This window comes from Poromitra crassiceps (genome assembly GCF_964638095.1).
Source record: "Poromitra crassiceps genome assembly, chromosome: 13".
NCBI lineage: Eukaryota > Metazoa > Chordata > Actinopteri > Beryciformes > Melamphaidae > Poromitra > Poromitra crassiceps.
This window is the reverse complement of record NC_139644.1, coordinates 25,669,219-25,788,962: the sequence shown is the minus strand read 5'-3', so window position 1 is coordinate 25,788,962 and position 119,744 is coordinate 25,669,219. Positions and strand designations below refer to the sequence as shown.

Here is a 119,744-nt window from a genome sequence, read left to right as displayed (position 1 = left end):
GTGACATAAGGCTTGATGCTATGCTACACTTGTGCGCTCTGTCTTGCCTGGACATGCCATGGAAATAACTAGACAGCTGCTACACCCTACGCCCTGCTGCCGTGCCACACGCCTATTACCTATCCTATTACTGCCACTATAACCATTGTCTTTTCATTATCAATTAAATATATTTTTTTAAATAAATGTCAAAATTAATGATAAATGCCCATCATAACTTACCAGAGCCTAAAGTGATTCTTTCATTGCTTACTTCAAACCAGCAACAACCAAAAAGTAGGCTATGCATTTTTATAATATGAAATGGATAAATGCAAATCTTAGCGTTTGGGAAGCTGTAACCAATAGCCAATGTTGGGTCTTTTTACTTGATAAATGATTGAAATGATGAATCGATTATAAAAATGACAATGGATTCATTTTCAGTCGATCAATTGGATTAATCAACTAATCATTTCAGCCCAAGATCCTATAGGCTATATTAAATTCTATAAAGATAGTAATATGCAGATATCATGTCAATGCCTGCCTATAGGAATATTCAAGTGACATTGATTAAAAAAAACAATACAACAAGGGTACTATAGAATTATTAATTAACAGGTTATATACATTCAAGATCAAGTAATTCAGTGCACATCACCAAGAGTGTTCAAAACTACTTTTTTTGTTTATGAAATATGGGTTTAAATTCACTATGATGTACCCTATTTTTAGGCTACAGAATGTTATAGGCATATAGTTTGTATATAACTTAAGAATAGCCTCAATTCTTCTTCTGGAAAATTCCTGGAGTAGAGGGGATGGAAAGACTTCTGAATTGTTTTACTGAAGTAGAAGCATGTTTACTTCAGTTCAAATTGACTGGTGTCAGGGTGAGGGTAACTACTTAAATCTTACTATTAAGAAAACAGTGTCTCACTAAAAACAGATGTGCCTTGTTGCTCCCAAATAGATATCTTAATGATATATAGTCTACACAACCTCCCATTACATCATACTGAAAAGAATGTAGCGTAGCCTACAGTAAAACTATTGGGCTACAGTAATAAATACTATTAAAAGTAGGCAGGTACGTATACATACATAGGCCTAACGGAAGCGTGTCCTGCAACGGACAATATTTTTACAAAACTCCTGTTAAAATTGTGCTTCAAACACTGCTACAATGATCATGTCATGTTTCCGTGTAGTTTAACGGCGAAAACGTTAAGTCGAACTTCTTTCTAGCAACATACCGTTGAAATAATTTCTTTTAGTTGTGTCTTTGATTTACCAGAGTCGGGGAACGGAAGCTACCGCTGGCGTCTTAACTGAAAGCTGCTCTTGTCCTGTTACGGACAGCTCACTCTGCGGCTCTGCTGGCCTCTCTCTCTGACGGAAAGGAAGAGAGGCTGGCTAGCGAGACTAGCAAGCCAGTGGTTAGCAAGCCAGTAATAGTCAACAAAGAGTGGCTTGTAGTGGTCGCTGAGTCCCATTTTGCTGCATTATTGCCACATGCTGGCCTTGTTGTGTTTTAGACAAAACTAGCGTTAGCTAGCGTAACCGTGTCCTGCAACGGACACCTGGACGCCTGTTTCGTCACGTCCGGGTCAGAGGTCTCTCGACGTGGTTTCCGGTACTTTAGCAGGCATTTCAGATGCTGGATCGCCGCTTTGTGAAAGTGGAACTAATTTATACATCTATATGTGTCAATATGTGGAATTTCATATGAATATGTGCATGGTAACATGTCAAATTACTTTAGGAAAGTGACTTTGATGACAGAAAGCCATAAGACGTGCTTGGGCGACGAGAGTTACTGATCGTTAAAGTTGCTAGCTTGCTAGCTAGCTAACGCTAGTTTTGTCTAAAACACAACAAGGCCAGCATGTGGCAATAATGCAGCAAAATGGGACTCAGCGACCACTACAAGCCACTCTTTGTTGACTATTACTGGCTTGCTAGTCTCGCTAGCCAGCCTCTCTTCCTTTCCGTCAGAGAGAGAGGCTTGCTAACCAGCAGAGCCGCAGAGTGACCTGTCCGTAACAGGACAAGAGCAGCTTTCAGTTAAGACGCCAGCGGTAGCGTCCGTTCCCCGACTCTGGTAAATCAAAGACACAACTAAAAGAAATTATTTCAACGGTATGTTGCTAGAAAGAAGTTCGACTTAACGTTTTCGCCGTTAAACTACACGGAAACATGACATGATCATTGTAGCAGTGTTTGAAGCACAATTTTAACAGGAGTTTTGTAAAAATATTGTCCGTTGCAGGACACGCTTCCGTTAGCTAGCAAGCTAGCAACTTTAACGATCAGTAACTCTCGTCGCCCAAGCACGTCTTATGGCTTTCTGTCATCAAAGTCACTTTCCTAAAGTAATTTGACATGTTACCATGCACATATTCATATGAAATTCCACATATTGACACATATAGATGTATAAATTAGTTCCACTTTCACAAAGCGGCGATCCAGCATCTGAAATGCCTGCTAAAGTACCGGAAACCACGTCGAGAGACCTCTGACCCGGACGTGACGAAACAGGCGTCCAGGTGTCCGTTGCAGGACACGGTTACGCTACATACATAGGCCTACATACATAGGCCTACATACATAGGCCTACATACATAGGCCTACATACATACATACATACATACATATAGTGACATACATACATACATACATACTATACTATACAGAATATAAAGGAGGTGATTTAAACACACACACACACACACAAGAACTGTTGTTGCTCAACAAAGACCTTGATTTTTTTTATGAACAATCTTGACTCTGAGAAGCACATTTTTTTTGAGAAGGCATATCTTAGGCCACCACAGGGTATGGGTCCTTAGAGAGACCCATATAAAATGAGCCATGTTGGCCGCACAGTTGTCCTGTTCTCGCCTGTTGTTCGTGTGGAGATGGTAAGAGTTCTTCCCCCCTGTTCTTGTTTGCGATTACTTGACATGTTGAAGGTTATCTCTGTATGGAGAGTAAACTGAACTAAGGTTACTTTACTGACATAAAAGGTGGATCACTTGTATGCCGAATTTACCAAATAACCTTTTACGAGCTGTGCATAGTTGCTGTTCAATGAGACTACATTAACTACCAGATTGTTGAATGAGGTGTGGCGTAACGTTATTCAGCCTCAATGCGGATGAGTCTCGCGTTGAGGCGATCATTAAAGTAACGCAAACGCAACGTTCTGCGGGCTAACGTTATGCATAACAATCTCTGTAGTGTAGCCGTCATTGAGGAACACTTAATGAATCCAAAATATGCCTTTTACAGTGGCCCCATACTGTCAAGTATTTATTAGCAACTGCTAGCATGGCAGCTGTAACCAACATTAACACAGCGGGGCCTAGCTACATGTGGTGAGCCTGCATAGTAGCACGCAAGCTAACTGGCTAAGCTAACTCATGCAGTTTAGTGCTAACGTTTATTCTTGTGCGAAAATTAGATGCTAACACGTGCTAGTTGCCTCTCCACCTCCTGGAATTGTTATGCAATTTATCTCATAGCCTACTGCTTGCTGTGAATTTAGATCATGCAGCGTCGGTAAAATGTTTAGGTGGGTTACTAAATGTTCCTGTGTCCGTGGCTTACCAGCTGCAGGTACCAGTGATGTTTTAAGCCCATGTACTACCTACAGTGTTGCCGTACAGCTGGGAAATGTTGAATTATGTACCTGAGGGTCAACCTTGCATCTTCCACCACTTAAACTCAGCCAGGAAGCATTTATGACATCACTTCTCGAGTGACCACATCACAATTCCTGATTTATGACATCACTTATGATAAACGGATACAGCCCGCAAAATTGTGACTAACCACTGCCTGCCCACTTAAGAAATTTTAATTATGATGATGCTCATAATTGAAATCTCATTTTTAAAATAACACAACATTCAACTTTCCATTTTAAATGAGGTGCTTTTTAAGTACATTTGACACCACAAAGTACTTCAGGAAATTCCAGCACTATCTACCACAGAACTAAAATTGCTTTGTCCTAGGGGACATGAATGCATGATTGGCTGCAAAGACGTGACAAGACATGTATAAACAGACAGACATACATAGGATCCATATTTTAGTATATTGATTATGACTTAAGTGTCACAAAATTATCATCCATTATGGGAATTTAGGCATTATTGATCATACAGAGGGCGAAATGATCGTACACCTGGCAACGCAGGCTACCTCTCCCCTGATGACGTGCACTGGGCTCTGAATCATTATGGTGACCAAAGTGCATCTCTGGCCCTGACAAGCCAGAGTTCCTGAGGAGAAAACGGCATGCAAACTCTCATCGATGCTCACATGGCAATGCAGTAACACTTGCTCTTGTTCCTCAGGTCATAAAGCGAGTGAAGCCTCTCCTAGACTGAACCTGGATCAGGTTGGTACTAAATATCCACATCACCTCTAATTGTAGCTTTAATAGCAGATGGATTCATGGTATATCTCTTGTGATGTTTAGCACTGGGCTCAGAGACTCAATGTTGATGAAGTGCAGCTCTGCCCCTGACAAGGCAGAGTCTGAGGAGACGGACCGGCTACAAATTTGATTAAATCTTGTGTGGATGATTATGAAGTTAAGTTACTTAGTTTCCTTTTCTGTTTTCTTTGCAGATGCTCAACCTGCGACAGATGTCATCTTGTTAACCACATGGTAAAAATGGCTCCAGTGGTTGTACTCTTGTACATTTTAGTTGCATCATGAATAATTTGTAGTATGCCCTGTTATATCAAATAAAATTGGTCTCCACTGAATTTGTTGACTGGCTTACTTCCAACATTACTCTTAAGGTAAATTATGTTTACAGAATGTCATATCTTGATAGATGTCAATGACTCACACTTGAAAACTGCTCAGTCATTTAAGTCTTATAGAGCTGAACAGTCACGTGACATTTCTTGCCCCGGTAGATTCATTTCTCCATATAAATTTTGAAAATCCTTATATAAGTTTTAAGGCTGGAATCAAGCTAACCCGTGACCTACTGAATCGTGAGTGACCATAAAACATTTCAGTTGAAGCAAAAATAAAGACGGGGAAACAATCGAATTCGATTTTTTTCCCTCCAAAATATCTATGGGGAACTCTCTTCCGGGGCAAGAAATGTCACATGACTGTTGAGCTCTATTGTCCCAAGAGGGAAATTTGGTATGCAGTAAGGTTTAAAATTTTGAACGCAAAACAAAATGTACTACTTATTTTTACAGTGGCAGTTGTATGCCTGGCTTTATCCTGCAAGTACAAGAGGGAGTGTACCATTCCATCTACTGGCATTGACTTGATTTAGGCCTCTCGTATACATGCTCTATAATCATTATATCCTATAGGTGCAAGATAAAGAATACTGTAGAACTAATGTGTGATATCCTATAGGTGCAAGAGAAAGAATACTGTAGAACTAATGTGTAGGCTTGTTTGATTTTGATTGCACATTTCTTAACCTGATGCTGTCAAATGGGTTTATTTTGATCTTGTGCAAATCAAGCTGCCTTGCAAGGTTATCTCACTGGCTACTTGGCTGAATGTATTCCTGAACCTCTTGGTTGTCATGGTATATCTCAAACTCTTCCTGCAGAGGGCGACAGAGCAGCAAAGGATATTTTGCTTTCCAATGACTACCAACTGCTTTTTCACAAGATCAGTAAAACTTCCATCTCACACTAAGGCTGACAGCATACAAAGAAGGGTAAAATAAAACTTAGGAAAGACTCATGGCAGTGCTCACACTGAACTGTTTTGTATGAACAGGGTTCCTATGGTATGTTATTTTGATTTTAGTGTTTTCCAGGTATGGAAAGGGAATAGTATGGGGGGGGGGGGGGGGTGCTCCAGACTATTCAGACTATCTTGTCCTGAATGTAATAACCGGTTTAAGTAGGTGTAAGTCACACTAGGGAGAAAGGGTGGGAGTGGCGGACCTGTTCCAGATCTGGTTCAAATCCCAACCCTAACCCCAAACAAGTTGCTTTAGTAGCCTAAACCTAACCATTGTTTCACTTATGCAAACCTATAGGGCTGGGCAATTCAATATCGTTTATCGTCTTTCATTGGAATATTGTGATATGAAGATATTTTAATGTGACATATTTCTGTTGGAAGCAAAACGTCGATCGGGTTGAAACAAGTAGAGCCGAGTGGTGACGGGCTGTGCAGGGCTGTAAAATGTGGTGGAAATGAGCCATAATGATCAGGTAATGATTAAGTACTCATAAACTACTCGGTATAATACACCACCTTACAATAGGGTACACAAAAGAGTAACTTTGTACAGGTAATGATTCAGTCATACACTACTGAGTATGATCCACCACTTTACAATAGGGTACACAAAAAGTAATTTAATGGACAGGTAATGAGTAACTGACTGACCATTAACTAATGAGTAATTACTCTACTAAGGAACTAATCATAAACTAATGATTAACTACTATACTCACAATGTGACCGTAACTAATGATTGTCTTTACCTTTAGAGTTTGTGTCAATCTTCTACTTGCTGCTGTAACGAGTGAATTTCCCCACTTGTGGGATTAATAAAGCCTATCCTATCCTAAAAGCTAATCGGAGAGATGTTATTAATGCACCACTAAATTAAATGTTGATTCAAGCCGACTTCATGCTCATCAATCTGAAATTCCGGTTGAATAAAACCAACCAAATGTAATAGATCTGAACTACATGGATCAGTGATGAAACTGTTTAGAAGTCAGATCTGGCACATTGAAACTGAAGCCCACAGCTATTTGGCTGCAGACTTTCATGTCTTCAGGGTCTAGTGTTGTAGGAAATTAAATCAGACACTGTTTCATTCAACAAACCAGGCAACATGTGATAACTTAGAACTTTGTATCTTTATTATAATTCTAACAATTTATTATTCATCTCTTAAAACATTTGAAATTCATATATGTTTATATGAATGTGCGTATATGTATATCACATATACATATATATTCTGTAAGTTACCTTTCGTCAGTTCATATTTTAATTTTTTAAAAGATCTCTTAAAGGAAATTAGATGCTTTCTATAGAGTTGGACCAATTCCCCCGGATCTTGCAATTTTCAGCCATAATGAGCCATCGTTCTCTTTATCATAGTTAGTTAATGCATGGACAGTAACAACAAAGATTTAAGTCAAATAACTTTGTCAACTCATCTACTCAAGTGAAACGCGGCATTGTAGTAGCAAGAACAAATGCATCGGTGATTCCTTGCTTAAGGGTAGCCTAAATGTGATGAATGGGCCCTATTTACACTAGCAAAAATGCACTTTTCCCCACATTTGGCATTTTTGAGAGACCTGATGTGAACAAACAGAATCTGGCTTTGCATCGAGTTTGGATAAGAAGTCAGATTCTGCCTGTTCACCCTTCAAAACATCCCGTTTTGGCTGGAGTTGACTTCAAAACCTGTGAGCAGGAAATATGAAAATGTGCTTCTTCTTCTTTGCTAATGGGAATAGGGTCATTGCATAATATGCTGGTAAGAAAGCATGAGCTGTGAGCTGTGAGCTGTGAGCTGTGAGCTGTGAGCTGTGAGCTGTGAGCTGTGAGCGTACTGGCACATGTCAGTGAGTGCAGAAGGTGCTTTATACAAACGGGAAGAAGCAAACGATGTGCCAAAAACAGAGTGGAGCTCGACGCTGTCAGGTTGGTGCGGTGGAAGGGGATGGATGTGGAGAATGGGTCCAACTGTATAGAAAGCAGAACAGTTAAATAACAAATACATTGTACCTTTTCGTGTTAAACATTATTTGGAAGACAGAGATTCTTTAGAACTTTTGAGACTTTTTTTTAACATCTTAAACCATAATTAGGATGACCCATTATTTTCATCGTCCTTATTGCTATTTCCCTTGCATTCAAAATACGACCTCTCCTTGACCACCGGCACAGTGCGACTACAGACACGAATCCCCTCTATGACCTTTGCTCATATGAATTTATAGCTCGTGTATATGTGCATTGTAAGCAAAAATGATCTATGAAAACTATTATCTATTTGCAAAAATAGACCGAAGATAGGAGGGCGGGCAGGAGGGTCAAACCCCCGCCGCTGCCCTGATGCCAAACACACGTTAGACATGTGTTTCAGGACTCACAAGTAGCGGGAGAGGTGACGTGTTGTTCAAGGTAGGTAGAGAGGTCATGAAAGAGCCCTTATATCAGCAACAGTGAGAAGAGCAGGACTGAGGTTGTTTTAATGGCATGTGGATGTAACAAAAGCTGATGGGAAAATAATGAGAATAATATTATTGGAGCAAGATTTGCAAATAAGTACACAGAAAACCAATGGAGTTTCTGTATGGGAAAAGATCAAGAAAAGGGGGGCATGGCCATTGGACGAAATCATTTGAAAGAAGAGGTTAATGAAGAGATGCATGATTTTCACATCAGCGTGCGTCATGTGGGCATCCCAAGAGTAACAGTTGCTACATCATCATCTGCATAATGTCAATACTCTACTCCAAACTAGAGTGGGAAGTAAAAAGTAACATGAAGTGACTCGAAAATGTGCTTCACATTAACTTGCGGCGTTTCTTATCATTACATAGAAGCAATATAAACGTACATTGCTGGAAATAATATGCATCTTCCAACTCAACACCCATATACATATAAATATATATACATATATATAACTCACTGCTCTATCGGTACACGATTATCTTCACTACACGTCAGAAAATACACTGAAGAGCGCCGTCTCACCGACGAAGGCAGAGACTGGGAAACTCTTATCGGTAGGAATAATAACAGTAAGGACGATGATAGTAATGATAAATAGTAACAATAAATCTCTTCATATCAATATCAGTATTCCAGTATTCCCATTTAAAGTTTAAAAATTGTTGTAAGAACAATCATAGTATTAAAACTCGATATAAGCGTTTCTCTCTGATCCCGTTGGCCGGGTGGCTGATTCGTCCCGGGCTCGCCGAGTGAGGGCCACGCTTGAGAAGGAGCAGGGGGGATTGGGTGGGGAAAGAGCAAGCAATGGCAGTTTTTTCCTCTTCCCCCTCCCCTCTCCTCTCGCAGTCTCTCTCTCTCTCTCTCCCTCGGACGGGACGTTTGAGCGGTTGTACAGCGATCTGCTTCTGCGCTGAGGGAAGTCTCTCGGTTTAAATGAAATCCTCGAGGAGATTTTGTTTTTCTTCACATTGTCACGTATCCCGTCGAAACAACTGAAAGCACAGTCCGTCTCCTCTGCACGAGTACATCTTGGGTCCAAACATATAAGTGTGTGTGTATATATAAGGTGTCCCATAAATTCTAACGCAAACACCGGTAAGTGTTTGTGTGCGTGTACGTCTATGTGTTTGTGTATGCATGCAAGCGCGTGTGTGTGGTAGTATCTTGTGTGCCTGTGTGTGCATATCAGTGTGTTTCATGTTTTTTTTTTATGTTGTTGGTCTGGGCACTTATTTTTGCTACAAATTTGTGATACAGTGACCAGTCTGTATATACGTCATTATAAGACTTAAGATGATAAAGAGCTATAGAGAAATATAACGATCCTGATCACAGGACCTTCAGTGAGGCCAGAGCCCTACCAGTGGTGAGGTAAAAACAAGACAACCAATCACAGCCAAGCATACACTGAGCTTTCCTTTACCCCAAACCAATCGCAAGGTGAGATCTTCATCTCTTCTCGGGACGCGTGTCGTATTCACCTTTCAGACAGACAGAGCCTCATTCATTCCTTATTCGTCTCCATAATTCTTAAACAACACTCAGGCAGATCTAGAGACGGCATTGTAACACTAACAAGCAACTCACGCGCAGGGAGGGGTTGTCATTGATTGCACTCTGAATAGGGTTTGGGTGGTTCCACTCGTTTAAACCTGAACAGATTTGACCAGCCTGCTGAGGGGCAAGAGGACTATTCAACAAGATGGCTGCACAATTGAGGGGACACCTTTTTCTTCTCCAGCTCGCCGACGACACAAACTCCTCGAATTAGAACCCAAAGAAGAAGCAAAAAAGAAAGAAAGAAAGCAAATTGGCTTTTGATTGTTCCTCTCTCAAGTATTTGGTTAAGTTTCGTCACTATTCTTTACTAGTATTTCCTAATATCTGCTGCCTCTGTTGCATCTGTGTGTACTTTTGAGATGAGAGGGTGTTTGTGTTGCTTAATTGTGGATCGGTGTGTGTGTGTGTGTGTGTGTGTGGCTGTGGCTGTGGCTGTGTGTGTGTGTGTGTGTGTGTGTGGCTGTGGCTGTGTGTGTGTGTGTGTGTGTGTGTGTGTGGCTGTGGCTGTGTGTGTGTGTGTGTGTGTGTGTGTGTGTGTGTGTGTGTGTGTGTGTGTGTGTGTGTGTGTGTGTGGCTGTGGCTGTGTGTGTGTGTGTGTGTGTGGCTGTGTGTGTGTGTGTGTGTGTGTGTCTGTGTGTGTGTGTGTGTGTGTGTGTGTGGCTGTGCATGCATGTGAAGAGTGTATTTGTGTAAATTTGCCTGCGACAAACTGGGGAGCGCCAGCCGGTGTCTTAATGGATCGTCAGCCCTTTTTACATCCCTGTGTTTCCACGTCCCTTTGGGACTCCTTCCTCTCGCTGTGTCTTCTGTGTGAAATCTGCTCCCCTCTCATTTGTTGTGTGAATCCACCGTGGATAGCAGCAGTTGTTTCTTCCTCCCTCATTGACTCCGACCCCTCCTTCTTTCTCTCTCCCCACATCCCCGTTTGCAACCTCAGCTCCGACTCCCGTCGTCCCTCCTCCTCTCAGTCCGTCCGTCCCGAGGTGAGAGCACAGAGATGGGAAACGGGCTGCTGGACAGCCTGCGGACAGAACCACAGACAAGAGGTCGCATTTGACATTTGGTGATTTGTGCGAGACGATAACGGACGCTATGGCAGAGATCTGAGTTGCTCCTGCACTTAAAACGTCAAACTGATTACGAAAGACAGAAGAAGTAATTTGTTCGAAAACTACTGTATGTGGAAAAACTCTTAAGTGGTAAATGCACTGCATTTATATAGCGCTTTTATCCAAAGTGCTTTACAATGCCTACATTCACACACACTGATGGCGGCAAGCTACCACACAGGGTGCTGCTGCGACCATCGGGAGCAATTTGGGGTTCAGTATCTCGCCCAAGGAGACTTGGACATGCAGACTGGAGGAGACGGGGATCAAACCACCGACCTCTTTTATCCAAAGCAATCGATTACTGGATGGAGTTGACTTGCTGAGCCACAGCCGCCATCTGAACAACAGACATTCCACATCACGCACTTAATGACTGACATTTGCAGGTTTTTTCACTTATCTATCCACATTTAAAAGGGCGATGTGTTGCTTTGTAACACAAATTGATCATCATTGAGGCATTAATATGAGTGCAGATTTGGTCAGATTTCACAGAATCTATCTGCTGGATTGCTTTATGGCACAAAACAGGAAGAGGGCGCTGTTCTTCCAGCACAAAAGCTTTCAGATGGAAGGACTGAAAAACATTTCCAACATGATTATCCTCCCCAGTAAAGAGAAAGTAAAAACTCAGAGTGACATCAGGGAGGGGGAGGGGGACAGGAAGCAACAGGGTTTATGGGAGATGTGGTCCTGATTTTGAGAAACACAGCACTAGCAAAACCACCAGTGAGATAGCGGCTACCAATCGTCTCGACCATGGTCTCATTTACAGTAAATTATACCAAGATTTCACAATTAATTTAACAATGACATATTGATGATGAATGATGATGAAAATGCTACACATCACACATTTCAAAACAAAACACATTTCAAATAATTGGGGAAGGTCCGGTCAGTATAGACCTTATTCGATTGACGTAACTCACGTACGGCACGCCCACCGCCGCCATGTTCTTGACATAGCGCTGTAGCTCTCGAGTGACAGCCTATGTAAGAGCAGCGTTTATAGGAAGCTATCCGCTGTTAGCGTTACCTGTATCGTTCCTGTTGTGTTCGGATGGTGACCTGCGTTATACATGGCTGTAGTAATGACAGCAATAAAGTCCCCGTGGTTTGTTTCTATCTCTACCGTCCACAGACGTGAAGGGAGCGAGACTGAGTCAGTGAGTCAGCACAGGAGATGTGTGGATAGTTAGGAGAGACAGGTGAAACCTTCTGACAGCTCCTCACAGCAAAGTCTGTTCACCTCATTTTTTCTTTTGTTTATTATTACAGGCATTAACGGCAGCATACAAACAAGAACTCTGGGGTTTCTATTGCTGTCATCACCATCGCTATTTTGTAATGGAACAGAAACGACAATAAGGCTGTTACTAGTTGTCAACTGCAGCGGTGTGCGCACAGGACGGTATGTCAAGGTGCCGTCCAGGGTTAGCGAATAAGGTAAGTCTATGGTAACTCAAGAGATTCCTGGATCGCAGACCATCGGTACTGACTGCCCCGTGTGATTGGCCCAAACTAGTACAGACTCTGTCCCATTTTGAAAGTCAGTTGTGACCATCGACTTATAAAGATGGACGCCACTTCACCTCCCGTTTAGTGAAGCCGCTGCATGTTAGATCGCCGCCCTGACGGCTGAATCCAGTATTAGGTCACAAGGCCCGCCTCCCCATGTTAGTGGATGGGAAAATTACAACCGAAATAATCACAGTATACGTCAGATAATGTTTTTCCAAAGGTGGTTTGTATCATTTTAGATAGTCATTATCATGCTAATGCCTGTGCAAGTGGTCATTTTTCGGATCAGTTTGTTTTTAAGTAGTTATTTGACATATAAAAAGGGATAAAAATGGATGATTGACAGCTGTGGCAGCCAGTCTCAAGCCGTCATTGGCTGGACAGGCTCTTCACAGTATAGAACTAGCGTTGGTTTGACATAGACAGGACACAGTGCTGCTTTGTGCTTTCATCATGTAACGCTGCCTGGAGGTCTGGGTGGCTCTGTGTGGGCCCGGGACAGAGGCTCTTAGCACGGGTAGTGGCTCCCTGGAGGTCGGGGTGGCTGTGCTGGCTACCAGACATATCAATGGACCGCAATAAAAAGAACATTGTTTTGAGAAAGGCACGCGAGGAATTAACGTTGGTTGGGGACTGAAGTAAGTTCAGAAAATATGTGTTTTAGTAGTTACTCCAGCTACGTTAGCAATAGCGTTAGCCACTTTCGCTAGTCGGCTGTTTTTCATTATTTATCGGCTTAATATTACTATAACTTAACAACCGATAACGATAGCTGGAATAACACAATAATATACACATATTTTCTGCCAGGAACTGCCAGGAAATTTGTTTTATAAGATGGGGCCTAGTACGCAAGCACCAGCCATGAGCTAATCGCTAACGGGTTAGCCGTTAGCGTCACATAAACAGAGGTTTTATTTTTGGTATTAAAGCAACAAACATTTTTATATGGATATCTCAGAGAAATGCTTTGACTGTGGGGCTGTTCGTTCTTCACAAGCTCCTTTCTTAGCTGTTGTAAGGATATACGGTAGTTAACAGAGACGAGACTAGGCAGCTAGGCTAACGTTACCACTGAGCTATATTAAATGGAACGTTACAGCAGGCTGCCCTACCCACACTATACCAGTAAACAACGTAGCGTAAAGCGTCAAGGTTAGATTTGTAAAACCAACATTTGCTCCAAAAGGAATTAAATCATAAAGTTAATCAAAATGCCACGGAAACATTAGGCTAGCTTAATCAACACAGCAGTGGATCGGATAATTTCCCCAGTGAGGCCGAGAGGAGCCTCCACTTCCGGTCCGGGCTGAGAGCACAGCAGCCCGGAGGAGAGATCTCCGACAACCAAAATCAGATTTTCGTACAGGCGTCATTTTGATAAACTGATCTCATAGTGGGACTCTTCCTGGTTACTTTTGGCGAGACAAAAAATATTACAACTTAAAGTGTTATATTTACAGAGCTAGACTGTGTATAAATACACAACGCACTGTGCGCATTCTAGAAACAGCAGCTCTACATAAGAAAGTTCAGAGGGGCGGGGAGCTCTCAGAGGTTCTCCATCAAAGGCGCTACTGCGCAGACTCTGGTTCAGTGATCTGGCCGGATTTTGGCTTCAAAAGAACATACAGGGAGGAGATAGGGACGCTCTCTCCATTCATATTATAACTCAATGGTTGTGACGGCCAAATCATGGCTATAATCAGCCTAAAAAGTGGTGCAGTGTGTCCCCAGGCCTACCTGTCCATCACTCTCCTCAGGGCACGTTCGATATTCATGCGGTGCCCCACACGTGTCACCCCCAGGTCCAGGTAGTCTTCCTTGGTGAGGGAGGGTAGGTGGGTGCCATCAATCTCGTTGTCCAGGAAACGCTCCCTGTGCTCGCCCAGGTTCAGGTATCCCAGCCAGTCGGCCACGTCATACTTTGTCCAATAGGGCAGCGGCTTGGAGGCAAAGGGCTTGGTAGGTGAGGGGGGTGGGAGGTGGGGGTAACTCAGGCAGGGGGGCGGAGGGAGTGGGTGCAGGGGCGGGGAAGACGTCCCGGACAGGAAGTGAGTTGGTGAGAGGGAGCGAGAAACCATCAAGTTGGAGTTCGAAGGAGGCGCACCCGAGGGGGCGAACAGGGGAGGGGAGGGTGAAAAGTAGGGGTCTCCCAGGGGGTGTCCGGGCGACGGAGGGGTGATGGAGCCTCGGAGGTCATACATGGCACTGTACAGGGGCGAGGTGGGGAGGAGTGGGAGGGAGGAGGGGCGTGGTGGGCCCACTTTGACCCTCTCTGATGGAGAGATGAGGGGGCTGGGCGCTCGCCTCCGCTGGAGGATGTGGGACTCTGCCTTGCGGGACTCCCGACTGGGAATGAACTGGAACTCCAGGGCTTTGGTCCGGTAGACAGGTCTGTGTTTCGGGGAGATGGGATAAGGGGAATATGTTGGGGACAGAGGGGAATGCGAACGTGGTGGCTGATTGGCAGACGGTGGCTGAGGGGACGGGGTGCGAGCCCAGTTGGGGTACTGGGAGGCAGGGGTGGGGGACGGGGACAGCGCTGGCTGGGACAACGTGACCGGGGAGGGAGACTGGGAGCGAACTGAGGGGGGGCTTAGAGCCCCGGCTGAGTCTTCCGAAAACCTGTGGATGGAGAAAAGGAGAAAAAGGAGTTCTACAGCAGAAAGAAGGATGAAATACATGCACACACCTCGAGGGAGATGGCAATAAAACACTCCATACTCATTTACCAGCTATTTCTGAACACCACTAGATTAAAGTGATTTTATACTGTTAAATTGATCATAGCAGCAGACAGAGAGTCTGCATAAATCAACACTCTTAGAGATGTGCCGAGTTAAACATGGTTTCCTCTGCTTCTCTACTGTCACACAACAAGCTGTAAATTCAACCCGGTGTCAAAGTTTTATGTTCATCCTGACAGGAAGTGAGACGAAGAAGGGAGTGTGTGGAAGTAGCTCTATTACCTGTTTCTGCTTCTGAGAGAGACACATGGAAAAAAGCCAGGGACATAAAAAAGGAAAGGTTTTACACAGCATAGACAGAACACTTACACAAGACAACCAGACAGTACTGTTCATCACAGAAGGCTTCAACATCAGTCACGACAAGTAGATAAATTAGAGGTGGCACATCGATGTGTTTACAGGTCAATCTAGCATGAACATAGAGTAGAATGACAACTATCTACATGGACATGCACAGGATCAACAATAGACCCCGCCCATGCTGTGCCACTGAAAAACACAAAGTCAAAAGCTGTACGGAGACATACCTGTGTCTGCCCAGCGATCTCTGGCTGCTCCAGGTGTCCTTGCCTCTTTGCTGCAGTTTGCTGTTCAGTTCATTGATGATGCTGGGTTTCATACTGGAGGCAGGGGGGTAAATCTTCCTCCCCTCCAGAAATGTCCCGGACTGTCCTTCACCACCCTCGCCCCACAGAGGCTTCATCTCAGGGGTGCGTGGGCGATCAAAGTACGGTGACGTGGGACGCCCCAAATTCTGTGCGTCCCTCATCCCATAGCCATCCTGGCTCTCGTCCTCCGCGTCTCTCTCATCGATGTCCTCCTCTTCCGGCTCTTCCCGCCGTCGGTGGGAGTGGAAGGAGGCGGGGGCAGTGCTGATCTGTCTGCGTAGATCTCCGGCGCGACCTCCCTCTCTGAACCTGTTGGATTTTGGGTAGGTGGAGGTTGCCGCAGTGGCATTCTGCATCTCAAAAGTTTGTCCGTCCAGGTAGCTAATGTAAGACTCTAGTAAATCTCCTCCCCTCTCCGTCTCCCCCGTCCCACCTCCCCCTCCGCTCCCGCTGACTCCCCTCTCCCCTCGGTCCAGCCGCTCTCTGACCCCGGCTCCGCTCAGAGCCAGGATGCTGTCCAGGTGGTGGTCGCTGCTGCTGCGACTGTCCAGCTCTTCGATCCCAGAGTCCACCACCGATTCCTGGGACAGTCCTGTCTTGGCAGCGGGGGGAGGACGGTGGTGCTCCCCCATCCTGCGGCTGCTTGTGACGGCGGCGGATGAGGCAGCGTGCGTGGTGTGTGTGGCGTGCGTTCGCTCCTGTTGGAGCTGAGCGGAGGTGCTTGTGGTGGTGGCAGCAGTGGTGGTTGCGGTGGCACAGCTAGCGGTCGTGGTGAGGGAGGCGGTGCCCCTGTGTGGAGCAGAGGTGGCAGCGGCGGATGAGGGCATGGGGGGCCCGCGGTAGGCTGGAGGAGGTGCAACGGTGTGAGGGGGAGGTGTCGGGGAGGAGCGTCCGGGGGTGTGCGTGCTGTTGTACAGGTGGTGGGGGTGGGACATGGAGAAAGGTCTGTGAAAAGAGCCGGGCGGAGGCGGTGGCGAGACCGATGGGGGAGGCGGGGGTCCGGTGGGCTGGAGGGTGGAGGGCGAGGGAGGGGCCATAGGGTTGGGCGACGTTTGGGAGGGGGAGTGAGCAGACTGGGTCAAGTTAGCCACCTCACTGTCATAAGACGTCAGGCTGGAAGCGGTGGAGTCCCCTGCCTGGGGCGAGGGCAGGGGCTGGTGAGCAGGAAACCCGCCTATAAAAGGTTCTTTTTGGGGGGGTGGAGGCGGTGGAGGGGGAGGAGGTGGAGGCGGTGGGTGCTGCTGTTGGCGGTTCAGGCTGTGGTTGGCGATCATCCCGCGTTGATACCCTGACATTCCCCCGTTTCCCCTGTCAAAGCTGTTAGCAAACTCTAAGGGAGGGGGGAGAGGCTCCGCAAAGACAAACTCGTCGTCCGCGTCGATTGAGGGGGCGGGGGGAGGGAGCACCATCAAGCCACTCCCAGTGCTCCCAGTACCACTTCCCCCCTGTTGGGTACTGGTGGCTGGAGTAGAGGGAGGGGTGAGGGACAGGAGGTAGGAACCGGCTTCACTTTCCATCTTGAGGAAAGAGGGCCTCCGAGGCTGCGGAGGTGTTTGGGCCGCTTGCTGAGCAGCGCTGTCAGCAGCCGCTGCAAGAGCTGCAGCCTGTTCCGCTCTCCCTACTCTGTACCCCTCTCTGTACCCCTCTCTCTCTTTGTCCCTCTCCCTGTCTCTCGACCTCTCCCTCTCCCTGTCTCTCGACTTCTCCCTCTCTCGGTCTCTCGACCTCTCCCGTTCCCTCTCCTTGTAGGTTGGCTGATAGGCCGGGGCCTGGTAATGGTGCGTGTGGACCGTTTGGTCCTCAGAGAAGCGAACTCTCAGCCCCTCTCGGGCCCCTCCTCCTTCCCGCTCCCTCTCTCCTCCACTGCCGTCCTCACCCCACACACCCCCAGCCCCTCTGAGGATTCTGGGTGAGGGCGGGCGGCCAACACTGGGCGTGGTGGCAGCCAGAGAGGAGGAGGTGACCAGGTAGGAGGAGCTGGAGGACTGGGCAGCAGACGACACCGGCGCCACACTGGACATTTGGCGGGTGAACTGGTGCTCAGTTCCCCTCCTCAACCGCCCGTCATCCTTCAGAGCACGTTCCCTGGCAGCCAAGGCCAGGCCCAGCGGCGACGTGGGGTCCAGCACTTTCCCTGTTAGAGGGTGGATGAAGGTGGTGGTGGCAGAGGGCGATGCCTGCCTGCCTGCTGCTGCATAGAACTCAGCAGGCACCGACTTGGGCTGATAGTCCGCGGCGTGCGAGGAGTACTCAGGCAGGCCGAAGGCTGGAGGCATACTGCGGGTGTGGTGGATGAAGGTGTCCCCAGAGAACATGCCCTCATCGATGGACTTGGACGGCCTCAGCCGTCCGGAAGAGCTTTCAGGCTGGCTACTGAGCTGTTGCTGTGAGATCTGAGTCCTTGTTGCTCCTCCACCACTCACTCCTCCAGCTCCCACGAGAGCCCCATCTTCATCCGTAGACATGAAAAAGGAGGCACTCCTTCTCCGGGCTTCATGGAAGCGTTCTCTGTCTCGGCGGGCTGCACCAACGATGGCGGCCCCGAACTGGCTGGTATAGTCCAGGTTCTCCTGGGCTCGGATAGAAGGCAAGCACGGTGGCGGAGGGGCAGGGGTGGAGGGTGGGGCAGGGGGCTGTGGAGCCGCAGTAGAGGGAGGAGGTGCGTGAGGCGTTTTGACTCCATCTGTCTCCCCCGAGGGAGGAGGGTCGGCCTCCACACTGCTGCCCTGGCTGCTGCGACCGCTGCCGCTGCTGGTAGACGGCGCCTTCACAATGATCGTGGGAATGGGGATGGAGCTCTTCTCCACCGCCCCCTTGCCCCCCAGTGTCCCCTGGCCCGCACGCAGGTCCTCCACCTTGGACTGCTTCAACAATGGGGTCTTACCTCTCCGGGCCCCTAGTTTAGGAAGCCCTACTCCGGCCCCAGCTGCGCTGCGGTCTCCCCGCTGTGGCAGGCTCTGGGCAGTCTGTTGTTGCTGGGGCATTACTGTGGCGATGCTGGAGGGGGAGACGGCGGTGCTGTAGCCTCTCCTCAGACCCGCAGGCTTGCCCCCTCCACCAGCCGCTGCACCAGCTCCAACAGGCTCCCCCGGGTAGCTGACCTTCCGAGAGGCCGTCCTGCTGAGAGGGGTGTGGGCGGCTGCGTGTGCATACGGGTCCACTCCCCCGCCCCCGGGGCCGGTGCTGGGACCCCCCGCCCTCTCCCTGCCCCCGTGGGTGAAGTGCACAGACTGCGAGTAGAGCTGGTAGTGCGCAGAGGTGGAGGTGGACTGGGACACAGAGACAGAGGGCTGCTGGGACGACTTGCCTCTCCAGCCCAGCGGAGGGGCGGAGGAGAACGGAGGGTCTGGCGGAGCGGTGGTGGGTGGAGGGGGGATTTCCTCCGGGCCGGGGACCGACAGACTGCGGGCAAACTTCACAGCCGGAGGATGCAGGAACGCCTTCTCCTCCTCAGTCGTCCCTATAGTACAGCGTTCACACACGGGAAGAAAACAGACAGGGATGAAAAAGGCAAAGAAGGGTCTGAAGGAAAGGCAGACAGGGATACAGAGGGAGTAGAGAAAGGTGGATGAGGGAACGGGGGAAAGTTGTTTTGGAGAAGAGGGTGCAGCAAGGAAAAAAAGTTGAGGGTGATATCTGAGAGTGTCTGTCTAAATCTGCCTGCCCATCTACCTACCAGCCAGTCTGTCCTCAATCCTGTCTGTTAGTATGTCAGTCTGTTAGTACTTTATCGAACAGGTCCACAAACACTCGGCAGTTGAACAGCGTCACACAACAGCTTTTGTTTAGTTGATGTGAGAACAGTGAGTAAGCAAAGCCTTAGTAAGCAGCAAACCAGAAGTTAAGCCAGCAGAGTCAGGCAAGGAGATAATGATGTATTTGGATATAACAAATAGTAGTAGGGTGAGTATAAGACAGACAAATTCTTATCTAGACAGTACAACACAGGTAACTCTAAACAGGTATACGGTGAGCTACAAATACAATACAAAGTACGGTGCTCTGCGGACTCGGACAGACATTGTTGGCAACAGACAGACAGTTCGGCACAGTGGAGCGCTACTGGTCTAGAGGACAGACAGACAGGCGCACGGAGGGGCAGACGGAAAACAGACAGCCTCACCGATGGACCTCTGCCGCTGCATACCGTGGTGAGGGGCGTGGCCCGAGGCGTACTGGCTACGGTCATAGCCGAGGCCCGGCCCCGACGACATCATCCCCATCCCCGACTGATCCGTGTAGTTCGGCTGGCGAAAAGGAGCGGCAGTTGGAAATGAAACAGAGGAAACGAAAAGACAAACTAATAATACAGTTTGAAATGCAAATACCGGTAAGCCATATTGATGCTATTTGTGCAGAAAAAGGGATTCGGTCATATGAGCGTGGGGAGAATTTATTTGAGAAGTTGGAGTTTTGGAAATGAATCCTACTTGTGGGTGGGTTTGAGTGTAGGCTACCTCAATGTGGAGGCGTGGCCATTTATCATATTTCTGTTTTTTATTTAAAAAAATAAAATTGTTTGGTATGTATAGCATATATATGTATATATATATACATATACTGTACATATACATATATATATATATATATATATATAGAGAGAGAGAGAGAGAGAGAGAGAGGGAGAGAGAGAGAGAGAGAGAGAGAGAGAGAGAGAGGAAACTGCACTTTGGCAGCTCCAAATGGCAGCAAAAGGTAACAATTTGAAATTGTATTACCCAGAAATCATATAGGTAACGTCAGTAAACTGTGCACACAGCATGCTTTATACCAAACAATACCAAAGGGAGAAGAGAGGTTAATGTTGGTGACTCCAGCGTCCTATTCCAACCCAATTTTGCTGTATCCAATAGACCCTTTTCACAGTGGCCATTTTGTGTCGAAAAGGCAGGACCAACACAGGTGCAAGCAGAACACTAATGAGAGTTTCCAACTTCCATAATTGGAAGTTGGAAACGCTCACTAGTGTTCTGCTTGCACCTGTGTTTACCCTGCCTTTTCGACACAAAATGGCCACCGTGAAAAGGGTCTATTTAGAACCCAATCATACTAGTCAACCATTCCTCAGTCACCAGTCAGCTGACAGTCACCAGTGAACACACACACATATATTTCAGGGATGATAGTGGATGACACACACCTCGTTGCCGTAGAAACTTCGTCCCCTGTCTCTTTTTGCCACTTGACCCCGCCCCCCTGGCCCCTCGTTGGTGCTGATTGTCTGCTGAGCTGCTGCAAGAATTTCATCAAGTTTATCTTAGGGAGAGAGAGAGAGAGAGAGAGAGAGGGAGAGAGAGAGAGAGACAAGGCAATGCAAAAGGAGAATGGACAGCAAGAACAAAATGCAGGAAAAGATGAGTGAAAGCGACAGAGTTGACGAAGGTGGGTGAGAAAAGAGGGGAAGAGGTTCAGGATCATCACCCACTGACAGGGGCAGAACATACCCAAAAACAACAGAACACACAACAACATGAGCTGGCTTACTCAAAGCCATCTGATAGACTGTCCTCTTCTTCTCTGTAACTTGGGAAGACTCGAATTCTAAAGGAAAGAAACGCAGAATAAAGCCAGTGAGTGGCCGAAGTAGGAGTGCATTTTGGACGGACACAAACACAGTGCGTGAAGCGAGAGTGCAGCAGAGCATACCTGATTTCTTTTTCCAAGGGGTAGCAGCTGGAAAGAGGACAAAAGGAGACTTAAGTTTTGGCAGGAGTGAAAGTGCGATAGCGTTGTTACAGTGAATACTAATCATATATTCCCCGGGGCCTAACAAACTGAGTCACCTCGCCAAGCTTCTCTGTCTAAGATGTAGGAGAAGGTACAGCACACCCACACGTCAACTCAAGACAGCCGGGGCATGCACAATTATGTTATGTTACGGTAAATACGCCGCGCACGCACACACAGGCCGCTTGCTTTCGCTCACTCTTAACATATATGCACACACAGTCACAGACACACACGTGGAATATTAGCCTGAAGATGACGCCCACCTCTCTCCACTGTTACGGTGTTAAGATCCAGCCAGCGTTAAGGTGAAGATAGAGGAGAGGACAGAGGAAAGACAGAGTTAGGGAGTTAAAACACTGGACCCCAAGTACACAGGAGGGATTAAAGGTGACCATTCAGTGTATGCACCCATTGGTGTGTGTAGACTCGGGATAGGGTTTTCTGCCATTTTTATTTATTATTGAGCATTTAATTGAATCATGTCCGGTGGTTAAATTGAGTATGAAAGGGTTGTGATTCTACATGAGGTAGATCTAAAAATAAGGCTTTATTATGGATGAGATTGTGTCGAACATATTTAATCAACACCTGCTTGAAATAGCGCTGTGAAAAACAAGGATTCGGGTCCGTTGCAGGAAGATTTCCATTTGAATGCCCTTGTTATCTCGCAGTGTGACTTCCAGCTGAACTGGGACACTGCACCATTCACAGAGGTGAGATGGTTTAATAGGCGTCACAGCTAAATGAATTCTAATGCATTAGAATAAGCATATGGCAGGGGCTGACATGGCTTCATCACACCATCTCCTCTCACCTTGACTCGCAAGGAGGCGCAGGCAGAGAGGACCAAACTTATGTCTCACTGCAACTTGGGCACCTAGTTAAGATATTTAATATGCACTCTACATAGTCAAACTGAAGTCATTAAAAAGGATCAAATCTAGGATAAAGATTTAGTTCTGTTTATCTTGCTTATTAAAGGGCTGCAATGCAGTATTCTTACACATCAATATATCATGCCAAATTAATTGTGATACCTTGGTATTAATACTGTAAACAAAATAAGACCATGGTTAAGATGATCGGTAGCCTCTATACGCCAGTGGTATTGTTAGTGGCAGTGCTTCTTAAAATTATAGTAAGACCACATTTCCATAAGCCCCGTGCTTCCTCTTGCAAAGAGCCCTACTCAGTTTGCTGCTACTTGCTCTGTTTGCACTTGAAGAACAGCATCCTCTTCCTGTTCTGTGCCATGAAGAAATCCAGCAGATTTCCCGCCAAATCCAACAGTGTCACACAATGTCAAACGCATTGTAGAAGCAACTCTTCCCTGCTACTAGTCTCATTTGTTTACAGTAATAACACAAATGTCTTAGAATTCATGTGGTAATGATGTATTGTTGTCAAAATGCTTCATGTAGCACCTTCATTTGCTCAGTCAATACATATTACTGGTGCTATTGTATGAGATAATACAGATCTATTCTGGTAGCTGTGTGGGGTCATCTGGTTTGCAGGTGGTGGTAGGGGTGGGTGGGGGTTTCAGGGAACTGATAATACCTGTGTTTTGGACTGGGTGCTCATGCTGTGCTGAGGGCAGGTGAGGGGAGGAGATGAGGGGGGCCGGAGCAAAGGGCTGATCTCTACACTCAGATTAGCCCGCGTCATATTTTAGCTAACAGGGCGGGGCATTGAATTGGGGGTGTGGGGGTGTCAGTCAGTGTTTGTAAGGACAAGTAGCAGGGAGGTCCGGAGTGCTGATCTGGGACCAGCTCAGGGAGACCCACAGCTTCCCCTCCCAGCACCACATGTGTCATCTGCTCATAAATCACCAGCTGTTCACTGGACATGATCTAGACAGCAGCGGCAGCCATAGTGACCGCCAAAGACCGCCAGTGTTTCCAAAATAACAAGGTGGAATGTAAAGAGCTGGTCTACATTCAGGTCTGCAGATGTGGGCGTTGACCCTCGCCATGCACTCTGCTCCTCCCATTTTGGCTCACACAGAGGCAGTGTGAGCAGAGCCATGCTCACGCTGTTACCACAGCAACAGACCTCGAACAAGTCTTTTTTCTCAAAAATTACTCATCACAAAAACGTAAATCTTTGCCGTGGGTGTTAACAATAGCTTTGGCTTGGGTGTAATTTCGTCTAAATCAGTGCTATTTCAACAGGATCTTCGCGGGTAGAATACAGTCTGCAACTTACAGGGTAAGTACAGAGTAAGAGAATCTGTACTTACAGGGTAAGTACAGGGTACAACACACTAGAATGTCATTTTAGAGTTTAATGTACAAGGAGCAGACACAACGAACGCGTTTCAGCTAACAGTCTTCATCAGCGTTGATCAGCGTACATTAAACTTTAAAAGGACATTCTAGAGTGCTGGCCTTTTTCCTTTTTCCATATTTTGCCTTGGCCCTGCACCTAAGTTGAACTTTATTCTTGAGTGTGCTCGCTATTGTCGATTTACAGGGGTAACAAAATCTGTACTTACATGGTAAGTACAGCCAGGGTAACAAAATCTGTAAAACAGAATCAACAAAATCTGTACTTACATGGTAAGTACAGCCAGGGTAACAAAATCTGTACTTAGGGTAACAAAATCGTACAACAAATCTGTGCTAGGGTACCAAATCTGTACGTACAGAGTAAGTACAGGGTACAAGATGTGAATTCACCGCGCCCATGTAGTTACACTGTAGTTACTATGTTTTGTTACCCTGTACAGATTTTGTGACTTTGTTACCCTGTACTTACAGTAAGTACAGACTTTGTTACCCTGTACTTACCCTGTAAGTTGCGGGCTGTATTCTAAAGCGTTACCTCTTTGCAGTTTTGGACAACCTGCATTGTGGTACCTATTTGCGTGGACCCCGGCATTATGCCACGACCATGGCACGTTTTAGTGCTGTTGTTGCATCATTGGCTGACATCTTTTCCTACTTTCAAAATAGATCATGTATCATAAAGTATTCATATTGAATATTGATGCATAACTAATCCAGCCAGAATTTGTCTGGTACTGTAAATGGCTGAAGCCACTGCAGTTCCCTTGATGTGTTTATGTAGGCTATGATTAGGATGTCTCATAGTAGCCTACCGGCATATGTGGGCATTTTTATATTGTGCGCAATGCAGTTATATCTTTACGTTTGTAAAAACTCATTGTTATGCCAATGTCGAATGTCTAATTAGCTAATGCTAATGTCATGCTAGCCTATGCAATCATCAAAAAATGTTATAGGTCCCCAGCAGTTGGTGCTCTAAGACCATGTAGTCAGTCATTTCGTAATGTTTAGGCTGTTCATTCTACAGTAAGCTATATGGCTGTAATGAGCCCCAGCGTGCCTCCAATGCGCTTGTTGTCTTGATGTGTTCTGGAACCTGTTTACTCCAGACCGACTGGCAGGAACACCGACCCTGGTGTTCCGGGACCTCATCATTTACAAATTACGCACCAACCTAAATAATCTGTAGATGTTTTTTAGGGGAAGATGCCGGCAACAGAAGGCCAAATCCTGCAATTTGATGCTAATATTTTGAAAGCAGACAATTTGCAACGAAAATGAGGCTGAATGAAAACTCTTCTTCCTCTCTTCTTCCTCTCAGGTGCCCCTCACAGCCCCCCCGCCCTCCAGTTACCTTGGCAACAGACACTTGCTGGGTGTGTGTGTGTGTGTGTGTGTGTGTGTGTGTGTGTGTGTGTGTGTGTGTGTGTGTCTTGAACTGAGGGCTGGTACACTGGTCTGTGGGCATCAGGGTTCAAGCTGTAGGCTGGCTGGGGAGCAGTGGGGGTGCAGGGGGGGGTAAGGGGACAGAGCGAGCAGAGGGTGAGTGCCGGGTGGGGACACTTTTTCTGGGTGGGGTTACCTGTAGTGGGAGTGCTGGAAGTGACAGTGTGGAACCTCTGAAAGAACAGTGAAATGCATTGAGACTCTCATCCATCCCCTGCTGTCTTCTGCTCCTGTAGTCCCTGCTCACCCTCCGACTCTCTACCTAACCGCTATCTCTCTCTGTCTCTCTCTCTCTCTCTCTACCTCCCCACTTTCTTTCTCTCTATATTTAGCCCCAACTCAACTCCCCTTCACACCTCCAGTATCTTTAGCAACCCCTAACACTCCCGTTTCACACTGTTTCTCTCACTCCTCATCACCTCATTCTATAGCCACCTTTCCCCCTCTCCCTCTTCTTCTTCAAAGGACTCTACTTTCTTTGACTGCTTCCCCCTATGAGTCTGAGCTGCTCTGTCTAGTCTTCCTCTTTGCCACTCCATAACAGAACAGAACAGCCCATAAGAATCTTCATCTGACCCCATTTCTTACCCATCTCCTCCAGCTCGGAAGTCATGGATTTGGAGCGCAGGGCGATGGCCGGAGTGCTCAGCCTCTTACTCTGCTGGGGGACTGGAGGGGAGGGAGACAACAGTGGTCATGCGATAATGTCCCTCTGAGCTGGTCCATATGATGCTTAACTACTGGTTTGTAAATTCCAAATGAATGAACGTTAATCTACCGGGGAGAGAGAATGGAATCTGCACATAATCAGGACAAAAAGCAGATTATCCAAACATACAGCTTGTGATGGTTAATAAGATAGTTAAATCTTCTTTTTAGCAACACAAGCCTGTGGCTGGACATTTGCTTGTTGGTGATCACATATGATGTGAAAAATTAAGAATTTGACCCATAAATGGGATAAAAGAGAAAGAAAACATAGAGACCAAAAACATCATGACAACAAATTGATGATTGTATTTTGTAAAACATAAAAAATAACATTTCCATAATACTGTATGAGAACAAACTGTTGATGGTATAACTATATCTTTGTTATATCTTGTGTGTTGCACTTCTCAGTTTATGTTCTTCTTAATTCTCTGTTTGGAGATTCTCCTATTTCCTTGATAGTGTCCAGATTCTGTTATGCAATTTTAATCCATAATGTGCAAAACCAGAAGAATTGTACATGGAGTGAGTAAAAACTGCAATAACACACGAATACAAAACATAGAAGAATATGGATTTATCCCATCATTTGTTCTCATGGTATAACTTTGAGGTCTGTGCTCTCAAATCTTTGCACTATTTGATACAAATTCTTTACTCACTTTATGTTAGCCTGGGTAAACCCAGCCTCCACGTGACCTGCTCTCAGACCTGCTCTCAGTCACTACTACTAGTGACTGAGAGCAGGGTAAGCCTGAGAGCAGGTCACGTGGGGGATGGGTTTACCCAGGCTAACTTTATGTATGAAAGTCTTCTTGATTTACACTTTAAGTGTTACATTTTGGCAGTTTTAACCACCAACAATCCTCGTTCGCCTCTTACTTTTCTTCCTGGAGCCCTCCTCCATGTCGGGGTTGCGGGTTACCATCACCACCTTGACCATGAGGCTGTTGCCACCTTGCCGGATCATGTTGACCACCTGCCGGTGACCAACCTTCACCACGTTCTGACCATTCACCTGGGCGAGAGACACAGAGATGGAGGGAGAGAGAGGGAGGGAGGGAGGGAGAGAGAAAAGAGACAGAGAAAAAGAGAGAAGGTGAGAGAGGGACAGAGACAGATTTGTATTGTCTTTCCTCAGTTGTATTTAGATGCTTTGGGCTATTTGTAATTGTGCCAGTGATTTCAGACTGTGAGGACACGTAATGCCTGACCCCTACTTCCAACCCCGTAATGGACTGCTAAGTTGTGGCAGCACCTCTATCAGGAAGTCGCCCATCCTGAGACCGGCTCTCCAGGCCACGCCCCCCTCGTCCACAGACTCCAGGTACTGCAGGGCAGGGAAGGCCGGGGTGGGAGTGAACTCTTCGATGGGAGTCTGAGCTGGAGACGCAGAGAGAGGCCACGTTAACCATAATGTAATAAACTAATGTGTTTACAAAGTGGTGTGTGTGAGAGAGAGAGAGAGAGAGAGAGAGAGAGAGAGAGAGAGAGAGAGAGAGAGAGAGAGAGAGAGAGAGTGTGTGTTTATTTCATGTTAACTTACCCTTGGCCCCTCTCAGCACAAAGCCAAAACCCTCGCTGTCTTTCTTCTGCAGAAGCACTGTCTTCTCCTTGATTATATAGTCACTACAGAGGAAACACAGAGAGAGAGAGGGAGAGTTAGAGACAACTAGAGATAGAAAAGACAGAAGAGGAGGACAGAGAGAGAGACAGACACACACACACACACACACACACACACACACACACACACACACACACACACACACACACACACACACACACACACACACACACACACACAGCAGGGTAAGAGAGGCCTACATCTACAGCCTTGCACATTTGTATTCACCCGCTGCAGCAGGAGGGCGCCTTAACCCGCGGGGTTCAGATCAAGAGCTGCTCAAATCAAGCTTTGAGAGGGACAGAGACAAAGCTTAAATAAACACATTTACCTGGTCTCACCTCACCCTACTGCTTCGCCCCCCGCTGGCAGCATCCATTGACAGTAAAAAGAGATGGTCAGAGTGTGTGTGTGATGTCACCCATTGGTTTGCGGACTCCGTTTGGCATTTTGGCCGCTGCCATCTTGATTTTCACACAGCTCGCACGAGACAGCATGAGAGCGCGAGAGAGCAGGGGTTTCCCACAGAGCCACAGCTCCGCCTGCTATTGGTCCATGATTGGACGATCACTGCACAGGCCACCTGTCAATCAGGCCCAATACATAATAGTCTTTTCTATCATCTACAAACGGGCGAGTTATAGCCTATAAGATTTCACCCCCAGTACAATTGTCATAAAAGGTGAAATTAGCTACACAGACCAAAACCATTTTCTTTTGTTTTTTAACCAGGCTGTAAACATGTTTATTTATGGTGTAAGGATGGGCATTTTAACATGTGGGGGTCTATGGGACTGACTCGCCTGTGCAGCCTGCCTCAAGTGGCCATTCGAGGAACTACAGTATTTGCTGCACTCCTACAATCTGCTTTTGGATATTTTGCAGAAATGTTTTTGTATGTGGATGGATTATTAATTAGCCTTATGCCCAAGTTCACATGCTCTGTTAATGAAATAAAAAATATAACGCTATAGGGAAATACATCATCTTTTAGTCTCATCAGATCAGAGTAGTGATTAAAGGGTTGGGTGGGCCCCGGAAGATTTTCAGATTTCAAAGTGGGCCGTGGCATCCTCAAGTTTGGGAACCCCTGGGTTAGACCAATATTCTGGTTTGTTGATATATCAGGTCGATGTTTGCCATTTATTACAAATTGGATCCAGGTCAGTCGCCCACTGGAGATGATGCAGTTTGTTTGATTACATACCGTACTTATTGTTTAACTGATAATACTACATTGGTTGTCTGATTACGATGCAGTATTGTCAAATCATGCTCTTCACATTGTTGTTTTGTATTGTGTGAATGCATGACTTTATGTACTTTGTATGTGAGCTCACTAAGACAAATCCCAATCAACTTGTTGACATGGCAAATAAATATTGAATCTTGAATCTTGATTCCACAGTGAATGTGCATGAACATGTTTTTGTATAGTTTTGTTTTGCATGTTTGTTTTCTTTTGTTTTTGTATTATTTAGATTTTTTTAGAGGTCAAATGTAAAGATATCGAATGTCTGCACAAAATATTGGTCATTGGCAGCTTCAATCCCAAAATAGTGGCCTTCAAAAACCCTTTTTGGTCGAACCCGAGCTACTACTGGTAATTTGAGCTGCAGTCCCTACAGTGGCTGAGTGAGTTAAAATGGTGTTTTGCTCTGCTCCACTGTACTGTATGTTTGACAGCAAGCTCTAGCAGAACCTCAGTAAGAGATGCTATATATGATGGTGCTGCTTGTTGCCTCAGCAACAGCTAGAACTGGACGCAGGCAAACTTGCTTGTGTTGGTCTACACCAGAGAGCAAAGTGTGCATGTGCACACGATCAGTCATCTACCGAGGAGAAGAAGGATCCTTCACATGTGGAGGCCAAAGACAAATGCCATGTTTTGTCCAGTCCCACATAGGTAGAACCAGAGGAGAAGGACTCCACTGTAATGAGGGAGAAGGCCCATATATATAAGGAGACTCCTTACATCAACGTTAAAATTCACATCTGTTCTCTCATCTCCACTGAAGTGATCATAACTTTTCATGTACAGTAGACCGACAATAAATACATCTTTATCTTCTCATCTGTCACTTATGTTGTTATAAACACTAATGCATGGCCTTTGAAGTCCACTTGTCTTAAAACACTAAAATGCTCCTTCCCGGCCTCTTCCCTCTGGGGTTGCAAGTAACACCACGCTGTTAACATGTGAGGCATCTGTCTTCATGTGAAGATCCTGCCAGGTGAAAATTCACAGCTAAGGTGTGAAGATTCATTAAGTAAAATTGTCTGATTTTGCTTAATTGTATTAATTAGATACTGTTCAATAAAGAACAGCATGGATTGTAGGAAATTATTTTCCCAAGTGGTGCACACTGTGTTGGAGTTTGAGCAAACATGATGGTATGAAGTTGGGAGACTGCAACATTAACAACTCAATTGTCTCTGATAAATCTAAACTATTATAGTGTAAATGATAGCACTATTATGGTAGGACTGACATCGGAACTACATGCAATTTGGTGGATTCTTTCATCCATAAGCACACACATTTTTAAGATGACTACTAGCAGAATATCCGTCCCTGTGTGTCTGGGCATTTTGTCAGGCATCGCTCACAGAGTTGGCATGGGGTTTTCATAGTTCACTTCAGCAGCTGATTACAACCAGGGCTGTAGTGGAGGCTAAACGCACGTAAACGCCGTTTACGCACCTTTTTCAAAGCGACATACGCTCTCTCCTCGTTGGAAACAACTGAAAAAAGACGCTGGAGCTTAGGAAAAGAAGCTATATGGACACACGGCCTAAATAGCCATTTGTGCCCGTTTAATTGCCCCTAATTACCTAATCCAAAAATGCGGCTCCATTAGGGCACCTGCAGGGGTGCTCTTTTCTTCATCTATCCATCTCTCTGGTGTCTGGAAAAAAGTATCAAAGTAGAAGTACTCTATTGGTATCAGTATCACTGGGTACTAGTACTGGTATTGGTACTGTCTGGTATCGGAATTTTTTTAAATGATACCCAGCCCTAGTGAGTGGGAGTGACACTGCTCTGTGTGCAAGCCATGAACAGAGAAAGCAATGATTCATTCAGTAATGTCCTGCGGTCAGTCAGTGAGTTAGCGAGTGACTGTTCAGGCACTTAACAGGTCTTTACATTGATGGGGTCATTTTATCCCCTCCTGTCCACGAGTCAGTCTCTCAGCAACACACACTCACAGTCTACCTGTGGCTCTGTTAGGTTAAGAACACACACTCACGGTCTACCTGTGGCTCTGTTAGGTTAAGATCACACACTCACAGTCTACCTGTGGCTCTGTTAGGTTAAGAACACACACTCACAGTCTACCTGTGGCTCTGTTAGGTTAAGAACACACACTCACGGTCTACATGTGGCTCTGTTAGGTTAAGAACACACACTCACGGTCTACATGTGGCTCTGTTAGGTTAAGAACACACACTCACGGTCTACATGTGGCTCTGTTAGGTTAAGAACACACACTCACAGTCTACCTGTGGCTCTGTTAGGTTAAGAACACACACTCACGGTCTACCTGTGGCTCTGTTAGGTTAAGAACACACACTCACGGTCTACATGTGGCTCTGTTAGGTTAAGAACACACACTCACGGTCTACATGTGGCTCTGTTAGGTTAAGAACACACACTCACAGTCTACCTGTGGCTCTGTTAGGTTAAGAACACACACTCACGGTCTACCTGTGGCTCTGTTAGGTTAAGAACACACACTCACAGTCTACCTGTGGCTCTGTTAGGTTAAGAACACACACTCACGGTCTACATGTGGCTCTGTTAGGTTAAGAACACACACTCACGGTCTACCTGTGGCTCTGTTAGGTTAAGAACACACACTCACGGTCTACCTGTGGCTCTGTTAGGTTAAGAACACACACTCATGGTCTACCTGTGGCTCTGTTAGGTTAAGAACACACACTCACGGTCTACCTGTGGCTCTGTTAGGTTAAGAACACACACTCATGGTCTACCTGTGGCTCTGTTAGGTTAAGAACACACACTCACAGTCTACCTGTGGCTCTGTTAGGTTAAGAACACACACTCACAGTCTACCTGTGGCTCTGTTAGGTTAAGAACACACACTCATGGTCTACCTGTGGCTCTGTTAGGTTAAGAACACACACTCACAGTCTACCTGTGGCTCTGTTAGGTTAAGAACACACACTCATGGTCTACCTGTGGCTCTGTTAGGTTAAGAACACACACTCACGGTCTACCTGTGGCTCTGTTAGGTTAAGAACACACACTCACGGTCTACATGTGGCTCTGTTAGGTTAAGAACACACACTCACGGTCTACATGTGGCTCTGTTAGGTTAAGAACACACACTCACAGTCTACATGTGGCTCTGTTAGGTTAAGAACACACACTCACGGTCTACATGTGGCTCTGTTAGGTTAAGAACACACACTCACGGTCTACATGTGGCTCTGTTAGGTTAAGAACACACACTCACGGTCTACATGTGGCTCTGTTAGGTTAAGAACACACACTCACGGTCTACCTGTGGCTCTGTTAGGTTAAGAACACACACTCACGGTCTACATGTGGCTCTGTTAGGTTAAGAACACACACTCACGGTCTACCTGTGGCTCTGTTAGGTTAAGAACACACACTCACAGTCTACCTGTGGCTCTGTTAGGTTAAGAACACACACTCACGGTCTACATGTGGCTCTGTTAGGTTAAGAACACACACTCACGGTCTACCTGTGGCTCTGTTAGGTTAAGAACACACACTCACAGTCTACCTGTGGCTCTGTTAGGTTAAGAACACACACTCACGGTCTACATGTGGCTCTGTTAGGTTAAGAACACACACTCACGGTCTACCTGTGGCTCTGTTAGGTTAAGAACACACACTCACGGTCTACATGTGGCTCTGTTAGGTTAAGAACACACACTCACGGTCTACCTGTGGCTCTGTTAGGTTAAGAACACACACTCACGGTCTACCTGTGGCTCTGTTAGGTTAAGAACACACACTCATGGTCTACCTGTGGCTCTGTTAGGTTAAGAACACACACTCACGGTCTACCTGTGGCTCTGTTAGGTTAAGAACACACACTCACGGTCTACCTGTGGCTCTGTTAGGTTAAGAACACACACTCACAGTCTACCTGTGGCTCTGTTAGGTTAAGAACACACACTCATGGTCTACCTGTGGCTCTGTTAGGTTAAGAACACACACTCACGGTCTACCTGTGGCTCTGTTAGGTTAAGAACACACACTCACGGTCTACATGTGGCTCTGTTAGGTTAAGAACACACACTCACGGTCTACATGTGGCTCTGTTAGGTTAAGAACACACACTCACAGTCTACCTGTGGCTCTGTTAGGTTAAGAACACACACTCACGGTCTACATGTGGCTCTGTTAGGTTAAGAACACACACTCACGGTCTACCTGTGGCTCTGTTAGGTTAAGAACACACACTCACGGTCTACCTGTGGCTCTGTTAGGTTAAGAACACACACTCACAGTCTACCTGTGGCTCTGTTAGGTTAAGAACACACACTCACGGTCTACCTGTGGCTCTGTTAGGTTAAGAACACACACTCACGGTCTACCTGTGGCTCTGTTAGGTTAAGAACACACACTCACGGTCTACCTGTGGCTCTGTTAGGTTAAGAACACACACTCACGGTCTACATGTGGCTCTGTTAGGTTAAGAACACACTACACCACTTTCAAAGCCAAGTATGCCACAATCTGTCACCATAACTGATTTTCAGTTTGCAGTGGTCATACAGCTGAGCTTGTAGTGTGTGAGGATTCAGGACTTTAGTATCTTGCCCCCTCATCCAATTGGGACAATCTATTTATGATTTTTTTTTATCCCCCCCCCCCCCCCCCCCCAGCACGAATCTGGACAAGACTTGACATGATCCCATAGTGTGAGCTGGTCAGCAACTCAAATCTGAACTCAGATTGGCAAGTCAGTGAGTTGACAATTCCAAAATTACCTGAAGTGTATAAAGAAAAATGCAACACCTCCATGTTTGTTTTGGTTGCATGTAGTAGCATTAGGACTCAGATCAGATCAGATGTGTGATCCCATCAAGTCATCATTGAGTGTGTGTTCGCACTCACAGTGTTTATCTGTTGTCAAGTTCAACTGTGTCGCAAAAAGACAAAGACAAAAATAATCTTGTGAATGCCACACTATTTAGTTGTGTGTGCCCAGCTTAAGAGGCTTAAGCTTTTTTATGAATGGAAGGACCAACCAGTCAGTCAGTCAGTCAGTCAGTCAGTCAGTCTATGAGTCAGAGGTATATATATGTACTGTGTCAGCTGTAACATACTGTAACCACATGCTGGTAATCCCACCGCACACCAAAATAGTCCCAGCCCACTCCATCTGTTCATTCCGCTTCTTTTCTCCCATCGCTGGCTTTCCTTCATTTTTCATTCTCCATCCCCCACTCCACTCCTCTGTCCCCTACTCCACTCCTCTGTCCCCTACTCCACTCCTCTGTCCCCTACTCCACTCCTCTGTCCCCTACTCCACTCCTCTGTCCCCTACTCCACTCCTCTGTCCCCTACTCCACTCCTCTGTCCCCTACTCCACTCCTCTGTCCCCTACTCCACTCCTCTGTCCCCTACTCCACTCCTCTGTCCCCTACTCCACTCCTCTGTCCCTTACTACTCCACTCCTCTGTCCCCTACTCCACTCCTCTGTCCCCTACTCCACTCCTCTGTCCCCTACTCCACTCCTCTGTCCCCTACTCCACTCCTCTGTCCCCTACTACTCCACTCCTCTGTCCCCTACTCCACTCCTATGTCCCCTACTCCACTCCTCTGTCCCTTACTACTCCACTCCTCTGTCCCCTACTCCACTCCTCTGTCCCCTACTCCACTCCTCTGTCCCCTACTCCACTCCTCTGTCACCTACTACTCCACTCCTCTGTCCCGTACTCCACTCCTCTGTCCCCTACTTCACTCCTCTGTCCCCTACTTCACTCCTCTGTCCCCTACTCCACTCCTCTGGCTGTTTGCAGTGATTTTCAAATATAATAAATGCTGAAGAATAAGTGCACAGTATGTTTTCTATCATTTAATCTAGTGATAAAATTAGAGGTTACGGCAAGACAATATTTTTTTGGCCCGCGGCAACAAATCTGGGTTTCTCATATGGCAAATATATCTCATATGGAAAATAATTGCCCACTCCTGGTCTACAATGACCTCCCTCTCTTTTCCTAAAAACTGATAATCACACACACTATTTTCCAATCGCTCCCCCCCAACCACCCCCCCCCCCCCCCGATCCTTTTGACTCAGTCCATGACTCTCTCTTTAGGCTCTCTTCACATCTCTCTGTCTCTGCTTGTTTCTCTCCTCTTCTTTTTCATCTATCCATCTCTACTGCCCAGCGTGACTGACTGACAGACTGAATGAACAAACACACACACACACACACACACACACACACAAAATATCAAGGTAGCAATAAGTAGTGGGCTATGGTAGTGGGACTATAAATTAGTGGGTGTAATGTTGTGTATAGCATAATTCGGGGTGTGCATGCATGTGTGTGGTGTATGTGTGTGTGTGTGTGTGTGTGTGTGTGTGTGGGGGGGGGGGTTCTCGGTTCAATCCAACCAAACATCAGTGGTGACAGATGCTTGCTCTCACACACCAACTCATTCCGCTAAAATCCAAGCTAGCAAAAAGGTGCTACATCAGATGCTGTGAGCTGCACACACACACACACACACACACACACACACACACACACACACAGAGTAAATTCCCGTTTTTTACCCTCTACCCCTGCTCTGTTGGTGTTACACACTGTGAAAAACGCACTCAACAAGTCAACAGAAGTCCATTCATTTCTTGGCCAATTGTGGGCTGAGAAAAGATCTGATTCCTTGTTTCCCTACCCATTTAATTGATATGAATGCTTCCTAAATAGCATTTGTTCACTTGCTACTCATCAAAACGATGTAACATTATGAAAGTGTCAAGTAGAATGCAACACCAAAGTAGAGAGAAATACACAACCGCCCGTTCAAAACTTTGTAGCTGCACACCTCTCTCCACAGATGCAATCAGTCTCTGGAGTGGAGTGGCGGCCACACCGCCACTGTTGTCAAAAAGGCCCAACAGCGAATACACGGACTCAGGCGCCTGAAGAAATTTGGGCTAAGGCCAGAAATCCTTACGGACTTCTACAGAGGCACCATTGAAAGCCTGCTGACTGGCTGCTTCACCACCTGGTACGGGGAACTGTACCACCATGGACCGCAGGGCGCTACGGAGAGTGAGACGCGCGGCCCAGCACGTAACAGGATGTGAGTTGCCAGAACTGCATGTACTGTATAAACAGCGGTGCCTCAGGAGGTCCCTGAAGATCATCAAAGACACAAACCATCCCCACAACAGCCTGTTCTCCCTGTTACCCTCAGGGAGAAGATACAGGGTTCCAAAAGCACGCACAAATCGCTTGAGGAACAGTTTCTTCCCGCAGGCCACGAGACTCCTTAACATACACAAATAGTGTAGTAGCCGTACTGTACCGTACTGTAGCTGCTACCATTACGTATGTCTAATGTTTAATTGTATGTTTAATAAGGAATATGCTATTTGCACCTGTATGTCAAATACGCCGAATTTAAAACGCCGAGTTTAATTGTATGTTTAATAAGGAATATGCTATTTGCACCTGTATGTCAAATACGTCGAATTTAAAATGTTTAAGCACGACTAAAGTATGCACATGACATGTGCACCTATGTGCAGTGAATATGCCACTGTCTCTGACTTGTCTTATCACTATACTGCCTTATTGCTTGTCGTGTCTCTTGTTGTTTTTGCACTCATATGCCCTGTTATATTTGTACTATGTTGTAAACGGAGTCCACAGCACAATAATTTCACACGTGATACTTGTACCATGGAGTGACAATAAAAATCTTGAATCTTGAATCTCTTGCACCTCTAACCTGATGCTGCCAGATGGTTTGTTTGCAGCGTGGCAAGAAGGATTTGTCGTGTGATCACGATCTCACGCGAATCCAACTGCCTCGCCAGGTTATTGCAACGCCTCCAATCAGACAGAAGAGGGCGATGCATCAGCCAAGCCGTTCGCAGTGTGAACGAACGGAGCATGGCAACTTTCCACAAGGACACACAACAAGAAGCTTCAGTGTCCCAGTGATAAACTGGTCACTGGAAAGGCTGACGGTTCATATCGGTCTGTGTCTGTCTGCTTCTTATGCTACTCATCGTATCCATGTGTGTGTGTGTGTGTGTGTGTGTGTGTGTGACATCAGAGTCCCATACATAGCAGTAATCAGCACATTCAACTAAAACAGACTGTGAGCAACATTGTGTCACTCAGTGTCACTCAGCCAAACTCAGTCACCCAGGCCAGCGCCCTCAGCCAGTCACTGGACTATCAGCACCACACACAGCACACCTCAGGCTGCACAGGTAAAGACACTAAGGCATTAAGCAGGTTTGGCCAAGCAGGCTTCCATAGCAGTGTCAGGAAGATGCTGCGACTTGTCACGCATGCTGCACCGTTAAAACTCCCTCACTGTGCACGGTTTCCATTCTCTGGGTAGTCTCTCTCCCCCTCTTTCTATCTCCAGCAATCTCTCTCTCTCTCTCTCTCTCTCTCTCTCTCTCACACACACACACACACACACACACACACACACACACAGGTAAACACATACAGAAAAAAAGGCACACGGTAAACCAGTACGCAAGACACTATAACAACATAGCCTAACACAAGCACGCAGCGTGCCATGTGTTTGTGATGGACAGCAGCAAACAAGCCATCCATGCACACACAGGCACGCACTTGCACACTGACGCACATGCGCACGCACCAAACACACACACACACACACACACACACACACACACACACACACACACACACACACACATACACACACAAACACACATTGTGCACATCGGTGAATGCAGCGAGCAACACTGAGAGAGAATGATTCAAAGGAGAGAGAGACATGATTCAAAAGCGAGAGAGAAACAGAGGCACGTTCGCACAGCCAAACACAGAACGGCTGCACTGCTCATATAAGCGGGCTGTGCAGCAGCGGCTCTCGCCTCCGTCTTCACGCACACAAGCGCACCAACACACGCACATTCAGACACACTGGCATCAATCTGCGAGCACAGCACGCATCGCAACACATCCCCCGCCAGTCAATCTCTACGTCTACCTAATCGATCCAGCCGCGCCATCCATGATGTCCACACACATGCAAACCTCCCTCCTCCCCCCCGTCCCCATCTCCCCCGGCAACTGGAGAGGGGGGAGCTAGGTGAGGGGGGGGGGGGGGTATAAAAAGCCTTGCGGCGTGTACCTGTAAATGAACCAGACGCTCCTGTTCACCGGGCCTAGCGACGGCCAGGAAGAAGAGAGGGAGAGGGAGAGGGAGAGATCCTCCTCGCCGCCGCATGCCCCCATCGCCATTGCCTCCCCTCCCTCTCCTCCTCCGGCTCCTGCTCCTTCTCCTTCCCGTCTTCCAGCGAGACAGCAGCCAGCCGCGAGAGAGGAGGAGAGGAGGAGGAGAGAGAGACCGAGGAGAGGAGAGGGAGAGGGCCTCGCTCTCCCAACCCCTTCATACTTGAGACAGAGAGAGAGAGAGAAAGAGAGAGAGGGAGAGGGAAGGAATGAGACAGAGAGAGAGAGAGAGAGAGAGAGAGAGAGAGAGAGAGATGGAGATGGTTCGCTGTGACTGCGACACAGAGAGAAAGAGAGGGAGAGAGGGAGGAAGAGGAGGAGAGGGAGGAAGAGGAGGAGAGGGAGGGGGATAGGTGGCTTAGGCATAAAAAGGAGAGAGAGAAATGAGGTAATTTTAAGAGAGAGAGAGAGAGACAGAGAGGAGGGCAGGGGTAAGGGGTGATTGGGTTTGTTTGCAGGGTGCTTTATGCACAAACAGAATACACAATGACACACACACACACACACACACACACCATCATGTACACATACATACAGACAAGCAAACTCATGCACAACACCAACACCATATCCTCTCTCTCTCTCTCTCTCCCTCTCTCTCTCTCTCTCTCTCTCTCTCTCTCTCTCACCGTATCTCCGTCCCCTCCTCCACCTCTCATGGTCCATACGAATGGTATCTGCCTATCCATCACTGTTATCATTTCCCATTCATAAAAATGGATGCGCTTGAGATTAAGTCAAGCCTTACAGTATTTTCCTTGACTCTGTTATATTGTAATAATTAATTCAGAGGGGGTGGTAATATGATGCTTAAATGATTACATACTCTAGGTATCATTAGAAATGTGACATACTGATTAAAGACATGATTAATAATGTAACATAATGGCAAAATGCAGCCAATACAAGCCTATGATTTGGTCTCACATGAACTCCTTTATTTGCTTATTAAATGTGACTTTGGCCAGATCCTTCTGCAGCTTCTGCCTTTGTCCTCTCCTGTTTTTATTGACCCCGGGTGCCCTTAAATCACACTTAACTACCTCCCCCCACCACCACCCCCTTTCCCCCCTCACTGCCTCCACCCTGCACACACACACACACACACACACACACACACACACACCCGCTCCCTCCTCACATTCGCTGTAAACAAAGCATGAATGAGAGGGTAGAGCAAGGGAACGAGAGGGAAGGAGACACATCGACGCAGACAGGAAGAGGAGAGAGAGGACAGACAGGAAGAGGAGAGAGAGGACAGACAGGAACAGGAGAGAGAGGACAGACAGGAACAGGAGAGAGAGGACAGACAGGAAGAGGAGAGAGAGGACAGACAGGAAGAGGAGAGAGAGGACAGACAGGAAGAGGAGAGAGAGGACAGACAGGAAGAGGAGAGAGAGGACAGACAGGAACAGGAGAGAGAGGACAGACAGGAAGAGGAGAGAGAGGACAGACAGGAAGAGGAGAGAGAGGACAGACAGGAAGAGGAGAGAGAGGACAGACAGGAAGAGGAGAGAGAGGACAGACAGGAAGAGGAGAGAGAGGACAGACAGGAAGAGGAGAGAGGAGAGAGGAGGAGAGAGGAGAGATTCTCTCGAATAGGCACTCACATCATCTCTTAGTCAGAGCCTCCTTCCACGTATGGCGTAGCTGTCCTCAGTCGATTTGCCCTCCCTCCCTCCTCTCCCTCTCTCTGCTCTCTCCCTCCCTTCCTCTCTCTCTCTGCTCTCTCCCTCCCTTCCTCTCTCTCTCTCTCTCTCTCTCATTTGCCTCTCTCCTGCATTTGGGGACGATTACTGCTCTTGTCCTCTCCCTCTCCTCCCATCTCTGCCTTTCTGTTTCTGTCCCTGCATGTTAAGCTATACTGCTGTGATTTTCAGTGCACAGTGTGTGTTTGAGAGAGAGAGAGATGAGAGAGAGAGACAGAAAGAGAGGGAGTGAAAGAGAGAGAGGTTGGGGGAGGGGGCAAGAGAGCATTGGCAGAAGGTCCGCATGGTTGTGTGTTTATGTTTATCTGCATGTCTGATGCAGTGGACTAGCTCTGTGTGTGTGTGTGTGTGTGTGTGTGTGTGTGTGTGTGTGTGTGTGTGTGTGTCTGTCTGTCTCTCTCTCTCTCCCTCTAAGTTTCCAGTCAAAAGGCGAATGAGATGAAATCGTACATATTTGAGAAGCTAAACATGAGAATTCATATTAAAACATGTTTTGTTAGATAAACTTAAGCGTGTGACCAACAGCCGGTATATGGTACATGTGTGTGCATGCACACATGTTACAAGACACAACAAAGCACCACAGCATCATGTCAGAGTGTACGCAACTCTCCCCTTATCTGTGACGGTGACAGAAAACGCTCTGCTCCAAAAATGCCTCTTCCTTTGTCCCTGATTGACATATTATTGACCAAGAAATGTTCTCAAGTGTGTCAGTAGAAAAGCAATATGAGGTTCAGCTTGTGTACATGGTGCATTGTGACAATGACATATACCTTAGTTATTTTCTTGATCTTCTATGATGCCATGGAGAGTAGGCTACAATAACGCTAGGCTACTTGGCTAGCTAGCTGATCTTAGCAACTGAACAGTTGGCAAACAAAGCTAAAAGCAGATTACATCTGTACATAGAAGCACTGCTAATAATGTGCTTCATTACAAAATGTGTGTTGTTGTCTCCCAGGACCTCCCAGTGAAGGCTGAAGATGGTACACCCATCACAGAAGAATGTGCCAAGCTGGAAAGGTGTAGAAGAGAACACTTTCAGAAGATGAACCAGACATCACAATGGGGGAAGTCAAGGAAGCCATCCACAAACTGAAGAAGGGCATGGACTCCATGAGTGGATGGCATGTATCCAGAGATGCTGAAGGCAAACGAACAATAAACACCACGTATACCCCAGCACATCCTACAAGACATGTGTGACAAGACAAGGGGACAACCCTAGCTGACTGGAGAGCTGGTGTCATTGTCAAGCTGTCAAAGAAGGGAGATCTCTGGGACTGCAACGACTGGAGCAGCATCACCCTACTGTCACTCATCAGCAATGTCTTCAGGTGCATCATACTACAGCGTATCACAACAGCAGTGGACAGCATATTACGCCAAGAGCTGGTTTCAGGAAAGGAAGATCATGCATAGACCATTATCTTCATACTCCGACTGGTCCTCGAGCAGCCTCACAAATGGAACAGCCCCCTCTATATGGCGTTTGTTGATTTTGAGAAGGCTTTTGACAGTGCTGCACCGTGCTACATTTTGGAAGGTCCTACGACACGACGGTATTCCGCAGAAACTGGTTAACATCATCCAGTCTCTTTATGAGAACTTTGTATGCCGTCATCCACAACAACAAGCTGACAGAACCATTCAAGGTGGACACCGACTGGCTGATGCGAAACCTCACCCAGGAAAGAGACAGGGCATCCAATGGACCCTGAACCCAATCTTGGAGGACCTGGACTACATGGACGACCTAGTGCTACTGTCAAGCAGGCATCAAGACATCCAGCAGAAGACAGGGAACCTCAGTGACATAGCCAGCACCATTGTACTCCAGGTCAATGGCAAGAAGACACAGGTCATGAGGAAGAATGCCAAAACCAATCACCCAATCACTGTGAGCGGCAAACCATTATAGTATGTACAGGAGTTTCTCTATTTGGGCAGCAAGGTGACAACAGATGGCGACTGTGAACAAGAGATCAACACCAGGATCAGCAAAACCAATCAAGTCTTTGCTATATACTGTACTCAAACCCATCTGGAGCTCTACCAGCCACAGCATCAACACGAAGACCAGGACAATTGGAGGTGTTCCAGGCCAAATGCTTGAGATGTATCCTCTAAATCTTCTGGCCAAACACCATCTCAAATAAAGATCTTTGGGGCAGGACAGGAACAGTGACCATGCAAGAGACAATCCAGATGGAGATGGCTGGGACATGTTCTTCGTATGCCATCCAACTTGCTAACTAGAGCAGCTCTACGCTGGATGCCCCAGAGGAAAATAAACCATGGGCGATCCAAACAAACCTGGTGCAGAACAGTGGAGAAAGAGCTGAAAGGTAAAGGACTATGTGAAGACAGCTCCCAGAGCAGCAGCAGATACAGCCAGGTGGAGATCCCTTGCTATCGCCTCAGATGCCAGACGGCACAGAGAGGATGAGTGAGTGTTTTATGTTTGTCAAAAGATTTAGCTGTAGGCTATTGTTAAAGATGAATAGAGATGTAACTCAGCATTGTGTCAAGTTTTTATTTATTAAGTTTTATTAGGCGTCTGTTCAAATGTTGAACATTTTGAGTGCATATGTCAGAAATCCCTCCAAAATACCACACCAACAGCTTGAGGAACACCAGGGGAAAATTCATGCTGTGATTTGGTATCAAAAACTGACATTTGTGGATTTCTGTAAGAATTGCATTTTTCGGCAATTGGGTGGCAAGCACTTCTGTTCTGGAAATTGCTCAGAAACCCCTGTATTGTCAATATACCTATAGGAAAGTCATACATCCCCTGACTGTCATATAGATCTCTAGTTTGTAGTTGTAAATTAATTTTCATGTGATTATCCTATATACTGTAGGTCACAATACAATAGGTCATTTTATAAAGTGAGGTCAAGTTTCGAAAAATGGTCTCACTATAATGAAATGTACCTCAGGGGACCCATCTGTAAGAACTATACAGACAGGAGGTTGAACAGCTGGCCCTTTGGTGTGGTCAGAACAACCTTGAGCTGAACAAGCTCAAAACTGTAGAGATGATAGTGGACTTCAGGAGAAGTCCCCCCCTCACCATATCCAACAGCACTGTGTCTGCGGTGGAATCCTTTAAGTTCCTGGGATCCATAATCTCCCAGGACCTAAAGTAGGCACCGTCATAAAGAAGGCTGAGGTGAGGTTGTACTTCCTACGCCAGTTCAGGAAGTACAAACTACATCAGGAGCTGCTGATCCAGTTCTACACTGCCATCATCCAGTCTGTCCTCTGCAACTCCATCACTGTCCATGGACAGTCAGGAAATCATCTGTGCCAACCTGTCCTCCATCCAAGACTTGTACTCCTCCAGAGTCAAGAAAAGGGCAGGAAAGATCAATCCAGAACCATCTCACCCTGAACATGATCAGTTTGAACTCCTCCCCTCTGGCAGGCGCTACAGAGCACTGTATGCCAGAACCACCAGACACAAAAACAGTTTCTACCCACAGGCAATCACTCTGACAAAAACACTTAAACCAGCCACTTGAACACTTAGCTGAAACACTGGAAAACACTGGAACCAGTTTACTTTTGGACATTTACCAGTTTAAACAATAAAAACCAGGAACAGCAATATCCCTGCGCAGCAACCTGCAGCACCTACCCCCATGTATACAATGCATGCGCACACGCACACGCACGCGCACGTAAACACACACACACACACACACACACACACACACACACACACACACACACACACACACACACACACTTTGGATATACGCTGACTCTGGAATAACTGTGCACACAGCCACACATACAATTTGATGTACGTTTACTGGGAAATAACGGTGCAATATCTGACTCTAAGCCGCGTTCACATTGAATGATAAATAACGGTGGACTAGCTATCTATCTGGAACTATATCTGTATAAGCCTTTGTTCATGATCCTGTGGGGGGCTATTTATACATATACTGTACATAGACATGCTTTCATATATACATATTTAAAACTTTACACCAAAACACTTATTGTATATAGTAGTGAATGCAAAATGTTGTAATTGCTTGAATGTACACAGGCCTTGTTTGTTTGAACTGTGCATACCTTTTTCTGTGTGTGAGTCATTTGAGAGCAATACAAACCGGAGTCAAATTCCTTGCACGTGTACATATTTGGCCAATAAAGCTGATTCCGATTCTGAAATGGCTTCTATGACTGACATCATCACACATGATTACCATTGGGCTCATTGCATCCACAAGAGTCTCAGCTTTCCAGTCATACCCAATGTATGCAATTCCAAGACTGTTACGGGACCCCAGTATGCAGAAATAACAGAATAGGCTAAAATAACACATTTATACAGCGTGCAAAAACTGCAGTTTTGCCACACAAAAAAGTGAGTATGTCTGTAAAGGGTCCCCATAGAACCCATTCTCATTCAGATATATTGAGGTGAAAGGTCCAGGGACCCCTTTGAAAATGTCCATGCCATTTTTTTCCTCGTCAAAATTTTGTTATTTAGCCCCCTTCCTAACAAGCTAGCATGAGATGGTTGGTACAAATGGATGCCTTAGGTCTTCTAGTTCCACTTCATTCTAGCTTTAAAAATTAGCCTCTGAAAGGCAATAATAACATTGGCTGCGAAATCCAAATAGTAGACAATAGACAATTTTAGGTAATCTGAAGTGAAAACATGTTCCTACCTACTGTCTCTACCATAAATTACAAAGGTGGAGACAGATTTATCCAAGTAAGAGGAGAGGCTGTGATGAGCGGAGGAGGGGGAGCAGAATGGAGGAAAGATGGAGAGGAGGGCGAGGACGAACAGGCGGGGCGATTAAAAACACATCTGAGGTGGAAGGGTGGGGCAGACGCACGGAAAAGACGTCCATTTGTTTCCCGTTTGTCAGTGCCGGCTGCCCGCCCGGTCATCGTCTCCTTGGACTCTTGTTAATGTAACTGCCACGTTGCATTATCAATTTGAAGCCGTTCATTTTGCTGACTGCTGGGCTTCAGTCATCATGCCTCGTTATAATGTCACGGCTCCTCCAGTGATGTAAAGGCCGCCTGGCTAATCAGAGCCATCAGGAGGCACAGAGCATCTCTGGCTAATCACAGCCATCAGGAGGCACAGAGCATCTCTGGCTAATCAGAGCCATCAGGAGGCACAGAGCATCTCTGGCTAATCAGAGCCATCAGGAGGCACAGAGCATCTCTGGCTAATCAGAGCCATCAGGAGGCACAGAGCATCTCTGGCCAATCAGAGCCATCAGGAGGCACAGAGCATCTCTGGCTAATCACAGCCATCAGGAGGCACAGAGTATCTCTGGCCAATCAGAGCCATCAGGAGGCACAGAGCATCTCTGGCTAATCACAGCCATCAGGAGGCACAGAGCATCTCTGGCTAATGGTAAATGGCCTGCATTTATATAGCGCTTTTATCCAAAGCGCTTTACAATCAGTAGGTAGTCTACATTCACCCATTCATACACCGATGGCGGCAGGCTGCCACGCAGGGTGTTTACACACCATCGGGAGCAAGGAGGGTTAAGTGTCTTGCCCAAGGACACAACGACAGCAGCTGGGAGGGAGCGGGGATCGAACCGCCAACCCTTGCGTCATTGGCCGACCCGCTCTACCTCCTGAGCTAAAGCCGCCCCTGATGGCTAATCACAGCCATCAGGAGGCACAGAGCATCTCTGGCTAATCAGAGCCATCAGGAGGCACAGAGCATCTCTGGCTAATCAGAGCCATCAGGAGGCACAGAGCATCTCTGGCTAATTACAGCCATCAGGAGGCACAGAACATCTCTGGCTAATCAGAGCCATCAGGAGGCACAGAGCATATCTGGCTAATCATAGCCATCAGGAGGCACAGAGCATCTCTGGCTAATCAGAGCCATCAGGAGGCACAGAGCATCTCTGGCTAATCAGAGTCATCAGGAGGCACAGAGCATCTCTGGCTAATTACAGCCATCAGGAGGCACAGAACATCTCTGGCTAATCACAGCCATCAGGAGGCACAGAGCATCTCTGGCTAATCAGAGCCATCAGGAGGCACAGAGCATCTCTGGCTAATCAGAGCCATCAGGAGGCACAGAGCATCTCTGGCTAATCAGAGCCATCAGGAGGCACAGAGCATCTCTGGCTAATCAGAGCCATCAGGAGGCACAGAGCATCTCTGGCTAATCACAGCCATCAGGAGGCACAGAGCATCTCTGGCTAATCACAGCCATCAGGAGGCACAGAGCATCTCTGGCTAATCAGAGCCATCAGGAGGCACAGAGCATCTCTGGCTAATTACAGCCATCAGGAGGCACAGAGCATCTCTGGCTAATCAGAGCCATCAGGAGGCACAGAGCATCTCTGGCTAATCATAGCCATCAGGAGGAACAGATCATCTCTGGCTGCCAATAAAAGGCTTGTTCAGTCTAACAGCAGCGGACGTGAGATGAGAGGTGAGGATCAGAGGAGAGCCTGTTTGACCCATGTTGGTTGATATTGGGATTTTGGTTCTCTCTTAACCACAACCCGCTTGAGGAAGGGCAGTCTGCAAAACCTGTCATGAAACCTGTCTTCTCCTGAGTTTTGGGGAGAGCGGTCCTTTGGTCAACCTACCCCCAATAATATTGCTTTGCTTCACATTGGGGTCTTAATTCACCCTGAGGGGCTTGTTTTGCAGTAATGACTGTGCATTATTATGACATTATATTAGGCTGTGTCCATAGCGTTGTGCCAGCGCCCTTTCCTCATTAAAAGTAATGGGAAGCGGCTGCAAGGCACACAAAAAGGCAGCCTATGTCAAAGCCATCAGAGCCGAGCGCTTTAAAAAGTTGAGACATGTTCAACTTTTCCGAAAAGTGCAGACCAATCGCGATGACGGAGACGCTGGCCGTTTCCCATAGTAACAACAAATATGGAGGAAATGAACCCCAATGGTGGAGAAATAGATTGTTGTAATCAGTGAATTTCATAATAAAGGCAATATGGATTATACCGGACATGTATTTGGAATATGTGGTAAACCTTTGCTTGTTCCACAACACTGTATTGTCTGCTAGAAGTGCTAAGATGGTTACTGAGCTAGCAGCTGTTTACTGTAGCTAATGTCAGGTGACATAATCCACTTTATTTCTCCTCACAAAAATGTTCCAGGTAAAACAACAACAACAACAACAACACGTACGTGGGCGACTCTCCAAAGATAATCATTTGACACAAAATAATTAAATAATTTTAAATCTTTTTGATAACCTGAGTTAATTCATAAGATATAATCACCAACAAAAAATAGTTCTGTAGTACATCTGTATGTCAATGGTAGCTAACCTCCGCTACACTGTATCAAAACTTTAACCATATAGAAACAATTTAAGTTACTTTACTTTTCAGAACTTGTAAATAATGTGCAGTTTTGTGTAGCCTAGATTGTTAAATTTCACTCAAAATGAAAATATGACCGAAAATATTGCTGTTTTGAACTAGCAGGTACTACTACTACTTATATTATATTATATTATATTATATTATATTATATTATATTATATTATAATAATATATTATATATAATAGTATATAATTGGGTGGAAAAAATGAAAGGACTTCTTTGTGAAAAATGTAAATAGTTTTTGATGTGTACAAGATCCCCAACCCCCCCTACCCCCCCCCCCCCCCCCCTCCCCCGCCCAAGATCACTGAGACGTCGGAGAATAATTTTCAATTGCCAAAAACCGTTATTCTTCTTCTCTGTGTTATTTTAATATTTCTGTGATTTAATTTCCGCATAGTTTTTTCTTTTGTCTTTATGGTCATATAACAATTTATACATTCATGTGACATCATTGCAGCATACATATTATGATAGTCCAGGTTCAGGTTGTCCTGGAAAAACAAATCTGTCACTTGGTTGTGCATGACAGGGTTGAGGTTATACAAGCATTATTACACAAGGGGACCAGAAAGACCAAAAATAGGAAAACATGGCTTAGAGCCCCCAGAGGGTTAAGGAGCTGGAACAATTTGATTAATATGAGTTTAGAGAGTGTCCCTTGACATAAATGCTGTTTCTGAGGACAAGACAAGACACAAAATAAGAAAGGGGTCAGGGGTGGGCACTGAATCCTTGTAATTTCTGGATTTTGTGAACATGAAAATGTTCAAATTTAGATACTGAATATATATATATATATATATATATATATATATATATATATATATATATATATTCAGTATCTAAATTATATATATATATATATATAGCAGCATCAGTATCAGGGGCGGCTTTAGCTCAGGAGGTAGAGCGGGTCGGCCAATGACGCAAGGGTTGGCGGTTCGATCCCCGCTCCCTCCCAGCTGCTGTCGTTGTGTCCTTGGGCAAGACACTTAACCCCAAATTGCTCCCGGTGTGCAGGCACCCTGCGTGGCAGCCTGCCGCCATCGGTGTATGAATGGGTGAATGTAGACTACCTACTGATTGTAAAGCGCTTTGGATAAAAGCGCTATATAAATGCAGGCCATTTATATCAGTCCAGCTTAACAGTTCAGTCACAGGATGAAAAGAGAGGAAGGGCAGAGGGCATCTTTCTTCCTGTCGGCTCTGCCCTCCTGTTGCTTAAAGGGTAGAGGGCATCTCTCTTCCTCTCTGCTCCTGGTCTTAAAAACAACAGCAACAACAACAACAAAGCCTCTTTCTGCCAACAAGCCTATTTCTAAACGTCTACTGCCTTGCCTCCCTTCATCCCTCTCTTCATCATCCTCTCCCTCTAGAGTGCCCTTCACTGTCTGACCTCCAGATGGAGACACCGCGGGGGGAGAGAGGGTGATAGAGAGAAAATTAAAAAGTACAGGGGGGTTAGCAATACGGTGATGAAAGCGAGGGATGGATGGAGAGATGGTCAGGAGATGCAGCCAAATATAGAGGGATGAAAGAGAGACGCCGGAGGAAGAGGTGAGATAATACATGTAGTGATCAAGGCTGTGAATAGGCCCATGTGAGTGAGAGCAGCTCTGAGTCAGTGATGGCTGCCACTGCTTTGATTATCCATGATGTGTGTTACAGTTAGCGTGTGTACAGTATGTACGAACATACGTGTGTGTGTTTGTGTGTGTGTGTGTGTGTGTGTGTGTGTGTGTGTGTGTGTGTGTGTGTGAGAGAGAGAGAGTTTGCATGGCTGAGTGCTTTGCTTGCATGAAATGTCACTGTTGATGAAAGTGTGTTAATAATTAATGATAATGTGGAAGGAGAGAGAGAGAGAGATAAAGAGAGAGAGAGAGAGCGAGAGACAAAGACAAAAAGAGAGAAATGCATGGAAAGCAAGTCGAGCGCTGATACAGAATAATGAGAGACGAGAGAGAGCGAGAGAGAGAGAAAGTGAGAGAGAGAGAGAGAGAGAGAGAGAGAGAGGAAGAAGGCGGGGATTGAGTGTGTAAATAATACATGTGATTCATAATGTGTTTATTTCTATGTAAATAATTCTCTCTTTGCTCAGTCCAAGCCCCGGACACTGAAATGAGTTTGCCTCAAAGCGAGAGCTCTCTCACCGCCATGCAAATGCGTGACATTAAAGGTAATGAGATGATTTTAATGAGGAGTTACACTCCAAAGTCAATACAGGAGACTTTGCACTGCTCGAGTGTCAACAGATCATCGACTGAGAAGGTCAGGCCAAGTGTCAGATCTAGTCTTTCTCTGGGCCAACCAGGTCCAGAAAGCCTCTATGAATAGGAATGGCAATCTAGTATCGATGGTCAAGTGCTTGCTTGTGTTTGGCATGCCATGATGTTCCCCACGTCCACTTCCACATAGTTGCCTGTCTATCATCAACAGACTGAAAAATGATACGGATTTACTAGAAAAGGTTACATTTACATGTGTGTGCTTACTTGCCTCAGTTTGAAAGTTGAATTCATGACAAAGAGTTAATGTCTTTAAAATAACTGAAGCTAAAGCTGTTAAAATGTAGTAGTAGTATTAGTAGTATCAGCAGTAGTTTTTCTCAGCAATTTTATATAATTACCTGGTGTCTATAATAACATACATCTGTTATGTTTTGTTTTGTTTTTTAATAAAATTTTTTTAGTTGTACAGTAGCTTTAGCTATTCGGTAACTCTTTATTTTACAGTTCCCTAACTACATATGAACTACATATGAACACCAATGTAATTACTGTGTCATTACAAATGCATGTATAATTACAAATTTCACAAGTCTTTGTATAATAACTAAGCTACAAAGTGACAACAACTACATCTGACTGACATATGGTTATCGTCTCAAACTCCACAATGAAAGTCAGAAAGCCTTTGTGGCTGAATGGTTAAAGCTGCATACTTTGCAATCAGAAGTTCAGTGGTTCGAATCCACCACTGGGTTTTAGCAGTCTCTGTCCCAGGCCATAGCTTCTTTACAGGTCCGGTACCATGTAACTACTATGAACTACAGTTGAATAGACTCACTCCATTTTACAGGTCCGGTACCATGTAACAACTACATATGAACACCAATGTGTGGTGTTCACGTCTAATTACAAATAGTTCATATGTAACTACATATGTATATGAACTATTGGACATGAACACCAATGTAATTACATTGGTGTTCATATGTAGTTCATATGTAGTTAGGGACCTGTAAAATAAAGGGTTACCCTTGTGGCAGCTTCTTATGCTAATGAGCTACTGCTCTGATTGGCCAGGCTGGCTGGCCATTCTGGAAAGCCCGCCCACCTCTTAGCATTGATTGATTTCAGACAGCAAAATCTGACAAGGGGGAGTGTTTTTATAGAAGGTGACTCTGGGGAAACGGCATAGCAGTATGATCCCATTATATACACCTCCAAGTATCAAAATCACCAGAAATACAAAGAATTGCCACATCCTACAGTAGGTTCCCCCCCCCCAAGTAGTTGAAATACTACTACTACTACAGTAGTACTAGCCTGGGAACCTGATGAATCTGCAAGCTCATGTTTTGAATTGGTCTGGCGATGCCAGGCTACTGCAGTATGAGCAATATTACAAGTAAACATAGTAACAGCATTAGTCATTGTAATACAGTAGTTGTAGTATCAGTGAGTGTAATAGTATTGGCAGAAGGAGTAACATTAAACACAGACTAGTGGCAATGGTAGTTAACGGCACCTGGATGAGTCATCTGTGTCTGTGTCACAAAAAACATGACAACCTTCTGTTAAAGATCTCAGGATGGCTGCTATTGTAAGATCTCCGAATCTGCATGGCGCAGCATTAAAAAGATCAGTTTAGAACAGATAGTTTCTTTGTCAATCGATCTGATTTCATAACAGCACACCACACAAAGCGGGGCTCAGAATTAGTCATCGATGTGGTCCGAGATCACCGTGGATGACGAGCTCAGCCCACCTACAGTAAAACTGCAGCCTGGCAACACGGCTCTGCACACAGGAGGCAAAAGGCAGTCAGTCCCACAAAGCCAAGAACTCGCTCTGATATTCGGATATGACGGGGAAAAAAATCTGCCGGCTCGCCCAGGAATGGATCCAAGCAGTCAAAACATCCCGGCGGACCTCTGCCTTTCAGGATGACTCCAGCAGTGAATGTCGGAGCGCGAGCCGGTAAACCCCCACATGCCGTCATCCCAACGCATGAATCACTCGCAGCACATCAAGACGCTCAAGTCAAAGTACTGTACCACCACAGAGTATGAATCACTATGAATCATCAGTGAATCATCTTTACTGGATCCTATGTCACCTTACAAAAACAATCCGTCTCAGTGTGGGCTTATCCGATCATAAAAAACACAAGGCATTGGAAGACTACAGATAAGGAAAGTGGCGATAATTAGAAAGTTGCTGCTTTGAATTCCAGTCTTCCACGGGGGAGATTGAGAACTTGTGCTCTTGAGCAAGGCACTCAGCTCCTCGCTGCCGCAGTGGAGCTCTCAGGTGCGAACGCGTAAATCGATAAGAAAGTTGAAACAGAGCATGGCTGCACGCCGTGTTGAGCGTTCCCCCGGGTGACATTGTGCCGTCCACAGCGGGGCGGCGGTGCGGTTCTTACCTGGGTGCGTCGAAGCTGTCGTAGGATCCCACAGTGTAATGGCGGAACAGCCTCTTGGCTCGCTCTCCTCGGCTCTCTGAAACACACCACCACAGAGACATCAACATGGCTGCAATGTCGCCTATACTCAATCTATAAGGCAGGTGTATACAGGCACTGTCCTGTTACTGTTCTACTACTGCTATGATAGTGTCATATAAGGGCTTTCTCCCTTACAAGTCATTTGATCCACTGTACAAATTCATGCCCCAGCCCAGCCAAACTACATCTAAGCCTATAACTTATACAGGCTTATACTGTTAAGTTACTACACTACTGCATGGCGAAGTAACACCAAAAGTAGTAGCGGCCCTGACAACTAGCTGAATATGAAGACAGAGAGTGTAAATGTGAAACTCCCTGCTAAAAGGTGTGGTTTACTGCCTCAGCATGGTGAGCAGAAGTGATGCCGCATGTGTTTCTCCAACCCAATGTGAGGTAAGAGAGAGGGCCGTCCCTGCTGTTTGTGTGGGCATGTCTGCATGTGTGTATGTGTGTATGTGTGTGTGTGTGTGTGTGTGTGTGTGTGTGTGTGTGTGTGTGTGTGTGTGCGTGCGTGCGTGCGTGGGTGTCTGTGTGTGTGTGTGTGTGTGTGTGCGTGTGCGTGCGTGTGTGTGTTTCTCACCCGATCGGCTGTCTTGACTCCGAGGCGCCACTTCCTCCACGCACTCGGAGGGGAACCAGCCGGTGCGGCCCCGGACCGTCCCCTCCCAGAAGCCGCCCTCACCGACACTCAACACTAGGGGTGAGGGGGGCAGGAGAGAGCGGGACGTGAGTATAAAACACGAACCCAAAGCCCCGTGAAACTCATACCGAGAATCCGACGAGAAATTAAGACACCAACGACATCAGACGCACAGGACAGAAACAATGTGGGCACACACACGGACATGCAAATCTCCTACATACCGTACTCACCAAAACATACATACCTGATGACACCTTAGACTCACTCACAAACACACACATATTCATACCTGCAGACATTGAATACAAACACATATAGGGACCTTACACTCATGTTAGGACGTGGGCCATTTTGCAAACTCATCGCATCTGAAGGACTGGACTTGGCCTGGCACCATTTCTGACTCTGAGACTTTACACCTGCCGTTCGTTAACATGCTTCTCCTATCCGGATTGTGTCTTCATATGGTTTAGCTGGATTAGATTTGGTGACACGTTGTAAACAAAACAAGCTTACATCACGTCACAACAACATCACGTGACGTCTCTGAGGAAGACTGCAGGAAGCAGCAGTCGAAACTGTCAGGTATGACAAAATACACACAGTCTTTCAATAAGAAAAACTAATAGTTAACAAAACAAGCTTGTTTGATTGGCTAAAGACAAGAGAGTGAAAAGAGAAAACTAAGTCAGTCTGACGTTGGGACAAAGGCAATTGTTATTTGCCCACCTTGGCAATGACTTCAGTGCTGGCTGGCTACTCTCCAAAACAAAATCATGTTATTCAACCACAGGGGAATTCACAAATTCTCAAACTTCGTTCTTCACTCATTCATTGTTGTCGTTATGTGACACCCAAACAGCGTAATACTTTATGGCACAAACACAACTGTCTCATTTGTTGCCGTTAACTCAGTGAGCAGGAAGAACAGGAAGAAGAGGCAGATTCATGTGTCTAATCCAATTACATTACAGTAGAATCTGCACTTTAGGCTAAGGGCTAACAAGTGTAATATTGATTTAAAATAAATAAAAATAAAGTTATAAAAAAAAAAAAAAGCATCATATCACAGGCGGACAACACTGACTGGCTCATATATTTAAAATGCCAAATTATCAGAATTGTACATTTCCTTTTCCAAAATGCAGATCACAGATCACAGCGCACAATCACATCACCTCCTTGTGATATTTACATTCTGTAAAACTAACTGTAAGAACTGCCTGTCTCACTGGTTCTCCATCCACACAAGCTTCCTGGCAATTAAATTCCCAAAATAGTTACCATTCAACCTGTCTGTATGATTTGTGCGCTTCCTGGTTGGAAAGTTTCTGTCCATTGATGTACAGTACATATGTAGCCTACAGGAATACATAGTGAATTACCTAAGGATTTGAGACGCATGCATGTACACGTCGTTAACTCGGCCAATTAAGTGGGATGGAAGTTATGTATTCACCCTCGTCAGTTTGTCTGTTGATTAGCAAGACACCTCAGAAAGTAACACAGATTTAGATGACATTTGTTGGACTGATCAGATCGCAATCAGATGATTTAGGCAATGATCCGGATCTGGGAATTCCGCTATTAGATAATATATTTTTAGACATAACTATTATGCTGCGCTCATGTGCTGGGAAAATACGACATCTGGGCCTTCCAAGTTGGCTCCTAAACAGCGTTCATTCATGTGCTGTTTTCTCTGAAAATCAAAACTGGAAGAGAAATGATCAAGTCTGGGCGTTGCAAATTGGAGAATTGTTCAGTGTTGGAAGAGATTTGATAATGCTTTAGAAAATCTGAATTGATGGAATAAGGGGGTAATTATAGGAGAACTTATGCCGTACCTATTTTTGTAACTGCCGGGTACCTATTCTGTTGTTACAGGTTACGTATGACCTATGAGAAATAATAATTTAAATTTAATTTAAATTTAGGAGAACTTATACTGTAGTTATTCCATAACTATTGGGTACCTATTATACAGGGTAACTAAAGGGGCGCAGGCTGTATTCTAAAGCAACGTTTATTCCCTCCTAGTTACATGTAATTGGGGCGCAGGCTGTGTTCTAAAGCAATGTTGCACACACACGCACGCACGCACGCACGCACGCGCGCACACACACACACACACACACACGCGCGCGCGCGTGCATGCGCATGCATGCACACACACACATACACACAAAACATGATGATATGCAAAACACACAAACACACCTTTGACCCTGTCTCCCTTGTTGAAGCTGATTTCTCGTTCTCCCTGGGCGGAGTGTGCTCGTGTAGCTATGAAGACTCGTCCCGGGACGGCGCTGTAGAGGCGCCTCCGCTGGACTCCGCTCGGTCCAACGGTGCTGACAGGGACGGGCCTGACCAGGGGGGTGGGTGGGGTCAGATTGAGATTGTAGCCCAAACCAGAAACTTTCAGCTTAGTTTGTGATTTAGCGGTTCTGTGCTGGTTAGAGAGGAGAGGCAAAAGGACACTCACCCCTGCCTCCGACTCTGCCGGCTGCGGTCATCCTTGTCTCCGATCCTTCCTCGGGATGGAGAGCGAGTCCTCGCCCCTCTGGGACTGCTCGAGCTCCGCAGGGTACCCGTATGTTTATAGCCCTGGGACGTCAGAGGAGCAGACATGTTCCATGAACGATATTTCGATATACAGTACATTATGTTACCATATTTCAATACTTATGCAACTTGCATCTGCCTTGTTACAGAAATTCTAATCTACATCCAAGCACATGTTCTCCACATATCACTGCATATATACATTTGTTGTATTATCTTCAGTACTCTATTTGTCTTGGTGTTAGATCTTATTCTTAACACACACTTTCCTCTCAGGGATGGTAAGTTTCACAGGTATCTTGGTACGATTTCCAAATCAATAATACATTATAAACTAAGGAATTATAATGCACTCTTAATGTCTGATGATGACCATCCCTTTTGTTTACTGATGCATTATATCACCACTCATAAAACATTATAATATGACTTGAAATCAAATGTATAAGCATGTTATGTACTTTTATTACTTCTAATGTTGCATGTTTTAATACCTATCACTCAACATTATCACTTAACCAAAACAAGACAATGAAAAAACTCTGTCGATGTTACTGCAATTCCTGGTGGGCGCCACTAGAGGCTGATAAAGGTGATAAAGGTCATAGATTAGCTAATGCCAATTTAAAATGATGAAATGCATTACTATGCATTTCACCTTACGTAGCACAGACAAGGAAGGGCTATGATGCTATAAGCAATTATAATACTTTATTGTGTTTGTAGGAAAAGATCTCTCATACTGAAATACAAGTTAGTATCATACATACCACCGGTAGATAATAACATTCAGCTGCTTGTAACTATAAATCACTTAACGATATATCTATCTATCTATCTATGTTTTATGAATGTTTTAATGCCTCATTGAGCATTCTGTGTTCTTACTGTATAAGCAGGGTCAGCTGTGAGACACTACTGTCCACACACACACGCACATACACACACACGCACACACACACACGCACACACGCACACGCACACAAACCTGCACAGAGACGATGTTGGAGCCCGGGGCGTTGGGCCCCGCCATCCAGTCGGGCAGGTTCATGCTGTTATCGCTGTTGGCCCGCAGGAAGGGGTGAGGGTGGGGTATGGCCAGGGAGCGGGTGCTCTCCCGCCTCTGGGGGGCGTACTTTGGAGACTCCAGGAAGGGAACTGGGAGGCGAGGGAAGTCGAGAAAGAGAACGACAGGATGTTGGGTGGTCGGGTGATAGTATAGTATCGCTTTTATTTGTGTTGGTACTTGGTATCTTGTAACACTGTTATTTTGCACACCTCTATACATGCTGTAATTCATATTGATGTATGGATTCATGTAGATCCATACATTTCTGTTTAACATGTCTCAGTGTTGTAGGTGCCTGTTACCCCCATTTGATCCATTCTTTATGTATATTCTATTTTTCTCTGCTATATCCCTCTTATTTCCCCCTGTAATGGCTCATCATATCTGATCATCTTTTCTTACTAAAAGGTGTAACTTGGAGCATTACATTCACATTTTCAGACCGGCACCTAAAATCAAGGCCAGACCTCAGCTACTTACCCACATCTGTATCCCGGTGGTTTTTGATAATTTCTCCCAGCTCAAAATGGCCAGACATCACAGCCACCTGATAGACAGACACACACACATGCACGCACGCACGCACGCACGCACGCACGCACACACACACACACACACATGCACACACACACACACACACACACACACACACACACACACACACACACACACACACACACACACACACACACACACATACACACACAGACACACACACACTCATGCAAACAGACAGACACAGACAGACACACACACACACACACACACACACACACAAATGAATGCACAAAATGCAAGGGTGGGAGTAACACTTTTTTAACAGTGTATTTATTGTTTTTTTTGATTAAGTGTATTTTGAATTAGCTACTTTTTACTTTTCTTAAGCACATTTGTACACCAGTAAATTAGTACAGTACTATTTCAGCAAAGTGACAGTATACTTTCCCTTGAGTAGTATTTGTTGGTACTCTTTCCACTACTGCACAAATTGGGACCAGTTTTCAATTTACACACGTCAGCACACAATCAACCAATTTTCTACACAGTACTTTCTCCCTCTCTTTTCCTCTCTCTCTCCGCCCCCCCCCCCCACAGACACACACACACACACACACACACACACACACACAACCCCCCCCCCCCCACACACACACACACACAACCCCCCCCCCCCCCCAACAGACTGTCTCAGCTGGCGTTTCCTGCGCTGACAGAGTTAATGTATTCAGATTGAGGGGTCATACACAGTCCTGCCACCAGGGACCCCTGTGTGCATCACAGCACAATAATGCTTTAGAGTGGATTTAGGCCCGGGCACTTTCTGCTACGTTAACTTAATAAGACAGTAAACCATACAACCACCCAACATGCATAATTAGCCGGCCAGGCACTCAGCCATTACCTGAAAGGAGGTCTGCCCACTGTTATTCTTTGTGTCTTTATTAGCTCCCCTGTATAGCAGAATTCGTGCACAGCTTTCCTGCATGGAAGAGTGTTGATGCATGTTAATTCACCCATAAATAAACATTGTATTATTAGTGCTCTTGACCTTTTTGCATATTGTATTGTTACATCAACTCAAAATACATTTGTTTGGAATTTTTGGTCTAAAATCAAACTCTTTTCCATCAAAGTAGAGTGGACATTTACATGAAAATTGTAAAGTCTAATGCTAGAAAAAGTTGTTTTCCAAATAATTCACCCACTTTAATAGTTTGGGTTTCATTGTTTCACTGGAAAAAAAAGAGAGCGAAAAAGAAAATCACAATATACATTATTATCATACTGCCTCTTTAGATGAGGAATTTTGTATTTCCTTTCAAATTTGGTTTAATTTGATCTTCCATGCTAGGAAGTCTTTAACCAGGCCCCTTCAATACATCTTAATGAGATTGTAGGGTGGAGAGTGTTTTCTGTTAACCACAACCAGGGTCACTTATTGATGACATTTCATTCCAGTTCCTGGGTTTCAAGGAAACACCTCCACCCCTCCATGTAAAATATATATACGATATAAAACCCACCCATAAAAAAGCAAAAAAACAAAATAAAAAACAATTCCTGTTTCAGAAAAGCATTACTTTATGATTTTTAGTCAAGCTTAAATCACCCTATCTTCATACAACACATCCAATTGTTACTAATTACAATAATCTATACTATGATTGTACGCCTAAAGATTAATGTCAAGTTAAAATGTAGTATTCTAAACTCTAAAGGGTAGTTAGGCCATTTTTAACCTCCACTACATCCAGCAGCAGTGCACAAAAAACAACTACTGAAAAGTGCATCTTCTGTACTTTTGTACGGAAAAAGCCAAGATGGATGATTACATTCCATAGTCCCTGCATGTGCCATGTCAATATCAAAAGACAGAAACACCAAAACGGGTGCATTTGGCCTTTGATCTTTCTTCTTCACTTTGATCTATAAAATAGCAGTAAGGGTGTCTACCTTGTTGTATAAAGCACAAATGTGCAAGGCAGTATTTCCAGATGCATTCTGGGAGGTGGAGTCCGCCCCATAGAAGAGGAGGTGCTCCAGGTGCTGGGAGTTTCCATTCTGACAGGCCTGAGGGTGAATAGATCATGGAGAAGAGGGCGGGAGAGACAGACAGAGAGAGAGAGAGAGAGAGAGAGAGAGAGAGAGAGAGAGAGAGAGAGGAGGTGAAGATGTAGGAAATGCAGGCAAATGCAGAATGTTGAGGCCAATGATCAAGATGTACAAGTGCAAGACAGAAATTATTTATGTGGGAGTTTGAGAAGGATGGAGAGGTGGAGAAAGAAGGAAGGAGCGAGAGACAGAGACAGAGAGAGAGAGAGAGGTTGAGAATGACAAAGTAACACTTCTGTTAATTAACACCATTAAAGTGAGAGGACAAGAAAACATAAAGATGAGAAGTGTCCATGTGTGTGTGTGTGTGTGTGTGTGTGTGTGTGTGTGTGTGTGTGTGTGTGTGTGTGTGTGTGTGTGTGTGTGTGTGTGTGTGAGTGAGTGAGCAGAATTTCGTCCGGCCACAGCTATGCCGTGTTACGTGCGGTCGGGCTGAAACTGGCAGGAAGTGTAAAGAGCACCCCTGCGGGTGACCTGACGGAGACAGATTTTTTTAATTAGGTGATTGCCCTAATTACCTAATGATGTGATGTCATCAGTGATGTCATCCTTCCTGGTGTCAATAGAACAGGCGAGCCGAGCTGTGTATGTGACGCGCATTGAGCGAGCTGCAGGGCGGGCGAGGCCGCGAGCCTAACAAACACATCTTGTGAAAAATGAAGACAGGACCTCCAAATGTTTTGTTTTTTTTAGTTCCCGAGCCACGAAAAGGAGACTGACTGTTTAATAATGTGGAGGATCTAGGAAGAAGAGATGCTCACAGAGCATTTGATTGGCTGGAGCACTGTAGGCAAAAGAATAGTTTATCCAAATTCAACTGAAAAAAGTCAAGGCAATACAAAATCTGCTTTAAGGAGCATTTCAGGAGAATTTCCACACTGGAATAAACACAGAATCCTTGTAATTTCTGGAAGATTTTGGCAGGAAAATTCTCCAATTTAAAGATAGTGAAAATTGGCAAAAACATAAACGATTGGCAGCGTCAGTCCAAAAATATAAGTATCGATTTGGCGTACAAAATCAAACCCCACTCGACAAGACACACGCACACGCGCACACACAGACACAGACACACACAGACAGACACACACAGACAATGTAGGATGGACGCCACAAACCGGTAGAGGAGCCGAAGAGACAGATGCTGATGGGAGTGATGATGGGATGATGAAGAGGCTGATACCTGTGTGTCTCGGCCCTCCTCTTCAGTCCTGAGCTCATATGAGGCGTCACAAAGCAGGATGGGAGGGATGAATGGGTGAGAGGTGTCAGAGGCACAGGATGAGAGGGGCGGGTGTTTCCGTGACATGAGTGAGTTTTAACATACGTGGGAACACAGAGCACACTGGTCGATTAGGAGGAGGACACACACACACACACACACGCATGCGCGCACGCAGGCACGCACACACACACACGCACACACACCTACCTGATGTGTCTCGTCCCAGCCGTTCTCGTCCCTGACACCCAGCTTGGCGCGGTGGTAGAGCAGTGTTTCGCAGCAGGAGGTGTCGCCCCCTGTCAGCACAGTGTGGTAGAGCGGCGTCAGCCCTCGCCGGTCCTTATAGTCCGGAGATGCTCCCAGAGACAGCAGGGCCTGCGGGACAGTTCAGCAGGATGATCTATAACAATTTAACACTTAACATGTATGGGACCTTCTCAGACACACATCGGTGACTACATCCTTTTCACTGTATGATCTTTCTTTGGTTACGACAGGGTTCTCTCAAATTCACTAACTTTAATGATTTCAAGGAGCCATTGGAACCCTGAGGTTAGTAGTTATGTTGGTGATAGGAAAATGATGCTGTGAAGAGCCTTAACTAAATGCCTAAAATGTCAATTTAAATGTTCCCTCTGTAGCATGCTCTTTTAAAACTAGGCAATTTCATTCCCCCACACACATTGTTCTTTATTCTGTCTGGTTGAGTAGAATAATAGAATATCAATTTCACTGCAAATATCCTGCAGAAATACAGCGTTTAGATTGAATGGTGTAATGGCTGCTCATTTGGCTCACAGTTCTGGTTCTAGATGGAGTGTGTGTGAATGTTTACCAGCAGGGCCGTGTGGCAGTGGCTTCGAACAGCCTTGTGAAGCGATGTGAGTCCGTCTTTGGCCCGGAAGTCAATGTGAGCCCCTCCCTCCACCAGGACCCGGATGGCCTCGCCTCCCCCTGGCTCACACTGCACCGCCAGGGTCAGAGGAGTCTCTGGAGGCACAGAGAGACCCACAGTCACTGTCACAGGAGGAGCTTTAGGTACAGATGCATGTTAAATACCCTATTGCTGCAAAAGTACTGCCGCGGTGGTTGCGGGAATGGTTGGATTATTTTCTTCCGTGTGTTTGCACCAACAAGATGTCAAATGAAAGTTGAGATTTAAACCGGTTCCAATGTGTTAATATAACGACCCAAACCCACTGAACTAGCAGCCGAAGAAAAACACAGCATACATTGAAACAGGTAACATCTGTACAGTCAGACTGTCAGACAGTTTCAGAGGCTGCTCACTCTGCTGTGAACCGAGAGACCAACTTTGACCAACTCTGAAATTCTCTGCAAAGTGTTCTTCAGTGCTCGTGTTCTTAATCTCTTCCAAGATTTCAGGCAACAAAAACTGCACAGGCGATTTGCTTCATCCTACAGCCAGGTACTGCAGTTGTAATTGCATTAATGACAATGTTAGTTGCCGAGCAACTGTTAGGACTGTTTTTAGAATTAGATTTAGAATCTCATTGACACTGGCCTCAAAACAGACAGACACACACACACACACGCACGCACGCATACACACACACACACACACACACACACACACACACACACACACACACACACACACACACACACACACACACACACATGCATACACACGCGTGCGCGCACACGCCGTGAAGCCTTCAAAATTGAAGTTTGGCTTTGGCTGATTGTGTTTTCCACTCTGAACACACACATGCACTTAGAGCATTGTTCATATTTTAGAAATCGTGTGTTATGTCACTAGAGTTAGGATCACAAAATGACTTGGGAATGAAACTGTCATTCCCTAATCGTTCATTTTGTTGTGCCTTATTGGTGGTGTCAGAATTCAATGAGTTGGAGAAATCAGGGTCCATTGCCAAACCACCAGCTCAGCTCCCAAGTAGTATTTACCTCCTGAAATCTGACAAAAATTGCATTTTAAAGTGTGAAACTTGCATGCACTTTCCAATCGGATAGGAATGCGGCATGTGGAGCAGGATTCATCAGGGCTCTCTGTCGCCACCCAGTGTTGTGAGCTGAAAGTGTGTCTAACACCGCTGGTGACAGGCTGTGTTTTGTGAGCCGCACATCCAAGCTAAGTGAGCCGTCTGCTGCTCCCCCTTAAGCAGTAACAGGATGTGAAAAAAGCCACAAACTGTGAAGTGCACTGGCTCAGATCTGTGACAAAGTGTTAGTGCCGACATCCTGTACAGCTGAAGGCACAAAGGGAAGGGGGAGTTTTGCTTTTTGGTAGAGCTGGCCCGAGCATTTTAAGGTCGAGGTTATTAGAGGAGAGCCATAGGCCATTGCTTCCACTGTTACAAAAGTGTGGCTCTGGCCACCGGTGTGACAATTTAAATGGCGGGAGGGGGGAGGATGGGGAAGGGGGATGGTCAGCCTCTCGGGGATGTTGAATCACAAATACACCCATATGTTCACTAACGCCGTGAGTGGCTTGTCAGGGGTCATCGTAGGAGGTTAGAGTCACAATGACAACATGGATAGACAGAGATTCAATAGACGAGAACAAAGCGCCCTCCGGGCATTTCTGACTTTCCCCCTAACCTCTTCTTCCCCTTGAACACGCAGCCGTGTGTGAAGTGTGTGTTGGACTTTTCTTGTGAAGGGCAGAGGGGAACGGGCACTGCACTAGTTTCATGTAATAATGACAAGAAGCTCAGTGCATCATTCAATACTGGAACACTTTTCACCATCCACATTCTGCTGCAACATCATATGCAGTCGTATGCCTGAGTGAATGCAGCAAGTAATGTAGTGTCAGTAGAGTCTCAGGGCACAGCAGTCGAGCGCCCAGGGCCTTGTTGCCCACAGCACCTTGTCTCTTGACAATCTAACGGACTTCCTGGGACCGGCCGGCTGCCTCTGTTCACCTGTCAGTATGTCGTGCTCGTGCCACTGAGTCGGTGTGCCCTTGGTCTGGGGCGGAGAGCAGCAAGTCACTGGGTATCTGTAGTCAGCACTGTTGGTGGTCCAGTAAGAAGTGGGGTGCTTCGGGTTGATGATCTCTCTGACAGCCTGGCCACTGTTTGCCACCCAGTTTGCCAACTTCACGTTGGTCCTCGGGGGGATGTCTTTGGGACCGTGCACTTCTTGGGTGTGTGACTGTAATGGGCAGGGTGTGGTGCTGATCACGTCCAGCGCACTTCGATGCTGCGAGGGGAAACTGGGCTCTGGCAGGTGGAAGATGAGAGGCTGTCCATTAGCTGCCCTGCCAGAATAAGTGCGGGTGTGGGTGGTGGTGTAGCAGGTTGCTGAGGTCATGTCACCCATGGTCAGGGTGCTCTCGTGCAGGAGACGCATGGTCGTGGGGTACATCGTATTTTCACTGTCCATTTGGAACTGTACTTTTACCGGTCCTACTTATAGCCTCTGCAGGAAGGATAATCATAAATCATAAATCACTAATGATGTCACAATATGCAGAGACTGCCAGTGAGTCAACTCAAAGTCGTATTCACAGTAAACACGACCCCAATTGAAGGCATCATATGTCCCCACTAAAGAAAGAATGTGGCCAGGTTGCTGATGATGTCATACAGTTCTAGATGGCTCGACCAGGTGGCCAGGTCACTACTATAGTGATGTCATATACCACAGATGTCATAAATCACTGATTATGTCGCAGACACTGATGATGCCATACAGTTCTAGACGGCTCGGCCTGGTGGCCAGGTCACTACTATACGAGGGATCAGTGTTAGCAAACAAACGGCAGCTTATAATGGGATGCTATGGAGCCAGCCTTAAGTGTCTCTCGCGCTAGCAGGCTGTGCACTCAACGATGACATCATCAGCGATGACATCACAATTGCTCAAGTGACATCAACACCGCTGAAGTTGCTACAGTATATCCATAGATAAAGACTGCAGGGAAGCCACGTAGTTATTACACTCTGTCTGGTTTTACTATTTCTAGGTTCGCACGCTCTTTTCTAGCGGCGCGCGCTTCATGCATGTGCAGTAGTTGTATTGTCACGCGGATCCCCTCTGCCTTATTATAGTAGTGAGATACTGTTTTAAGCCTATATTTTAATATTTTAATCTTATGGTGCAAAGTGTTTGTAGTCATTTTAATTTATTTAATGAATATGATCTTTGCTTATATTTGACTTTAAAGCACTTAAAAAGTGCGATAAAAATCAAGTTTATTAGGATTGTTATGAATACATTGAATGGATGATTCTGTGGATTAAATGACAGCTGAGGTAAATGACAGAGTTGGTGTCCCTCAGGGCCTCACCGCCAGTATCAGAGTCCTGGTAGTTGGGGTCGAGGCCCTTGTCTATGAACTTGCCCATCTTGTCCACGGAGCTGGTTTGAATGTAATCCATGAACTTCTTCAGGCTGGCCTATGAGAGGAGAGAAGAGGAGAGAAGAGCGCTACAACTGTATTACAGAAAACAGGCAAACACACCTCTCTGTCTGCCTAGGAAATGCAATTGAGGTACATTTCACACTAAATGCACAGTACAGAACGCTAGAGCACAATAAAGTACAGTAGCTAATTGTGGCCCAGTTGCAGAGCAACACACTGTACTGAGTCGATGCACAACTAGACACACGCACGCACGCACGCACGCACGCACGCACGCACACGCACACTATAGTGTAAATTTCATCTTGTACTGCATCAGTGCACTCAAATTATATACACACACAGATACCTATGCATAAATGCATGCTCACTGACACATGCTTAAATGTACAGATACGCACAAACAGATAAAGTACATAGAAACAATAGCCTACACATACACAAACTATACAGTGTTGATTTTCATTCATTCACATGATGCCAGCGCACTCGTACAAAATGCACAAACACACAGCTCATGTCCAGCAGGACAGAGACAGGAGACGCACCTTCTGGAAGAAAGGAGTTTGTACCTTAGTATGCAGTTTGGCCAACTGTTTCTCATCCAGATTGGTCTGTTTGTACACCCGGGTCTTGTATCGAAACTAAACACGAGGAAGAGAGGAAAGAGACAGAGGAAGGAGGAGAAGAGTTCATCTTAACTGAGAGGGAATTTGTCCTCAATTCTCTCCGCTTTTGGCCTAGATCCACAAACGGGGCATGCAGATTTATTGTACAGAGGCTTAATCTGGTTTGCTATACAAGCCTCGCCACCAACGTCACTGAAGACAAGGGACGTGAGAGAAATGGTGTAGAATTACCGTAGCTCAAAGGTTTAGAGCCTCCACAGGTAACATCGTAACATAACATGAAGTGCAGGCGACTGTATAGACTGTAGTGTAGTGAGTGTAGCACGAGAATGAGCAGACTGAGGAAGGTGGTGTAACTTCAGCATACAAGACTTCAAGAGGGAAAGTTGAGCCTGAGCTGAAGCACATCTATACCTGCAGCAAGACTAACAGAACCTCACAGTGAACCTGGATTTATCCCAAACGTCTCAAAACAGCGGGCACACAACATTGTCTCGCAAAACACCTGTGAAGGAGCAGATTTGATCATCGCAATGACATAAATCTGGTAACATCCATAAGCCAGCTCTCTAGTACATAGGTGCTCATGTACAGTCACCCAGACTGCCTCACAATGTCGCTATCAGTCATTTGCATTTATTTGCTTCTTGGGACCAAAAACGATCCATGTAAAAACTTGGAGAAAATCTTGAACACGGTGTGGTAAGAAGCAGCTGGAACAAACAAGCAGATCTCTATATACAAGGCTGATCATTAATGCTGCACAATACAAGGCTATTTATTTGTTTTATTTATTCTGCTCATCTGCCTTATTTCATTTCAAAGTTTGGTCTGGGCGGCATCACAGCAAAAGCTGTTTTTTTGACCAGCTGCTTTTGGAATGTGGTCTTCTCCCAAGGTTTTGCGTTTGTCCTGTTCAAACCCAAACTCCAAATGAATGATGGCGACACCTTGAGGCTGTTTGGGCTACATCAGATCCTGCATTATGGTCCAGTGTCTCACAGTAGTATCAAAAGAAGAACAGGATAGCACCTCCAAATATGGCACCCCTTTCTCGAAGGACTGTGGGTATTCTCTGAGCAGCCTCTCCTCCTCCAGGAACTTGGCGTCGTGGCCGTCGGTGGCGGGCTGGAAGAGGCCGTAGTTCAGGACGTCCCGCAGAGACTCGGTCAGGGAGCACAGCACCTGCTGCTTGGCCTTCCACACCGTGGCGTCCGGGTTGAACCGCAAACATTTCTGCAGGAGAGACAAGAAACAAACAAGGGGGGTATACAGCTTGCTGGTTAACTAAGACATGCTGGAAATAACAGTTAAAGAGGAAATCAAAGCATTTTTTTAAGTAAAATAATCATTATAACACAAAAACGTTTTGAGGTGGTTTTCAAACGAGTAAAAAACACAAAACAAAACAGATTCAATTGACAGCAAAAGTAATGAAAGAAAATTCAAATTAAATGAAAGACAAATAAAAGCAAGGCAATACATATAAAAGTAGATGACGACAAAAGGGAGGACAAAAGGGAGTTTTAAGAAGTGATTTGTGATTTAGCCAGACTGAGGTCTTCAGGCAAAAACCTGATCGCCTCTTGTTTTTAATCTATACTTTGGAACAGCCAAAAGGAAGCTCATACAGAGTGAGAAGCTGATAGGCTACACAAGTGATCAATAAAACCATGAATCTGAAACTAACATGTAACCGATGTAAAAATGCTAAAGTTGTGTTGTGATGTGAACTTTTGTCCAGCTGCTGCTGGAGAGACGATAAGCTAGCTCACTGTCCCACTGTGTATGTTCCTGTTGCAGTCGCTGCTCATCTGACTGCAGCACAGTGATGCTGTTCGCCATGTGAGCCAGCAGGGGGAGACAGCACCGGGGCAACCTGGTGATTCCCAGAGCTTTCAGATGGCAGTTAGGATATGAATGGCTGTTTAGTATGGCTTACTTAAAGTGTCTCTGGTGGGGTCATGAATGGCCAAATGCGTAACAGCTTAGAGGCTAAGTCAGCAAAGTGGAGTGTAGCTCTATACACAGATGGCTGACTGAAGGTTTTTTGGCACTGCTCTCTCTCTCTTTCTCTGTCTCGCTCTCTCTCTCTCTCTCTGCCTCGCTCTCTCTCTCTCTCTCTGCCTCGCTCTCTCTCTCTTTCTTGCTTGCCCAGGGTGGAGGTGGGCTGACCTTGAGGCAGCAGTAAGATTGGCCCATAATGGTTCTCTGCCTCTTGCTGCATTCACTCTAGCCAACGCTTCTAACCCAGAACGCTTTACTACACTCAGTTTCTCTCTCTCTCTCTGTGTGTGTGTGTGTGTGTGTGTGTGTGAGAGAGAGAGAGAGAGAGAGACTGAGAGAGAGGGGGAGAGATAAACCCTGCACGGGGTTTTGTGCAGAGGAGTAACATTTTGTCCCTGTATTTTATTCACTGTCTCCATTTGTGCACAGCCAACCCAGTCACCATGGCAACCAGTTCATTAGTGGAGCAAGCTGCTTGTTGCCATAGAGATATCCCTGTGTTCCCTAGGAGACAGGGTACTATGGGAGGGCGTGCGTGCGTGTGTTTGTATGTGCATGCATGAGTACGCACCCTACGCACGCACGTCAATGTGTGTGTACGTGCGTGCGTGCGTGTGTGCATGTGTGTGTGTGTGCATTTGAGTGTGTGTTTACAGTGGCATGGTGAATGGGAGTGGTGGAGTCAAAGGGAAAAGAATATCTGTAAGATATGAGTATGAGAGAGAGAGAGAGAGAGACAGTACACATACACAGTGTAGAGTGTAGACATGCACGCACACACATTTCCTACACACACTGTACCAACACACACACAATTACATACACAAAGCCTGCATTCACTCACAGTCCCATCAAAGGATGCAGCCACACTCAGACTAAAATGAATCTGCCATCACAATGCCAGAGGATGAGAGTGACAGGTACTGTACACTACAGTATATTGCAGGAAGAATATTCCCACACCTAAACTACTGTTAGCCTTTAACCCTAACATGAAATAAAAATAAAATATGATTATAAAAGGGAGGAAAGTCAATAACGGCATGATCATTGAGCCTTTAATCTAAGGTGCAGGACAGATGTTCTAGCGAGGCGAGGTGAGTCAGCCATGTTGCTCGTTGACCCATGCAGCTCCAGGAACATCGTTGGCCTTCATGATTGACCCCCCCCCCCCCCCAGCTTCTAAGTGGCCGTTCAATTAGGCCTGGTCACAGATCCTTCATCTTGATACAGTAGGGCCTCCGAAAAGACACTTGTGATCGTAGTCTGGTTCTGGAGCAGTGATTTTCCCGCTGATTGGCTGCATATCACAGACATTTCATTTCTGTTAGTTATGCAAGTCGACTGAGTCTCTCTGAAACACTGTAATGAGTGTGTCTCTTGCTCTCTCTCTCTCTCTCTCTCTCTCACCAGCTATAAGGAACTTTATACAAACAGAATGGACACACACCTACACTCAGCACCAGTCACTTTTAACTATATAGTGCTTATTACTATTCACACGCACTACTGCTATTATTGGGAGCAATAATACTGTGGAAGGTCCGACATCGTGCCTGACGGCAGCCATTCTGGCCTGAGTCGACGCCATGGATGGATAGAACTGGATGGAACTGGATTGGGGACGAACCACGCCCACCCATGCATTCGGACGGAGGCTGCTCACTGGCGCATGAAGTCATCATGGGGGGGGTTTTCTTCCTGGTTTTACTTCCTGACCATGTGGTCTAAGGCGAAGTGCGCATGTGGGCCATGACGTATTCCATGACGTCTCCCACCCCTCCCACCCATGGATGTATTAAAAGAAGAAAATACACCCGTATACGGCTCTTAGTGGCTTCTGAAGAAAAAATGGCCCATAAAAAATTATTTGATAATTAATAGTCGTTTTACACTTTGAGTGACACCCGGAAAAAAATCCCCTGGGTTTAACAGCTGCCGGGGTCCCCATGCAAGTGGATGGGAATTTTCCTTTCTGGGCTGCATGGCGTCACGTGACTTGCAATACAGAGCTTCGCCACCATGTTCAAATGACTTCACAGCACAGCGCTATTCCTGGGGGCTTGGTCGACGCACATTGAGTGAGTGAGTGACTGATATTATTTGCACTATTCTTTGCCTTGATATGTGCCTTATTGTGCCTTTGTGTCTTGTCCCCCAGAACCCCAGCTTAATTTATAATTATTTGAACTCCTAGTATTTTTATTGTATTTTTTATGGTATTTTTATCCTAGTATTTTATACCCCTGTACCCCTGTATGTCCTGTATATAGCAGAATTAAACAGTGGAGCACGTCACTTCCTTTTCCGTGTCCGTGCTCCACTGTTTACAGTCTGAATAGCAATTTGCACCGCGACTTTGGCGTTATTACTAGTCACAACATCTACACCTCCAGTCATTTTCCACTGTTGTTGTTGTGAGACGAGTTGACGTCTTCTATGCAGAGTGTTTTTGCGTTAACGTTATTAGAAACGGACGTGGAAAAGGAAGTGACGGTGGCAGGAGAGGCGCTCTGTACAGGAAGCTGGGAAAAAAGGTAGGGCTGTCCCAGAGTCTATTTTTCAAATGAAAATAGACTCTGGGTTCCCAGATTGTATTCAACCTGCAGCACAGTCCCACACAACACACACAGAGTTAACAAAATGATAGAACATGTATGAGCTGATTGTTTTGCTGGGTGTGTTCATCATTCTGAGCTGTGTGCTCAGACAGGAGCAGCAGAGGGGCTACATCAGGTGTTCAGGTGTGTGTGCTTCACTGCGGAATGCGTTTGATCAGACATGAAGTAGATAAAATCAACATTAACCATGTGTTTATTTCCAAATCTAGCTTGATTAACACTTGTCCCATGTTTTAATATACTTATGTTACATTGCTGACCACAAAGGTTCTCGGCGGTTAAACGGTTAACGGTTAACCGTCGACATCCCTACTTCATACACACGTGTACTTTTCACACCTAGGTGAGGCCATGTGACACTGACACGCTGATAGCGGGCTGTCCTGCCAGTGGCAATACCCAACGGCAGCATTTCATTTGGGCAAATAGGGCGAGATTTACGCCGTCTCAATGAATGAGGATGGGGCTCCACTTCATGATTTAGGCGAATATACTGTATATATAATGTACTTTTTATGTATACTTGTAAATCTTGGCCTCTCAGCCCTCCCTTCCCTCTTTCGGTGTTATCATTATGCAGACCTAACATTTTGTCTCGCTTCCAAAAGCTGTGATCACACTTTCCCACTCACGTACTCTACACCCACTCGCCCATGCTGCTCTTTATCTTCCCCTGCCCATCTCTCTCTCTCTCTCTCTCTCTCTCTCTCTCTCTCTCTCTCTCTCTCTCTCTCTCTCTCTCTCTCTCTCTCTCTCTCTCAGCCACTTGTTATCTATGCAGAGGTGAGAGTCTCTCTGTCTCTCTGTCTAGCGCTCTCTCTCCCTTTGGACCTTTTCTGCGGGCCAAATGCACGGGGAGTAGAAGCCTTTAATGAGATCTATGGGGAAATAACCTCCCTTCTCCTCCACCCCACCCATATGAGTGAGTAAGTCCATCTCCACATTCAAAGCCAACTGTTTTCCTTTAGTCATTCCTGTCGTTCCCCCTCTGTCTGTGCCCTATACGCTCACTTTCTCCACAACTCTCCTCTCTCTCATGCTCACCCACCCGCGCTCCCTCCCCTCCTCTCCCCACACTTCCCTCACTCTCACACTCCCCTCCTCTCCCCACGCTCCCTCCCCTCCTCTCCCCGCAGATCCCGCTCCCTCCCCTCCCCACACTTCCCTCACCCGCGCTCCCTCCCCTCCCCACACTTCCCTCACCCGCGCTCCCTCCCCTCCCCACACTTCCCTCACCCGCGCTCCCTCCCCTCCCCACACTTCCCTCACCCGCGCTCCCTCCCCTCCTCTCCCCAAACTCACACTCCCTCCTCTCCCCACACTTCCCTCACCCACGCTCCCTCCCCTCCCCACACTTCCCTCACCCGTGCTCCCTCCCCTCCTCTCCCCACACTTCCCTCTCTATTATCTAAGTCCCTCTGTTCACCTTTGGGTCTCACCCTTTAGCATTCAACCTCTCCACTGCTCTGGAGAAGCCAGTGTATGGCAGACAGACAAAGTCACGCGTGTTCCAGGCTGACTGCAGTCTGAGTAGTGCACATATCGTAAGGCGCTTGAAGCCGTGTGTGTGTGTGTGTGTGTGTGTGTGTGTGTGTGTGTGTGTGTGTGTGTGTATGTGTGTGTGTGTGTGTGTGTGCGCGTGTGTCTGTGTGAATTGTAGGCATGGCATGTGTGTATTGTCATTCTACATGTTTGTTAGGTCAAATCCTGCCAGAGAGCTTATACTTCAAAGTTTGCAGAGTTAACTTCAAGTCAAATAGCAGAGAAAATGCATTGGTTTCATGTTGTTTATATTATGCGCCCTGTATGTGAAGGCATGGTGGATGGCACTGACTGAAGGTAATGTATCAGTAGTCATGTGTGTGTGTGTGTGTGTGTGTGTGTGTGTGTGTGTGTGTGTGTGCGTGCGCGTGCGCGTGCGTGCGCGCGCATGCATGTATTTTAAGTTCTTCTCTACAGTATTGCATTTGTGGGAAATCCCCCTCCCTCAATTCATAACATTTGTGTGGTTTGCCATGGTTCCTCCCTTGTCTCATTACAACACAATTAACAAGCAATTAGCGTTTATTGAGGGCGAATTAGCTGACATGTAGAACAGACCTAATGTACTGGGAGTGTAAAGGAATATTAGCCAACACCAGAGAGAGGGGGAGGGAGGGTTCGATGAGAGAGAAGTACGGTAGATGAACCTGAGGGGAAAAGTGGGGGAGACACAGTAAGGGGTTTCATTGAAAAAGTCTACAGGTGTATGTATTATTTTGTTTGTTTGTTTGTTTGTTGGCGGGATCCTGTTCATGGCTCAGTTTCGTAATCTATTAAAAATTATGCACCTGACCACTTCAGCATAGTGACGGTCGTCCTTTGGTCTCACAAGACCCTTAATTATATGCACAGTTTATTCTCTGTGTCCACCTCACTCTGATGTCTCAGCAGTCTTCCATAGGATGACTGAACACTGTTGAAAAGCAGAAGATCCTAATCACTCAGACCTCAGCGAAACATCCAAACAGCAGAGCCCCTTGTGGTTGCATAAAGCCTTGCAGAGGGAGCCGGGGTAGACCAGCTGGCTGCTGCACAAAGAGACACACCTGTGATCTCAGCCTGCTACCTCAAGCAATCACTGCTCACAGAAAGAGCACAAAGCTCCCCCACGTGCTGGGTGCTGCACAGAGGTGCTGGGTGCTGCACAGAGGTAAGAGGAAAGCAGTGTGCATTCACAGACGGCTTGCTGCCTTCCAAAACCACCAAACCAATGAAGGCCTACCCAGAGGGAAGCTGTCTACCCCTCTGTGAAGGGAAGATATGGCTGAGGCACACACCTGGACAGCGCTCGCTCTCTGTCCACCTGAGTACGGAGCAGCGAGTGTAGTGTTCATGTCTGAACACAAGGAGGCACAAAAATCCCCCAGCTTAAAATTAGCTAAGGTCTCACCAACATACCTGTCTCTCTGCAACGAGATGGACTGGCCCATAGTCTGCTCACTTAAGACAGAAGATTGGCTGGTAGCTGGCTGCTAAGTGCAATCGTGAATCAAATTGTAGGTCTGAGAAGCACCAGATCCCCCCCCCCCCCCCCCCCCCCCCAGCATTGAGCCACTACCAGCAGCCATCTTGACTGTAGAGAGACATGTGTTAACTGAATGGACAGGAGGAAAAGGTGGTTGGCTACTCTTGCAAAGGAGGATCCAGGCCCAAACTGCCTCGTTGCTTGACACTGGGCCAGATCCTGGACACTACATGGACGGAGGGTTGCCCAGAACCAGCACACCTTGAAGGCTGAAGGGTTAGACTTTGGCTGCAAAGGTTGGAAGAAAATAAGAAGCCTCACCCGCTGGTTTTTTGGATGGAGGATAATGTGCCATTAACAAACCCAGACGAAGAAGAAGCCATCAGTCCTAGTAGCTTCTGGAACATGTGCACTGAAACCCGCTTCACTAAGCAGCAGTGGCCCACAGCACTCAGCAGACCGAGACAGACCGTCATGGACAGTGAGTGGAGACCCAGGAAAACTACCTGCTGTGGAGTCTCCATTGTTCTCTTTTTCTGCTTCACCGTGAACGCCAATGACTGGCACAACTCTGTCTCTGTGTCCTTGTCTGACAACTGAAGGAGCACATAGCGAAGCATGTAGATACAGGAGAAAAAGCTGGAAACAATGCTTAACAGCAGAACCCTGAAGTGGAAGGCCTAACCTTGAGGGGGGTGATAGGTATTGGGTGGGAATTGACAGGGACAGAAGATGGATGGAAAGAGTCCAGTGGGAGAGGGGTAGAGAAGACAGGGTACGGAAGATAGAGGGAAATTGAAAAATGTCAAGATGGCAGGAGTTTGAGTGAGAACAGGATGAGAGTATTCCAAACCATGTGAGCCCGAGCTTGAGTGAGCATTCCCCTCCCAAGGCCCGCTGCCTTTCCCATTTAGCCATCATTTCACAATTAAACTTTGATGTCGATTTGTTAGCGGTGAATAATTTATGTTTGGATTTAGAAACACTGAAGGACACACTTGTATATCCACACGCACGCACGCTCGCACACACACACACACACACACACACACACACACACACACACACACACACACACACACACACACACACACACACACACACACACACACACACACACACAGCTAGAAACACCCATACACAGTTCAATAATAAATCAAAGGACAGACAGCCAGAGGGAGGGAGTAGCATTGAGCGGTGGGGCGTGGGTATACACGCTGGTAAATGTGTGGTGGTCTGGGAGAAAGAAACCCTCACATGTCACCGCTACACATGGCTGGCAACGGGCCAAAGTAGCTCCAAAACGAGTTTTGCAGGTATTTTTGAGATTTTGAGTGATTTGCTCACCTGCGTACGACGTAGTACATGGTGAATAATTATTTTCATAAAACAAAAAGGGAGGTATTTTTTATGGTTTTGATGGAATGAGAAATCTCCTCCTATGTACAGTATGTGCGTCTCCATTTCTGCATGTGCGAGATGCCTTATGACTAATAACTCATAGTATTAATTATGCGTATGCAATTATAGCTTATTGATTATGAAATGCCAATGGATGATACACTTTTATAAGACACTTCCTGGACTCTTGGTTTTCATTCAATTTGGTTTATATAAGTGGTTATAATTATTATATAGCGGATGAGGAGTGGTGAATTCCATTCCATAACAGTCACTGTACAAAACGGAATGTTTAATAAAGCCACTTTTAGACACATAACAGATTAGAGCTAACGCTATCTCAGTCATTCAAGAAGTTATATATAGGGGAGAGTTTCTCATTTATGGAAATATCAAAATTTTCACCATGTGAAGGGTTTTCACAGGCCACAGCACAATTCACATATTCATTTGCAGTTGTATTCTCGCTGATAATTTATCAAGCCACAAGACAAGGCAGAATGACTGTTAAAAGATCCCGTCAGTGAATACACCACAAGGGCCCTCAACATGTTAATATGCTCTTTTCACAGTAACCTTTTGAGGTGGTAAAGCAGGAAGTAACGCAGGTGTAACAATAACATTAACGAGGGCCCTGACACTCGAACACCTAAATGGAATGTGGAACCATAATTAATGCTATTGGTTACACCTGCGTTACTTACTGGTTTTACCACCTGCTGTGAAATGGGGCCATAGGAAGGATAATAGAGGCTAGATAGCTGATGTTTGTGCAATGTGGCCTTCAAAGGCAGGCTGGTTCAGCTTTAATCTGGCTAAGAGCAGAGTCTCTCTCTCTCTCTCTGCCCCTCCTTTCTTTCTCTCTCTTCCTGTTTCTCTCATCCTCTCCTGCCGCAACACACACACACACACACACACACACACACACACACACACACACACACACACGCACACACGCATGCATGCACAGTCGCACACACTCAATATCCCTGACTCTCTGTTCTTCTCAATTCAATTATCAGTACAATCTAGTCACTAGTCATGATTCATTTGAACAGGTCAGCCAGTGGAGAAGCAGAGAAGAAGAGGAGAGAAAAAGCCTGGGCGTGTGGCAGTGCTGATTGCCTAATAGCTGGACTCAGTGTGGGAGACTGGCATACTGTATACGGAGGCAGCTGTATCTATCTTCGGTCGCTGAAGCCAATTTAGACACGCTTTTGAGAGCACCTTCTGCACTAACGTGATGTAAGACAGCATCTGGGAAATGGAGAAGGATGGGGGTTGGGTGGTGTGTTAGGATTCTGGACAGCCCTCTTAAAAGCAGGCACAGCGGAGACGGGCTTTTCACGACATGCTTTATCGCACCGTTTCAAACCTCTTCAGTGACGTTAAGCCAGAGGCTGTGCTTCCATCTTTTTCTCCTTCCACTTCTTCCTCCGTGACTCTCTCTCTCTGAATCCCTCCGTGCTTAGAGACGTGTTTTACTAAATTAATTCTTGCTCACATACTTGTTGTGAGTGCTCTCGGTTGCATGTTCACTCTGTCTGTCTGTCTGTCTGTCTGTCTGTCTGTCTGTCTGTCTGTCTGTGTGTCTGTGTGTCTGTGTGTCTGTGTGTCTGTCTGTCTGTCTGTCTGTCTGTATGTCTGTGTGTCTGTGTGTCTGTCTGTCTGTCTGTCTGTCTGTCTGTCTGTGTGTCTGTCTGTCTGTCTGTCTGTCTGTCTGTCTGTCTGTCTGTCTGTCTGTCTGTCTGTGTGTGTGTCTGTGTGTCTGTCTGTCTGTCTGTCTGTCTGTCTGTCTGTCTGTCTGTCTGTGTGTCTGTCTGTCTGTGTGTCTGTCTGTCTGTGTGTCTGTCTGTCTGTCTGTCTGTCTGTCTGCCTGCCTGTCTGTCTGTCTCTGTGACTGTCTGTCTGTCTGTCTGTCTGTCTCTCTCTCTCTCTGTCTCGCTCTCTCTCTCTCTGGGATAGCTGGGTCACCTTGAATGTCTAGTCTCTCTCTCAGATCAGTCACTTTGCTGACAAGTATTTGCGGTTCTCTCAGTTTTCTGCTAGTGATGCAGTGTGTGTGTGTGTGTGTGTGTGTGTGTGTGTGTGTGTGTGTGTGTGTGTGTGTGTGTGAGAGAGAGAGAGAGAGACAGTTGAATCAAAGTCACAACAATCCATGGTTGCAGATTTGGACTGAATTGACCATGCATGCAACACATATTTGGGTCTAGTCTGGGACAACACACACAACACATGTGTCGTACTTTTTATAGCACCAGCTTTGTTAGTAGAAACACATACTGACACAAGTTATGTGGTTCTTAACAGGGTTGCATTTAAGCAACACGAAATGTCGGTTGTCCCAAAATAGACACGTTTGTCGAAAACAGACATGGTTTCATTTCATTGGTCATGATTGCTTCAACAAAAGGATGGCTGTAGCAGCTAAGGGGACAAGAGTGGGAGTTGGATTGAGGCTCTTTGTGTTTGTGAAGTGAACTTGTCAGGGATAGTTGGCATGATGCTGGCAGATTCTGTGGGTGGTTCCAGAGACAGCACTGACCGTTTGCTTGATGTCCGGGATGCCGATGCGAAACACCATCATGGCGATGTGGGCGTCGTCAGAAGGCACAGAGCCGGCGCTGCGCTCCTTCTCCTCCTTCCTCCTCCTCTGCGACTGCTGCATGGGATTGGCTGGCTGTTGGTGCGTGGGTCCAGGGTTGGACGAATAGGGATTGGTGGCGTGCCCGGGGTTGCCTGGCCGGACCGGTCTGTCTCCTGTGGGTCGTCCGGCCGCTTTGGCCGACTGCCTGTGCCCCTCCCCCCTGCCCCCTCCCTCCCCTCTGCCCCCCCGCGACAGGCCCCCTCGCCTGACCTCCACCTCCTCGTCTTCCTCCTCCCCCTCCAGCTCGCCATTCTCCTCCTCCTCCCCGTCCTCGGCGCGCTCGTCCTCGTCCATTTCCTCCTCCTCCTCCTCTTCCTCCTCCTCCTCCTCCTCCTCTGCCCCTGGATAGAGATGTCGAGTGTTTCCCAGCATCCTTTGCTGCTCCTCGTCACTGGAGAGGGGGCTGAATGGCATCGTCATGGCGACAGGGAGGGAGGCACAAATGGCAACGGCATCATTCCCAGAGAGACACTGCAAGGGGGGGAGAGAAGTGATCAAAACAGAGACAAAACCAAACCACAGAAGAAGAAGTTGATGAATAGTCAACTGTCTGCCCAAGGCCAGCACACCATCCCATCTCCCTCCTGCAAACTCATGTCACTATGGGAACAGACTGTTTCCTTTCAAACATACTCCTAACCTTAAACCCATGGTGACATAGTATTCACACCTCATTTGTAAACGTACCTTCTTGTGATGTATACCTAACTGTTGAGGGTACTACTATGGAGGGTACTACTGTGGGGGTACTATTATGGATGGTACTACAACTTCGGAGGGTACTACTAGAGAGTAATACCATGGGGATACAACTATGGAGGATACTGGAGATGTAAACTATGCAAAGTATGGTGGAGGCTACTACTATGGAAGGTACTATTACGGTTGGTACTATGGCAGCGGATACAACTACATAAGTTACAACTATGGGGTGTACTACTATGGAGTGTATGACTATGGGGTGTATTACTCAGAGGGTACTGCAATGGAGGCTACTATGATGGAGGGTACTAGGATGGATGTTATGAGTGACTAGTGGGGTACTATGCGAGGTACTACTGATGAGGATGAAAAACAGCATTGATGGAGAAGCAAGCAACCTCAGAACTAGATTTACTTAGCCAGACCTATCTCCATACGTTGTTTAGCGCAGTGCCTGCCAGCGCTGGAGAAAGATCTAGCTCAACCCATTATCATTCCGCTATAGGAGGGGGACGCTCTGTCTTGTTAGTATTTCTTTAAACCAATCACAATGGTCTTTGGGCGGTGCTAAGCACACAGGATGTAGCGGTGGTGCTCTTGCAAATTAGTGTCGGGGGGGACTAAATCCTAAATGACTAAAATGCCACACAAAACAGTAAAAGACATTTTGAGTATGTAAAACTTGCCATTTTCAGCATATAGGTTGCTAGCTTGAAGGTTGTTGTTTCACGTAGCGACGGGGACTACAGTATGGAAACATGCAGATAGCCTTAACGGAAGGGGAGAATTCCAACTGAAATAGATCAAAGGCAGTAAATAAAAGCAGCCTTTTTAAAAGTAGTCAAGTAAAAGTATATTTGCATTAAAAATGTTTACTTTAATTATTCACCCTAATAAGTATATTCAACAAATCCAGCACATGTTCCCAGTCAGTGTTAGCCAAGCTGTCCCTGTCATAGTGAACAGCTCGTTCAGATGCAGCCAGCGATGCTCAGTTTGGTGATTCTCTGCTTTGCCAGACGAGCTATAGAGCTGCTAGCAGCAGCAATATCACAGTCACATGCAGTACATCCATTTTGCGATGCTATCAGCAGTGTCAAATGAAACTGAGATTTCTGAACTAATGTGATGATGGGGATCATTAAAATTTTATTACACCTCTCTAATTCAATTGTCCAGTCTTGAGTGCGATTTGATTGAATTGGCCACTGCACTAACGAGCCTCCAGTTTGGGCACCCTAAATGCGGAAGTGATTCCGGATCTGTTATTGAGCAGTCCCAATGCCGTTTTCATAGTGCAGTGTGCTAAACAAAAATCTGAATTCACTCTTCACTTAGTGTACATTTCAAAGTAGTGAAGTACAATATCCATTATTTAACATACTCGAGTAAAAGTACAGCATTATGAAAATACTTTAAAAAGTACAAATCCTTAAAAAAAACTATTCAAGTACTTGTACTTTGTTACTTTACACCTCTAAAAGCTATGAAAAGCAATGCATAATTCATAACCCAGGTAATGCTAACCCGTTCTCAACGTCTGAAATCGACACCACGGGAGTGCAACATTCATGCCGCAGCGCCGCTTAGGTGCAGTGGTCGGGGTGGAGGAGGTGTAAAAGCTTAGGGTGCAGTGGTCAGGGTGGAGGAGGTGTAAAAGCTTAGGGTGTAGTGGTCGGGGTGGAGGAGGTGTAAAAGCTTAGGGTGTAGTGGTCAGGGTGGAGGAGGTATAAAAGCTTAGAGCGTAGTGGTCAGGGTGGAGGAGGTGGAGGAGGTGTAAAAGCTTAGGGTGTAGTGGTCGGGGTGGAGGAGGTGTAAAAGCTTAGGGTGTAGTGGTTGGAGTGGAGGAGGTGTAAAAGCTTAGGGCGTAGTGGTCGGGGTGGAGGAGGTGTAAAAGCTTAGGGTGTAGTGGTCAGGGTGGAGGAGGTGTAAAAGCTTAGGGCGTAGTGGTCGGGGTGGAGGAGGTGTAAAAGCTTAGGGCGTAGTGGTCAGGGTGGAGGAGGTGTAAAAGCTTAGGGCGTAGTGGTCAGGGTGGAGGAGGTGTAAAAACTTAGGGCGTAGTGGTCAGGGTGGAGGAGGTGTAAAAACTTAGGGCATAGTGGTCGGGGTGGAGGAGGTGTAAAAGCTTAGGGTGTAGTGGTCAGGGTGGAGGAGGTGTAAAAGCTTAGGGCGTAGTGGTCAGGGTGGAGGAGGTGTAAAAGCTTAGGGCGTAGTGGTCAGGGTGGAGGAGGTGTGAAAGCTTAGGGCGTAGTGGTCGGGGTGGAGGAGGTGTAAAAGCTTAGGGCGTAGTGGTCAGGGTGGAGGAGGTGTAAAAGCTTAGGGCGTAGTGGTCAGGGTGGAGGAGGTGTAAAAGCTTAGGGCATAGTGGTCGGGGTGGAGGAGGTGTAAAAGCTTAGGGTGTAGTGGTCAGGGTGGAGGAGGTGTAAAAGCTTAGGGTGTAGTGGTCAGGGTGGAGGATGTGTAAAAGCTTATGGTGTAGTGGTCAGGGTGGAGGAGGTGTAAAAGCTTAGGGCGTAGTGGTCAGGGTGGAGGAGGTGTAAAAGCTTAGGGCGTAGTGGTCGGGGTGGAGGAGGTGTAAAAGCTTAGGGTGTAGTGGTTGGAGTGGAGGAGGTGTAAAAGCTTAGGGTGTAGTGGTCGGGGTGGAGGAGGTGTAAAAGCTTAGGGTGTAGTGGTCAGGGTGGAGGAGGTGTAAAAGCTTATGGTGTAGTGGTCGGGGTGGAGGAGGTGTAAAAGCTTAGGGCGTAGTGGTCAGGGTGGAGGAGGTGTAAAAGCTTATGGTGTAGTGGTCGGGGTGGAGGAGGTGTAAAAGCTTAGGGTGTAGTGGTCAGGGTGGAGGAGGTGTAAAAGCTTATGGTGTAGTGGTCGGGGTGGAGGAGGTGTAAAAGCTTAGGGTGTAGTGGTCAGGGTGGAGGAGGTGTAAAAGCTTAGGGTGTAGTGGTCAGGGTGGAGGAGGTGTAAAAGCTTAGGGTGTAGTGGTCAGGGTGGAGGAGGTGTAAAAGCTTAGGGCGTAGTGGTCGGGGTGGAGGAGGTGTAAAAGCTTAGGGCGTAGTGGTCGGGGTGGAGGAGGTGTAAAAGCTTAGGGTGTAGTGGTCAGGGTGGAGGAGGTGTAAAAGCTTAGGGCGTAGTGGTCGGGGTGGAGGAGGTGTAAAAGCTTAGGGCGTAGTGGTCAGGGTGGAGGAGGTGTAAAAGCTTAGGGCGTAGTGGTCAGGGTGGAGGAGGTGTAAAAACTTAGGGCGTAGTGGTCAGGGTGGAGGAGGTGTAAAAACTTAGGGCATAGTGGTCGGGGTGGAGGAGGTGTAAAAGCTTAGGGTGTAGTGGTCAGGGTGGAGGAGGTGTAAAAGCTTAGGGCGTAGTGGTCAGGGTGGAGGAGGTGTAAAAGCTTAGGGCGTAGTGGTCAGGGTGGAGGAGGTGTGAAAGCTTAGGGCGTAGTGGTCGGGGTGGAGGAGGTGTAAAAGCTTAGGGCGTAGTGGTCAGGGTGGAGGAGGTGTAAAAGCTTAGGGCGTAGTGGTCAGGGTGGAGGAGGTGTAAAAGCTTAGGGCATAGTGGTCGGGGTGGAGGAGGTGTAAAAGCTTAGGGTGTAGTGGTCAGGGTGGAGGAGGTGTAAAAGCTTAGGGTGTAGTGGTCAGGGTGGAGGAGGTGTAAAAGCTTATGGTGTAGTGGTCAGGGTGGAGGAGGTGTAAAAGCTTAGGGCGTAGTGGTCAGGGTGGAGGAGGTGTAAAAGCTTAGGGCGTAGTGGTCGGGGTGGAGGAGGTGTAAAAGCTTAGGGTGTAGTGGTTGGAGTGGAGGAGGTGTAAAAGCTTAGGGTGTAGTGGTCGGGGTGGAGGAGGTGTAAAAGCTTAGGGTGTAGTGGTCAGGGTGGAGGAGGTGTAAAAGCTTATGGTGTAGTGGTCGGGGTGGAGGAGGTGTAAAAGCTTAGGGCGTAGTGGTCAGGGTGGAGGAGGTGTAAAAGCTTATGGTGTAGTGGTCGGGGTGGAGGAGGTGTAAAAGCTTAGGGTGTAGTGGTCAGGGTGGAGGAGGTGTAAAAGCTTATGGTGTAGTGGTCGGGGTGGAGGAGGTGTAAAAGCTTAGGGTGTAGTGGTCAGGGTGGAGGAGGTGTAAAAGCTTATGGTGTAGTGGTCGGGGTGGAGGAGGTGTAAAAGCTTAGGGTGTAGTGGTCAGGGTGGAGGAGGTGTAAAAGCTTAGGGTGTAGTGGTCGGGGTGGAGGAGGTGTAAAAGCTTATGGTGTAGTGGTCAGGGTGGAGGAGGTGTAAAAGCTTAGGGCGTAGTGGTCAGGGTGGAGGAGGTGTAAAAGCTTAGGGTGTAGTGGTCAGGGTGGAGGAGGTGTAAAAGCTTAGGGTGTAGTGGAGGAGGTGTAAAAGCTTAGGGTGTAGTGGTTGGAGTGGAGGAGGTGTAAAAGCTTAGGGTGTAGTGGTCAGGGTGGAGGAGGTGTAAAAGCTTAGGGTGTAGTGGTCAGGGTGGAGGAGGTGTAAAAGCTTAGGGCGTAGTGGTCAGGGTGGAGGAGGTGTAAAAGCTTAGGGTGTAGTGGTCAGGGTGGAGGAGGTGTAAAAGCTTAGGGTGTAGTGGTCAGGGTGGAGGAGGTGTAAAAGCTTAGGGCGTAGTGGTCAGGGTGGAGGAGGTGTAAAAGCTTAGGGTGTAGTGGTCAGGGTGGAGGAGGTGTAAAAGCTTAGGGTGTAGTGGTCAGGGTGGAGGAGGTGTAAAAGCTTAGGGTGTAGTGGTCAGGGTGGAGGAGGTGTAAAAGCTTAGGGTGTAGTGGTCAGGGTGGAGGAGGTGTAAAAGCTTAGGGCGTAGTGGTCAGGGTGGAGGAGGTGTAAAAGCTTAGGGTGTAGTGGTCAGGGTGGAGGAGGTGTAAAAGCTTAGGGTGTAGTGGTCAGGGTGGAGGAGGTGTAAAAGCTTAGGGTGTAGTGGTCAGGGTGGAGGAGGTGTAAAAGCTTAGGGTGTAGTGGTCAGGGTGGAGGAGGTGTAAAAGCTTAGGGTGTAGTGGTCAGGGTGGAGGAGGTGTAAAAGCTTAGGGTGTAGTGGTCAGGGTGGAGGAGGTGTAAAAGCTTAGGGTGTAGTGGTCAGGGTGGAGGAGGTGTAAAAGCTTAGGGTGTAGTGGTCGAGGTGGAGGAGGTGTAAAAGCTTAGGGTGTAGTGGTCGGGGTGGAGGAGGTGTAAAAGCTTAGGGTGTAGTGGTCAGGGTGGAGGAGGTTTAAAACACTCGCCTTTCATGCCGTGGAGCCGTGTTCGATCCCAGCGTGTCCAAAGTCTACATTTTTCAACCATAAGTCACATTTAACGTTATTTAAGCCTAACCCAGGGCTGGACTGGCCATCTGGCATACCAGGCATTTTCCCGGTGGGCTGGCCCAATTACATCTTTAAACCCCTCCCCCTTTTGGCTCAGTGCCTTCATTAAACAGTGCATCTGCACTGTAGACTGCAAAAAGAGTGCCAAAAAGTGTTTTTAGGGAATGGTACGGGTGGTGTGCGAGTGGTTGTGGTGGGCCGGTCTTGGGCCAAAATGCCAGGGCCGATTTCTTTTGTCCCAGTCCAGTCCAGCTCTGGCCTAACCCAAACCATAACCCTAACCTTAACCCTAACCCTAACCCTAACCCTAACCCTAACCCTAACCCTAACCCTAACCCTAACCCTAACCCTAACCCTAACCCTAACCCTAACCCTAACCTTAACCAAGCTGTTTTAGTTGCCTAAACCTAAGCAAGTTGTTTTACTTGCCTAAACATAAGCAGGAAATGCGGCGCTGTGTACCGAGCCTCTCCTGCGGAATGCAGTGGACATATGTAGGATTATGCACGAAACTGAAGGAAAGGCATCATATGAACGTTTCATGAGAATATGTTGAGTATGGTAATACTTTAGGACAGTTTTGAATAGTATTATACATGAACGTTATGGTACATTAAGTGAAGTGAAATGGCAGAAATAAAAATAGTAGAAGAACAGATGACAGCCAAGAGAGCATGTCCCTATGTACCTATCTTACATACATACAGTATGTAAGATTATACATACACATGAAATAAAACCTGTTCATCAGACTGGGGTCTGACTCATATGGGTTTCTCCAGGCCAAACCAGATATTGATAATTTCGGATTGAAGCTGCAGAGAGATTATATTTTGCACTGATATTCGATATTATGACATTTGATCATTTTAATGCCCAAACAACTAAAAGTAAAAAAGTACAAGGATTCATTGCTGGTTATACTGACACCCCTGAGGCTGTAATCTCATATCTTCACCTCCAACATACCAGAGGTGGACAATATTGACTGGTATCTAATTAAATAGATCCAATATATGGGTAAACAACTGTATTGGTCTAATCTTATAAGACTATCCACAATTGCACTTCTGCACTCTACAGCAATTCATAAGAGACAACAGCTCTTCATAAGGTAAAGTGTACACTCTGTTGCGCTTTCCGGCACCCCTGAGAGAGCAGAGAAGCCACTTCAGAGCATCAGTGATGCAGAGCTCTGTTCAAGTACTTAGTACAGGCTGAGCAGAGAACAGATCAGTCTCTAGTGGCTACTGGCTGCCACTGCGCTCAGTTTCTAGACTTTCAGCACCGCTCCCTACTGGACAGCTCCACACAGCACTCAACAGCAGACAAGGGAATGCTCATGTATTGAATGACTGGATGGAGCGTTCAACAAGGCAGAGAGTACAGACACAGCTACAGAAATACCCAAGTAGGAGCTGCAGTCAGGGATCATGATCAGATATCTGGAAGATCTGGGAACAAATTCCTTACCAAGAAATTTCTTCACTGATGTGTTTGTAAAGCTGTCTACCAACACATTTCAAAACGTTTAAATCCAACTCCCCTAGGAAAACCCATGACAGCTGCTGAAAGTTGGGGTACCCGGAACCTTATTGGGGAAAAATTTGAAATGTTTATTCTGCAGCAGCTTGTGACAACTACAGGTTTTTCATGATTCTAAATCTATTGTAAGCATTTGTTTGGCACCAAAACCACTCCTTGGCGGAAAAAGGTCCATGCCCACTTTTCCCGCTTGTCACTAAGCAAATGGGTTGTGAGTGAAAATAAATGATCTTTTCAATGGTTTGGCCTACAATGCTGTGCACAGTACATGGTTTCTGGGACTTTTGGGGTCGAGGACATTTTCGCAATATTCCCTGAATAAAAACGGAATGCTCATTTAACATCTAAACTTTCATTAAGTATGATTTTGCTACTTATTTCCATGGTTGCATATGTGTGTGTGTGTGTGTCTGATGAGGTTGTTGAGAGACAATCTGCCATGTTGTGAAGGGATTCAACATGTCAGACTGATGTCAAAGCTGTCCTCACAGGACAGACAGGGAGAGCTGAAGCCACCAGCTGTCCAGGAAGCGGAGGAGAGGGAGGCTAGAACATGTGAAGGGATGGAGCAAGACAGTAGCTAAAGATGGTGAATGTGGAAGAGGAGCTAATACTATGAAGGAACACGACAAAGATCCATCTATCAAGTCATTTAAGTCATTGAGTCTTAAAACCTTACTCTCCTTGAAAAAAGTTACAGGTGAAATTATTTCACTTGTTTCTTATGCAAAGCGACGTGCTTCATGAATTTGATTGGATCAAGTGTATTTTTTTCTGTCTTGTTTAAAAATGTTGACAGTTGTTTTGAGAAGAAACTGCACTGGAAACAAGAGGAAGATAAGACATGTTTTGTTTTGTTTTTGCTGTAGAGAGGAGATATACTCTCCTTTCTCAAGTGCAGAATGTGCTGTGACAAACACTGACAAACTCACTGGTGGTGGCTGTTGCTTCCAACTCTCTCAAGGCTATTAGCAGGCCAACGTCTGCTTACTGTCATGAGAAAGGAAGGCAGCGGCAGACTGTTCAACAAACTGCACTAGTTTGACCGACATGACAGTTGGGCGGATGCTTAAAAAAAACACGATTTCAGACGGAAGCCCGTCTTTATTGTCACACGAACACTACAACACATGCATGCGGCCACAACACACACTCATGGCCGGTGAAATATGTCCTCTGTATTTGACCCATCCAGGCTTGTCCTTTCCTCCAGGGGGCAGGCCAGGAGCAGTGGTCGCTGCCTGTATCACAGTAACAGACATGCGAAGGAGAGAGGCTGCTAATGCTTCAGAAAAAAACATAACAATAAATGAGTATTAATGTTAATTAATTAACTAGAAATATTGCGCGCTCGTTGCTAGCGCTGCCTGCATGCTTTGCATGCTCGCCTGCAGGCAGCGCTAGCAACGAGTTGGCCAATTGCGCGCTGAGCCGTGCAACGCGAAACCCCTCGCCTTATTATAATAGAGAGATCATAATTATTCATATTTAGTTATTAAGGACTTCTTACATAACTAAATGTTGATTGTTTAATATCCTGTTGCTAACTAATTACCAGTAGACTATGTGATAGGGACTGGTGTTTTGGGTAACAAGTACACCATAGTAATATATAGTAATATATACTGTATATATATATATTATGAAGGTGCACATCGTAAGTTTTCAAATGATGTGTCATACATTGTCATCTGAAAATAATATATAAGAATATAAGAAAATATGCTTATTTGAATGTTCGTAGTCCTACGAGCAACATTCAGAGAAAATAGCCCTGAAAGTTGGTGAACAAGCTTGGTTTGCCCTGAACAAGCTTAGTTTGCTAACAAATTATTAAATACGTAGTGATCCTGAAACTGTTTGTTATACTGAGTGCGTTCTTCAACATCTAAACTTGCGTAATATGAAAAAAGTGAAAAACTTTTTTTCTTCATAAAATCGTTTTATCTTTATTTGCGCGATTTCACGGTTGCCTACTTGTTACCCTTTTCACCAGACAGTGTCACATATAATATTACTTAATTAGTCCTTTAGGCTAACTATTAAATCAATGATTTTGATTGCCTTATTTTGTTTGTCAATTTGTATTATCCGCAATTTATTAACAAATTATTCTAATTCACGAATGCTTCTAACTTAAACTAAGCATTTAGAAGAGAGGGGGAAGCATCATGTGAGCCACTATTGTGCAGTTACAAGTGATGTTTATAATGGTTAATAAATGGTTAATCAGTAGTTAGGTAATGATTACGTGGGCCCTTATTATAACGTTCAACAGCGTACACTTCACTTAGTAAAGGGGAATATCACTTGTGCCCCTTTTATTTGGACACTTATGGCATTTTGTTAATAGAGAGGGCTGAGGAAGTGAAAGAATCCTGGCTAAATAAAAGGCAGGCTGAGAGACTGCACAGAGAGAAGTGGTGGAAACATGAGGTGAGGTGGAGGGAAACCAAGTAGTTGAGAGGAATTGACAAATAAAGAGACAAGAGGGCAGAGAGAGGAGGAAGGGAGAGCTGGGTTTAGAGAAAGCAGCAAGGTTGATATAACCCCGTCAAAAGGCTGACCAACCGGAGAGTGCTGCCTACGGAAGATATGACAATGAACTGAAGTGAACAATCTATATTCTTTGCATAGTGCTGAGTAATCAGAGATAGGGGAAAGGAAGAGGACAAGGGGAACACAGTAAGGTAGCAGGGATCAGGAAGACAAGAGACAGAGATAGGGGAAAGGAAGAGGACAAGGGGAACGCAGTAAGGTAGCAGGGATCAGGAAGACAAGAGACAGAGAGACACAGATACTTAGATGGAGAAGAGAAAAAAGAGAGAAAAAGAGCAAGGCAACAGGGAAATAGAAGGGATTTAGCTACAATAGAGAGAGGAAGATTTGGACCAAGGAAGGCGAGGAGTAAGAGGCAGCCAGGGAGTGTGTGTGTGTGTGTGGGGGGGGGGGGGGGGCAGATAGAGGAGGGGAAACAACACATTTGATTAGAAGGCTGCAGAGGAGAGAACAAGAAGGAGAGAAAGGAGAAGATGGACAGACACTGTTACAGAACAGAATGGGGAAAGAAGAGAAGATGGAAGGAGGAAACCGATGACAGGAGTGGAATGTGAAAGGTGTTAAATCAGAGGTGTGAAGAGAGAGAGAGGCTGGAGGGAGGACAGCAGGAGGTAGTTTTTCAAGGCCGATGTGATGCCAATATTTTTGGGTTGACCGCGTTGATAATACTTAGTGCTGATGTTTTATATAACAAGCCTACGGGTGAAAATTGTCTTTTCAGGTTGCCATTCTGCATTTTTTATACTAAGCATCTCGCGCTCGATTCCTAGGCTCGCCCGCTGCGTGGCCTCGCCCGCTCTGCAGCTCGCTTGCTGTGCGGGCTCACTTGCTCTTATGACATCACTGATGACCACTGCACATCGCGGCCTCGCCTGCTCTATTAAATCACTGATGACATCATCAGTGATGTCACAATGCAGCTCAAGTGACATCACTGATGACATCACTTATGACATCATCAGTGATTTATGACATCACTGATGACATCATCAGTGGGACAAAAAATTTAAACAGAGAGAGAACAGAGATTGTCCACATGCTCCCTTTTATAATAATAATATAGGATGAATCATGTAATAGGATTCAAGATATATTTTTGAGAGTGTGGATTTCCCTTTCTTTGGTTCTTGAATTAAGTCTATTAAAATTGATGCACCAGAGAAGCCTTATTTTCTGACCATTTTTATACACAGCACATGGTCTTAGTCATGCCCCAAAAAAAAAAAAAAAAAAAAAAATTACAAGGATTCAGTGCTTCCTGGAGAATGAGGTCAGGGTGGAAAAGCCTCTGAAACAGCATGTAGGCCACGGGACACGGACACTCAGAGACTCAGACAGAGTAATGTCCAGCATGTAGGCCACGGGACACGGACACTCAGAGACTCAGACTGAGAGTAATGTCCAGCATGTAGGCCACGGGACACGGACACTCAGAGACTCAGACAGAGTAATGTCCAGCATGTAGGCCACAGGACACGGACACTCAGAGACTCAGACTGAGAGTAATGTCCAGCATGTAGGCCACGGGACACGGACACTCAGAGACTCACACTGAGAGTAATGTCCAGCATGTAGGCCACGGGACACGGACACTCAGAGACTCACACTGAGAGTAATGTCCAGCATGTAGGCCACGGGACACGGACACTCAGAGACTCACACTGAGAGTAATGTCCAGCATGTAGGCCACGGGACACGGACACTCAGAGACTCACACTGAGAGTAATGTCCAGCATGTAGGCCACGGGACACGGACACTCAGAGACTCACACTGAGAGTAATGTCCGTTTCATTGCAGGTTTTATAGACTGCTCCCGTGAAGCTGCTGTGTAAAATCCTCCCACGTGGATGGTGGATGATGGTGGATGATGTGACGGATTGGTATTCGGACAGAAATGTTAATAAATAAAAAATGCAATAAAAGGCCTGATGTGTGATCCTGAGGGATGGAGCGAGGACGGCGAAGGCGCCGTTAAAAGGCCCTAAAGCAAAGGTGGAGAAAACCAGTCATCATCAGTTGGACAGAAGAAAATGATGAAAACAGTGATCATCGCCTCCCACAAGAAAAAGTCATGACTCACACATAAAAGAGCTTCATAATGAATGCTCCATGTGTGTTGCTGTGTGTGAGTGAAGATGAGAGGACGATGGAACGATTAGATATTGCCTAACTAATGCCAACAAGTGATAATCATCTCCTTTGCTTCATGTCTCCCTGTCATAATAAATCGTTATCTGTTTCCATTCTCCTTGGAGAGTCGCTTCAGTTCCAGGTCATATCATTAACTCTTTCCAGCAATTGGAGCATCCGGTTAGTGCAGCGCTAGATTCCCTGCCTACCGACACGAGGGTTGCAGGTTCGAGCCCCCGTGTTACCTCCGGCTTAGTTGGGCGTCCATACAGGCACAATTGCCCATGTCTGCAGGTGGGAAGCCGGATTAATAGGGGGACCGGTATGTGTCCTGGTCGCTGAACTTGTGCCTCCTCTGATCAGTCGGGGTACTTGTTCAGGGTGGAGGGGAACTGGGGGGAAATAGCATGATCCTCCAACGTGCACATCCTGCTGGTGAGACCCCTCGCTGTCAGGTGAAAAGAAGCGGCTGGCACCTGCACATGTATCAGAGGAAGCATGTGCTAGTACACAACTCTCCCCACATCGGCATAGGGCATAGGGGGTGGAGCAACGACCGGAACACCGTAGCTGAAAATTGACCAAGTACAATTGGGGAGAAAACTGGGGAAATCCGTAAGGAAAAAAAATCTTTCCGGGAATTGGAGGAATTCACTCCTTCAGGTAACTAAGAGCACCTCGGGTGTATAAATAACCAGGTTTCAGAAATCACCAGAAACGTGACTTCTGACTTGTTGGATTGATTGATGACTTGACGATTGTGAAATTGAAATGTTCTAAGCACGTAAAGCATAAAGTGCATGCTGCGTTTGACAGCTGGCATCAAAGGAAACATCCTGCTTCAGATACATTTAGCCACATTCACATCAAAGTGTCAATGCAATGAAACATCCTGCTTCAGATACATTTAGCCACATTCACATCAAAGTGTCAATGCAATGAAACATCCTGCTTCAGATACATTTAGCCACATTCACATCAAAGTGTCAATGCAATGAAACATCCTGCTTCAGATACATTTAGCCACATTCACATCAAAGTGTCAATGCAATGAAACATCCTGCTTCAGATACATTTAGACACATTCACATCAAAGTGTCAATGCAATGAAACATCCTGCTTCAGATACATTTAGACACATTCACATCAAAGTGTCAATGCAATGTGTCAAGTCAATGGATGCAACAAATCAAACAGGCGGCAGGCGGCTGGCGTAGTACCGTGGATTGTTGAGACACTCGATAGGGAACAACCCAGATGAGGCCTTTACTGTCACTTGAAATTATGCAAATCCTACAAGAGGAGTGTGCAGCAATCTGCATTTTGGCAAAGGACAAATGAATCTGATCTCGATTCATTGACTGAAGACACATTTACAGTACCAGGTGTGAATGTAATCCAGCAAACTCGTAGACGCAATCCGGATGTGAGACGCATATTAATGCAGAGTGTGAAGGGGGTCCATATGAACTTTCCATTTGTGCCGGAGTTACAAGGTTTTCACGTGTCAGTAGCATTTCTAAAGGTGAAGCTGGACTTGTGGGACACGTGCGCGGCAAAATGAGGTAACTTTGATGGCTGCCTTGCTACAGTCCTGGCCTGGTTCTACTAAACTTTCTCTGCGGGCTGTGTGACGACATCGCAAGACAGACAGCCCACCAACACCATGACACTTAACCTCGCTCCTCTGTCTCTCTCTCTCTCTGTCGCTCTCTTACACACATGTATTCTCATATGCTCTCTCGCCCTCTCTCTCTCTCTCTCTGTCACTCTCTCACACATGTATTCTCATGTGCTCTCTCGCCCTCTCTCTCTCTCTCTCTCTCTCTCTCACCCTCTCTTCTATGTAGGACATAGCGTGTATAGAGAGATATTTTCAGTGTCTTGGTCCCCAGGAAATTTCACTGGGAAACTTCCAAAGAACAGATCGCCCCACTTTCTCGCCGCTAAACTGGAGCGGCCAATTTCCCGCCCGCCCTCCTTGTTTGACATCTACACAGAAGACGGCACGATGACGCACACTAATGCACACACACACACACACACACACACACACACACACACACACACACACACACACACACACACACACACACACACACACACACACACACACACACACACACACACACCTGTGTTTGTGTGCAAAGACAATACAAACACATGTATTATTGCCATATAACCCTGCAGACAGCCATGGATACAGATGGATAGGCTAATAATGTATGTAAACTTTGACCCTGAAGGCACCATGGCAGGTCTGGTAATGATGTATACGTCACAGAAAACAAAGTCTCCAGGAGGCAATACGTCACAGAAAACAAACGTCTCCAGGAGGCAACAGTACGTCACAGAAAACGTCAATATTGCAAAACTAGATTGACCCCAGGGAGTCCACCCGGAGGAGAATGAAGCCATTTTTTTCTGCCAATACACGTTCTTATGAAACTATCCTTTGCGCTATTAAAGCAGGGCGGAGAAACTTGTTGTGGGTGTTCTCAAACCTCCAGGAGGCTCACAGTAGATGATTTGGTGTCACAGAATCACCCTTTTCTACACTCTTATACACTCACTCTGTTCCTATCTTACACATAGCCCACAACATTGCATCCCATAATTTCTACACTCAATCTGAACGACATGTACAACATGAAGGCAAACCCTCCACACAGTTTGCTCAGCAGTTCAGAAACCATATTGTACCAACCAATGACCGACCTTCCTCGATTCTACTGTGAGACAGTTACACAGTCTTATAGTGTCCAAGGCCAAAATGCTCCAACAAAACAGTAGCCACAACATTCTGCTTAGAAATATCAGAAAAATCAGAAACAGGGCATCCGGGTAGTGTAGCGGTAGTGTGCCTACCAACACGAGGGTCGCAGGTGGGTGAGAAGCCGGAATGAGGGTATGTGTCCTGGTCGCTACACTAGCGCCTCCTCTGGCCGGTCGGGGCGCCTGTTCGGGGTGGAAGGGAACTGGTGGGAATAGCGTGATCCTCCCCACGTGCTACGTCCTGCCGGTGAAGCTCCCTGCTGTCGGGTGAAAAGAAGCGGCCGGCAAATGCACATGTATCGGAGGAAGCATGTGTGTGTCTACGCCTCTCCCCAGATCAGCAGAGGGTGGGGCAGCGACCAGGGCAGCGGGGGGAATTGGCCAAGTACAATTGGGGAGAAAACAGGGAAAAAATCTGGAAAAAAAGGAGGAAACAAATCAGAAACCTCTCACGCAGATGATGAGAAAGAAAAGCGAGCTGAAGACGTCGATCCAGTTCAGCCTCTCTGATTCTGGAGCAACATAACTGTAGTAGGAGGATTAGAGATGTGTTGGGGGGGGGGGGAGAACAATAACAGAACGTGCCTGGAGGGTTGGCTATATATAGACAACAGGGGTTTATAGTGAAGATGTGAGTGGGTGTATGAAAGTACATAAAGAGACAAAGGTACAGGAAATGAGTGCATGAGCTCGTCCTATTTCCCTGTGGTTCAACATGTTGTTCACCTCAGGACACCAGACCTAACCTCCCCACACTGTGACCTATAGGGTACTTTTCCAGACCATTACACTCAATGCGATGAAGGTTAGTTGGAAGTAGAGCCAGCTAAGTCAGGGGGGGGGAGGGGGGGAGAGTATTCAGTAGAGGTCGGAGTGAGTTAGAGTAATTTGCAAAGGTTTCTCTTTCTCCTCTGCCTTAAAGTTTTTCTTCTGCTCTCCCCTTTTGTGGACTGCATAGGTCACAGGACTGCATAGGTCACCTGACTGCATAGGTCACCTGACACCTGCAATATTAATTTGGATACAAATGTTCTTACACGGTTGTTACACAGACCCCCGGGCTACAGGTTTGCTCATTTGCTTACAATTGTTCAAGCCGAGGTTGGGTTGTTTACGAGGACCTGTCTGTCAAGTCTTGACAGGTTTGACAGATGATGAATGTCAACACCAGCACACAGCCAAGCCCCGCCTGCAGCCTGCCTGAGCTAAAAGCTGAAACTCTGATTTCTCCACTCTCTGATCACGGGCTTTGTTAATATGAGATTGTTTTAACATCCTTTTTTAATATTAAGAACCAGAGCTAAGGATGTCGCCAGATTACGTCAGTCAGAGATTTGACTCTTCACTCCTTTACAACCACTTGATTTTCTACAAATCATATCTGTTCTTTATTGAGCAGTATCTAACTGTTATAGTGGTAATCTGATCATATCTGTTCTTTATTGAGCAGTATCTAACTGTTATAGTGGTAATCTGATCATATCTGTTCTTTATTGAGCAGTATCTAACTGTTATAGTGTAGGGCTGTGAATCTTCACTGGCCTCACGATTCAGAGGGCTATGATTCGATTCGATTACGATTATCGATGCATCTCGATGCATCTTAAATCGATGCATCACTTTTTTTCCCCAATACATGATTTATTTTTTCTCACTTTCTTTTTTCTCACTGTGTGGCTACTTTTAAAATAAAAGTGCATTTGGAATTGCATTAAAATAAACAAATGTATGTACTTCCATTATATTTTATTCGATTATAAAAAAAGCTATATATATATATATATTTTTTAATAATCAATTTTTGACATTTGTGAATCGATGCAGAATCGTGCACGTCCGCATCGCGATGCATCTTATAATCGATTATTTTTGACACCCTATTATAGTGGTAATCTGATCATATCTGTTCTTTATTGAGCAGTATTTAACTGTTATAGTGGTAATCTGATCATATCTGTTCTTTATTGAGCAGTATTTAACTGTTATAGTGGTAATCTGCTCATATCTGTTCTTTATTGAGCAGTATTTAACTGTTATAGTGGTAATCTGATCATACCTGTTCTTTATTGAGCAGTATCTAACTGATATAGTGGTAATCTGATCATATCTGTTCTTTATTGAGCAGTATTTAACTGTTATAGTGGTAATCTGATCATATCTGTTCTTTATTGAGCAGTATTTAACTGTTATAGTGGTAATCTGATCATACCTGTTCTTTATTGAGCGGTATCTAACTGTTATAGTGGTAATCTGATCATATCTGTTCTTTATTGAGCAGTATTTAACTGTTATAGTGGTAATCTGCTCATATCTGTTCTTTATTGAGCAGTATTTAACTGTTATAGTGGTAATCTGATCATACCTGTTCTTTATTGAGCGGTATCTAACTGTTATAGTGGTAATCTGATCATATCTGTTCTTTATTGAGCAGTATTTAACTGTTATAGTGGTAATCTGATCATATCTGTTCTTTATTGAGCAGTATTTAACTGTTATAGTGGTAATCTGATCATATCTGTTCTTTATTGAGCAGTATTTAACTGTTATAGTGGTAATCTGCTCATATCTGTTCTTTATTGAGCAGTATTTAACTGTTATAGTGGTAATCTGATCATATCTGTTCTTTATTGAGCAGTATTTAACTGTTATAGTGGTAATCTGATCATATCTGTTCTTTATTGAGCAGTATTTAACTGTTATAGTGGTAATCTGCTCATATCTGTTCTTTATTGAGCAGTATTTAACTGTTATAGTGGTAATCTGCTCATATCTGTTCTTTATTGAGCAGTATTTAACTGTTATAGTGGTAATCTGCTCATATCTGTTCTTTATTGAGCAGTATTTAACTGTTATAGTGGTAATCTGCTCATATCTGTTCTTTATTGAGCAGTATTTAACTGTTATAGTGGTAATCTGATCATATCTGTTCTTTATTGAGCAGTATTTAACTGTTATAGTGGTAATCTGATCATACCTGTTCTTTATTGAGCAGTATTTAACTGTTATAGTGGTAATCTGATCATATCTGTTCTTTATTGAGCAGTATTTAACTGTTATAGTGGTAATCTGCTCATATCTGTTCTTTATTGAGCAGTATTTAACTGTTATAGTGGTAATCTGATCATACCTGTTCTTTATTGAGCAGTATCTAACTGATATAGTGGTAATCTGATCATATCTGTTCTTTATTGAGCAGTATTTAACTGTTATAGTGGTAATCTGATCATATCTGTTCTTTATTGAGCAGTATTTAACTGTTATAGTGGTAATCTGCTCATATCTGTTCTTTATTGAGCAGTATTTAACTGTTATAGTGGTAATCTGATCATACCTGTTCTTTATTGAGCAGTATTTAACTGTTATAGTGGTAATCTGCTCATATCTGTTCTTTATTGAGCAGTATTTAACTGTTATAGTGGTAATCTGATCATATCTGTTCTTTATTGAGCAGTATTTAACTGTTATAGTGGTAATCTGATCATATCTGTTCTTTATTGAGCAGTATTTAACTGTTATAGTGGTAATCTGCTCATATCTGTTCTTTATTGAGCAGTATTTAACTGTTATAGTGGTAATCTGATCATATCTGTTCTTTATTGAGCAGTATTTAACTGTTATAGTGGTAATCTGATCATATCTGTTCTTTATTGAGCAGTATTTAACTGTTATAGTGGTAATCTGATCATATCTGTTCTTTATTGAGCAGTATTTAACTGTTATAGTGGTAATCTGATCATATCTTATCTTACCGGTCCCTATTACAGAAATACTGGACGTGGGCGTATTCGCCTTTTTTTCTTTTTTCTTACTAGTGTCATAATACTCAACCGTTAATTTGATTCACTATATAGTCCACTATACAATACCCACAAAACCCTGCAATTTCTAGTGAACAGCTTATGTACCCCACTACATTAATTTGATCCCATATACCACAATGCAATGCAGTCATGTTTACCAAAGGAGAAGTGTGTCTGAAACTAGTTTGAATGTTCCCCATAATATAGTTCACTACTGTATAAGATAAACACAACATGGAGAATAGTGAGTGAGTGAACACACGGCTAGTGTGTCCAGTACAGTGGTCTCTTTCCTTGCCTTTTCTGTTGATGCATTGTAGGTGGTGCTCTTTTCTTTGTCTGTTCAGCCATGTTGGCCATCCAGCTCTTGAAAAGTTAAATGCATCCCTCCCTGTGTGAGGATTATCTTCTGGGAAAGACCTACCAGTCACCCGGTGTTTAGAACAGCAAATGTAACGGCTCTATAGTAAACATCTATTTATATGAACATGTCAGTGATTAAAAGCAAGTAGGAGTTGTACCATCACAAAGAAATAAATATAGGCGTTGCATCTTAACTGCCAATTTCCACACAATAAGCAAAGGAAATTCAAGTCAACACACAATGTGAAAACATTCTTCGCTGCTATTAGTCTGGGATTCATTTTGCGAATTGTCATACAAGCAGAAGTAATGTTTCTATATATGCATGTAACACTAAACAGGTTATAATCTGCTACAGTAGCCATGTTTGCTAACATTACTGTATTCTCCATAGAAGGGATGAAGGCAATCGATCAACCCGGGGAGCCAGCGAGCTGAGATCCCATTCAAACAAACTGATCATTCATGATTTATTTGTCCTCGCCATGAAGCCGCCGTGGGACTGTGGAGAATCCGTACTTGTTTTCTAGCAGACTACATAGCGTCTGTTCCAGGAGCTGAGTAACATCCTACTTCACACTGACTGATCTCTCTCGTCTGGTTGGGGAGCTGAAGTGTCAGCATGGCTCAGAGTGGCCGGACCCACTCGCTGCTGTCTAGGGCTCTGAGGGCCCAGTCACAACTATTAGTTGGCGGTGCATGGAGCCTCATGAATAAACATGAGACTATGGGAGTAGCCGTAGGGGGGGAGATTGCCTGAACATACGCCGGGCTGTGAAATATTAAAGATGGATGCTGCTTCACGGCTGCAGGGAAGAACGGGAAGCTAGCTGACCATGTGGCAACTTCCAGCTCGGCCCCTTCGGTCTCCACGGGCCCGCGCACGTCAGCGCATGACCCGATGAGAAAGCAAAAACACTGGTCGACTTAAGATGGTTCACTGTCTGACAATGAGGCTCGTGGATTTATTTTTTGCTTGTCTCTTCAGAACAATGTCCTTTGAAGTTGTGGCAGAAAAACCTGTCCTGACCATCAGCAAAGTCTGCGCTGCGCTAGAAGTTTTGATCTCGACCAAAGACAGGGTTGAGTTGTGATGAGCGCGCAGCTTTGACAAGACTAACAAGCCAGATTTTTTTTATGACGGCTGTAATTAAACACCTGTAACCACCAGAAGAACCAGAAGATGAGACAAGAAGAGCTGTGAAGGCTTGGCGACAGACACAGACAACAAGAAGTATACAGAGGAGAGGAGAGGAGAGGAGAGGAGAGGAGAGGAGAGGAGAGGAGAGGAGAGGAGAGGAGAGGAGAGGAGAGGAGAGGAGAGCACCAGCTGAACAAAGCTGTCATGGTTAGAGAAAGACTTACTTGACCAAGTGCAGGGAGTTTCTCAGCTCCCTATGGTTCAGCAGCGGCTGAATCAGCACTTTATCAACAGACGGGTCGGTGGTTTCACATTTAGAGGCTTTTGAAAAAGGGAAATCTAATTCCCTGCAGAGTTTCTGACAAATACAGCATCCCAAAGAGAGAGACACATTACTTAAACACGCTTTTCACCCACTCCGCTATGGGATTCCTCCATACTAACTGAACAAATGTCACTGAGTAATCAAGAATACATTGCAAAGCTCTTTTTGAGGACAGCAGCTGCAAGAACCAAATTCAGGTCAGTCGGGGGTGAGACACTTGGTGCTCTTCTTGTAGGCCATTCAAATTTTAAAATAAAAATGTAACGTCAACTATGAATCATCACACTTTGGCTGCACATTTTCAGACAACTCCCATAACTCTCTCCTCACATGCAAGTGAAATTCACACGATGTCTTACTCACGAATGTACGTTTCTTTGACGGGGTTACTTTGCATGATTGTAACACATACTTACATACTTATAAACAAAGCTTGTATGAGCAGTGCTTCTATGTATGGTATGTTATAGCCTTGTTAAGAGTTCAGTTACTAATGTTAACTGGCTAGATATGGGGCCTAACATTAATGGGAGTTTACGGAAGTTCTACCAAGAGACGGAACTAGTTACGTCATCACATTCAATTATCCAATAACAGCCTGCCATTCGTCCAAGCGGTCTGGTTAAAAGGAGTGCCCCTCCTACCTGTCTATTGCTCTTGTCTCCTATGCATTGCAGCATCAAAGCATGTCAGACTCACCAGCTCCAGGTCGGATGACCCACCGACATCGCTCCGCCGCAGCTCAAGGCTCTCCTCTCCTGTCGACTTCTCCACTTGGTCTGTCTTCCAAGTCAGAGCAGCTCTGATCGGTCTGGGCATACGTGAGTCAGTCTTGAGCTTGATTCCCCTCAAGCATTCAGTCGCTGTTTTCCTCATTCACAATTGTAGCGAGCCCAAATCGTGGGTAGCTATCGCTAAACGCTAATGTTTTCATCGCGCTGCAGAGAAGCGCTCATTCATGTTGGGTGTGTAATCTTAGAGCAGTCTGTTCGAGTTAAACTCACATTCAACACTGCACCAGCAGACTACACTTCCCAAACATGCAGCAGCAAAATGGCCGCTCATTACCACGAGATTGAGTGCACCTGGAACAAGCCACTCACTCACCAGCTGACTCACTCAGTCAGTCAAGTCAGGCAACCAGAAGCACAGAAGGCAGAAGCACCCAGAAGCACCAAAAACCTCTACTCAGTTTCATTCTCGAGACTCCAATGGTCGGTGATTATGGGTTACATTTTGGTTTACATTCCTGTTGCTGCTTAAATGTCGGACGAAATGCTGATTAATTTATTGGGTAAATTGTTTAAAATTCAATTGGAGGAACCATCGTATTGCATTGCAGCACTGATTCATGTTGGGTTTGCATCTTTAAATTCATATTGTGGTTTATAGTTACGAAAGTCCAATCAGGATAATCAAATTTGCCCGTGTCTAATCGGGTCCCGAGTCCTATCGGGGATCATCAAACATGCATGTAGTATCGAACAAACATTTGTCCAACATGTCTCTGTAGTCCCAGGTTCAAGCCAACAAGCAAATCCATTTGCTGCGGCTGCATTTAATGTGCAATCCCAGAGCAATCTGTTCCGGCTAACAGTGGCCGCTTCCCTCCCGTGTGCAATCGGGGATCATCAAAACATGCACGTAGTATCAAACAAACATTTGTCCTTGGTTTCAGTCAAACGTACGGCACTACTCCTGCACTCATTTCAGGCCGGGGCCAACAAGCAACGGTATATGTTGCTGCGGCCGCATTTTCTCCCGGTTCCAATCGGGTTTAACAACATGCCTCAGTAGTCCCAGTTTCAGCCAACAAGCAAGTCCATGTTGCTGCGGCTGTGTAGTCCCAGTTCAGCCAACAAGCAAATCCATTTGCTGCGGAAGTTCTAGCCTACAAGCAAATCCATTTTGCTGCGGCAGTTCTGACCAACAAGCAAATCCATTTGCTGCGGCTGTGTAGTCCCAGTTCAGCAACAAGCAAATCCATTTGCTGCGGCAGTTCTAGCCTACAAGCAAATCCATTTTGCTGCGGCAGTTCTGACCAACAAGCAAATCCATTTGCTGCGGCTGTGTAGTCCCAGTTCAGCCAACAAGCAAGTCCATGTTGCTGCGGCTGTGTAGTCCCAGTTCAGCCAACAAGCAAATCCATTTGCTGCGGCAGTTCTAGCCTACAAGCAAATCCATTTTGCTGCGGCAGTTCTGACCAACAAGCAAATCCATTTGCTGCGGCTGTGTAGTCCCAGTTCAGCCAACAAGCAAATCCATTTGCTGCGGCAGTTCTAGCCTACAAGCAAATCCATTTTGCTGCGGCAGTTCTGACCAACAAGCAAATCCATTTGCTGCGGCTGTGTAGTCTCAGTTTCCAGTCTACAAGCAAATTCAGCCAACAAGCAAATCAATTTTGCTGCGGCAGTTCTAGCCAACAAGCAAATCCATTTTGCGGCGGCTGTAGTATCAACCTCTAGCCAACAAGCAACTCGGTCCATGTTGCTGCGGCTGCATTCCTCTCCCGGTTCCAATCGAGTTTAACAACATGCTCTGTAGTCCTAGTTTTCAGCCAACTTTTCTTTTTCATAACATGTTTCCTCTCCTATGCATCCAATCTATTGGTCCAATTCTAGTCATTTAGATAAAGTATAACCCTTGTAAACTTTCCGGTCTATGCTAAGTAGCGCGCAAGCTTCTCAGTTAGCCACCGACTTCCATGCTATACTGCGCATGCGCGTGGCTGGTTTAGCGTTGCCAAAGAGTGTATAGCAAAGCAAGATGCGACACATTCGGTCGGTCTTCCGCTGCATGCTTTCAGGCAAAAGTAATAAATTTAGATCCATTAAGCCTAGTGCCAGAGTAGCAGTCCTCCAAACTCCTTGCTTTGGCTAATCCAGGGCTGCCAGATGCAAAGTTCCCTCACGCAGAAGCGAGGTATTCCAACTTTTAACACGGATTTCTTTCAAAACACCGCAGCTTGCATTTCCGGGTGACGTGATTACCCAGAGACCAGAGCAGCACCAAGCATGATGGGAAATGTAGTTCATTGCTTTACTTCAGCATTCACAAGGCACATGTTAAATGCAGTATGATGTGGATCATTGTTCCTTTGCATTGCACCGTAACACGGGCATCACGTTTCAGATTTTGCTGTTTATCTGTCATTAATGTGATAACAATTATCCTTGCAGGTATTGTATTATATTTCCTTACAGCAAGCAGCTCATAGGCTACATTCTCAGTGAATCACATCACTTTTGCAAGTTCATTTTCTAAATTTGCATTCTAAAATTGTGCGTTATCTTGCCTCAGCAGTTTATAATGTCATTAATGTTTCTAACTAACCCAAAACTTTTTCCAGGTTTAACCAATATATATATATATGGGTTCGGGGGTGTTTTTGTTTAGAATTCTGGCCAGAATTTCACATCTGAGACCAAACTGCTAGATATTCTACAATCTTCATCAATTTCACAAGGTGCCCTCTATGGGTTCAAACCTGCTTTTGCGGGGCCTCAATTAAATGGATTTTGGTACATTGTTACGTTACGGTGGTTTTACACGTGGTGTTCTTCAATGTGAATCGTATATCGGCTTCGTTTTATGCATTAAAAAGCAACGTGAGCCGTTCGGGTGTTTGGATAATGTAATGCAGCAGGGGTAGTCAGCTATTGTGGCTAATGCAGCAGCTAACATTACTTTTCATGGCGGTAAAATGCCACTGAATGACCAAATTGTATAACTTTTAACCATTTCGAATATCATTGTTCCCATAAGGGCCACCAGCATTGGTTAGTTGTCTATAACGTGACTATATTTATAACAGGCTCCGGACGGAATCAGGTCTGATCAGTCAAAGAGGAGAAATGTTTTAATTATGCTGTTTAATATATTTTAGGACCCCAGGAAGACTAGCTTTCACTATTGTGATAGCTAATGGGGATCCAATAAAACAATAAACAATAAAACAATGATCATCCTAGTGGTCCCCCTCTGGTTCAAGCCAAAATGGCACCAGGGCAGTTGTTTAAAGCATAAAGAGTGTCATATCTTGCCTTCATATTCTTGTCTGCAGCCAGCTTTAGCAGCTGGCGTTAATTCACATTGAGAAGCTCACATGCTAATGGCTTCACGATGTGAATCATTGTAGAGGTTCTTTCACTCAATACATTAATAAACCAGCTTCAGCAGCTGGCATTCAGGCATGTAATCCTCATATGCCACATCAAATTGTTGTATGGTTTATTCTTTACTTAAATGGTGTTCTTTCTTTTTCAGAAAGCAGGCCGAATCAGTAATCTGGGTGAACGCTCTCTTCAAAAGAAGAGATCACTGATGTGGCTCCATCAGTGGTTTTTGGGGGGTATTTTTAGAGGTGAATGGCGCAGAAAAGTGGCACCACGAGTTCCCCACTTCCTCCCAGTAGGGAATCGATCTTCCTCTACAAGATTCACTCTGGTATGGCAAATGTATACGAAACTACAGTCTCGATCATAAACAAAAGGTGCTCCTCCCAGTCCACCGTGGCTTTAAGGTGCAGTGCAGTATCACACGGGTTTCTGTCAGGCATAACTGGTCAGGTCAGCAGAGCTCATTCCCCGGTCACAGTGCAGTAGATTCAGCAGAGCACATCCCTGGTCACAGCACAGTGGCTTCAGCAAAGCATATCCCCGGTCACAGCACAGTGGCTTCAGCAAAGCATATCCCTGGTCACAGCACAGTGGCTTCAGCAAAGCATATTCCCGGTTACAGCACAGTGGCTTCAGCAAAGCATATCCCCGGTCACAGCACAGTGGCTTCAGCAAAGCATATCCCCGGGCACAGCACAGTGGCTTCAGCAAAGCATATCCAGGTCACAGCACAGTGGCTTCAGCAAAGCTTATCCCCGGTCACAGCACAGTGGCTTCAGCAAAGCTATCCCCGGTCACAGCACAGTGGCTCCAGCACTCCTCCCCGGTCACAGCACAGTGGCTTCAGCAAAGCATATCCCCGGTCACAGCCAGTGGCTTCAGCAGTGCATCACCTTGCCTCATCCAAACAGTACACGAGAGTCGCCATTGTTCCTGCCTCAATTCAGAGTCCAGGGCGAATCCAGTTTTCCAGTTCCTTATCACTCATCACATTTTCTGTTGCCTGTGCTCCCCTTGTCTGTCTCTGTCGTCATAGTGTGGGTCTGTTGAATCTAGCAAACTGCAACCCCCGGCATCCTAGGCCTAGCTTCACCCGCTGTTTTGACCCTTCTTTCCCTAGGCAATGCTCTAACCCTTCGGTTTGCCTACTTCTCAAAGGTTCAAGGCGCACCTACTCTTCCATCACCCTGGAGATCCTGCTCCTCTCGGTCTCGTTTCCTCTAACCATGTACCCCCTTTCTCCAGGTCTTCCTCAAACACCTGGTTCTCTCAATTGCCCTCCCTGCTGAAACACTGTGGGCTTCCTCCCCACTGTTACTCTTCTTACTCCCTAAGAATAGGATCAGCAACCATATCCATCATGCAGGGGTACCGGGATCCCAAACTCCTGGGAAGGCGGTCCTCTGGCACTCATGCCTCTCACGTGAGGCCTGATCCTACCTCCGGCCTCAAGGCCCAGAAATCCATGACTCTTAAAAGGTAAAATTCATAATCATAATTCGACTTGCAATTACTGCCGATCTAATCCATGGCTTTGTAAAAGGTAAAATCCATCGTTAAACTTCATTTGCAATTACTGGTGGTCTGGGGTGGCCTGTTCACTCCATGCATTGTACATTAATCTCACTCTCATTTCTGCCTACTAAAGTAGCCTGTGTCCACTTAACTATCAGGCTCACATCAGCACTGCCCTGGTAAGTCCATAATTACATTTCTCTAAGTCTTGTCAAATTACTTTTGGGGAGGGTTCCGACGCCCCTGCCAATCCATGGCAGGTCCGCCGTCACGTGGCTGATCATCCGTCACGTGGCCGATTCCCGGTCACGTGGATGATCCCCCTTTTGGCCAAGGAGCTCTCCGCCAAAGACAATCTTACATTCAATAAATCTTGTTAAATCTTACATTCAATAAACATGTTAAATCTTGGTTGGTGTTGTGTGTAGTCTCTTAAGGTAGAAATGGGAGTTTACGGAAGTTCTACCAAGAGACGGAACTAGTTACGTCATCACATTCAATTATCCAATAACAGCCTGCCATTCGTCCAAGCGGTCTGGTTAAAAGGAGTGCCCCTCCTACCTGTCTATTGCTCTTGTCTCCTATGCATTGCAGCATCAACCCACCACCTCCCCGGCTTCCACCCCAGTACCACCAGGTGAAGGCTCCTTTCCTAGAAGGGGAGGGTTCCGACGCCCCTGCCAATCCATGGCAGGTCCGCCGTCACGTGGCTGATCATCCGTCACGTGGCCGATTCCCGGTCACGTGGATGATCCCCCTTTTGGCCAAGGAGCTCTCCGCCAAAGACAATCTTACATTCAATAAATCTTGTTAAATCTTACATTCAATAAACATGTTAAATCTTGGTTGGTGTTGTGTGTAGTCTCTTAAGGTAGAATTGTATTCTCCACAGAAGAGATTAGAGGAGTAGAGACCTGAGATCAATTGTCTTCATTGTCATGAATGTGCTGTGGGACTGTATCTGTACTTGTTACCTGCTTATACTATGATTCATTCCCTAACATCTCTGCTGTCTTCTACTAGAACAGGTTTGTCTCTTGGTCCTTCACTAAGGACTATAATGCTCTGGGACTCAGCAGCTCTTGATACAGTGTGTGACTGTCATCTGCATCTCTCACATGCTGGCTTCCAATTGACAGATAAGTGATGATGAGAAGGAGACGAGCAGCCGAATGACTGGGAGCCACAGATTAAAATCTGGCTTCATAAACTCCAACCATGGAGAAGAAAGCCAGCACACGTTCACTGTGTTAATCTATGCTATGTAGGCCAATCAATATGGCTTCACATCAAACGACTCCTATAGTCTATATCTCTCTGCCCCCCCCACCCCTCCTCAGCTTATCTCTTCTCCTCCCCCCCTCCAGCCCGCTCTTTCTCCTCCTATAGCCCGGCCTGACTTTCTAATCATCGATACGCTCTCTCCTTCCCAGCAGCTTCCCTCTGTGTTCTCTTCCTCTGATGAAACACCCCAACTTTACAGGGACCAGAGGAAATGTGAGGAAATGTGCTGTGCAACTGCAGCGTGTCTCTTCAGACCCCTTCCTCCGCCAGCCAGTTTCACATACAGTCAAGTGTGTGGGAACTCAGGCCGTGTGCGATGTCCAGTGCTATCTAATATATCACTTCCCATTCACGCTGGCTGCCACTGTTACTATAAATACTGCCAGCTGTGCGTCCATTATTCATGCGGCAAGACGCCCAAACCAGCCCAGCCAGAACATTGCAAATTCATCATCGCCCATAAACTTTCAAACGCCCGCTTCTGCCTACTGCTGCTGCAAACTGCCACGCATAAACAACAATAAGCATGCATGAGTGTGCGCGCACACACAAACACACACAAACACACACACACACACACACACACACACGAACACACACGCTTCAGGTGGCTCTGACCAAGGCATGTGCGTTGGTGGAGGCAAGGAGAATCATCATGACACCAACAATATCATATTCCATCTTGATGACTGATCAGATACTGTACGGTGTGAGTAAAACTGTACTGCACTGTGGAGGATGAGTACAGTTGAGTATGAATGAGCTGATGGCAAATGTACTGTAGGACAGTTAAAAAAACGGAAGCAGGCAAATTGAAATGTCCATCAACTGTTGCCGAGCAGCTGGACTGCTTCCCCCCGTAAAGTTACACCGTGGTCTACTCTGTGACAACAACCAAAAACAACACAATGGAAGCTGACACCATTCAGTTACAAATAGCAAACCGGACACCAATTGAGTCTGGACAACACCAAAGACCCTGAAGTGAACTGACAAGATAGCTGACGTCCTATATTTCCCTCAGGGCAAAACATTGCCCACAAGCTGGAATGGCACACAGTGGTCTAATATTAATAACAAGTTGAAAATGTGTAGGTTTCACAATGCTGCTTACCATTCAATTCCTTGAACTTCCTTGATTTGATGTATTTCCTGATGAAACAGGATGTTGGGGCGGGACGCAGTGAGGAATCAATCAAATGTCTAAACCAATGGAATAGCAGTGAGGGAGAGAAAGGCAGTTTGATTTGATGGGAGGGGCAGAGAAGCGGTATCGTTAAAAAAATCTGTGATGTTTTATTGGTTTATATTTATACCTACTGGTACAGCATGAGGTCACCATTAAAGATACTGTGTTTTCTAGGAAGTACATGTAATGGGAGTTCAATTCATGGGGATTTTAAACATTATGATGTTTGGCTAAATTTGACTCATTGAGACTCAAAAGCCCATGTCTGTCTAATGGGGTTTACGCGAAGAATGGAGTAGACAGGCAGGAGTAAAACTTCTCATTGCCCAGATACTCTTTGAACACTGGCTGATCATACCAGGCTGTAGTGTTGCATTCAAGGCACATGGGAATAACAGTCTGAAGAAGTTTACGGTTAAAAGCAAGAACTTGGGAGTGTTCACGCATTCCAACTTGTTTGAAGCCTACAAGAGAACATGGTTAAACCTTTCTGTGGACTTTGTTTGCTTCTTATGTAACACACATTCACTTATTGACACATACATACATTTGAGTCCCATACCGCAGGGATGACGTATTTTTGTAGGCTTAACCAGAAATCGCCGCCATTTTGGGTCCTCAGTGGAAAAGGCTATGTTAACACAAGTTTATGGGAGTGGTCATTTGTGTTCTGCAGGATAATCTTCACAAACGAAGACCACTTTTATGACTTGAAACGTTTTCTGAAAATCGCATTTTTTTTTTTAAAGCTGTTATGCTTCAAAAGTCATAAAAGTGGTCCCCGGTTGTGAAGAATGTTGTTAACCACAGACCTTATTTCATGCATTTAAGTGAAATCCCCATTCTAAAACCCCATTCACTTTTTCCCTGACGAACTGAAGTGTACTTCTGGGCTCATTCCTGCAGCACTCTATTAAGATTTCTCATCACAAAATTACGTGTGCTTAAAAAAAGGGCTTTGTTGGTATTTCATATTGGTGAAATCATCTTTCCCGTAGGACTTGATTGCACCATTAGATTGAGGGGGGGGGGGGGGGGGGGCTACTGATGCTGCTGCCTTCGATCGCACACACACACACACACACACACACACACACACACACACACACACACACACACACACATAAAACACGCTCCACCCTGCGCCTTCCACCATCCTGGGCCGGCGCTGCTCCTCCGCCATGCATCTGCTGCTGCTAAAAATAGCTCCCCACTTTGATGATGCAGCGGTGACTGCTGGGAGAACTCCACATCCCACTCTTCCCCCCTCCGACTCTCAATGGCGCAATTAGCCCCAATAAACCAGGAGTGAATTCATGATGCATGATGGGAGAATCTGGCCAATGCCCCCCCCCACACACACACACCCATATTGCTCTAATTGCTATGAATGGAGCCTTTGCGATGCACGATGTGGTTCGTCTGGGTGGGGCTGAAGAAGAGGTATGAGAAAGCGAGAGAGTCAGCAATGTAGTATTAGAAAGAGAAAGGGAGAGAGAGAGAGAGAGAGAGAGAGAGAGAGAGAGAGAGAGAGAGAGATGAGCAATGGGAGGGGTATCCCCGGGGAATCATTGGCTGAGCATCTTTTCCAGTGCAACAAACAAACACACACACACACAATGCCACGAAACAAAAACTAGGCCATTTCAGAATGAGGATCCAGCATGATGTTATTTACCATAAATAATGACGAAGAAAAACTAAACATGTGGCTTCCCCGCACCATGTGCAGAACTCCCTCTGGGCCAATCAGTATTCAGCTTCTTTTGTCCTGAAATTGCAATGCCTCACTTGGCCAAATCGGTGTACTTTTCAAATGGGCTGAAAGTAATAATCCCTGACATTTTCATGTGTGTTTTGCTACACTCTATCACCAACTGATACAAAGTAATAATCCATGACATTTTCATGTGTGTTTTGCTACACTCTATCACCGACTGAAACAACACAATATTGATTCAACCTAATACCCAGTTCACGAAAGCTTTTCTATTAGCCGCTCTAAACACAGGATGTCTGCTAGCTCTTTCCTGGGAAAAACCCTCTGCTGCACAGGAAGTGATGTGTTCTACTGGGCATTTCCAGGTTGTTTGGAATAAACAGAAGAAGAGCGGTGTAGTTAGCATGAGCAGTGATGAGTGATAGCCAACATGGCTGAACAACAGACAAAGAAAAGAGACTACAGAAACCACCTACAGAAACGGTGCATGCTCCCTAGTCCGATACCTCACGAGTCCGAAAAAAGAGGCATTGGACAGGGGATCATGTCTATGTTCCCCGGCTTCTATGTTCCCCGGGTTCTATATTCCCCGTTTTTCACTAACCCTAAACCTATCCTCCCCCAGACCCTAACCCAAAACCTAACCTCTCCCACCCCCACGCCTAAACCTAACCTCCCCCAGACCCTAACCCAAAACCTAACCTCTCCCACCCCCACGCCTAAACCTAACCTCCCCCAGACCCTAACCCAAAACCATGAGGTGTCGTCGGACTCGTGAGGTATCGGACTAGGGAGCAGTCCCCACAGAAACTGCATCAACAGAAACTGCATGAACAGTTTCCGCGCTACTCTTTAGAGTACCGCAAGGATGACGTATTTTTGTAAGCTTACCCAGAAATCACCGCCATGTTGGTTTGTAAGGGGAAAAGGCTATGGGATTTTAGAATGGGGATTTCGGTTAAACCGTTGGCAGGTTCGATCCCCCTTTGGCAGGTTCGATCCCTCGTGTTACCTCCGGCTCGGTCGGGCGTCCATCCATATACAGGCACTAGTGTCTCCTCTGGTCAGTCAGGGCGCCTGTTCATGGGGGAGGGGAACTGGGGGGAATAGCGTGATCCTCCCACACACTACGTCCTGCTGATGAAACCCCTCGCTGCCAGGTGAAAAGAAGCAGCTGGTGACTGCACATGTGTCGGAGGAAGCATGTGCTAGTCTACAGCTCACCCAAGATCGGCAGAGGGGATGGAGCAACGACTGGGACACCCTATAGGGAATTGGCCAAGTACAATTGGGAAGAAAACAGGGAGGAAATCCGAAAATAAAAACTTGATTTAAAAGAAGCATCATTCCGCTAAGTTTCATCAAAATCCATTCAGTCTTGAAACATTGTGTGTGACAGATGAACAAATGAATGAACAAGCAAACAAACAAACAAACAAACAGAACCAAACCATACCCCCCCCCCCCCCCCCCCCCCCACCCCCCAGCTCTTCCTCTCCAGTCTGAGTCCTGACCCTCACACTTCCTTTCAAATCAAAGGATGGATGTTTCTTGTGAGACAAGCACCAATTGTCCTATCAGGCCAGGTAGAGAGAAATGTCCTGTTAATGACCAAACACCCGGACTATTACTGTGACGAGTCGACAGACAACAGACCCATCACTCTGATATGATGAAACAGACACAGCGATGATTAATAGAGACGGTGCAACTCACTACAAGATATGTGGATGGAGGTAAAACGACAAAGAAAAAGAATGAGGAGGAACAAGAGAGAGAGGGCGACGCTCAAGTAGGCCAGAGCGCAGGGGAGGCCTGTCTGTCCCAGATCAGTCGCCGACTGCCAGCAGGAAAGAGAGAGAGAAAAAGGGAAAGGAGCGAGAGAGTAAACGAGTTGGCTAAATCTGGAGTTATGAACTACATCCCCCACTGAGCAGTGCAGCAAATACCGAGTAGAAAGTTAAGCTCCACTCTCCGCACTTAAGCAAATAGACTGTACGAGGAGAGAGAAAGAAAACAATAGAGACACAAAACCTCAGAGAATGTGAGACTCTGCCAATGGGAGTATGACACAATGTCAGCGCAGCCGCAAGTAAATGGCCTGCATTTATATAGCGCTTTTATCCAAAGCGCTTTACAGTCAGTAGGTACATTCACCCATTCACACACCGATGGCGGCAAGTTACCACGCAGGGTGCTGGCACACCAACAGGAGCAATTTGGGGTTCAGTGTCTTGCCCAAGGACACTTAGACATGCAGACTGGAGGAGCCGGGAATCGAACCACCGACCTCTTTTATCCAAAGCGATTAGTGGATGACCCACTCTACCTCCTGAGCTACAGCCACAAGTACACAGAAGGAAACAAGTCCAGAAGACTTTCATGGCATTCATGGCTTCAAATAATTGAATTGATGTCAATTAATAACATTTATTATTTTACCTACCTCAAAGGCATTTTTTTTTCTTTCTTTGAGACAGGAAGAGATTTTAGTCCCCTGATACCCAAAGAGGGTTCTACTCAGGTGGAAATGCCAGCTTTGCTGTGAGCGTTTGTACTGGAACGTGTGGCGCTAAATGACACTTTCCAACCAAGAAAGAATTCATGGTTTTCCCCTGCCAACGCTGTCTGAATGTTAATTGGGAAACTCAGGCGGAAGATCGTGGCTGTTTACTGGACCCTGACTCCAAACAACTGCCAAACGACTGCCAAACAAAACCTGAACAACCGCCAAGATAAGTCAGTTACTCATCACTCAACAGCACCTACATCAGCAACCACATGAACCCAATGTCCTCAGGGTGCCCTGGGATGAAGACTGAACTGTACTGATCTGGACCCAACTAAACTGAGTCAAACCGATGTTTTTTTGCTGCACCCATAATGCTCCTGGGCTCTGTCGCTCTCTCTCCAAACATGAATATTTAAACCTAACCAACCTGAGGACTGAGTTAATGAATGAAGCGTCTTGCTGGTTTGGCAGTGAATGAATGGCTTTAATCAAACTGTTGTTGCTGGGACCAGTAGCAAGATGAGAAATTATAGGAATAAAATAAAATGTGAAGTAGATGGAAGCATAAAGTGCCAAACACATTGGCGGCGGCAGGCATATGACGGGCGGCCATCATGTGACGCCTGCAGCGTGTCCGAGCGACCACACAGTGACCACACAGTGACCACACAGAGAGCACACAGAGACCACACAGTGACCACACAGTGACCACACAGTGACCACACAGAGACCACACAGTGACCACACAGCGAGCACACAGAGAGCACACAGAGACCACACAGTGACCACACAGTGACCACACAGTGACCACACAGTGACCACAGTGACCACACAGCGAGCACACAGAGACCACACAGTGACCACACAGTGACCACACAGTGACCACACAGTGAGCACACACTGACCACACAGTGACCACACAGTGACCACACAGTGACCACACAGCGAGCACACAGTGAGCACACAGCGAGCACACAGTGACCACACAGAGACCACACAGTGACCACACAGTGAGCACACAGAGACCACACAGTGAGCACACAGTGAGCACACAGCGAGCACACAGTGACCACACAGAGACCACACAGTGACCACACAGTGACCACACAGCGACCACACAGTGACCACACAGTGACCACACAGAGACCACACAGTGACCACACAGCGAGCACACAGAGACCACACAGTGACCACACAGCGACCACACAGTGACCACACAGTGACCACACAGAGACCACACAGTGACCACACTGCGACCACACAGTGACCACACAGTGACCACACAGTGAGCACACAGCGAGCACACAGTGACCACACAGTGACCACACAGCGAGCACACAGCGAGCACACAGTGACCACACAGTGACCACACAGCGAGCACACAGTGACCACACAGCGACCACACAGTGACCACACAGAGAGCACAGAGCGACCACACAGTGACCACACAGAGAGCACAGAGCGAGCACACAGTGACCACACAGTGACCACACAGCGACCACACAGAGACCACACAGTGACCACACAGTGACCACACAGCAAGCACACAGTGACCACACAGTGACCACACAGCGACCACACAGAGACCACACAGTGACCACACAGTGACCACACAGCAAGCACACAGTGACCACACAGTGACCACACAGTGACCACACAGCGACCACACAGCGAGCACACAGTGACCACACAGTGACCACACAGTGACCACACAGCGAGCACACAGTGACCACACAGCGACCACACAGTGACCACACAGTGACCACACAGTGACCACACAGCGAGCACACAGTGACCACACAGTGACCACACAGTGACCACACAGCGAGCACACAGTGACCACACAGCGAGCACACAGAGACCACACAGCGAGCACACAGTGACCACACAGTGACCACACAGTGACCACACAGCGAGCACACAGTGACCACACAGTGAGCACACAGTGACCACACAGAGAGGGGCAACGGGGACAACGAGATGATGCGATGCTGGAAATAAGAGAGTGCTGTGAAGAAGTGAAGTGCTCCAGGCTAAGAATAGACACCAGGTTATCTTGACCTCTTTTCACACTGATACAATAGAGCCCAGGGCTACTCAATCCCAGGGATGTGATTATTGTTAGCTCCATCATGTCTACTGTCTAGTGTTAGCTCCATCATGTCTACTGTCTAGGCAACTTGTTCCAATGTTCTAGGATGTCATACACCAAGCAACAAGTTACCAGGTCTGGGGCAACCGTCAGCACATTATGTGTGCTACAATATGTTTTCTGGCCCCATTTCCACTCGCATACAGCCTCGTGTTTCTGAGAATAACTCTGAAAAGTGGGGGCTAACCCCGCTCTTCACCAGGGCCAGCTAGCCTAGCTTCAAGTCAAGATTAAATGAAAAATGCGTTTTTAACTCTTATTTTTAACGCATATTGTGCACCTATTTAAAATAGGTGCACAATATGCATAGGCTCTCCCCCCCGACCAGGGCCGGCAGGGGGAGCCACCAGCTTTCCTGCTCTGGGGCAGGGTGCAGTGACCCAGCCAGCGAGCACTCAGTCCACCGTACTGTAATCTGGATTTACATTATATTTGTATTTGTAACAGACTGTTATTGAAAGGTGAAAGGTTAAGTTTAAGATTTGACCAGTAAAATAAATTTGTTAGCCTACTCTATCTCCCTCTGCTCGGGAGGCACTGCAGGGCGCTGGCACCCAGTCGGGGGTTAACCCACTTTGGAATGTTTGAAAATTCTGCAAGTGTGAAAGCCTTCTTAGCCCCGGGCTAAATGCCTGGGGTTACCTGCTCTTAGCACTGAGCTAGCTAGCACTGAGCTAGCGCCCTGCTGAGACGCTCTTGAAGGCCTAATTCAATTAAAAGGGTGCCCACTTTACAACAAGGGCTAGTTGATCCAGCATATTGGCAAAATGAATTGTTAGTGCATCTGCATGTTGTTGGTTTGACAGTGAGTGAACTGCTTTGATTGAACTTGTGTAATCCATTGCAATCGGCTTGACAAATTAAGATTGACACTTTTATGCGAGTGAATGAGGTGCCAGTGAAAGTGATCTATTGAGAGCTGGTAAGCAATGAGTTAGTGTATAGCGATTGCTCAAGCGTATGCCAGCTTAGAGTGCCACTCGAAGCAAAGACCCAGTCAGGTCTCTCTCGCACACCAACACTCAGATCAGCAAGGCACAGTAGAACCACTGGGCACCGACGAAAGCACTTCACTTTGATACAGCGATATAGCCGATATATAGCCTTCTCTAAACTCGTCAATAATGTATTGACGCTGGAGTGGACGGGGTCAAGTGATGGAGACATTTCCAAATATTTGAAGCAGGAGTTTCCGTAGCATTCCCAGTTTTCAGTGTATCAGTTGCACACGTGGTTTGGTGGCCAATTTCTTCTGACGACCCACTCTGCTGCCCTCTACAGTACTGTACCTCCATCTGCCTGCAGCGACACGGCACATACAGAAACACAAACAGCATGCACATGTGTGTGTGAGTGACATTGAGCGAGTGTGGGCGTCGTGCCCGCGGTGCGTTACAGACAGTTGTCCCAAACAGTTGCGTAACTCCACAGCTGAATACACACAGCTGTGTTCCTTGACCTGTAACAAGTTCCTGGCTGTTTAACATTCTATTATTCTGTCTCCTAATATGTTGAAATCCTCCTCTTCTCCACTTCTGCACGACACAGAAGCAGAATGTGTAATTATACTGTATGTGCCAAGTGAAGTGACCCCCTGTGGGCAGCACATGTGATGGAGGACAGACAATAGAGACAAAAGCATCTATAGATAGACTCTTAGCTCAGTGGATAATGACGGGGGCAAAGCCCAACACATTACGTGCTGGCAGCATGACCCTCTTCTTGTAGGGGGGAGTCACTCAAGTGAGAGGACAGCCGTTTGAACATGTTTCTCCACTAGGAAGTGCATCTGCCTTTTGGGGCATGGCAAAGCGCCTAATGTACTTGAGTGCATGATTGCACACGTTTTTATATCCTACTATGTAGGCATCTGTGTCCACGGCCATCCATGCGTAACGCTGCCTCCTGGGACACGCTGAGGACAGCTGAGGTGAGATCTCCTGGCTGATTTGATGCAGTGGCTGCTTAGCCTTTTTAATGTGTGCACTGAGCACCCATCATACCCACGAGCTGCTTTGTGCAGCAGATCCTCAGCGATCCTTGGCATGCGTGCACAACATGTATGTGGTGTGGGAGGGTGTGTGTATCAGGCTGGAGCCATGTTTAACGCCACAGCCATCAAGCGGCGTCGCTCACACATCTTTCTCTGTTATTTATAGAAGATGCCACATAAATTGTCTGATTCTCGCCTCTCTTATACCCGTGTCTCATGTGGATAGGACCATATCTGTCCCTCCAATGCTGTCCACTCCTTTTTTTATTCTCTTACTTTCCCCCTTGCCTCCTCTCTTCTTCTGTCTCTCTCTAAAGCCGGGGATTTATCTGCCGGCATCAGGGAGTAATCCACTGCCAAATGCTGCCCGGCTCGCCTCGCCTCCCCTCTGCATCCCTCAGCAGACCCTTGCCTCCCCTCTACATCCCTCAGCAGCCCCTCGCCTCCCCTCTACATCCCTCAGCAGACCCTCGCCTCCCCTCTACATCCCTCAGCAGACCCTCGTCTCCCCTCTACATCCCTCAGCAGACCCTCGCCTCCCCTCTGGATCCCTCAGCAGACCCTCGCCTCCCCTTTGCATCCCTCAGCAGACCCTCGCCTCCCCTCTACATCCCTCAGCAGCCCCTCGCCTCCCCTCTACATCCCTCAGCAGCCCCTCGTCTCCCCTCTACATCCCTCAGCAGACCCTCGCCTCCCCTCTGGATCCCTCAGCAGACCCTCGCCTCCCCTTTGCATCCCTCAGCAGCCCCTCGCCTCCCCTCTACATCCCTCAGCAGACCCTCGCCTCCCCTCTACATCCTTCAGCAGACCCTCGCCTCCCCTCTGGATCCCTCAGCAGACCCTCGCCTCCCCTCTGGATCCCTCAGCAGACCCTCGCCTCCCTTTCCCTGCCTCTGTCATCTCATTTCCTCTCTACGTGTCGCTGCTCACAACTGTCTCCTCATCGAAAGTCGGGAGATTGGATTTACAGCTGGCCATGGGTCAGAGGAATTCAAACATATTTGCACATCATTGCAGTGAACTTGAACATGCAACACCACCCCCCTCTCCAACCCCCCAGGCCCATAGCGCCCGCTCTCTGCACACACACACACACACACGCGCGCGCGCGCACGCACACATGCACGGACGCACGCACACACAGCACATAATCAACCCCCCACAATGCATCTCTCCTACACTCCTTCAGAAGCACGAAATAAAAAAGCAACAAAAAAGGGAAAGAAAGCTAAAAGAAAGAAAACACTCTTACTGTCTTCTTCAATCCCTGCTGAAATACGGAGATCCCTCCTTTGGAAAAAAGGGGGAAGAGTGAGAGAAGTGGAAAGGAGAGGTGGAGGGGGGCGGGAGGCGAGGGGGGCAGAGGGATGCAGAGCGAGGAGGCAGATGATGGAGAAGACTGTGGGGGGAAAGGAAAAGAAAAGAAAAAAGGAAGGCAGAGGAAAATCACTGCTGCAACGATGAAGACCCCCCCCACCCCTCCACCACCGCCGGCACTAGAAACCACAAGGTGTCCGGCAGCCGCTGTAGGCTGAGCGATGAGGCGTTATCCTGGGCTCCCAGTCTGTGTTCTCGCGGCAGCAGCAGCTCTGTAGTAACACTTCTATCCACTCGCTCCTGACAATCTCCCCATCCCTCGCTCACTCGCTCTCTCTCGCCCCCCCCCCCCTCCTTTCCCTCCCCCAGCATGTTCAAAGTGCCCCTATCTCTCTCGCCCGCTCGCTCTCTTTCAGCTGGTTGGCTGGTGTCTCTCCCTCACCCCCCCCCCCATACGATACATCTCTCTCTCTCTCTCTCTCTCTCTCTCTCTCTCGCCCCTCCCTTTCCGCCTCCCCTCTCTCTCTCTCTCTCTCTCTGTCTTTGATGTTTTGAGGAGTTAAGACTCCTAACACACACAGACTAGCTGTGAAAGACTGAAAGACGAGCTGTATTTTTTTCCACATCCTCTCTGCTTTCAGCTTTATCCCACACACAGTGGGATCCACCCAACAGTGCAGATACAGAACCCCCCTCCCCCTCCCCCTCCCCGACGACAAAAAGAGAGAGACCTAGCCGATAATTACCAGGCAATATCAACAACAACAAAAAAACATCAATTAGAAGGAAATTTCTCATTTTTGAAGCATTCTTGACATAATCCAGCAATGATATGCACATCCCAGATATACAGAGTGGCGCAACCTGCAGCGGCGTGCACGCACACACACGCACACACACACAGAAATATGAATGAAGAATGAAAGAGATGTGTATAAGAGGATGAAGGAAGGCACTGCTGCAATGCTTATTACCATACAGACAGGCAGTGGGATGGGGGGGGGGGGGGGGGGGGGGGGTGAGGGAGGAGAGGACTGTGGGTGGAGAGAGGCAGCCTTCCACTGCCTCGCTCAAATGAATAGAGAGTAGAAATCAAATCCATTATGCCAATCAGCAGTGAGTGAAGCATGTCAAACTTGCCACAGAGGTTTTGATGAGAAAACAGCCCTTCAATAGTTCCTCACATGTAGCATATAGGGCTGGAGCGGGTGGGGTGAGTGGTGGAGGGAGGGGGGTCAGCATGGCTGTATAAATAGCCATGATGGCGGAGAAGCAACGGATGTGCTTCCTGCAGTCAGATCTGCCTGCGTCTGCTGCTGGTGAATCATATCAAGGCTGTGCGCCGGCTTTGCTTTGACACTTGGATAGTCGGACGCTGGAGCAGATATTCCAGTGGGATCCCGCAGCGTCCCAACACTCACCAAGAAGCATCTGTCAGAGAGATTCCCCCAGCCCCCAAAAACTGTCTGCTTACAGCCCATCTTGACGAGTGCTACACTGCATGTCAAATAGTGACAAAATATCCCTGTTTCACAATGCAGGTATGAATCAAGAGATGGCAGGCTGCATAGTCTTCTGTACACTGGACTTCACGCTACGCTTCACCCGTTCAACATGAGCAAAGTGTCATGTCATGCTTTGGATCCTACGCATGCTGTGTGTGGCACACTAAGCTCCAACTGCCAGGGTGCCAATAGTCTGGACATCTCAACTCTTCTTATAGTGTGTGTGTGTGTGTGTGTGTGTGTGTGTGTGTGTGTGTGTGTGTGTGTAGCCAAGTGCAAGAAACTGGCTCGAGGCAGAGAAACTCAGCAGCGAACTGCCGAGGAAATCAGAGGGAAGATTGGAACTCCAACCTCATACAATGAAGGAGATAATACGTGGTCTCCCCAGAAGTCTGCTCCAAGCACCTCATCCCCTCTGCCTGCCACAGTACCTGCAGCTTCAGCTTTACGCAAGTTCAGTAGAGCAAAGCCTTCTTTTGGCCGGGGCCATGGCAGAGGTTTTGTGAAGAAGACCCCCGAGATGGCACCCGGCACTTCTCAAACCTCTCCAGTAAAAATGGTCCCTATCACGAGCCTCAACCCCTACCAATGCAAGTGGACGATCAGAGTCCGAGTCACCAACAAGTCCTGCATCCACACCTGGAGTAACTCTAGAGGAGAGGGCAAGCTCTTCTGCTTTGAGACTGTGGATGAGTGTGGGGAGATCAGGATCACAGCCTTCAACAAGGAGGTGGACAAGTTTTTCCCTTTAGTGGAGCAAGGCAAGGTGTACTACCTCAGTAAGGCCATGCTGAAGCTTGCCAACAAGGAATACACAACGCTGAATGATTACGAGATGACGCTCCGTGCTAATAGCACCATCGTGCCCTGCGGTGACAGCCAGGGCATTCCCACCATGCAGTGCAACTTGGTGCCCATCGCCGAGATGGAGAACAGAGACAAGACGTGATTGGAGTGTGAGTGTGAGTGCAGAGGAGGTTTCCCGTATCACCACTAAGACCAGCAGAGAAGTCTCCAAGAGAGCCCTCCACTTAATGGACACCACTGGCAAAGTGGTGACAGCCACACTGTGGGGAGAGGAGGCAGAGACGTTTGATGGCTCAAATCTGCCTGTGGTCGCCATCAAAGGATCGCCTGTCTGATTTTGGGGGCAGATCTCTCTGCTGTGTTCAGCTCAACAGTCATGGTCAGCCCAGACATACCTGAGGCCTTTCTACAGTACAGTACTGAGTGCCTGGTATGATCAGGAGGGCTACACTCTAAACAGCCAATCCCTGACAGAGACGAGGTCAGCGGGCAGCGGAGCAAGGATCAACTGGAAAACACTGAGTGATGTTAAGGATGATGACATAACGACTGATGATGTCATGTCATGCCCCACAACCGTCAAGTGATGTCATACCCACTGATGATGTGGATGACCTGGCATGAGTTTGGTCGCAACAACAGAAAAGTGTGCCCATGGCGCATCGTCTCCACCCTAGAGATCGCGTGTGCTCAATTTCTAATATATATATATGTGTGTGTGTGTGTCCGTATATATATCTATATATATACTAGGCATCTCACGCACTACGCACACTCGATTCCTCCCCTGCCTTGCAGCTCGGCGAGCTGGCCCTGCAGTTCGCCCGCAGCTCAGCTGCTGCATGGCCTCGCCTGCTCTATTGGCATGCGCAGCGCACAATTGCCTAACTTCACATCACTGATGACATCACTCACTGATGACATCACAACTGCTTGAGTGACCATCAGTGATCACATCATGGAGCGCTCCACACAATTTGCTCAACTTCGCATGTCATAGACATTGTGACATCATCAGTGACATCACAATTTTGTCCATATGGGACAAAGATTGCAGAGAGACAGGACCCACTTACTCCCTTTTATATAAGAGATAGTCATCATAGCAGATAAAAATATGTGCTATAGCTTTCTTTTCTGATCATTAAAATACCATCCATTAGTCCCAAGCTGCGCAATCAAAACACGCGGTGGGTGGGTGTTTCCTGAGTCAGAGAGTGAGTCATAGAGGTAAGCTTGTCACACAATATTACAAGTATTACAAGATAAAAGACGTTAACTGTAAATTGAGTTTGCATTGATCCACCAGTATGCTTTTGCAAACAATCCTTTTGATCGAGTAAGTCTGAATGGATGTGTTTAACAGATTTTCTTTTTCCAATAGCAATTGAATGAGCGCAACCAAACAGTTGCAGCATTGCTGTTCTTCATCAGAGCCACACACAATTCTAGCCGGGGCAAGGAGACGAGGGAGTCGCCTTAAGAGCAGGCAGTCAGACGTAATGAAGAGAGATAGCCATAATAATGATAAGAGCAATATCACTGCTTGTGGAGCTGACATATTTATTCACCCCCCTCTCTCAGACACAGGCTTTTGTTACAGTCATAATTTACACTAATGCATTGACAACTGGAGCAGCAGCCAGTCATTTGGAGCCTCTGCCACCTGTCACCTGGGAAATAATGTGCAACACCAGAGCATCTTTCAAAAGCTCTCTCTTCTTCTCCCCGTCTTCTCCCCGCTCTGCTCGCCTCCATCTCTCTCTCTCGGCAGCTCTCTAAAACCATCTCCTTGATTCCCTCCTCTCTCCTCCCAGCCTCAGCGTGTTTCTCAGGGTTACAGATGGTCTGTGTCTTCTCCCTGCTTTGCTACTAGTCTCATACAAACTCCAACTGCAACTCAACGCAGTCTGCCATTTCACAGGACTACCACACAGCTGCACAACGCTCATATCCCCCGAGAGATTATGATAATCACCAGAGAACTCCAAACATGGGGGACAGGGAGTCATGTGACTACATACAGTGTGTACAGTCAGTAGTTCAGGGAACATGGAGTCATGTGACTACATACAGTGTGAACAGTCAGTAGTTCAGGTGTAATGGAATTGTGATGTACACAAGACAAGAGAAGGGGAGAAGCGGGCGATGGGACGTCTCAATGAATAATTAACAAAGTGGAAAACTGCATTAGAGTTAAAATGGTTGGAGATGCTCCAAGTGTCATAAAATGGAATTCCATTGTCAATTTTGTATAAAGCACCATTGCTGCATGAAGAAATATAAGGGTACCAAAAAAGTATTTAGAAAAAGGAGAAGAAAAAAGTACAGGTAGGGTTTTCTTT

At 46.2% G+C, this 119,744-nt stretch overlaps 1 protein-coding gene across 1 annotated transcript; it reads right to left on the bottom strand.

Annotated features, from left to right (window-relative positions):
- Positions 1-10,702: 10,702 nt before the first annotated feature.
- shank1 (SH3 and multiple ankyrin repeat domains 1) lies at positions 10,703-77,082 on the bottom strand (the record flags this gene model as incomplete). Its single annotated transcript, XM_083648554.1, has 26 exons — positions 10,703-10,790; positions 14,149-15,033; positions 15,378-15,389; positions 15,686-19,226; positions 19,890-20,013; positions 20,907-21,022; positions 21,251-21,307; positions 21,413-21,439; positions 25,822-25,902; positions 26,827-26,962; positions 27,203-27,327; positions 27,491-27,573; positions 51,792-51,867; positions 52,456-52,569; positions 54,739-54,887; positions 55,007-55,128; positions 56,075-56,244; positions 56,636-56,702; positions 57,558-57,635; positions 58,610-58,726; positions 60,201-60,368; positions 60,829-60,983; positions 64,276-64,384; positions 64,923-64,994; positions 66,012-66,215; positions 76,561-77,082. 26 exons carry the CDS (start codon positions 77,080-77,082, stop codon positions 10,703-10,705), a joined length of 7,398 nt encoding a protein of 2,465 aa, XP_083504680.1.
- Positions 77,083-119,744: the final 42,662 nt, after the last annotated feature.